This window comes from Alosa sapidissima, chromosome 9 (genome assembly GCF_018492685.1).
Source record: "Alosa sapidissima isolate fAloSap1 chromosome 9, fAloSap1.pri, whole genome shotgun sequence".
Taxonomy (NCBI): Eukaryota; Metazoa; Chordata; class Actinopteri; order Clupeiformes; family Clupeidae; genus Alosa; species Alosa sapidissima.
Genome location: NC_055965.1, coordinates 313,214 through 457,392, shown reverse-complemented (window position 1 = coordinate 457,392; position 144,179 = coordinate 313,214). Strand labels below are relative to the sequence as shown.

Below are 144,179 nucleotides of genomic sequence, written 5' to 3'. Positions count from 1 at the left end.
AACAAGTTTTATGTTAAATGTTAAACATATTTTGGTAACGCTTTAGAATAACATGTGCTTAAGTATTAATATATACATAATATGTAAGTATTAACAGTGCATAATAAGCAGTTAGCAATTCATTACTAATAGTTAACTGTTGTTATCCTTACAACTAATTGTTAACATGCAGCTCATAAGTGTTACTTACAAGCATATTACAAGCTAGCTGCAACAGTTAACATGCAGCTTGTTTTTGATTATATATATATATATATATTTCCATCTACGTAATATCTCTCGCTTGCGCCCATAATAAAATAATTTTATTATGGGCGCTAACTCCCCCAACAGTGCTGAAATTCTGGTTCACACCCTGGTCACCTCCCGCCTAGACTATTGCAACTCTCTCTATGGTTTACCTGACAAATCCATCCATAAACTACAACTGGTCCAAAACTCTGCTGCCCGCATCATTACCAGAACCCCCTCCATCAGTCACATAACACCTGTCCTGCAGCAACTTCATTGGCTCCCCTTCAAATACCGCATCATTTACAAGATCCTCCTCCTTACATTTAAAGCTATTAACAATCTTGCTCCTCAGTATCTTACTGAGCTCCTCCACATCAAGACACCCATCCGTTCTCTCAGATCTTCTTTCTCCATCCAGCTCATCCTCCCACCTCGTCTGGTTACCATGGGGACTAGAGCTTTCAGTCACTCAGCCCCCCACCTCTGGAACTCTCTGCCCCACTACATTTAACACTCCACATCCATAACCACTTTCAAATCTCACCTAAAAACTCATCTTTTCAGACAGGCCTACTTTATTTTTTTTCTATCTCTTTCTCTCTTTCTTTTGCTCTTTTTTATTAATAGTATTATCATGTTATTTTATTGCTTGTTTTCTCTGATTGCTTGTTTAATGGATTGAATATTTTATTGTTGATTTTGTAAGGTGACCTTGAGTGTTCAGAAAGGCGCCCATAAATAAAATGTATTATTATTATTATTATTATTATTATTATTATTATTATTATTATTATTATGCACTGTTAATACCTAATAAGCACATGTTATTCTAAAGCGTTACCCATATTTCATATTCACCTCAGAATTGATGCAAATGCATTTCAAGAAATATCAATCAACCTAAAGTTGGGTTGTTTTGATTAGATTGATTAGATTATTTTTTGCTTTATTAAAACTAACATCAGTTTGATTTATATTACCTGGAATATATGATAAAAAGGCATGTTTTTTTTTGGGGGGGGGGAGAGGAAAAACCAGTTCTTTTGCCAAATTTCATGTGGTTGAATTTCCCTGAATGTTAATATCCACCGGTTTACTCACAGGTAATTGGTCCAACAGTGAGTGCCCTTCTATAGGCGATGGAGCGCGACTTCCTGGTTAAACACTCCTGGCAAAAGATAGCACATATTGCAACCACATCAATGTATGCTTAATCAATTGATTCAGTTTATCACAATTAACTACAAATATGATGTAACTTCTAAGACCATTAGTAATAAGCAGAAATAACATGTCATAGAGAACGAGCTCTGGACTCACAGTGGAACAGGAAGATGCTGTCTTATCACACAAGCTGAGGCTGCAGTGTACAAACATATCCCTATAGTTATTCTGGTAGAGAAAAAGCATTGCAGAGAAATGTGCCTGGAGAGAAGATCCACTCTCTAGCACGGTGACATGCAGAGGGTCACTGATGCACCTACAAGGATATACACACATTACTGATTAATTGAATTCTATTGTCTCAAGGTACCAACTGGCGACAGTGGCAAGGAAAAACTCCCTAGTAAGACACCTTGAGTAGGACCCAGAACCAGGGGCATCAGTAGACCCTTTTTACTGGGGCACATTCCCCAGTATTGAACTGCTGTGCCCCAGTAAAATCTCGGTTCAACTAAATTGCTTGTCGGGTACTCGTCATACAGGAGGACCTATCCACTTTCTAGGAGGACCCATTCACTTGCAGCTGGCAAATTAATGTAAGTAGGTAAGTACCGGTAAGTAAGTAAAATTTATTTATAAAGCATAATTAAACACAACTTTGACTGACCAGTGCTTTACAGAATAAAATAAAGAAACAAAAAAGAAATAAAGCAAAAAAGCAGACAGACACAGATCAACAACGACAACAGGAGACATGTACAGAGTTACAGACAGAAAGTTGGGAAGCTGGGAAGGATAAGGTAAAAAGGTGGGTTTTGAGCCTAGACTTAAAAACACAGATGGAGGGAGCATTTTAAATGTCCAGGGGCAATTTGTTCCACAGCCGTGGCGCTGCAACTGCAAAGGCTCGGTCACCTTTTTGTTTGAGCCTTGACTGGGGCACATGGAGAGCTTTGTCATTAGATCTGAGAGACCTGGGGGCTTGGTGCAGGAGGTCAGTGATGTAACTAGGGGCCTGCCCATTAAGAGCTTTAAAAACAATCAAAAGTACCTTGAACTGGAGCCTAAAATTAACAGGGAGCCAATGCAAGGAAGCCAGGAAAGGAGTAATGTGGTCATGTTTCTTAGTACCTGTCAGCAGTCTAGCAGCTGCATTTTGGACCATCTGAAGTCGATTTAGTAGGGCATAATTAATCTGTAGTAGAATACATTTTAAAAGTAACCTTGCCAACACTGACTGTATGCAGGGTGCCAGACCATCAAGGGACCACTGTGTTTACATGCACTTCAGTATCCATTATCACGATTTTGATCATATATCAGGATATGGTGTTTACAGAAACACAGAGAAACCCGATTATTAATATCCCTGTATACATGATGAATACTAGTATCCCGCTATTAGTACTCCTTATCCCAGTTTCTAATGTAATCGCGCGTTTGCCTGAGAAACCGGGAAAAGGTGTATGCATGGAGCAGTATCCCAGTTTCTTTCGGAGTACTCCACCTAGCATAACTGGGATACTCAAAACCGGGATAAGGGCTTATCCGGGTTCTGAAATTAGGATATGATGTTTACATGCGCAAATACAAAAATGGAATAGTTAAAAAACAGGAGTTAATGCTAGAGCAGGAAATACATTTTCTGTTATATTGGTTTAAATGACAGTCATACAGTAATTGAGATGTTCAAAGACTAGTGGTAACAGACAGCATCATATTCAATAAATAGCCTGATTTTTGCATTTTGTAATTATTATACTATTTAAAAAATACCCTGTATTAGGCTAATATATTGTTATTAGAAAGCCTAATTATTAAATTTAATTATTTACAATAATTTAATTGTAGGCTACTGTTTTTTTTTTGTGTGTGTGTGTGTGATCCAGTAGCAATTGTCCCACTACATTTTATTATTTTTTCCTTTCTGTTTGGTCACACCTTTACCCACTTTTACATGTGTACATACCTGTTCTTGATGAAATAGTGTCTAATAGGATCATCTGGGGTTGAGGTATTGGTGGTGTAGCAGTCTTCCAGTATAACCACAAAGGTTCCTTTCTCCACTCCCTCTGTATTAATTCCCACATTGAGAGCAGAGCCCACTGGCAACGTAACTGCACCCTCCGGGTACGGCTCAGTGAAGGTGACATTATGATACAAAGACATGATAGCCCGGGCTCCAGGACCAAAGCCCACCAAACCCATCTCCTGCATGCTATAAGCAGATATGTTAATATTAATGGGAGGGACACTAACAAGTGTAATTAAAATATTTTTTTGCAAAATATCACACTCTGCTAATAATAATAGCAGCCTTGCAACCACATTTAGGTGGACCCTACTTACGAGAGGTAAGGTTTAACAACAACATGCATGTCAGCTTGCATGTCCAGAGGATACACACAGGAGAATGGAAAGCCCACTGGCAATGTGAATGTAACGTTTTCCATGGCAGGATAAACAAACAGTGTGTTGGAGAATACAACATGTGTACTGTTGGTCTGCAAGGAGAAAGACAAGGTAAACAGTGAGAGAAACTGCAGAACAAATTCTTGCAATTGTTGGCGAGTTATCTAAACACCATTTTTTTTTTTTTTTTTTTTAAACCGAATGTGCACATTTGAGAATCATTATAGCAGACAAGGTCAAGTGTTATGTTTTTGTTTATGATATTTGACCTTTTTTGTCCAAATCGACAATCGACAGTATAATAACACTACATTAGTTAAAAATAATAGTTTTTAAAAAAGTTTAAAAGCCTACACAAAGCATAATAATAATAGGATAAGGATATATACTCTTTTGATCCCGTGAGGGAAATTTGGTCTCTGCATTTAACCCAATCCGTGAATTAGTGAAACACACAGAGCACACAGTGAGGTGAAGCACACACTAATCCCGGCACAGTGAGCTGCCTGCATCAACAGCGGCGCTCGGGGAGCAGTGAGTGGTTAGGTGCCTTGGTCAAGGGCACTTCAGCCGTGGCCCACTGGTCGGGGCTCGAACCGGCAACCCTCCGGTTACAAGTCCAGAGTGCTAACCAGTAGGCCACGGCTGCCCGTAATAGTGATAATAACAACAATATCAAATATCCAAAAATATATTTCCACATTAACAAAAAACATAAACATACAAACCATAACTCTGTAATAGAATTAATTATGTGTGAACAAGGTGAACAAGTGTTCTTACCCTCATCACATTTCCACAGATACCATCTCGTCTCTGTACCTGGTACCAGATGGTCCCATTACGTTCCAGGTGCATATTACACTGTGGGTCAGCCATGTGACCTGACAGAGTGTCTAAGACTGTGGCTGAATGGAGGGTTTTGGGAAGACCCACCTGCATGGAATTGCTACTACACACAATCTCAGGATTAGGAAGGGGGGTAGGTGCTTCTGAGAAGAGGAAAATGAGAGGTGAGACACTACATGTGAATACATTGAGCCAATCATGTGCTGTGTTGTGAATACATTGAGCCAATAATGTGGTGTGTTGTTAAGACATTGTGCCAATAATGTGTTGTGATCTCGCCGCTGGAGCAAGATTGCAGTAGTGGTGTCGTGAAGCCTTGCGCACACGCATTTCTGCCGAGATGGATGCCCAATGAGTGCCCAAAAAGCGTTGCCATATGGCCGCCGAGTGGAGGGACTTGCCTAAAAGGACTTTGCCTATAACCTTATACATTTTTCTAACATTTTCTTCCTATAAACATGTGGGTCTGTGAATCGAATGGCTAATTATGAACACCTACTCACTCTAAAACACATGATAGATGCATGTCATTGTAACTGCCCCTAAAAATGCTAAAGACATTGCTGGTATGTATTGGTATAGGTATATCTTACCTTCACATACAACACCGGCATCCTCATTGTGACCACAGTTATGTACCTCAAATCCCTGGTGACTACAGTGTGCTATGGAGGACTCATCGCCCTGGCACACCACGTTATCTAACCATATGGGCCCACTTCCAGAACCAAAGTGCCCATTATGGGGGGCTTCCAGGGCTGTGCCACAGCCTAGCTGTCGACAAATCACCTCGGCATTTCTCAGTGACCAGTCATCATCACACACTGTACCCCATGTCCCGCTGTGGAACAACTCCACTCGGCCTTGGCATTGGTTCTCTCCATTGATTAGTCTCACAATAGCTGTTGGAAAAAATAGGAATGTAGTGACTGCTTACATCAATTGTTTCAATTAATTCATTGATGCATGCATGCATTCATTCATTCATTCATTCATTCAACCTGGGAATTCTCGGAAATTCATTTAGGGTAGCCCTCATCTTTAATTATGCCAAGGTTTGGTCTTTTGACCTACACATGCCCAGAATATTGTCCTGAAGTGGTCAAGTGACTGTCCCCATAAAGGACCACGCTAATGACCTTTTCAATAAATCGCCTCAGTCCTCTGTTTCCCATAGGAGTAGTAATATCAGGGACATTTGCAAACAGAGCATCAACTCTAGACACTTCTAAACAAGACTTACCAATGGTTGCCCAAGTATATGTAAAATTCATTTAAATGGGAATTTAAACATGTCACAATATCGTTGGAAACATTGCCCTCCATTCTTTTGGAAAGTTTTTGTTTTGTCATTTCTGTTGCTGGAAACCTTAACTAATGCTTCCTTTCCTGCATTGCATTCTGTTCAATTCCAAAAGTAGCTTACTCTAGGCCTTTTGTGTCAAGAAAAAGTCTGAGGCTTATTCTTAAGCACTGGGATCCTCCTATAGTGGAAATATGCCATAAGACCCTGCTATTGACCCTGTGAGGTCTAATGGTCAGGGGCAGCCGTGGCCTACTGGTTAGCGCTTCGGACTTGGAACCGGAGGGTTGCCGGTTCGAACCCCGACCAGTAGCAAGGTACCTAACCCCTCACTGCTCCCTGAGTGCCGCTGTTGTTTCAGGCAGCTCACTGCGCCGGGATTAGTGTGTGCTTCACCTCACTGTGTGTTCACTGTGTGCTGAGTGTGTTTCACTAATTCACGGATTGGGATAAATGCAGAGACCAAATTTCCCTCACGGGATCAAAAAAGTATATATACTTAATACTATACTTATACTTATTGAGAGACTACTATTGCAAAAGTTCTATGACAATAATAATCTAATTTATGATGTTTAGTTATGTGCACACTCCCTCCTCCATGTAGTTATTGATATTAGCTCAAATAATGTCACCAAACTACACAAAAACACCATCTTCACCAGTAAGAAAAAGAAAGCTCCAGGATTTTCGCTCCAGGATTTTCGCTCCAGGATGTGCAATCAAGGAACTACAAAGTATATCTGTTTTACAAAAATAACTCTCATTCAATTTAAGTATAAAATGGTTTGCCACACGATTTCATGTAGGTTTTAATTTGGATCTTTGGATTAACCTGTCTTAACCTGTTGAAGCAACCCGTACGCTGACTGAAAAACGAACTGCTTTGATCTCATGTATAAACAAACTAACAATTGCAACCCTGAACAGCTTCCCACCGTGGACTGGATTTAATGTGTTATCCAACTTTAGAAGAATCTCACTTTTAGCTTCGCACTTCCAGTGGGTCTTGTCCTCACTGACACAGTTTTCTCCTTCTTTACATGTCCCACACACCTTGGTGTTCACATCTATTAAAGAGAGGTTAGGTCACCATTATGGAAGTGATTTTCAGTAGTTTTTTCACTTTAGATCATACTTTATGAATTAGGCTTATACAATGTTACCTGCTCCATAAGCTAGGAAGCAAAGTGGTGGCTTAACAAACTTGTAGACATAATAGTTTCCAGGACAAGCTTTGACGTGGATGGGAAACTCAAAGTTACAGCAGCCTTGTGTCCAGCTACCACACACATCGCCCTGCACTACACCATCTGACACCACTGGATGTGGGCTTTTGAGCCAGAGTGGAGCTTGAGTGCCACAGGTCCAGGGCTCCAGGCAGCTTTCAGCCATCTGCACACTCTCCCCACCCAAGAACATACGGTACCAGCCCTGCCAGTTCACTTGCATATCGCACTTTGCATCTGTACTGGTGTGATGGTTGGAAGAACGCCAAGCATCATCAAGGACTGTGTAGTGCTGGCAAGGGTCAAGACAGCGAGCAGTGCCATCTACAACCACACAGTCTCGGCCCACATTACAGACCATGCTGCCACAGCTGAATTGCACAGTACGAAGGCTCGAGAGCGGATTGTAGTTGACTGGTGGCAACAAGCAGTTAAAGGACCCAGCTGTGTTTTTGCAGACCAGTGGGGCCAAACAGGGCTGCACATCTGCTGCGCATTCATCTACATCCACACAACCAAGCTCAGAGGACCAGTGATAACCCTCGCTGCAGCAAGGGGAGTTGGCAGCACCACATAGTGTGCTATTGTAGCAGCCAAGACCATTACCAATGAAACCATTGCCACAGGCACAGGTAACTCTGGAGGTCTGGTCTGTGGAACAGCCAGCATGCTCATGGCACGCCTCACAACTGGTGACCTCTGTACCTGGAAATGCACATAAAGTAGATACAAACAATATGTATCTATAATATATAACTGTAACTGTATGAGGAAAGGCAGATTTTTGGCAAATTAAGAAAACACAGCAGAGATAGCTGACAGCACATTAACCGTACACTCTGAAAACGAATGTGTTGAAAACAACACAACTTGCGTTGTTTTTAACACATCTTTGTGTCCAGACAGTTTGTGTTGTTTCCTTTTTTATTTGTTAACAATATGTGTTAAAAATAACACAACGTATGTTCAAAACAACACAACTTGTGTTGTTTTTAACACATCTCTGTGTCCTGATAGGGACAACACATTCGTTTTAAGAGTGTACACTTAGAACCTACAGTAGAGGATACCACAAAAACACTGTAGTCTTGTCCATGTCTAGACCAGACATTAACACAGAAATAGCTGTAAATTCCAGTATAGATGTAAACAAATACAAATATAAAAGCATCAGCTCTTACTTAAGGTTTTTATGTTCTATGTTTCTTATAGGGGGAAAAAAACAGATCCTTAGTTTTAATCATTACCTGTAGATTCAGTGCTGATGGCAGGTATCAGCAGAAGTAGAAACACACACAAATATCTTGTTCCAGTCATCGCAGTAACGAATCAAAAACAAACCTGTTTGAAACAACATAATTTAGAAAACATCCCATTTTTAATTGTCTCCAATATATCAGACTGTGCTACTCCCAAAGGTACTGACTTACCAGATATGTAGTTGTGCCTTGGTGGCTGGTATCTTGGTGAATTTATATTTTTTGATGACTTGGGCGAGGTTAAAATAACAATACACTAACAGGAGCAGGAGTGGCTGATTCACAATTATTTAAACTAAGATTTGAAAGGATACAAAGTGTCCCTCTAAACTAAAGAAAAAAGTTAATGATGTACAGTATATTCCCTGTGTCAATATGCACTATATTTCATCAAAGACAATTTGAACTCAATTGAACCTCACACAATGCAACAACTCAACCTCTCTGGGCACATTCACCTGAAATTATATCACCAAGACAAAAAATAAATAGGAACACATTATCCTGACATTTGTGTAAACCTAGGTTTGGCATGACACAAACCTTTAGTCAATAGTTACACTCATATTAGATGACATCAGATAAATTGATTTCCTTTTGAAACCTTTTGCTACACATTCTGACTGTGACTTCATTCCTTCATCACAATACTTTCTAACCAAGTCATCCAAGACAATTGTACACACACTTATCTTGCATCTGATTCTGTAAAGAGTCAGAGTTTCCTCTACAAATAAATTACCATCTCCCACAATAGAAAGAATTGTCACACCTATTGTTCATAATTAATACTCTTATTATTTTGCTTCAGTATTCACAATATTTTCCTGCTACAGGAAAACTTTCGGATGACATCAAAAAGGCCCCAACTGTAGCCAGTTTTAAATCTAGACTTAAGACCAAACTGTTTTCAGATGCTTTCTGCTAACTGCGCCGAGTTACAAATTCTGAATCTGCCTTGATAATTATTCTGCCTTGACTTTTATTACTTTTTTACTACTTTTGCCTTTGTTTTTGCTTATTAATTATTCTTTATTTTTAAATGATTTTACCTTGTGTTTTATGTTTTCTTTTTATTATGATCTTTACCTTTTAACTATTCTTTGACTATATTGCCCTTCTATGCTTTTATTTGTTATTATTGTTTGGTTTTGTTTATGTAAAGCACATTGAATGACCTCTGTGAATGAAATGCGCTATATAAATAAACTTGACTTGACTTGACTACATCACCAACTAATCTATACACATGCTGTAAAACATTACAGTGAAGAGATAAGTCCAGATAACAGTCCATACAAAATGTTGAAATACATTTTATGTTGGTGGCCACCATATTAATGTTCCTAAGACATTATTTAGTTACACTGCATTAGGCTCTGTCAAAAGCTGGGCAAAAAACATATGCATTTATGTGAAGTAACAGGCATTATAAGCTGTTGTGTATGTCTATCACCTTTTTAATGTGTATGTTTTGATATATTTTTGTAATATAGACCGAAAGCACATTGCATCATTTTAGGTGTTCTTCAGGGATTTCGTTTTAGCCTTGAACAAATTCAACTGATCAATTTGATGCTGCCATCTCATATGATTCATGTGATTTTATCAGAGATAATATCAAATTCCCCTTTTTCATGGAATAGGTTAATGTTAGATATGCTGTTTTGGTTTATATACTGTACACATTTAATACTTTACATGAATGACAGGAAATGCACAGAAGAAACAGCCTTCCGCATTTTAATGTATGTGTGCAGTTATACAGTATTTTTATTGTGGTTACCCAATTAAAGACATATAGTAAATTAGGAAATATTACAGGACTTAAGGAGACGTGATGTTGAACTGCATGCCGATGCCATTTAACCCAAATGCCCCAGCAACAGCACAGGAGAGGAGAGCTTATCTGACAGAAGAGCTGCATCGTCTAGTGAGGTAATGTTAGATTACATTGCAAAAATATCACCATGCATTCATAACCTCGTGATTCAGTGAGAGTGATCCCAAAACATCGGAAAGTATGTCTTTGTGACATTTCTGCATTTTGTCAAGAAGAAAAATCAATAGCAAACTGTTCCCAACTGAACAGTCCTTATAGCGGCTGTGAACCGCTACTGGCTGCGCCCGGCAAAAACAGGCATCCAAATCATAATAGCAATCCGCAATGGAACAAACGCTCCTGTTGTTAAAGGGAATGTGAGATGACGCTCTGATAGGTTTATTGCACGTTACGCCCAAACCACACCCATGAGTAATGTAGCTACTTCAGACCTCCCCATTTTAGATTTGTGTCGGGCACAACAGTCATTTATCCTGCCGGTAAAATAGCAACAGTGCCCAAGATCCGCCCACAAAGCTACTTGCGCTTTGTATTTGATACTACTACCATAATATTTATTATTTCACAAGTATATACGAGAAAGAAGAGAAAATAAAGTTGTGTAACAGTCTATGATTACATACAGCCTTTATTTATGTTAATAATAGATACAGTATATTTCAATTTCAATTTAATATCACTTGACATTGCACATGTCTCACTCTTACAGAGTGTTAAACAATCAGAAAAGGCCCATGAGTAATAGGGGCGAGGAAAACTCTCTAGAATTGGAGATACATGTAGGAAGAAACCTCGAGCAGATCCATGACTCAAGGGCCTGACCCATCTGCCTAGGGTCAGTACAGAACAGTAAGGTCTGTTTACATCATAAATTAATAAGTTAGTTAGGTGTTTTGGCAGTTCACCATGGGGAGGAGGCGGCAAGGAGGTCCATGGGCTCTTAACCTGGGACTAGAGGTCCAGGTGAAGTGGTCTGGCTGGGGTGTGGTGATATTGAACCCATTGAGACTATACAGTACATTTCACTTTATGTCTATTGATGAATGTTACACCTACCCTTTACTTATGCCAAACCCATTTCTGTTCTTTAAATATCAGAAAGCAAACTTACTGTTGATGGCACTGAACTTGAACTTGGAAATGTTTATGGAACTTTTCTGAACTGTGAATTACATTAAAACTCATGCCAGTATTTAGTTTTGTTAGTTTTTCTTATCTTCAACTGTCTATTGTACAGTGGCGTTTTGTTACATGTTTATACTTATATTTACCATTTCTGCTGTAAGTGCATGTTGTGCGTGATGTCTGTATGCTACTGAGACCTTGAATTTCCCCTTGGAGATCAATAACGTATCTATCTATCTATCTATCTATCAAACCAATTTGCCTGTGCTCTCAAAAACATTTATACAAATCTGTCAGCTTCAGTCAGTAGATTTAATTGAAGACCCAGATGCAGAAGTAAAGGTGATTTTTTACTTGTATATCTTGAGTATAACAGGTAACCACTGAATTTGTGAAACTAAAATAACAAAAACTAATATGTACTAAGCTAGTACATAGTCAATACATATTAGATCACTTTAAAGACTGACAGATGCAAATGCTGTAAATAAAGGTAACCAAGGGGTCTGCTGGTGAACAAAGTCTTTGAAGTCAGAAGTCAGAAGCTGCCACTGCTCAATGACTTGTGCCCCATCTGGTAGGATTTCAAAATGTTCCAGATCTGAAAACAGAAATATTGGTATATGTCACATCCTTGAACTTACTGCAAACTATGAACAAGTGCTCACAAATTAAGCTAAAAAATACTCCCAATATGTATACTGAACAAACTCACAGAACCCTTAGCTGCAATGGGGACAGGACAGGCGTATTCAACTATTTGCACATGTCCTGTTTATGCAGGCAATAAGCAAAACCAAATTTGGTGTATTCAAAGTTCTGTAGAACAACCATTTCTTGTATTTTAATGTTTTCAGTGGAACAGTGTAAGCTCATATCTACACCCCATTGAGGTAGTTAACAGTTAGGCCAAGGTCCAGTCAAACAATAGCCAGTCACTGATCTGATGCCATATTCTTTAATTATCCAATCTGTATCCAACCAAAACCTGCTGATTTAAAGGCTACTTTCCATGTGTGACTTATCAAAAGAGGTCATGATAATTATTGCACAGATGTGCCCCGGACTGCTCACAATAAAAGGCCACTCTAAATGTCTGAAATGCATTCATGTTTGTTCAGTATGCTAACCATGTCTGGAATAGACAGCTAGGCCTATTGAATCCAGTTGGTTGCTCCATTTAAATGTATGAAAAATGTCAAAGTAGGGGAGACCGGGGCTGGTTGGAACAGGGGCAGGTTGAAACACTGTTAATATCCAGGCTACTAGAGGGAGCTGCAACAAAATTCCAACACTAAACTGACGGCCTTATTGAGTAGAGTAAACTCACGTATGTAACTGGTCTCCAGGTCATTAACCCTTTAGGTGAGAACAACTTTTTGATTTTGTAGTGTCAAAACTTAGAATATGCACCTCCCACTAAATACATCCTAGAAGGGTAATAGTTAGGGATATAAAAAAAATATTCATTATAATTGATTGCTAGGGGACTCATCTATAATTTAAAATGAAGTTTAAAAACCTGAGGTGACTGATATTAGCAGGCTAACAGCATTTGTGCAAAAAAGTTTGACCTAATGTGGGTGGGGCAGGATAGCACACTGATTTTGGGGTTGGTTGGCACATACATTCCCTATGGCTATTTTGTGACAAATCTATAAACTTTGTATTTTACACAAAAAAACATCATCAATCTTTATTTTAACATTGTTATTGTAATTACTGAACATAGTTTTACATTTGGAAGCATTTCAGACCTTTTTAAACATTTGAAGTAAAAAAAAAATCGGTAGGGACCAAATTGGTCTTGACGGTGAGCCCTACTGAAGAAAAACACACAGAAAAGAAATTAGCAAAGCCCTACAGGTAGTGATATAGATGAGCACTTCAAACAAAAGCAAAAGGAGTACTGCAAAGGACTATAACATAGGTGTTCCAACCAACCCCGACTACAGTACATGTGCCAACCAACCCCGTGCATGGGGCAGGTTGGCACATGTGCACAACACCACTTTAATCATATATAACTCAAAACAAGGTATCGTTTGTTGACATTGAATGTATACATTTTGTAGCTGAGATCCCAAGCTTTCAGTTAATCACAATTTGACTATTTCAACGCATTGTAAGACGGAGAAATATAACCGAGAGTGAAAAGTGTTCCAACCAGCCCCGGTCTCCCCCTACCACGGAATCAGTACTGAAGTGATGCTTCTGAGTCGACTGCACAGACGAGAAGTGAAGTTAGGAGTCCAGATCGAGCCCTCTCCAGCACCCAGCCTGTCTGGATCACCTACAGGGAAACTTTGCATAGACAAGAAGTGTTGCTTCAAATTAGTGTTTAACAAATAAACGGCATCAACAAGAGTTTCAGACGTCAGTAATAACTAACAACAGTTATGGTGACTAGCTAACGTTATCGCTCGTTATCAGCTCCATGTTCAACGTATAGTCAATGGTTCATAGTGGTTCACAATTTTACCTCCATTAGCTAATGCTTCGGCTGAAGTTATCATCTGAACGAACGCTTTTCTATCTTAAATGTGACAACCCAAAGACTATATAAATTGACAACGGACTAAGCATTCACACAGAGAGTATTTACAAAAGGTTTTTTGACGGGAACACATGCTTTGTTACCCCATGTTTGTGAACTAACGTTAACGTGCTTAACGTTACAGCTGTCTGATCATTGACTCAAACACCTGGCTAGTATGGCAAACGTTAAGCTAACTCACAACGGGAGCACAATCGGTTGTCACTAACGTTAACTTTATTCAAGTTATGTGTGTGTTTCAGCCATTCGGTCATAATTTTCGACATAAACTTATTTGAGTCATGTTGTAACACCAGTAGCTGCTACCAATACCCCTCCCCACCTCCGTCGTCTCCTTGTCACAAACACACAACAACATGGAATACACTACTGGAATACATGCTGAAAGCGGAGCATCTGCAACAAACTTCCCAGAACCTCAGCAGGCAGATGGAGACTCTGGATCTATTTTAAACCCCAACCTCCTTGATTTCCAGTGGTGGAGGAAGTACTGAACCTCAGTACTTAAGTAAAAGTACAAATACACAGAGAAATATTTACTTTAGTAAAAGTAAAAGTACCACAATGACAACCCTACTTAAGTAAAAGTAAAAAGTACCTGCTTTTAAATGTACTTTAAGTATTAAAAGTAAAAGTATTTGCATACTGATTTATTCTCTTAATATCTATATTCTAAAAGGAAAAATCAGTATGGGCTGTGGCATTTTAATTGAGCTAGTTTTAGGTTATAGGTACTCGACTAGATAGTTTTAAGTTGCAATTGTGCTTACCATCTGTGGCCCAGTTTACATTCTGACCTACAATTCTAGAGACTGTAATTCTGGTTATCTACTAGGGTGATCTGCTGAGTAATATCATTCAGCAAAACACGAGAGCCTGAAGTTTAACGGGGTAGACAAGGGAAACGTCGGGTGGATCGTAATGCCAATTATGCTGATTGAACAGAAAAGTTGCTGAGAAAGGTGTCTTTATGATTAAGTTCAGTTTCACTTGCGCAGACGCATAGACATTGAATGAGCGCTCACGTTACTACCCCCCAATTGTAGGCTATGCATCTTTATTTAATCACACACAATTAAGGAATATTTCCTAATCTGGAAAATGTTACGTTTTTTCCGGCCACCGGTTCATTAATAGTCTACCATTCATTTGTGCCGCAAATGATCAGACGTGTGACAGAAGCATGGGCATAGCCTGTAACTTCGCTGATCCGCGGATAGCAATCTCATCGGAGAGGAGGCCCTAACGCTGCAGATAACAGACAGAGAAAGGCACAGAACACAGTTGCATGTACAGTGTAGCCATGGGTCTGGTGAATATAGCCTACCGAATGCAGATGGCTACAAGCTCACGCTTTGCCTGGTCTAGACGCTTATGTTTCTAAGAATGCACGTAGCGCTCCAGAATCTTTGGTAGCAACCCCCCAGTAAAACAAACGTGTTTGTCAGAGAGAAAAAAAAACTGATCATAAAATGTATTGTAAAAAGGAACGATGGTGTTGTAGAAATGTAGCGGAGTAAAAGTACAGATAATTGCTGTAAAATGTAACGAAGTAAAAGTCAAAAGTATGCACTATACATTTTACTTAAGTAAAGTACAAATACGTGGAAAATTTACTTAAGTACAGTAACGAAGTATTTGCACCTCCACCCCCTCGCCCTCCCCCTCCCCGTTTAGAAGGATCTCTTAAGCAGCAGCAACCTCTTAGTTCATTTTCTCAGCCGGCATATAGCATGGAATGTGCAGTGGAAAATACAGATGGCAGCAGCAGGGGACAATTATATGATGACTGTATTGCATGATATTCTCAGGGTCCCTGCAATATAAATGGTACTGAGAGTAGTTTTGAGAACATGCCGGGACCCAGTAAGCCCATGACATTCTCTATTCCTGTATTGACAAGAAATAGAACACAAATGCATCGAGCTTATAGGGCAGGGGTCTCAAACTCAAATGAGCTGGGGGCCAATTCTGCCAAGTCATCTGATTGGAGGGCCGGCTATTTCTGAAAATGCAATGTTCTTTTTTTCAAATACCACACAAAACTGCAAACAGAAAGTGCAAGTGTTTTTATCTAGTTTTAGACACCTGTGCTAGCAACCTTAGCTTATAAATAAAATAATGATAAAATAAATATTAATACAAATTATAAAATAAATGAAAAACATAAAAAAACAGGTATGTGTGTGTGTTTCACACCAAATAAAAATATTTCCTCTCATAACTTTTTTAAACCTGGCAAACTAGGCATCAGGGTTAAGAAAACAACACCATTGGATTTTTATATCAAAATTTAAAAGGCCATGGCTTGAAAGTGGTCAGAGATAAAGTTATACTGTAAATGTAAAAATCTTTGAGTAAAACAAAAGTTTATGAAGGGGGTAAATTTACCCATCTAATTTGTCACTGGATGGCAAGCACCTCAAATTATGCACCTTTCAGTAAATACTGGATGAACATATGTAAGCAGGTTTACTTTCCTTTTTCATATTACCCACATAACAAATTAACAGAAAAACACCTAAGATGTATACCAACACCTAAGATGTTGTGGTTTAGTAATAGATTACTACAATATAGGCCTACAATAAAGTATTCTGGTCAAACAGTTCCTATCGCGGGTAATCTGCAGTACCCAGAAGTTCGCATCATATTGCGGGTGACTTTGTAGTTCTTTAGAGCCCTATTTCTACTAGCCCTGCTGTCTGTACCACATCCATTACGGACACTATCATCACGATTACCACTGCAACCTCCAAGCTATGTTGGGCAGAGGGTCGAAACAAGCATGGTATGCTTAGTGGACACCGTTGTATACACGCACCTCCATTCACAGACGCACCGTGACTATCACTGTCATAGACGATCGATCATAATCTCCAAAAGGATATTCTCCTTCAGAATTAGAATAGGCGAATAAGCTTACCTAAGACTTCATCACACGTGAACGTTTTTCAACATTTGGTGTAGGCCTGGCTATTCCTGCTTAATTTCTGCAACACTATGGCCTGCATCGCTTCCGCGTCATTACAAATGCACGTCTTTGTGTTTCTCGCGTGTAATACAAGTATTTCCTGAAAACTTTGCGCAGCGATTTTGGGTTTGAATCAAGCTCTGGATGTCTTGCACATAGTGGAGCAGAGTAGGCCTACAAATGAGATTTGTCCCCGTACCTGGATCTATCGTCTATTTTAATCAGTATCGTTGTTTGTCGCAATTAATAGCCTCAAGGGCCGGATTATTATTATTTTGTCATACGTCGCGGGCCGGAATTGGGCAGGACGCGGGCCGGATTTGGCCCGCGGGCCGGGTGTTTGAGACCCCTGTTATAGGGTAAACCAGTCCAATCTCCTACCCGTACCACATCAACCTCAGATTTCCCCCATGGATCATATTTCCCCAACACTTACAGCAAAACTAGCACTCCTAAATATCAGATCTCTTTCAAACAAATCATTCTTAATTTATGATCTAATTTGCACACACAACCTTGATTTTTTACTTTTAACTGATACATGGTTAGATCAAGCAAACAGTGCTGCTACTCTCATCGAATCAGCTCCCCCAAACTTCAGTTTCTTGAGTGCAGGGGCGCAGGAGATATTTTGAAAGTGAGGGGGACCAAATTGTGAACACAAACCCATAGTGAGATCAGATTTCCAGATATCGGATCGCCACCTCTGGCCCACTTTCGACCATCATATTTTAAACTTTCCAGAATATTAAGATAATACCATTGATTGTTTTAAAAATATTTTTTGATAAAAATGGTGAAAAATGTGAGATGAGCACAACGCCAGATCTGCCCTCAGACCAGCTTCTTCTTGCTATGTGTAATTATAGGTACTTTGATTTATTTTTTTTTAGATTTATTTCACACTACTTGGGCCAATAGTAGAATACTGGTCACTATTGGGCCAATGGTAGAAAAAAGCAACATGGGATGTTGATATTTTATGAAGCTATGAATGAATCATCATGCCTATGATCCAAACATAGACTACTGTACATGATCAAATAACTTAAATTGTCTAGTATAAACCAAATCAACTGTCCACTGTGTGTTTGCAGTTAATATTTATGCACCGTTAGAACTTAACAAGTATTGGCCAGAACACAGAAAATTGCAAAAAATTAATTGATAAGTTGCCTTTATAATCAACTATTTGTTCCAACAGCATTTAAACAAAGCATTTATAAAATTGAAAAAAAAAAAAAAATACATAAGAAGTAAAATAAAATACTGTTTCTGTAGTAACTGTATCACATTATCCCAAGTTTCAAAGAGCTGTGACAGGCAGACGTGACACCGCTAAATTCTCAGCTTGTTTATACCCCACACTGAACGCATAACGCTAGGCCCACTCTGGGGTGTGGTAGCCTACTCTCTGAGATTTATGCACCAAGGTAACTGAAGTATCCAATTTGTGTCTTGAAATTATGTTTGAAATAAATGTCTTAGAACAAAAATGTTGATAAACTTGTATTTTATAGTTAGGCTAGTGAAAACGAGTTGATAAGTAGGCTAGTTGAGTTTGTTATCATAAACATAACAGCTAACGTCATGTTGAGCAGGAGGAGTTGAGCACTAAGATACCATAAATCCTCAAATTATGCCCGGGATTGATTCTATTTATAGCAGGACAAATAAAGGCAGGTTCCCATATAGGCTACAAGACGGGGTAGCAATTGCCTACCATACCAACAATTGGCATCAGTCCACTAAAAGACATTGTTTCGATTTAAGTCAATGAAATAACACCTCTTCTTAATATTTTATTATATGTTGTATTGTATTGTAATATGTTGGTTGGATTAATAGCCTGGTTGGCAAAGAAAAGTCGTTTTCCTACCATGGGTCTCCAACACGTTCTCAAGCTCATTCTCTTGCCGCCCCTTTCGAGCTAATTGCCAGAGGCTGAAGCCTACTACATTTAAAAAAAGTACTAAATCATGCATAATTAAACAATAACTCAATTTAGGCTACTTGGCTATACGCAAAAAGGTTTCCATTACAGCACAACCCTTATTCAATGAAGGGCTACCTTGTCTCGCAATAAACAGCAGTGAAAATCCCGACACTTTTTCAACTGCATGAAACTTAACAGTGAACCATCAAATATCTCCCAGATTTCAGTGCCCATCAGTCCCAAAATTTAGCAATATAATCAAACAGTCCAAAAGTAAAATAAATCCCAAACCAAACCGAAAATGCTTTTGATAGCCTACCGGTATATGCCGCTCCAAACGAAACGCATGTCTAAATGCAGGTTAGAAATATTTTAAAAAGCCTGCCTCGAATACCAGCCTGCCTCAAATAAAGATGATGATGAATGATTTATGCTAAGCAAGTAGCCTGGATTATTTTATGATTGTTAGTAGACAAACTGGCTTCAGATATCCAACAGAGTGAATATGAGATTGTGCAGTCTTACACTACTGTAGATGGCTGTGGTTAGTGATGTGATGCTGTTAATGGGGAGTTTTACAGTTAGCGCAAATCCTATGTTATTATTTATTTAGCGTACCTATAAGGCTTTTTTTCCTTATCAAAAGTGAGGGGGACGGCGGCTGTCTCTTCAGCACTGCGGGGGACATATCCCCCACGTCCCCCGTGCCTCCTGCACCCCTGCTTGAGTGCTACCAGAGCATAAAAGAGGTGGGGGATAGCCACAATTTTCAAGACGTCTTTTCAGTGCAATCAGTCGTCATTTGGTGACTTTACTTCATTTGAATATCTGTGTGCATGCATTAAGTCTTCTCCTCAGATTTTATTACTGACAATTTACAGGCCTCCAAAACATTCAGCTAAAGTTTTTCTTGAAGAGCTAGGTGAACTGCTATCAGTTGTTTGCATAGAGTTTGACTGTTTTATTATATCAGGGGATCTAAACTTGCATGTGGATAATCCTGAAAACAATTATGCCAAGGAATTCATTGCACTAATCGATACTTTCTCCCTAACACAGCATGTACAGGGGCCAACACACTCTCTCGGCCATACCCTCGACCTTGTTATCACAAAGGGTCTCGATGTCTCTACAGCTGTTAAAGACCTGGCCTTATCTGATAATTTCTGCATGTTCTTTGATGTGTCTATGTCCCCACACACTCAAAACACAGCTATGATGGTAAAAAGGAGAATCATAAATGATCAGACAAGTGCTCTCTTTGAGCAAGCACTTTCACTAAAGTCAAGTCAACTGTCAGACTCTGAAGACTTATTTGATCACTTTAATGCAAAAATGGCAAACATTATGGATGACATTGCTCCATTACAATTCAAGAAAGTTAAGGACAAACAGAAAGCACCATGGAGGCAAAATCCAGCAGTTAAACTTCTAAAAAGAGAGTGTAGGAAGACTGAAAGAAAATGGCGTAAATACAAACTTCAGATCCACTATGAAATCCATAAAGAGATGCTCCGCACATATAACTCTGAAATATGCAAAGCAAGACAGTCTTTCTTTTCTAACATTATCAATAGAAGTTCAAATAACACTCGTATTCTATTTTCAACTGTTGATAAGTTAACAAATCCCCCCTCACAATTAGCGCCTGAACTTCTCTCAACTAATAAATGCAATGAGTTTTCATCTTTTTTAAAAGGTAAAATTGACAAAATCAGACTCAACATATCTGCTCAATTACAAATTCAAAAACCTGAACTTCCAGCAACAAACAGAGGGAAACTAAACTTGATGTCAGAGTTCAGCTTGATAGACTACGAAACACTTGAAAAAATGGTACAGAATCTCAGCTCTTCCACATGTGTCTTAGACACTCTGCCTACCAATTTCTTCAAAACTGTTTTTCACCTCATAGCGGCGGATGTCCTTCAAATTGTAAATGTATCACTGCTGTCTGGCACTTTTCCTAAGTCACTGAAAACAGCTGTTGTAAAGCCACTTCTCAAGAAGAATAACCTGGATGCCTCCATGCTAAACAATTACAGGCCCATATCCAATCTACCTTTTATTGGCAAAATTATTGAAAAAGTAGTCTTTAATCAATTAACCACCTTCCTAACATCAAATGGGTATTTTGATTACTTTCAGTCTGGTTTTTGGGCAAATCACAGCACTGAAACAGCTCTCATTAAAGTTTCCAATGACATACGCCTCAACACAGATTCAGGTAAAACATCAGTCCTAGTGCTACTGGACCTTAGTGCAGCATTTGACACTGTTGTTCACAATATTTTACTACACAGACTAGAACACTGGGTTGGATTTACAGGCATAGTTATCAGCTGGCTAAAATCATATCTACAAGAAAGGAGCTTCTTTGTTGCCATTGGAAACTGTACCTCAACACCAATGTCCTTGACCTGTGGTGTTCCCCAGGGGTCGATCTTGGGGCCACTATTATTTAACCTCTATATGCTCCCACTTGGACAAATCATTCAAAATAATTTGATATCATAGCTATGCAGATGACACACAAATTTACTTAGCTCTATCACCAAACGACTATGGTCCTCTTGAATCTATGTGTCAGTGTATAGAACAAATCAACACCTGGATGTCTCAGAATTTTTTTCAGCTGAACAAAGAAAAAACTGAAGTAATTATATTATATATTATAATATATTATATATTATAATTATAATTATAAGACTTAGGGTTGCCACTCTCTTTGACACAAAAGGGTTGAAGGCAAAGGATACTGTTAAAAATCTTGGTGTATTAATTGACAGTGATCTAAATTTCAACAGCCACATGAAAGCGATAACTAAATCAGCTTTTTACCACCTCAAAAATATTGCCAAACTCAGAGGGCTGATGTCAAAACATGACTTAGAAAAACTCATTCATGCATTTATCTCCAGCAGGGTGGATTACTGCAATGGACTGTTCACAGGCCTTCCTAAAAAGACTATTAAACAGCTTCAGGTGATACAAAATGCAGCAGCTAGGACTCTAACAAAAACTAAAAGAACTGACCACATTACTCCAATTCTTAAGTCCTTGCACTGGCTTCCAGTAAGTCACAGAATTGACTTTAAAGCACTATTGCTTGTTTATAAATCAGTAAATGGAGCAAAACCTAAATACTTGTCAGACATGCTTCAGCAGTACACACCTTCTCGTCCTCTCAGGTCCCAGGTGAAAAACCTGCTAGTAAAACCTACTGTTAGAACTAAACATGGTGAAGCAGCTTTTAGCTGCTATGCGGCTCAGCTGTGGAACCAACTTTCGGATGACATTAAAAAGGCCCCAACTGTAGCCAGTTTTAAATCTAGACTTAAGACCAAACTGTTCTCAGATGCTTTCTGCTAACTGTGCCGAGTTACAAATTCTGAATCTGCCTTGATAATTATTCTACTTTGTCTTTTATTACTTTTTTTTACTACTTTTGTTTTTGCTTACTAATTATTCTTTATTTTTAAATGATTTTACCTTGTGTTTTATGTTTTCTTTTTATTATGATCTTTACCTTTTAACTATTCTTTGACTATATTGCCCTTCTATGCTTTTATTTGTTATTATTGTTTGGTTTTGTTTATGTAAAGCACATTGAATGACGTCTGTGTATGAAATGTGCTATATAAATAAACTTGACTTGACTTGACTTGAAATGATTTGACGCTAACGTAGCCTATAGCTGCTACAGTGCCCACTTACATGGATGCTATAATGCTAACATCTACGTAAAATAGTAGTGAAATGTCACTTACCTGAAAAACTGGAGCGAAGTCTTCTTAAAGTGTCGGTTAGTAGGCTTCAGTTAATAGCAACCCATTTTATGTCAGATATTTGAATAAACATTTTCAGAAAGGATGTGGTGTGTAGCATCACAGCCAAGACATAATTTCGGACTTTCCTCCACTCAGCTAGTGACGTCGTCTGCTGCCTCGACACCAGCCGTCAATCAAGTTGACCACGCCCTTAATTCTTTATACATTTAATATCTAAATGCAATCTAAACTAACGAGTTAGAAAAAAATTCACCCCCCTCACAGTTGTCAGGCACTCGGGAACTACCAACAAATACAATAAAAGTCCATGGGACCAACCTGTAAAAGCATTTATGCTGTGAAAACTTAGCCTAGAAATCTAGACGCACCCTAGCGGCGGCAAATTAATTTGCTCAGCCTATACGTCTAGTATCAAACCATAGGGATTTCTATTGGCTGACGCTGTGGACTTCATCCAATAACAGTGCTCTATTTTGTTAGAGAGTCTTAAGGCGGGCTTAACAGGATTAATGACAGTCCTGTGACGGTGAACAACAAGGAAGGTGGCTATGGCTAACGAAGAGCGGTTGTTTGAATCGGCGTTGGCGTCAACTTTGGAGGAGTTGGACTTGTGCTTTTCTTTGAAAGTTGAATAACACAATGCACTTAAGTAATTCCTTTCGAAGAAGGATGTATTTGCCGTTTTGCCGACCGGATACGGATATGGTCGTAGCGCTGGCCTATTGCATGCCTAGGCAGTTTGAAAGACAATTCTCTGCCCGCCCCTTGGATTAAGCGAGGTAAATGGTTCGATTCCAGACTATACATTTCAATGATATAGGATGGCCCGCCAGGCTAGTGAAAACGGACATTTTAACATGGGGGTCTATGGACATTTGCTCCCTTTTGGGACCTGCCCCTAGCGGATTTTCGATGTATTGCAATTTTTCGCATTTCCGGGTAGGCTTCATTGTTCAGTTCCGTTATTCTAGCGAAATTAAGGAGCGTCAGAGAATGTCTAATAAGGGTAGAACCCAGTAGGGGTTAAGTCATTGAGAGACCTCAGACCCATTAGACCAGCCTCAGACGAGTCCAGGAAGTGACGTCAATTCCAGAAATAAGTACATAATTTACTTTACTCTTTATGGAGAATACAGCTGGAAAAAACATGTTTTCTTTTACAGTTCATGGAAAAAATAGTCACATTAGGTAGAAGCTTTTTATAATTGTTCGTAATTCACATTTGTTTATTAAATAATCGATCACGACTGACTGTCCACGAGATCTGCCAGTCAGCTGGAAGGAGCTTGTGATTCATGCATAGGCAGGGGCGGAGCCAGACATTTGAAACATTGGGGGCTTAGCCCAGTGTCACACACAGGAAGGCTAGGGGGGTCCGTGGGCATGCACCCCCAGCAGAACATTTTGAAAAATAACCCCTTAAATAATGACTTCTAGTGAATTCTGTGTAAACTAATGGACACATTGAGACTTTAAAAATGTGAGACTCAAGGTATATCTGACTGGTACTTTTGGTCTTTAAAGAGGGCTCTATAGGCATAGCCTATCTGATCAGAAGGCACTTAGTTAATTAAGCGTTTTTTATAAGTTATGGTTTGTATATTATAGGCTAGTATACTATGCTGAGATAACCCTGATGGGATGCTACCTTGTCTCAATACATTTTTACTTTGAACTCTGGCAAAAGTAGCCTTATGGTCAGGTTTAGCACAGCCCCACATTGTAAAGCCACTTGTTGTAATGTACAATGGAACACATGAAGCTAAGTTTAATTCTGGGCTTAAAGTTCATTTTTCAAAATGGGGGGGGATTCTCCCCTTCAGTGCTTCACATAGGTGAACTAATTCAGTTGGGGAGGGGGGGATACATTTTACAAACTGAAATCGCATTTTCCTTATATGCCTACAGGCGTCAATGAGAGAACATTACATTACATTACATTTGGCTGTAACATTTTTAGCCAATGTCAACTATATTACAAGGGATTACATTGTCCCCGGAGCAACTTGGGGTTAAGTGCCTTGCTCAAGGGCACAACGGTGGAAGCCAGGAATTGAACCAACAACTTTCAAGCCACTGCACGCTAGCCCAGTTCCTTAACCGCTACACTACCACCGCCCCTGAACACTGATTTTGGTTTCGATTTTCTAATTGGAGTAAGTCTTTGTGACAACACGTCATGATACATTTGATAATGTTTGATCGTTGTTTTGGTATGAAGGAAGCATCTTTTACGTAATTAATGCGCACTCTAGAAAGTGAAAGTAGCCTATAGGCCTATGCGCTCTGTGTCTGAGCTGCACGTCCGCAATTGATTACGTTCCTCAAACGGAGAACACGTCAATCTCATGGTATTGTTTGCCCTAAAATGCATGAAACATGCAAGTTCAAAATCCCGCCGGTAGCCACGTTACATCTCCATTTCATATTTGCCTAGGCTACTAGCCTACAATAAATAAATTGAACAAACTCAACTGACAACAGGTAAATCTACTGAGTCGGTCATGGAGACTCTATGAATACAGTAGGCTACAAGAAACTTTCTGTCTTTCTGAAGTTTATTTTTGTATTCCGGGGTACAGTAGCCTAATTGCCTAATATATTGACAATAGTTTTTCTTACCGGCTTGCTGTTTAAACTGACTGCGCCGCTCTGAACTTTCCTGCCAGGTTTATGACGTAAACCGCTACATCTCGGCTCTGGCATTGCCTAAACTCATCGTGTGGGAAATCAGATTATCTGTCAATAGGCTATTGGGCTTTGAAAATAAGGGATAGCCTATTTGCTCAGTAATAGTAGCCTACATTTTGTAACATTTATAGAGAAACCAAGGGGAAGTTAAATTAGAAACGTTGGAAATTGAAAACACATAGGCTACAAAAAAGATTCGGGGCTTTTGATAAAAGATTCGGGGCTTGAGCCCCCGAAGCCACCTCCTTGCTCCGCCAATGCGCATAGGGACTCACCGCAGATACTGCGCGAAATTTTGCTTAATGCTATCGTTTAGGTGTCCTTCCTATTCATTAACATGAACATGATGACTGACCAATAAATGACTATGATGTTTAATAAACCATTGTAGGCATACAAGTTATCATTATATCACATCAATTAAGTGTTTTCTGTAGGCTAGGCTACATGCTTTAGGCTACAGCATATAAATCAACAATAGGCTATCAACACGTTTGCAGTATCACTGTTGCAGAAATCACATACAAGAAGGCATCCTCTTGATTGTTTGTACATTTTTGCACATTCCAACATAAGGAAGCAGCATGAGGAAACTTGTCGTTTTTCTGCCTTATTTTCTAACTACTTTTACGAGTCTGCAGTACCACTGAGTACAGCTGCCTTGTCCTAAACACAGATAAGATTAAGGAACTAGTTGTTGATTTCCGGAAGAAGGCTACCCCCCCACAGCCCCTGTTAATTAAAGGGGCTGTGGTGGAGCGTGTTCACAACTTCAAGTTCCTGGGCCTGTATATCATCAACACTCTCAACTGGTCAGAGAACACCATGGCCACTGTGAAAAAGGCTCAGCAGAGGATGTATTTTATCAGGTCCCTGAAAAAGGCTGGTCTGAGCTGGCAACCGCTCACCCAGGCCTACAGGGGGTTGGTAGAAAGTGTCCTCACAAGGGGCATTACTGTGTGGTATGGCAACACTACAGTAAAGGAGAAGAAGGCCCTCCAGGGGATTGTTAAAACAGCGAGGATCACAGGGACAGAGCTCCCCTCCATAGACTCCCTGTACACAGACCGCTGCAGGAACAAAATTAAATAAATTTTCCAGGACCAACATCACCCGTCACTCCCTGTTTAGGTGGAGAAACTCGGATCGTGTGCTAAGACATCACAGACCAGAGAGCATACGGGCAAATACAACACGTTTTCACAATAGCTTCTACCCAGCAGCCACCAGACTGCTGGCTAAGGACATTGTATCTGGTTTAGAATACCCTGTCCCACCTCAGATGTGGACTTGACACACTGGGACACATGCGGTTACGCACACACGCACACACTCACTCACACACCTACCTCATCTTGCTGTGTAATCCCTAGGGGGACAAGCTGGCACTAGTGCACTTTGTATTTATTAATTGTATTGCTTTTTAGTAGTGTATTTTTAATTGAGTGAATGAGAATGAGTGTTCTGTCTTTTTATACATGACTGAGTGATCTGCACAAGCATTCCAATGCGCCTGTACATTGTACCTGAGCAAATGGCAAAAAAATAAATACTTGATACTGTTACAAGAGGGTCTGGCGTCCCTTTATTATGATGCACTTCCTGCGACGCGGTCATTCGTCTCTAAATGACTTAACTCCCTCTCGGAGAACCTTCACTCTCGGAACGCTTCCGGTGTGGTACTGCATCTAGGGGCGCTCGCGGGCGAGTCCAGAATGAATGGAGGTCCATGGAGCTGTACCCCTCAAAATCCACCTTTTTCAAGTAATTTGATATTGTATTCGAAAGGGGAGGCAAAGACAATACACTTGGTTGAGTATTATATTTTTTAAAGTCACTTAATTGTTCTAAAAAGCCTTTCAAACGTGTCAATGACATCATTCATTAGCATGATCATAGCATAGCATAGCATCAATGCTAGCGTGTTATGGGCAACAACAACCCAACCTGTAAGAAAACGAAAGGACATGACTCCCGGATTATTTCACTTTTGATTGATAATCCATATCCATTTTGCGAAAAATAAAATAAAATCTGAGGGTTTCAGTTGTTAAATAGGTGAAAACAATAAATGTAGCCATGTAGCTCCATAGGACCCCATGTATTTTGGACTTGCCCGCAATCGCCATCTAGGTGAACTCTGGTGAACTGCAGCCAAATTCGGTTTGTATGGGATTAATAGAGAGTGGGGAGGCTCTCCATAGACTGGCTCTGGCAGCGTGAACCCATAGTGAACCAAAGATTGTTAAGGGCGGAGCAAGATACTTCTTTGTAGTTCATGTCTATGGGCGCGAAATGGGGATCGAATCCTGTCTGCATAAAGAGGCGTGTCGATGACGTATTGATGAGCGTACGTTGCAACCGGCCAACAGCAGCGGCATAAATAACCGGCGTACACCTGAAATAAAGTCGATTTTCTCCAGACTGGAATGCTCAAAAATGCTAAAAATGTACCTGAAATGTACATTTGAGCATGTACGTTTGAGGATCATGAAAACGTGCCCAAAATTCACATTCTTAACTCTATAGAACCAAGACCTTAGCATATGTGGTAAAATTCTGAGCTATGCCCATAGACTTCAATGGAGCAGTCACTGCCTCTGCTCTGCATAAAGGGGGATTTTGACCCCCCCTCGTGCGATCCGGGTTCCCGGAAGTGGCTCCTGATGAAATATCTTGCTCCGCCTTAACAATCTTTGAGTGAACCTAGCGAAAATAGAATGTTCGTGCCGGATGTATCTATTGCTAGCAAAGGCGGCTAAGAGTTAGCAAATTTTTCAAAATAAAAGTCCCGCTAACCACATTGGGTTTAATGGAGATCGTTCAGAATAATGAAACAAACTTTTGATTTGACTAACCCTATAACATAAACCTATCTGAAATAAATAATTTATTAGGAAGAAACTGGTTAAATGTTCAAAAATACGTTTAGTTTATGAAGCTTCTTATGTGTTATGATTTGTATAGTATTGTTTATTGTTTATTAGGCTGTTAATTAATTAGACATTGTTGTCAAGTTGTTGAGCTGAGAAAACTAAGTCTTGTGCCCCCTTAACATGGGGGTGAAATGACATCCCCACATCATCAGCTTTCTGAAAATGTACAATTTATCATTTGTCATAAACAATGGTATGGTATAGTGACGGGGGGGGGGGGGGGGCACCAACAAGGAGCACCCAAGAGCAACAGGGGCAAGGAAAAACTCCCTTACCAAGGAAGAAACCTTGGGCAGATCCACGGCTCAAGGGGCTAACCCAACTGCCAGGGGTCTTGGTGTGTGTGTTGGGGGGGTGACAGGGGAGATGGGATAGTGTGCTGTGTATGTGGGGAGAGGGCAGTGTGCAATATGTGTGTTGGAGAAGCTTCCTCATGAGACAATGTGCTGTGTGGGGGGGGGGGGGGGGGGGGGCAGTGTGCAACAAGTATGGAGGAGGCTTACTGTAGCAAGCAGTGTGCTGTATGCATGTGAGGTGATGACAGTGATGATGTAAGTGTGTGTGTTTTTTGTGTGTGTGTTGGGGATGGGGGTGGGGTTGGGAAGGGGGGGCAGAAAGGCTAGGCAATCAAGGACATGGGTAGATAGATGGAGGAGAAATCAAAAATAATAAATAAAAAGTTCTATGGAGATGTGCAAAAGTTGGAGAAAGTCAGATATGTGTGTGTGTGTGTGTGTGCGTGTTTTGACGTGTGATGAAATAGGAAAATAAATAAAAGGTCTGTAGCATAGGGAGAGGGATGTAAAAGTACTAAAAGTCATGTAGGAGTGTGTGTGTGTGTGGTGTGTGTGTGTGTGTGTTTGGGTCATGAGTGCTGAGGAGTGAAAAGTCAGTATAGTGTGAGTTCAGAGTTGGGAAATGTTTGAGAGTGCTGAGGAGTGAATGTGTGCAAAGTCAGTATAGTGTGAGTTCAGAGTTCGGATGGCCTGGAGATAAAAACTTCTCCTGAGTCTCTCAGTTCTGGCTTTGTGACTACATAGGCGTCTTCTTGATTTCAGCGGTAGGAATAATCCATTGTTAGGATGAGAAGAGTCCTTCAGAATCTTTTGGGCTCTTAGGAGTACTCTTCTGGAATAGATATCTTGTAGAGCAGGGAGTTGAGTTCTTATAGTACGTTCAGCTGAGCGCACTACTCTCTGCAGAGTACTACAATCTCTAACTGTGGAGTTCCCATACCAGGTGATGATGCTACCAGTTAGAACACTCTCAACCGCTGAAGTGTAGAAGGCCTTCATGATGGATGTACAAACGTTGAATTTCCTTAGCTGACGAAGGAAGTAGAGTCGTTGTCTGGACTTCTTCAGAACATATTGAGTGTTAACAGTCCATGTTAAGTCTTCAGTAATGTGGACACCAAGGTATTTAAAACTTGTGACTCTCTCTACAGGTTGCCCGCTGATCATTAGTGGGGTGTAACTGTAGTTCTGCTGCTGCCTTCTGTAATCCACTACCATTTCCTTGGTTTTATTGATATTCAGAGTCAAGCTTTTAGACTGACACCACTGTGCCACCTCATCAACCTGATCCAAGTAGAGCTGTTCATTGTTGTTACTAATCAGGCCCAAGATCACTGTGTCATCTGCAAACTTGATGATGGAGGTATGACTACTGTTGGCTTTGCATGTAGGGCTGGGCAATATATCGGTATTACGACTACGACCGATATATTTTTGAAAAAGATATGTAGTTGAGACAATATCGTAATACCGGTATTATGTCAAATAATGGGCCATTTTATCAAAGCCACTTGCTCTTCTGTGTTCAGACCATTCAGATAGCCGCAGCTCTGCTCAACTGCGCCCCTTGCGTGTGCACGTTCTCCCTCGCAGCACTACAAACTTTCAAACATGACGGACACTGAGTCAGATTTTGTTTACCTTGATCAGAGGTTGGTGCTGATGCCTATAATTCCGTCGGCACATCAACGGCTAGACCGAGAATTCTCGTTGTGAAATCAAAATGGAGCTCCAAGCGGTTTTGTACACGCAGATTTAAGTTACAACACTGTTTAGCAGCTACAGCTCTTCGACTCACGGTAAAAATTAATTTTGGTAGGCCTACATAGCCTAGCTAATTTAAATACACTGATGAATGCTTGCGTTTAGCGATATACAGTAGCAGATATAAAGTCCTCAGGGAGACAACCTACACGCTGTTTTTATTAAGAGGATATGCACGCGACTCGCGAGCAGTTAGGGCATAATTTTTTATGATTCCTGAAACCCCATTCAATCGTGCATAGGGATTTTTCTTACGAACCGGAACATGCGAAAATGAACGCATACAACGACGACGGTCACACTCTTGATGAGTGACTCAGTTACATTGTTTAAGTAGCCTAATTGTTTAAAACTATTTTTGTTGTTAATAGCAACATGTCTAGGCCATCATAGTCTACATTTGCTGGTCATCTAGGCCCTATCAAACCCTTACAGGTAAAAAAAACTGCATTGTGTGACAAAACTGCAGGTTTTTTCAATATTGTTGTGCCCAAAATAGCCTATTGCATTGCAGTACAATGTACTGTAGGCCTGCGTTGTCAATCAGGGTCAACTTTGGTCTTTTGTTATTTGCACAGCTTTATCAGAGCAACTGTAGCCTATGCCTATTGTAGGCCTATATGTTATTGTTTACACTTTTTTGCACAGCTCTGTTAGAGCAGTCTGAAATTAATATAATTAAAACTGGCTGTCATAATTGTTGTGTTGAGTGAATATATGAAGCACTTCGCTCTTTCTATTTGAAATATCAATATCGTATATCACCAATCAGCCCCAAAATATCGAGATATCAGTTTTGGTCCATATCGCCCAGCCCTACAGTCGTGTGTAGATGTTGTACAGCAGTGGACTCAAAACACAGCCTTGGGGAGCACCAGTGCTGATGGTTAATGTGTCAGATGTCAGACCCCCCACTCTAACCACTTGTGAACGGTTGGTGAGAAAGTCAAATATCCAGTGACAGGGTAGTGTTCAATCCTAAGGCCTTCATCTTTGTGACCAAGGTGATGACGTAACTGATCTATCTTGGTCTGTTCTAGAATCTTTGGTTTGTACATAGGCAGTAGGAAAACAGCGGCATGATCTGATTTTCCGAAAGCTGGTAGAGACTTAGCTTTGTAACTGTTCTTGAACTGTGTGTAGCAGTGATCCAGTGTGTTGTCACCACGTGTAGGGAAGTGATTGTGTTGAATAAATTCAGGCATGGACCGTTTCAGATGTAGGCCTACTTGATTGAAATCACCGGCCACAATAAGCACAGCTTCAGGCTGCGTGTGTTGTTGTCTATTTAACACTTCTTGCAATTCTGAAACCGCAGCATCTGTTGGCTTGTGGAGGAATGTAGACAGCGTTGAATATTACCGAAGTAAACTCACGGGGCAGGTAGAAGGGTCGACAGACGATCGCTAGATGTTCTAGATGAGGCGAGCAGGACTTTGAGAGAACGGTGACATTTCTAGGATCACACCACTTGCTGTTCGTCATGATGCAAACAGCGCCACCTTTCGATTTTCCAGATTCCTCAGTCCTGTCAGAACGAGCAGCAGTGAAAAACTCCACCGGAGTGATGGCACAGTCCGGTAGAAGCTACAAGTTCAGTTAGCCATGTCTCAGTAAAGCATGTTACAGTCCCTGATGTCTCTTTGAAACTGTATCCTCGCTCTTAGTTAATCCATCTTGTTCACAAGAGACTGGACATTGGCTAGGAGAATGCTAGGCAATGAGTGGAGGCCTATGAGCTCTCTATTCCTCAATCTGTTACGGGCCCCGGCTCGTTTTCCTCTGTGTTTTTTTCCTTCTGCGCCGAGATGCGCCTCCATGATTCCCTGATGCATCTCGGAGAATCTTAGTCGACCAGGTAGAATCGTCGATTAAAACATCCCGAAACAAAAAAGGCAATTCATTTCCGATGTTTCTGAGTGTAACGCCATCATACGTAATCAGTGCAGTGGAAAAGTGCAAAAAATTAGGGGTTAATAAAAGGTAAGTAAGTAAAAGGTAAGTAAGTAAATATAAGCATAAATTAGGCGGAGCAACTAAAAAGGCGTCCGAACGCAGCGGCGCCATGGCAACAATCAGTTCAACAATCAACAACAATCAACAACAACAATAATAATAATAATAATCTTTATTTATATAGCACTTTTCAAAACAAAGTTACAAAGTGCTGTACAATATCAACATAAATGAAAATGCAAATAAGACATAATAATATAACAATCAAATAATATATACTAATTCAATTAGAACTTAACATAAATTTGAAAAAGGAAAATAAACTTACACTGAAATAAAACTTACTGAAATAAAACTTGACACTGAAATAAAACTTAGGATACTGAAATAAAACTTGACACTGAAATAAAACAATCAACAACAATCATGACAAACAGTTGCCATATTTTTGATGGACTGGTAGCAGGGACGTTGATAGTAGCCTATTTTGTGAGAGGTGGTGCTGATTATATTACGGGGGTTCGGGAGTGTCTCCCCCGCGAAAAATTCGAAATTCTGGCTGTTAAATACACCCTTTTAACGTAGTTTGGAAGGGGCATAAAAACTTTAACAGAGCAAGCAAGGCCCGTTTTCTGTCTGACTCCGGTGACGTGAACATTGGCTACATGCATGATAAGGTTATCACTTCACTGCTGCTTACCTATGGAGACAAATTTCACGTTAACAGTGGAGATGTTAGCAAAACTATAGTTTGGTAAATGGAGATGCCGTTTATTAGCTAGCCGATCATCTCCCTAATTAATTTATTTGCGCAACAACCCACATTATGCGCTCACTCCAGCGAGACAAGTGAAATTTATTTGAAATGTGTCATCGGCATGGTATTATTTGCTACAGTACGAGCTACTGTTATGCCTACAACAAGTCGTCGCGATTTATTAGGCTATCCAATCACTATGCTGTTTTCATGAATATTGCAGGAATCGACTTGTTTTAAATATCGTTGCTTCTAGCCTACCCACAAGTGGTTCAGTTTGTTAGTTTCACTTGCGCAGACGCGCATATACATTGAATGAGCACTCATAGCCTGCCACTTCCACCTAACCTCTATATTTTATGAATTAAGAAGTATTTATTGATCAGGAAAACATTTAGTTTATTTTTCTTTCGGTCCGCGGTTACATAACACTATTCAGTTGTACCGCAAATTAACAGACAGAAGCACGGACCGGTTAGGTCCAGCCCACGGCCCGGCACCGCGGATATTGGAGTATGACAAAGATTCTACCTGGTACTATACAATTGTGACTTAGTGTGTTTTGAGTTGATTGTATTACAGCTTAATACACTATTGGATTGACTGATTTATTGATTGTGTTCTAAACACTGATTGATTGATTGGTTTCTGGCATTACAATAAATTGTTATGTTAACCATTAATCTGTTAATCAGATTATTTCATTTCATTTCGTTTATTTATTTAAAGGACAGTGCACATTCGTCTGTGGACCTAAGAGGGACTGCACAGACCCCTCTTAAGGCAGACCTTGTGGTGCAGAGTGGTGGGGGAGCATTCCCATTAATGATCTTAATGATTAGGCATGCATCACTGTGTTTTAAAATATTTTCCCAACTGAGTAGGTTATATTTCGCGGCAGCAAGTCACGTCTGTTCGTAAACTCTGTTTGTTTTTGTGATTGTGTCTTTACGCACCTTTTGGCCAACAAAACATCTTACTGCTGGACTTTCAATATTAATATTACTTTATTGAGTTGACCAGAAAAGCATCAAATCATGGAGATAACCGTATTGTTCCTTCTGTGGACAGTGATCTATCTCGCGGAAGCGCTAACCGGATTCACCAAACCGGAGCGCATAACATACAGCAGAGACTTTCTTCTCCAATGGAGTTACTTTCAGGATCTTCGTGGTGTGGATCTAGTGGTTCCCGATCTAAACTGTCTTGCCGATCAAACAAGTGGAAAAAGGGATTCTACCGGCGCGTTTCCCCGCAAGATCAGGAAGCGAGGAAAGCGGGCTGGCCGGCGTCAAAGACTAAGGAAACAACCCCTTTTCCGTATCCCTTTGCCTTCCATAATTCTCTCGAATGCGCGGTCTCTTCGAAGCAAGGTCGATGAGCTGCAAGCCAATGTCAGATTCCAACACGAATTCAGAGACTCTTGCTTGTTGGCGATCACAGAGACATGGTTGTCGGAGAGGAATTCGGACACCGAACTTGCCATTGACAGCTTTGGCTCACCCGTGCGGCTTGATCGGGATGCTGCTGCGACTGGTATGTCACGAGGGGGCAGGGTCTGCCTATACGTGAACCAAAGATACTGCAGAAATGTTCTTGTAAGAGAAAGACTGTGCACTAAAGACATTGCACTGTTGTGCGTATCACTGCGGCCCCCTTATGTTCCCCGAATTCCCCCAAAATTTTTGTCATGGTTGTGTATATCCATCCAAGAGCAAACGCTGACAATGCCTCAGAGACTATATTGCAATCTACCCAAAAACTACAGGCAATATCACCCGACGCTAGTGCTGATCCTTGTGGATTTTAATCATGGTTCTCTTCAGAAAACCATTAGGGACTTTGACCAATATGTTAAGTCAGACATATTTTAACATTTGCAGATGACTCAGTTATTGTCAGTCTTTTAAATGGAAAAGAATCTGAGCATGGTCCTGTTTTAAACAATTTTGTAGCCTGGTGTGATAGTGCTCACTTACACTTGAATGTATCCAAAACTAAGGACATGGTCATTGATTTTAGGCGCAACCCGCTAACTAACTGCCACTAGTATGTCTGTGGCCACCCTTAATGAAATTGGAGTCAGATTTGTCAAGAGATCTATACCGAATTGTAAAAGCAATGTTAACAACCCATCTATTTCGGCTAGCACTCTCCTGCACTGTAGGCCGCATTTGTAAATTCACTCTGACACTCTGAAAATAATAATGCTCTGAAGTTCGAACAGACAAGTATTCTAACTCCTCTGTGAATTTAGGAACGTTATTTGGGGTTACCAGGGGCGCAGGAGATATTTTGAAAGTGAGGGGGACCAAATTGTGAACACAAACCCATAGTGAGATCAGATTTCCAGATATCGGATCGCCACCTCTGGCCCACTTTCGACCATCATATTTTAAACTTGCCAGAATATTAAGATAATACCATTGATTGTTTTAAAAATATTTTTTGATAAAAATGGTGAAAAATGTGAGATGAGCACAACGCCAGATCTGCCCTCAGACCAGCTTCTTCTTGCTATGTGTAATTATAGATACTTTGATTTATTTATTTTTAGATTTATTTCACACTACTTGGGCCAATGGTAGAATATTGGTCACTACTTGGGCCAATGGTAGAAAAAAGCAACATGGGATGTTGATATTTTATGAAGCCATGAATGAATCATCATGCCTATGATCCAAACATAGACTACTGTACATGATCAAATAACTTAAATTGTCTAGTATAAACCAAATCAACTCTCCACTGTGTGTTTGCAGTTAATATTTATGCAACGTTAAAACTTAACAAGTATTGGCCAGAACACAGAAAATTGCAACAGAAAGTTGCCTTTATAATCAACTATTTGTTCCAACAGCATTTAAACAAAGCGTTTATAAAATTGAAAAAAAAAAAAAAAATACATAAGAAGTAAAATAAAATACTGTTTCTGTAGTAACTGTATCACATTATCCCAGTAAGGATAAGTTCCCACTAAGTATCCCACTAAGTTTCAAAGAGCTGTGACAGGCAGACGTGACACCGCTAAATTCTCAGCTTGTTTATACCCCACACTGAACGCATAACGCTAGGCCCACTCTGGGGTGTGGTAGCCTACTCTCTGGGATTTATGCACCAAGGTAACTGAAGTATCCAATTTGTGTCTTGAAATTATGTTTGAAATAAATGTCTTAGAACAAAAACGTTGATAAACTTGTATTTTATAGTTAGGCTAGTGAAAACGAGTTGATAAGTAGGCTAGTTGAGTTTGTTATCATAAACATAACAGCTAACGTCATGTTGAGCAGAAGGAGTTGAGCACTAGGCTACCATAAATCCTCAAATTATGCCCGGGATTGATTCTATTTATAGCAGGACAAATAAAGGCAGGTTCCCATATAGGCTACAAGACGGGGTAGCAATTGCCTACCATACCAATAATTGGCATCAGTCCACTAGAAGACATTGTTTCGATTTAAGTCAATGAAATAACACCTCTTCTTAATATTTTATTATATGTTGTATTGTATCGTAATATGTTGGTTGGATTAATAGCCTGGTTGGCAAAGAAAAGTCGTTTTCCTACCATGGGTCTCCAACACTTTCTCAAGCTCATTCTCTTGCCGCCCCTTTCGAGCTAATTGCCAGAGGCTGAAGCCTACTACATTTTAAAAAAGTACTAAATCATGCATAATTAAACAATAACTCAATTTAGGCTACTTGGCTATACGCAAAAAGGTTTCCATTACAGCACAACCCTTATTCAATGAAGGGCTACCTTGTCTCGCAATAAACAGCAGTGAAAATCCCGACACTTTTTCAACTGCATGAAACTTAACAGTGAACCATCAAATATCTCCCAGATTTCAGTGCCCATCAGTCCCAACATTTAGCAATATAATCAAACAGTCCAAAAGTAAAATAAATCCCAAACCAAACCGAAAATGCTTTTGATAGCCTACCGGTATATGCCGCTCCAAACGAAACGCATGTCTAAATGCAGGTTAGAAATATTTTAAAAAGCCTGCCTCGAATACCAGCCTGCCTCAAATAAAGATGATGATGAATGATTTATGCTAAGCAAGTAGCCTGGATTATTTTATGATTGTTAGTAGACAAACTGGCTTCAGATATCCAACAGAGTGAATATGAGATTGTGCAGTCTTACAGTACTGTAGATGGCTGTGGTTAGTGATGTGATGCTGTTAATGGGGAGTTTTACAGTTAGCGCAAATCCTATGTTATTATTTATTTAGCGTACCTATAAGGCTTTTTTTCCTTATCAAAAGTGAGGGGGACGACGGCTGTCTCTTCAGTACTGCGGGGGACATATCCCCCACACAGACAGTACGGCTTACAATATGGATGCCACTACCATTGGCACCACCAGCCATAATCCTGTACGCACTGTGCGTACATTTTTTTCACCTCTTTATCATTCAATCATTAAGTATTGTTGCAACAGTATTAGGCCTACAACAATAAAAATAGCCTGTGTAATGTCTTGATTGAAACATGCTTCGCGCACAAACAATAGCCTATATTTAGGACTAAAAGAGTGGACTTCTTAGCATAAGGATATAGCCTACATTAGAAGATGATTGATCTAAACTTTGTCATGACATGATGAGCAATTCTGGTGTTTCATTCAGACAAATAAATCATTCAAGCCTAGTGATCGTCATGAAAAGAAAACATCAGCTTAATATTTTTAAGGTGTTTAACAGTAAAAGGTGCACTGTTCTTAGCAGTGATGCTGACAGCAGTGAGATTAGGCATTGCATCTAGTGATGGGCAAATGAAGCTTTGGTGAACCACTGAACCACAGCAGTGTGAACCTAGCGACACTAGCTGAAAAGCAAAAAGATGGCCGCCACACATACATTTTTCAACATAAAAGTCCTTAGCAAACCAATATTTTTGGTTACATATACAGGTTTGGGTAAGGACTTTTATGTTGAAAAATCTACATGTGGCAACCATATTGGATTTTTTCATTAGTGTTGCTAGCTTCACACTGCTGTGGTTTAGTGGTTCACCAAAGCTTCATTTGCCCATCACTAATTGCATCCAAATCACTCTGGAACATTTTGCCGTTCGGGTTTCAAGATTGATAAGATTCAGTTATTGCATAGAGTATGGATCATCTTTGGGACAACCAAAACAGCACTGCAATGTATTTAGAGTGTTGTGAGCAAATCCTTATTGTTAGTAGGTTACCATAACTGTGTTTTTCTGTATCGCAAATTGCGACATAAGCTCACTGGTCTATTTTTCTTTTCTTTCCCTTTTTCACGGGTTGGGTAGTGTGAAGTTATAATGCACATAAGGTATGTTCAGCTAATTTGAGCAAGAGCCGCTTGCTCTGTAAATGTATTTCTTTCCTTCCCAAACTGCATTAAAATACTATGTGTAGCAGCCAGAATTTCCAAAAATTCCTGGGGGAGAAATCTTCCTCATTCCAGAATTTTTAAAAAGCTTGAAACACTCTTATGTGTAGCCCACGTAGTCTACAGCCAGTGTTGTAAAAGTTAGATACTATGTGTTTGTGCGGTAGGCTATTTCATAAGGGATGACATGGGAAGGTTGACGTGATGTCTTAAGCTCAATAAGGAAAGGCCTACCCAGTATGTTAGGCTAGCCTACATTTACCAAAAGTGCAATAACCTGGCCATAACCTACACGCTTGCTACGCCCCTGATGCCAGCAACATCAAATTCAAAAAAAGTTGGGATGGGGACATGTTTACCACTGTGCTGCTTCACCTCTTCATTTAACAACATTCTGTAAATGTTTAGGTACTGAGACCAGTTGCTAAAGTTTTGAGAATGAAATGTTCCCATTCCTGCCTGATGTGGATTTCTGTTGCTCAACATGGGGTATTTTTAATCATGTTTTTCATTTCATTATGCACCTAATTTGACAGGCCTGGGCTGTCATTTTGGCACCTGGACTCTTCCTCCATTAAGAAATACTGTTTAAAAATGTGCAGAATTCATTTTGCCATTGTTTTCCTGAAATATTCAAGGTCTTCCCTGAAAAATACATTGCCTGAATAGCAGTATATGTTGCTCAAAACCTGTATAAATCATTCAAAATTGATTGTGCCTTGCCAGATGTGCAAGATGCCCATGCTGTAGGCACTAATGCACCTCCACAGTCATAGATGCTGGGTTTTGAACTAAGCACTATACCAAGTTGGATAAGTTGAATAGTTGGATAGGCCCTCTCCTCTTTAACCCAGATTGATCTCACCACAGGATGTTTTTCCACTTTACATCAGTTCATTTTAAATGAGATCAGGCCCAGATAAGACAGTGGTATTTCTGAATCACATCTAAAAACCATTTACTCTTGCATGGTGAAATTTACACTAGCATTTGTGAATTGAGTATCAAACTGTGCTCATAGACAATGGTTATCAGAGGTTTTCCTGAGACCATACAATGATTTTCATTACAGAAACAGGTCTGGTTTTAATGCAGTGCCATCTGAGGTCCAAAAGACCACAACCATCAAATATTGTTTTTTAGCTCTGTTCCTTGTTTGCAAAGATTTCTCTGGATTCTCTAAATATTTTAATGATATTACAGTTAAGAATAAAATTATTCCCCTGGCAAATAATAATTATAATAATAAGCTTTATTTGTATAGCACCTTTCATACACAGAATGCAGCTCAAAATGCTTTACATTTGGAGCATGAAACACAATAATAGAGAAGAGTCAGTCATTATCAGTCATTCCTCTTCGTTGCTGTAGCCATTTATGATCCAATCAGCAACATATCAGAAGTATATTGATTTAATGTTGACTTTCTCTTGACCAATATGTTTATTCTGACTGAAAATTACACTATCACATGGTAAAACAATGTGGTAGAAACATGGAATCAAAAGAGTTTTCATCTTTTTAAAACATTTTTATGAAAAATGGCATGTCCAAAAGGATTCATACCCTTTTTAAATAATCAGTGGAAACATCTTTATTTGGATTCACAGCTCTCAAAATGGTTCTAACAATACCTACCAAGCCTCTCCATGTCTCCACAATGATTCTAGACCGTATCTTTTAAGCAGCAATTTCGGTTTTGAGTCACTAATCAGCAAATCAAGAATATAAATGCATACACCACTGAGAACATATACAGGGTTATGTTTTTTCCATCAAGCATTTTTTACTGAATGCAATTTTGTGTGTAGAGAAGTGCCTGATTTGAGTGCATATACTGTATACAATTGATACAGTATGAGACCTGTGGTCTTTCAAGAAATGGACTTTACTGTAGCACTAAGTAATCACCAAATTATAGCAATATCTGTAAAATAGTGTCATATAAAATTATAACAATATCTGTAAAATAGTGTCATATCAGTGTCAAAAGAGAGAGAAATGGCAAGATAAAGATTTTCTTTCATACATTCGTTTATCAAAAGACTTGTCACCAAGCCACTGGAATTCATGGGAAGTTTTACTAAATTAAAAAATAAAATCTATACAATTAGTCAAACTTCTGATAAAGATTTTCTTTCATACATTCGTTTATCAAAAGACTTGTCACCAAGCCACTGGAATTCATGGGAAGTTTTACTAAATTAAAAAATAAAATCTATACAATTAGTCAAACTTCTGTCTGCATAGTCTACTGATCAAATTAAATACAGATACATTTTAGTAGAGTATAGGATCATTCATTGTAACATCAATTTTAGGGACATAAAAAATAATGTGTAGAGATCAGAAATTCTGCTTTACTGCTGACTGGATGTTAGGGTTTTCAGTCATTATGAGTATGACCCAACAGGCTCTCAAATGCAGCTTCAACACTCTCTGTATGCTGGAGCTGTGGCAAGTCTGCTGCATTCAAAACCTCCAGAAGAGAGTTCTAGTGGAGAGTAGAGAAAATGGGATGTCAGTGTTTGGATGTCTTTGGTACAGTAGAATATTGATGCAGGGTACAGCTACATAATACAGCTTTTGTTACAAATGATTACATCAACAGAACACTGCAACTCAATTAAATTCAATTCAGTTTCAATATTATACATTTTAGTATCATTAACTAATATGAAACTCTGGCTGAGTTTCCATTATAGGTTTGCGCATAATAAAAGCGATATCTGCAGAAATTTGCGACAATGCACAATTGCGAATGGTCGATAAAATATGTGTGTTATCTTCTTGCGATACATTTTAGATGAATGTGACAACAGATTTCCCAAAATTTGACCGTTAATCTTCAATTTGACCGTTAATTTTCAATTGACCGTTAATCTTCAATTGCATCCACCACAATCTATGATAGGTAAACTGAGGGGCGAAAAACATTGAATGCGAAACCATTAAACCTGGATAAAAATGAATGGGGTTTCATTAGCCTGTGCTACACCTTTCTAACAAGTTTTGTGAGAATTGTACCGGTAGCTTTTGTGATATTGTTGACAAGCCTATGGTGCAGTAAATGGAAGCTTTTGATAGCGCACGCTACTAACGAAAAACCCAGGACAAACTACTCAGGGGTGTAGCCTACTTTTCCTGGAACCATCACTATGTTACTAAACTGTGCATTATTTACTTTTGATTACATTTAAGATGATGGTGCTTGTTGGTTTCCTGTAGTATAGCGTTTAAGTAAGTATAAGTATATATACTCTTTTGATCCTGTGAGAGAAATTTGGTCTCTGCATTTATCCCAATCCGTGAATTAGTAAAACACACACAGCACACAGTGAACACAGTGAGGTGAAGCACACACTAATCCCGCGCAGTGAGCGGCCTGCTACAACAGCGCCGCTCAGGGAGCAGTGAGGGGTTAAAGTAAGTGCCTTGCTCAAGGGCACTTCAGCCGTGGATGTAGGCATCAGAGCAACGCCTTCTCAATAGTGCTACGGAGGCGTTTATTTGTTTATTTATTTTTCTGTGTCCATAATTTGGGGGGGGATATTTTGTCATATCTGAATATTAATGTCTATGGTGACTACGGCCCTGACTCTTCACCATATTGCAATTAAGGCCCCTATCTTGCACCCTGGCGCATGGCGTAAAACTTGTTTTCCACCCGGCCCACAGTTTATTTTCTGTTTTTGCACGTCTATTTTTTAAACAATGCACCCAGGGGTGTGGTAATTAACAACCTATGGCCTAGCGCATTGTCTAAAAATCGTTATTGTACACCACCTAAAACGCATTACGCCAATGACCAAGAGAAACCTGGTCAGAAGTCTATGGCGAGTTGGTTATATGTTATTTTAAGAGCGCATTGTCAACAGTCATATTGGCAGATGCACAACGCACCAACGTACCAGCGCGCAATCCGCACATCCATGCAAAACATTAGAAAGTACACGATTAGGCTACAATGGGAAACATAATTAGAATAAAGATATTACGAAATACATCCCACAATGCATTTGCAAATTGGTAATGACGGTTAAAAGTGATTAAGCGAGACCACAGCTGAAGACGCACCATCACGAGATATAAGCAACTCCTCTGCAGGATAAACGTTGTTTTATTCAGTCATTCGAAAAATATTAGGGTAAGTGTTGTTTTTTCCAGCCTATGTTTTCGATGGTAACCCATTGTAAGCCAATAGTGGAAGTAACTTACTGCGTAACTGCCTTGTCGTTGACTGACACTTTGCCAATGAGTTCAAATAATAGACGTGTGCAAAGGCTATGCTAGGTTTTAGTAAAGCATGGTTTAGTGGAATGACTGTTCCATACGGTCTCGTAAGCAGACTCCTTCAAATGCACTGTTGACTGTCAAAATAACGATGCATTCTTTGACGTGGCGCTTTGCGCTGTTAAAGGGAATGACAGATGTCATTCTCATTGGTTTAAATGATGTTACACCCCAATAACACCCATGACTGATTAAGAAACCTAGGTACACCTTTGTTGCGCCATGCACTCGACATTTGATAACGAAAACCCTCCCAATGTGGATTGGACACATCCTACTAAATTTGAATAAGCTTTTGACTAGTGACGATGCGCTTTAGACTGTCATGATAGGGCCCTAAATGTTTTCATCATATTACCATTCTCATTCTCACCTTGCCAATGATTTGGGAGTGCAATTTTTTCATCATATTGCCATTTAGAATTTCCACACAACCTCAAATTGGTTAGATACCTTTAATCCCGAGAAGATCAGAGTGACATTTTGAAGTCTGAATTGTTTGAGCAGGTTCCTGAGTTCATTCACCACGGTAAAATCAATTCTGCTGACATGTTGACAGTTTAACACCACAGAGCGAGGAGGGGACACTAGGACATTGAGAAGACAAAGTACAAAAGATTAGCTTCATGGATTCATAGACTTTCCAGTTCCACAGACATTGTAAATGTGGCATTCCAAAACAAATAGTGGTATTTATTTTAACTCTATGACTGAATAGTAGTAAATGTAAATCCAAGCTCTGTTTAGTGAGATTCTGGAATGGCTGGCAAAAAAGTCACTCCTAAAGAATAGAATAGAATATTTCATAAACATTAATGACTAAATTCTAAATCTAAAAGCAGCTACATGTGACAGCACTGGAGTCCAAGACAAATTTCCCTTTGGGGACAATAAAGTGTATCTTATTATTATCTTACGTATGAATAGCGCTACTAGCTAGTAATAACAGGATAATATTACTACCAATTTTCTTGTCCATACTCCCACCATAAAAAGTAAACTGCTGGATATTTTGCTACAGTGGAAGTTTGTCTGACCAATATATGTTACTGTAATTACACTACAGTATATGTGTCCTTCATTTTACCCTGAAGTGCATTGTTGTAGATTACATGACTTAAGTGCTCTGTGGCTGGAAAGCTAAGCCCACTGTCCAGCTCCATCAGCAGAAAGCCATGGTCAGTAACCTTGACAATGAGGAGAGAAAGAGCAACAGTGAATCTTTAAAAGCTGTGTGGGCTGTGTATATATTTATAATTTTCCGTCACCTTCAAACACACCTTTATTTTGGGTCTGGCTTCATGATATAGCAACATAGCTCCTGACACCAGGATACCTGCTACTATGCCATACTGGATCTCCCAAAGGCTCACCAAAAAAGTTACCATAAAAGGTAGCAGATCTAGTTCTAGTCAAAAGTAAATGGTATTATGCAGAGGATACTCTAAACAGACATGCTCTTAAATATTTTAAATCAGTCAATAAGGAACCCTTATATGCATTACTTGTCCACTTTATCTATATAAAAAGTAAAAAAAACACTCACTTCGGACCCTCCACAGTTCTATCACCTGGTGGTAGTCAACAAATGGTGTGACAGCACATATGATGACAGCAGCTAGAGATGCTTTAGGAATGTAGTAGAAAACTGGCATGAGATAGGCCAGAGAAAGCAGCACAATCACACCTATTAAACAGAAGAATTGCAAAAAATATCTGTCAATAAACAAGTGCTCTCTTCCTTTGCTACATCTACAAATGAATAGTCTGCTGTGAGGTCATTGGAATCGTGAAGGATAGATAGATAGATAGATAGATAGATAGATAGATAGATATTTTATTGATCCCCAAGGGGAAATTCAAGGTCTCAGTAGCATACAGACATCACACACTTACAGCAGAAAGGGTAAATATAAGTATACATATAACAAAACTCCACTGTACAATAGAGACAGTAGAAGATAAGAAAAACTAACAAAACTAAATACTAAATATACTATATAAAATAAAAAAATCCACAGTGTGCTTGAGGGTGATCAAGCATGAGACGCTTGCAGTGACAGGGCCGGGACTGGCCTGTAATTCTGCGTGCATGGTAAGATAAGGCAACAACTCCTTTCCACAAACAAACTGCAATGCATATAAGGTTTTTTTTTTAAATTTTAGTAAAATTGTGGTGTCAATCAGGTGTAAATCAGGTGTCAATCACACAATTTATGTACCTGTAATGACACCGCCTGCTGGTGTACACACCCCTGTCTGAGAGTTAACTGCAGTCCTGCAAGAAGGGAAAAAGGATTACATAACAGATACGCACACAAACACACACACATGGTTCCAACCATTGGCTAAAACAAGACACACCAAAGCCTGTACAACATACAGTATACAGTTTTTCGGGTGGCTTTTGACCTTACTATAGTCAATGTTAATACCATCACTTGGTAACCACATACTAAGTAGTGACAGAATGTAAGTGTATTACTAATAAACTGCAATTAAAAAAATCGCAATAATCTAAATGAATAGCATGCATCCATTATTTCTATGAACATATCTTAGAAAACATGTTTGGCAGATGAGTAAATCAATGAACAGCCAAACCAACATTATAGACTTTAAAGTTCAACATGTCTCGCTTTTATTATAATTTTCCCTGTAGGTCAGGCATCAGCATAGTGCCTGGTGTCAGATTTTTTGCATGATGAATGCAAATGACTGAAGTTACCACTCACTGTCAATGACATGTGCAGAGTAGGCTACCCTAACACCAAGGTAATGTGTGGAATACCACATATGATTTATCCTTTTTTTGGCCATTCAAACATGTAGATTTTTATTCACATAATTACTAGGTTGTTGCCTTTTCTATCCAGTAGGTGGCAGTCCACGAAGGTGGCAGTTTTTAAAACGTAGGCCTAGGCTAAATGTTTCAATCAAAGCAGTGCTTTCTCGTCTGCCTCCTTCAGTCACGATGGCCAGACTGCTCTGGTTCAACGCATTATTATTTCTGTAATGAATTAATCGAAATGAACGCGTTATTTTGACAGCCCTATTATTTAATAATAATAATCATAATTATTATTCCCTTTATGTTGTACACCCAACACAAAACCACCACTCCTTCAAACTATTTCCCCCGGCACATGGGTCTAATTCCCAAGACACATGGGATTTGTTCTTTTCCTGATAGGAAGTGATTTCTTTCTTGGCATTGTCACCCCATGCCCTATGACTTGGTTATAGGGTGTTCAGGCCTTGGGTCCTGACTTAAGATATCTAATAGCACTACAAATAATTACAATTGAATTGATGACAAACTACACAGTTTTACACAATGCTACAAAAGTCAGTAGTCCCATATCTTTGAGATGTAAGGAACAAAACAGGACCACATAACACGTTTGGCTTCTAAAGTACAACAAATATGATAAGAACAAAAAAATAGCTATTAACAACAACAAAGGCAATAAAAGAAAAACTTAATACTATAAGTTGAGAAACGCCTATTCACATACCTTCCAAAACTCCCAGTGACAGGATATGCTGAAACAAAAGAGCCTATGATGTTGGTGATCCCTGTCGAGAAAGATGTATAAGATAGATTCATCATCCACCAACAGCTTGCCTTTTCAATGATGGGAAATGTGGTGAGAAGATGATTAGCAGACATACCAATGGCAAAAAATTCTTGATTTGGATCAATACGGTAGTTATTTTGACTTCCTGAAAATTATGCAAAACTGTTATGTATAAAAAAAGCATTTGCACAATTATATGTATAGTTGTACTAATACGTTTATATACCCTGTACGTACACTAGAGATGCGCGGTTCGTGGTTACAGCCGCGGACTCCGCGGTTAAACCGCGGATCGGGCGGATGACGTGAAGAAATATAATATTTTAATTAAATTCGGGCGGGTGGCGGTTGAACCAATCAAATGAAAAAATATAGCCTATACATTGTTAAAGTGTTACCTACATCCGAAAAAAACGAGTAGCCTACACTTTGACATAGTCAAATTTTCATCAGGCAGTTTGGCCTAGTTGCTTCTATGTATGCTGCTTTGTTTATCAGAGACGGTGTTGCGGAATTGGTGTATTCCGATGTTTCACTGAGCAACCCCTCTCACGCACGCACGCACACACACACACACACACACACACACACCAGTGTGCAATAAGAAAGTAGAATAGGCTACAGTGCAAGTTGACCGATGATTCATCTCCCATGTCGCGTCTCGTTGCAGAGCCTTGTAGGCCTAGCAAATCTGCAACCTATGAGCCCAGCTGTCAGTATTGGAGGAGGCCTAAACATCTCGTAGATGAGACTGACTGGGTTATTTTGTTTCGATATTATATATAAAACACATAGTCATTGTAGCCTACCATTCAGGGAATAGGCATTTAAAAGAGAGACAGATTATGGAGTGATATGACTCAGAACTGACATCGGGCAATGGCAGTGCGAGATGTTCAGAACGTAAGAGCTAAAACTTCTACAAGCTCAGTAACATCCACAGCGGAAAAAAACAAGGTAAAAAAAATAGTCGGAAAACTTAGATGTGTAAGGCAAGAAAGCAAGTTTGGCGGTAAAAATGTGAACATGCACGTTGCACTGCTGTGCGGTGGACTTTCGGAATGAATAGAGTCGGCGTTTCTTTAATATCGAGGGACCATAGTTTGTCCGATTGGCCTGCTGGTATAAAATGAATTGCGCTGTCTGTCTGAAAAAGACGCGCTCTCTTCCCATACTGTCAAAATGAATGGGAGTCTTCTTCAGAACAGGCTTGTCATAGTGTCACCCTGACATGACAGTGCGTAAAGTAGTCTATAATGTAAATGACTATTTATTTTATTAAGGATTTGTTTCTTTTTGCAAAAAATAAAGTACAATAGGCATTAATTAGTAGGCTAAATAGCAGCATGTTCAAATGATGTGCCAAATTGCGTTTTTTATTACAATGATAAAATTGTAGGCTACAGGCCGATGTGCGTTTTATTTGGAGACTGTTTTGCGAGACAGAGACAGAGAGTTTGCTGATATTCTGGGGATAGGCTACAACATAGCCAATGTAGGACTTTAACCTTTTAATATATTTGCTGCATTGGATCAGTCTTTCTAGAACAGGCAAAAGCTTTCTAGCCTCACGTCAGCAGCACCGCATCACCCATATACATTAAAACAACCAGCGGATGGCGGGCGGGTGCGGTTTTGAAAATTGGTCAAAAAACGTTAGTGCGGATGGATGGCGGATGGATGATAAGTTTTGCTATGCGGTTACGGTTGAAATAATAGCCCATCCGCGCATCTCTAACTTACACATGCTAAAGTTGACTAAAAAGAGTAATAAAAAATCTTTAGGAAATTGATCTTAATGCCTTAATTAACAAAATGAGGGAACTAACATTAGTGTAGTGAGCATTTCAAAAAATAAAATTATTCAATCTCCATTGTTATCTGTTCAAACTACTCACGGCACCAAACATGTTTGAAATAACATTATATATGTTTCATTTTGTCCAGTTATAAATGCTTACTTATACCACTGTAATATATGTTTGAAATGACATTATACATTCTTCATTAAGACCTACTCACGACACCATAAATGTTTGATATAAAATCATACATTCTTCATTCTGACCTGCTTCATTGTGACCAGTTTTAACTGCTTACCACATCAATGCAAGATAAGATTGAAATAACATTATACGTGCTTCAATGTGTCCAGTTGTAAATGCTCATTACACCAATGCAAGCTATGTTTGAAATAACATTATGCATGTCACTACACCTGTAAGATGTTTGAAATGAAAGTATACATTCTTCATTGTTATCTGCGCATTTTCATTGCGATAACATGGCAAAAACATCCCAAGAACCTTCAAATAAGTATGGGCAATTGTTTCAAATAACCTTCCAATATCATTGCAATAACATGGCAAAACAATGGCAACAGCATAGTAGTAAGTATAAAATAACGTTGCAATTTCATACCAATAACATGGCAAAAACGTCCCAAGAACTTTGTAATAAATACATAATAATGTTGCAAATAACCTTGCAATTTCATTGCATTACCATGACAAAAACATTCCAACAACCTTGACAAAATGCAGGCAGACAGATTTTTATTTTTAAAGACCAGTTATTTAATGGATCCAGGATATGCATCCTGATAAAGTTCCCTTGGCCTTTGGAATTAAAATAGCCTCACATCATGACATACCCTTCATCATATCTCATGATTGGTGTCCTTATAGGTTGGATTTTTCTTCATTTTGTTAATTAAGGCATTAAGATGAATTTCCAAAAGATGATTTTTAATTCCTCTTTTTAGTCAATTTTAGCATGTGTACAGTATGTACAGGGTATGTAAACTTATGAGCACAACTATAGTTTTGTTTCAAAAATGTGACCATGGGAATTGTGCTAGCGTCTCTTACCAAAGGCTTTAGAAATTGCAATACTTTCCAACAGACCCATCAGAGGTATAATAGCCAAACCCCCACCAAGATCCTGTTCAGACATGTAATGTAAAACAAATCAGAAATCCAATAACTTACAATTTACTGTAAATGGCAAATCAATTTACACCTCACATGATTATCAAAATTCAGCTCATTGACCTCACTTACCAGCACAATGTCACTGAAAGATACTATTGTCCCATTTGGTGTGATTTCAGAGAAGGCTGGAGGCCTAAATGGTGGGAGACCCTTTGAGGTTTTCCCAGTGAGAGTAAAATAGTGTTGATCGGCAGACTCTAGTGAAAAGACCATAACAGTTGCACCAACAACAACCAATGCGTTTCGGACTGGGGGAAAATGGGAGAGAGAGGGTGTTGAGTTAGAACTGGAAATTAGCAATATTTGCTACAACCTGGCACAATGCATCTATTAATGTTTATTGTACACTGTCCCTATTAAAATAAATGAATTACTAGAGATGCACAGATTGATCGGCCGGAGACCGGAATTGGCCGATTCATGCTCATGACCGGCGACCGGCTGGTCAGTCTGAGATATGCCAATTTTATGCTCGTCAAATGGACTTGCACGCCGCACATCATCCAGCTGAGTTACCAAAGTTTGAAGAAACTAGCAAAGGCCAACACTCAAGGCTGGATACAAAGAAAGTGCTAATACTGTAAGTAAGTAAGCTAATACATTTTTCTATGCGCAGAAAGCGAACGCTGTGCTTTGCCATTTTGTGTGGAATTTACTAAGATGTCACTTCATTACGTAAACAGCGCTCATCACCGCCCGTCCCTGCTCCCTTTACAACGCAAATTGGCTAGACAATAGGCTAGACTAGGGCTATGACCTAGGATTGCACCTGCTATTAACAGGTGGAATTTTTTCACCGCATACATATTAGACTAAATTAGATTAGATTCAACTTTATTGTCATTGTGCAGAATACAAGTACAAAGCCAACTGGGTTGGGGGTTTAGTTGATTGGTTGTCACTTGGATGCAGAGTTAGAGTTCAGTAAGGCGACAGCCGCAGGAGAGAAGCTTCCTCTGAACCTGCTGTTTCAGGTGCGGAGAGACCTGTAACGCCTCCCGGAGGGTAGTGGGGAGAACAGTCTGTGGTTGGGGTGTGATATGATGTGCGGAGTAGCTAATCAACCGCTATTAGCACTTCTTCTCCCCTGTGTTTGCGCGATACTCCCACTTTTCCCTCGCCCTCCCATAAATACATACTGTATGGATCAATGCATATGAAAAGATGTTCCATTGCAGCGTGTTCAAATGCATCATGAAAATTGTTTTTGAATGTTAGTTGAATGTTGGATGTGAGAACAAGAAAGTTGAAAGTTTAAAAGTTGATTACATTTCTATGTTAGAATGTTATATTAAAGAAAATAAATAGTTGTGTGTGCTGTAAAGTGGTTAGAAAAATTGAAATCGGAATCAGCTAAAATCGGTATCGGCAGGTAACCTGGAAATCCAGAGTTAACGTGAGATCACAATTTGAATTTGCTCAGCGAGTGACTCTAGCGATGAGTAATGATGCTCATTACCTATGCCCATGTAGCCGAGCTGCACCAATCACATCGGTGTATCTGATAAAGGCAGGCCAGAGACGAGCTAAACAGATGACGACAGCGCTGCGACATCGAAGTCCGGAAACATTGAGATGTCTCAGCCCAGATCAGTGCATATCTATAAATTACATTACATTACATGGAACATGTATATTACTTGCTACCATAGTTGATTAATTGCTGCTGATTAATTAATATATTGCTCAAATTGAAAGTTCTCTCACTCATGGTGTTTCACTCTCTCACGTTATGATTTTCATTTTTTGTCAAAATAGTTCAGTAGCAATCTAGAATATTTCACAGAAAAAAAATATAAAATGCATTCATACAGGCAATTCTGGTCACCTTGCCCGTATCTACCATAGAGGACACCGCTCATGTCCTCTCTATTTCTTTCTTCAAGTTTTATTTAATTTATTAAGTGAAAATAGCAGATGAGACAGTTATCCTTTTATCAACACAGTGACACCTGATTAGGGATGTAACGGTATGAAAATTTAACCTCATGGATATAGTGACCAAAATGATCACGGTTTTCAGTATTATCGCGGTATTTTTAAAAGGTGTGTTCAATATTTATTTTATTTTTATTGGTTTATTTGATAGGGACCATGCATATTTATGAACATTGTATAAAAAAAAAACACTATGTAAATATGCCAGAGTTGGTAAAAATAACTACTTTTCATCTGCAGTCCCTATGCAGGTGACACAGGAAAAACATAGAGACAGCCAGCAGTCATACAGCAGTCATACACTATACATTAAACACATAATGGTGACATATACATTGACAAAACAAACAAACAAAACAAGACAGAAATACATGATGACTAAGACATTATTCATCCACCTCTATACTGCATTCAATTTAACAGTGAAAATGTATGGGTGATGAAATGTATGGCATGGTACAGTATTCTCCTGATAATGTGAGTGGAATGGATTTAATGTGGACGCTCACATAAAAACATGCATAGTGGCTACATGATACAGTGCATGTTTTGCAGTGAAAATGTTCCGCCTTTTAAAAGCTGGTGTAGCCTAATCCGAATAGCAGTTAAATGCATCAATTAGATTCAGTAGGGTCCCAGTAGGGTACCAGTTTTATTTTATTGTACCAGGCCTACTGTATGTCAAAAGCAGGCTCAGATGAAGCTGGGAAGGATTAAACACAGTGGTAATCAACCGTGATAATTATGATATTTGAAATGAAAACAGTAATTGTTATCGTCAACATTTTTATCGCGGTTTACTATTATACCGGTAATATCGTATCGTACATCCCTACACGTGATGCGTAGTTATAGATACCTCTGACAAATTTTGATACCCATGTCAAAGAAAGTAGTGGGCTATCGTGGCCTGTGTCCTAAACTAATTAATGAACGCAACACAGTGTCTCACACAGCTCACATAAACTTCAATACCCACAAATCTATTGTCTGGTCTACAAAACTGGTGAGTGGTCACCTAGTGACCAAGAAACATACCTGTAGCAGCACTCCAAACTATTTTTTGTGCCACTCGAACATGGGTAGTGTGCTCTTCTGAGAGGGGCGGTAGTGTACTTTTCATCCACATTAGAACAATCAACAGAAGCATACAGGAAACACCTAGAACTACATCACCCAACCTGAATAAAGAGCACAAGAGAGAATCATTTGAAATGTATAAGTATATATATATATATATATAAGTATATATACTCTTTTGATCCCGTGAGGGAAATTTGGTCTCTGCATTTATCCCAATTTGTGAATTAGTGAAACACACTCAGCACACAGTGAACACACAGTGAAGTAAAACACACACTAATCCCGACGCAGTGAGTTGCCTGTTACAGCGGCGCTCGGGGAGCAGTGAGGGGTTAGGTGCCTTGCTCAAGGGCACTTCAGCCGTTCCTACTGGTCGGGGTTCGAAACCGGCAACCCTCCAGTTACTAGTCCGAAGCGCTAACCAGTAGGCTACGGCTGCCCCAATGTATTACTATGTATTTTACCTATTATAATACATAGAAGTTACCTATAAATACATAGCCACTATGTTGTATTTTACTAGCCTGGGTGCCATTCCGAACTTAGTCCCTCCCACAACATTTGAAGTCGGGAAGTTCGGTCTGGCATTGTTCCATTGTGGTGGAAGTATGCTCGCCCTATATCAGGCGGACCAATCAAATCAGGCTTTACGATGATGGACAGGTGAGCAACTGGCGCCTGGTCTATCACATCATCTCAGCACGCTTAGATTAGGCTTATGTTTGAAACAAAAACGCTGCGGCTAGAAGGATACATGGGTTTTAAGACCCCATATGGAAAATGCATATTATTTAATGAGGTTGTATCACTAAAAACGATTATTTCTGAAAACTTTGGCCAAAGTTGAGATGTGGGAAAACTCGTGGTTTTACTTTCATCAAGGGAAAACAGCGCTGTTGCATTGCGACATGTTCCCTCGTTTGTTTGAAATCTCTGATTGACCACCTGTTCGAGGGATTTGCGACAGCCTCTCCCAGCTGTTTAACATGTTTGTAGCATATCACTGTTCAACAGAATTATTTTTAAAAACGGAGGGGATATAAGAGAAGAAGGATAGTTCGTGTGTTTTCTTCCTACACCTCATGGTAAGCTTTTTTGTTGCTCTGATTGGTTAGGTCTATTCAATTGAGTGCAGAGGCATTCCCCCCCTGTATCGGTTGAAACACGCCCCATAATTACGTCCCAATGGAGCAGTATCAGACTCATATTCTGAAATATGTTAATTTTGACATAGTAGCCTACAATGAAGAACGGATGCGTGCTGTTTTCATACATATGGCGGAGCACCTAATCAATCGCTATTAGCACTTCTCCTCCCCAGTGTTTGCGTGATACACCCACTTTTCCCTTGCCCTTCCATAAATGAATCAATGCATATGAAAATATGTTCCATGGTAGCATGTTCAAATTTATCTAATATATGAAAATTGTTTTTTGTATTTTTAGTTGGATATTGGATGTGAGAAGAAAAAAAATGGGTGTTCCATAACAGTGCATTTTTAAATTAGCAGTGTGTGAAATAAAATTGCATTGCTTTGATAAAGTAATCCAAATAATGTAATCCAAACTACATTTACTGTATAATGGGTAACTTATAACAGTAACAAATTACATTTCCAAAGAAACATTCCCAATGCTAAATGTATGTCAGGTTCAACACATTATTTCTGTTGTGTGACTGAGCGGGAATTTTTATTGAATTTCCATGAATTTAATTCCACTTCCTGTCATTCCAATGCCAATTAAAATTCAACTTCCAGTGGGATGGAGCCAATTCAATTCAAATTCCAATTCATGAATTGAATGGACGCCAATTCTAAAATTCTGAATTTTGCACAAGCCTGCAAGATTAGCCTGGGTGAACAAAAGCAATCCTGTTAGTAAGTTTGAATTTGCTCATTGACACACATTTTACTTACGTCCCATTTTATGACTTCCAGGGGCGTAACCAGCAGTTAAAGTTGAAGATTTTGTTCTGATTTCTAGTTCTGATTTCTGATCCCGTTTTATGTTTTGTTAAAATAAACATTTCTTTTGAAAAGGAATGTTCCGGAGTAAAAACAACCTATGAGTTGATGTTTCAGTCTCCTTTTTAATGTAATTATCAATGCTAGCCTATATCGTCACAAACAGCTAAATATTCGTGCATTTCGTTCCTTTAGAATTATAAGGTGCTATCTGACATTTTTGAGTTATTGACATTCTTATTCTGTGACACCTTAAGAAGATGAGGTGAGGTGTTTTTGTATTTTTTTTTAATGCATTTTTGGACATTCAAAGCCAAAAGTCAAAGTCTGCTTTATTGTCAATTTCATCACATGCCAAGACATACAAAGAGATCGAAATTACGTTTCTCACCATCCCACGGTGAAGACAAGACATATTTTACAAATTAAGTCCACAGACAAACATAATATTCAAGTAAACAATAAAAAGTAAATAAAAAGGCACATACAATGAAGAAATAAGAGCAGCAAAATTGGGTTAAAATTGTGCAATTGTGCGTAGACAGTCAATATAGTACAAAGTCAGGCCAATAAATGGCTGAGGTAGTTCTGTTTGACCTAAGTAATCAAGTGGCATAGTGGTGCAAGTTATGTAAGAGCAGCAGTGTGTTGTGTTTTCAGGACAACAGGACAACAACAACAACAACAAGTTGCAAAGTGTACAAGTGGAGTAGTGCAAGTGGAGTAGTGCAAGGCAGCCATTTGTGGGTCCAAAGTCCAGGATGTTCTGTAGCTGAGGGTGGAGGGGGGAGATGGGGGAGAGAGTTCAGCATCCTAACAGCCTGGTGTATGAAGCTGTTGGTGAGTCTGGTGGTGCGGGAGCGCAGGCTTCTGTACCTCTTCCCAGAGGGCAGTAGATCAAACAAATTGTGAGCGGGGTGACTTGCATCACTCACAATTGTGGTCGCCTTGCGGGTGAGGTGGGTGGTGTAAATGTCTTTCAGGGAGGGGAGTGAAGCACCAATAATCCTTCCAGCTGTGTTCACTATGCGCTTGCAGGGCTTTCCTGTTGTATTCAGAGCAGCTTCCGCCCCACACAGCGATACAGCTGGAGAGGATGCTCTCAATGGTCCCTCGGTAGAATGTGGTCATGATGGCTGGTGGAGCACTTGCTCGCCTGAGTTTCCGCAGGAAGTAGAGGCGGCACTGAGCTTTCTTCGCCAGTGATGGATGCAGTGTTGGTGGACATTATATCTAAAGACGTTTGTTCCGTTTATCAGTATAACTCTATCGAATTCTAAGGCTTTGAAGCTCAAAATCTCAGAACTACTCAGAACGTACAGTAGATAGAACCTTACAATTCTAAGGGCACAATTTGTTTGAACAGACGGCTACACTCCTGTAGCGTTCATTGACTGTGGTTTGCGCTGCGCTTGTTCTTATGGGGGTAGACATCTGCCAGATGCTGTAAGACTACAGGGGAAACTCAGCCTCCTCTAAAATAACACAGAAAATTGCATTTAATAATACTGTATGACATTAGCTTACTCTTCCAACTAGAATGTGTTCAACTTCATGGCTAGTTCATTCAGCAATAAGGTTTTGCCGGTCATCTATGATGATTTCGCACCTCTAATACATTGCTGTGACGACACGATCCATCAAAAACCCCATAGACGCTCGGCTTCACTGGGCTTTCAATGGCACTAGCGTGGGCTGATCTCAGTGCAAAAAAGCTAGATGTTTATTGGACAAACGCCACAAAATCGTAATTTCCAGGGAAGCCTGTCAGTCTCTGGGAGTGTATGAGGCAGCGGGATGGATGGCCCGGACACTGAGCTTCTTTATGAGGATTGGAGGAACCGCCATAGTGGCTGGACTCTTTTTAACTGACAGCATAATAATGTCGCGATCGGACAGGAAGAGTTTCAAGTTCAGGGATGTGTTAACGTTGGCAGGTGTTCTAATTGTTTTCGTACATATTCTACTGTAAATAAAACCGTAAAGTGGAGTTACAGAGATTGTGACTTGCTTTTGTTTCAGTTGTGTATTCCGGCTATGTTGTAGCCAGATAGCTCGCTATAACATTATAACTGTGTAGCCTGGCTACATTATGCTAATGTTTACTCAAATTTTAAAAGCCATGTGATAGTCTTCCCCACCAGGGGAGATTCAAAATAAAACAGCAAGGCAGATGAACGTACATAATAGTCACAGAGAAATAAATCTAGTAAGCTACCAAATAGTTTTTTTGAACTCTCCCAAAAGTGAACTTGTAAAATGTAGCCAAGCCAGCTGCAATGTCTCAGAACTCTAACGTAGCCTATACTGTTTGATCTATTCTTGGGGCACTTTATCAAATCATGATTCTCATCGAAATGTGTCACACTACTGGCAGAAAATTTAAGTGTCATACAAGTTAAGATATTTTGTTTCTAAAAAACAGTCTCATGTGATGTGGCTTTTATTCAGTGACAAAACCCACATTCACCATAATTGAAGTTTGGCATGTCCAATACTGACGAACGAATTAACAATGGCAATTTGTATTCATGGAACAAGGTCAAAATCCAAGGAACTTGAAGATGTGGCCTATATGGAAGCATCTGACCTCCCTCATGGTGTCTTGCCCCGTAAGAAGGATATCATTGAATGCATGATGTATCTTCTTCGCCCTGCAAGGGCCGGTAAAGTCCTGCGAACCAGGTGTATGGCGGCAAAGATTCTCGCCTCTGCTTTAAAAGACCACTGGTTGTTCTGCAACATATATATTGGGGAGCAATACATTGCCAGCAGAATTGAAGCCCTTTACGGCTCCTACACACAGTTGCGTGCATTGCAGTGCTGGAGACATCCTATTCACTTTACATGGGCTTACATCATCCGTTGCCGAACTGAATTGTGGGTCTGTTGCGTCGCATTTCTCCCGTCGCTCGCGTTGAGAAATTCAGCTGTTGCTGCACTGACAGACGGCACCGGCCAATCAAGCCAATCGACGGACGGCACCAACCAATCAAATTACGGTTATACTTCAAGTAATTTGCATAGCTACCGTCGGGAACACCCATTGGCATGCGTTGATGGAACGCAACTGTGTGTAGAAGCCATTTTACCTAGCCTGGCGGGCCATTCTATATCATTGAAATGTATAGTCTGGAATCGACCCATTCACCTCGCTTAATCCAAGGGGCGGGCAGAGAATTGTCTTTCAAACTGCATAGGCATGCAATAGGCCAGCGCTACGACCATATCCGTATCCGGTCGTCAAAACGGCAAATACATCCTTCTTCGAAAGGAATGACTTAAGTGCATTGTGTTGCTCAACTTTCAAAGAAAAGCACAAGTCCAACTCCTCCAAAGTTGACGCCAACGCCGATTCAAACAACCGCTCTTCGTTCGCCATAGCCACCTTCCTTGTTGTTCACCGTCGTAGGACTGTCGTCATCCTGTTAAGCCCGCCTTAAGACTCTCTAACAAAATAGAGCGCTGTGATTGGATGACGTCCACGGCGTCAGCCAATAGAAATTCCTATGGTTTGCTACTAGACGTACAGGCTGAGCAAATTAATTTGCCGCCGCTAGGGTGCGTCTAGATTTCTAGGCTACGTTTTACCCGCTTCCTCGCCGATATAAATGGGCCACAGTCCAAAGGAAGTGAGAAATGGAAAACTGACATGGAGTACAACGGGGATATGGAAAATCTGTTTGACATTTTTTTGTGAGAACAAATCGGCACGAGAGTCCCAAGAAAACCTTTTTGGGGTCAAGATGGGGGATGAGGAATGGCAGTTCTTGCATTCCATGCGTAATGACCGCAAAGGTTACTGTGAGGAGCAGGTTGATAGAAAGTGGGAGCGAACAATGGAACGAAAGAATGCGAGGGAAAAGGCCCTGCAGGCCATGCAGAACAAGGAAGAGGAACAGAAAAGGGCTGATACAGCATTGGTTGGGTCAACATACGAAGAAGCTATGGGGGAGGCAACCATAGAGACCACCACTGCATCTACTGATAGTATCTCAGAGCAGGTAAATACAGAAGATGATACCAGATACTTTCTAATGAGGAGACACAGCACTCAAAAAATCCTCCATAGAAATGCATGGGGTTAGTTTGCCAATATGGCAGTTGTCTACGCATATCACACCCCTTCCTCGGCAAAACGTTGACATGTGAATACATGTAGGGGGCATACCTGTCAACATTTACCTTTCCAAAAACGGGGATCTGTGTTTGTATATTTAATACGTTTCATATATGTTTCAACACTGCATTTCGGTGGTTGCTTTTACCTTACCATTCATTACCTTACGCATGCCAGTTATGTATCCACCAGCTGCCTGCCTGCAGCCTACTTCCAAAACTCCAAAGCTGCTTGCTGTCAGATTTGGTTCCGAGGGCACAAGTTCAGTAACCTGACCCTAGCCAGATGAATTTCACTCCGCCTAGCTCCACTCATCCATCTGGAACCGATCCATTGAAGTGTTACTTCAGAAGGCTGGGCCTAATCAAAAAATGCTTGCATATGATTGAATAAGCCACTTGTCCGTGATCTATTGACGTGCTACTTCAACCACTCACATCGAAGCCAATCCGTGACGCTAATAACAGTGTCACAGTCGCTTCTACGCTATGTCACATCTATGAAACTCCCGCCCTGCGTCCTGATTGGCTGAACCATAAAGTCGGTTGCAGAAATCACTCTCAATAGAAGAGGTCCCAGATGGATGTGAGTGAAGCTAGGCGGAGCTATAGCGGAACGAAATTCATCTGGCTACGGTCAGGTTACAAGTTCAGTGCATCAACAACACTCAATAACAGTTTATGTGATGTGTTAATCAATTAAATTCCCAACAATTTCACAACAGCTAGTTCTGGAGTAGGCCATTCAACTAGCACGCTTGCTTACGACGAGACTCAGGCTGCGCAGTCGGCACCCGCTTCCTTATTTGGGTTTTGGGTTGCCAGGTTTTAGCCTAGGCTATGACAAAACGGTTGAAATTGAAACGTGAAACGAAAGTGATCGTGTATGTGTAGGGTGTACTTCATACACAATCTGGCAACCTGAATGGATCAATGATTTTGAAGTCTGTTAGCCATGTAAATTACGGGAGTTTTCCGGGAGAAATAACAAAACGGGAGGGTGCTGGGAGATGACCTTGAAATACGGGAGAAACCCGGGAAAAACGGGAGTGTTGACAGGTATGGTAGGGGGTCCAAAAGGAGAAAAGTACACGTTGCCACGGACACTGACAGCAATGACAGTGATAGAGAAGTTATGCCACAGTGTTATCAGCATTTGCGTATATCTGCTCATAAAAGATCTCCACTGTTTGTTCAAGCTGAAGTGAACCATGCAGAACATTATGACTGAGGTCAACTTTGTTTTACATTGTGCATTGTAATGATCTCTGCTTAATGTTTCCTATTGAATGTAATTCTGGAGCATTTTGGGTGACCTTTGACCTTTAATATGACCTTGAAATAGGATATTTTATAATGCAAACTATTCTCATGGCATGACATACCACATGAAAGACCATCAAAGCGCCCATAATGAACATTTCTCATTTCTATTCTTTTTGAATTTAACAAAATGTTAGAATATTGTGTTTTTTTTTGCAAAAAATAGGCATTTTGAGACATTTTTGTGACCTTTGACCTAAAATATGACCTTGACATGAACATAAATCCACTATGTACTTTGAAAGTTGGCAAAAAACACACGATTTCAGGGTTGAAAAAGTAATTTTCAGCAGGGTGGTGGTGGTGGTGGGGGGGGGGGGGGGGGGAGTTCGGGCTTGATTTGAAATTTGTTCACATGTATTCCCAAGACATGGGAGCATTACAAAATCTGGGCTAAAGTTGAATCTGAACATTTTCATGAAATAACACCCCCCCCCCCCCCCTAGGATTTTGACCTGAGAATGACCAACTATCCCTTGGTTATGGTTGATTAAGCTGAAATCAGCCGATTCCAGTCACTGGATAATCAATTCATGCATTCATAATGCAAATGCATAAAAACATGACATCTCCCTCACCTTGCCTCAGGAATCTTCTGAAAGGTGTAGTAAACCTGGAGAAAGAACTGATGAGGGATATTCTTCAGTCCTAGTATACTCTGCAAAAAATAATGGGTTGTTAATAATGGGAATTTAGTTAGCTAGTATATTCTTTTACACTGCATAATGCCTAAATGTACTATACATATTTTATAAAACTGCATTTACATCAGGGGTTAAATTGGGCCAGGGCTCTATCTATCTATCTATCTAAGTGCACAACAGCAGATAGGCTATCACAAAAAGGCAAGCAGAACGACAGAATCCTCATCCAATGAATGTATCCCCTCAAATTATTGCTATAATATTAAACTGATTTTTTATTCCCTGACAGGCCATTTATTTTAATTAGCCTAATTTCAAAGACCTGTTGCAGGGACATTTTCCTACACTTTTTTCCTATATGGTGCATCTGCAAACAACTGCTGGCCCAAATACAATGCCATGAATTAAGATCATCGGCTTTGCATAATGACAAAACAAAGTGGTATATCTAGGTAGGCTTAGACTATATTTTTTTTATGAATATTCCTGGGAGATCCTTAGTTGCGCGGGATGTGGAAGAGCAAAAGTTTGAGAAAACACTTCCTTGAAAAAAAATCTCATCTCATGAGCTGCAAGCCACCACTGCTGCAGCAGATCGACTTTCAAGTCAAGTTCATCTGTCAAGTCTTTCAAGTCAAGTTCATCTTAACGTAAAATCGCACTGGCCTTGAATGACAAGGTAAGGAAAATAAGACTAAATCTCAAATAACCAAGACTAGGTTGACCGTGTGATTTTTCTCAGGAGATGTTTAGAGCATTTAACTTCAGACACAGGATTATCAGCAAACTGCAGTGAGAACAGCTAGCTGGCTACTCAAAATAAACTAGCAATCTATTCAGTCAGCATATTTGTGTTTGATCTGTGTGAATTACAGAAATATCAGACTTGCTAGACCTACTTTGAGCTACTAAGCAACCTTTCAACAAGGATACAGTAGATTGAATTCGTTTTGTGACGTGTGCATAAATTGATGAATGTGAAATGACGCCAGCTAGCTAGCTAGCATCAAATGGTTCTTAATGCATGATATGAAGCAAAGTAGGCTGTGGGGGGAGGGGGGTCATCTCAATGGTTACTGAATAAATAGTTGATTTAATTTCCAACTTTCAGAGATAAATTGAATTGAGTGGAGCATATCCACCCAAGAAGAGGAAACTGACTGATTTCTTCAAAAGGTAGACTGATATTCCAGACATTTTAGCATGACTACCTTTGTAACATGTTGGCAGCAGGCTTTACAGTCATGTACTCAGTAAACTTACAAAATGATTTAATTTATATCAACATTCTATTAATTTTAATATTAAAATGACTAAGATATGATCTGCTTCTAGGTTTGTTATACTGTTAAGCATAATCATAAACATTGACATTAAGCAATCTTCCCATTGCATTTCCCCTCATATGTAGAGTGGAGCCAAATACTGGTGGAAATGACACTGGACAGGGTAGCAGAAGTGAGGAGATATGTAAAGAGGTGGAAATTATTTGTTCAACAATTACATTTCATATCATTAAGTATTGCAATTCAATTCTTTCGATTCCATGCCTTCTAGTTTGTCTGATCTAGTAATGGGCGATATAAACGACATGCAATATAAACGATACAAAATTGGCCTATGATAGTGCAATAGAATTAAAATCTCTATCGCGATAATGCATAATAATAATAACCGCAAAATTTAGAGCACGAGCTGCAACAGGCTGCAATTATGCATCTCGAGAAAACATGGCTGAAAGCGAAATGGAGGAGCTAGTGAAAAAGACCAGTGCAACATCCATTATTTGGACATGGTTCAGATTTAAGCCGTCCGACGAGCAGCAGCAGCAAACTATACCCTGTAGAGGAGAGGTGGGCAAACTACGGCCCGCCACACACTTTAATTGGGCCCACCGAGCATTTCATTTGGTTAATTTGACTGCCCGCAATTTTTCCTGCGATAGACGATTGTGGTTATTTTTACTGAAAACTGCTTTTCACTCTTCTTAGAGAACGTTTACATTGGGGTCTATGTAACAAGTTCTGAAATGGTTCTATTATCATTTTTATATTGCGATATATATCATTATTGCAAGAGGCTGCAATGTATCGCAATATGGATTTTAGGCCATATCGCCCATCCCTTGTCTGATCTAAACATTATTTCACCCAGGATGTGGTTCCTTACCCCTTTATTATTAAAATGTTTATCAAGTTAGGCTAGGTTAAGGTCATTCAAATACAAATTTGCCACTGTTAGTAATGAACACAATTGTCTTCTGCAGAGTAGTGCAGAGAATTTGTTAAACATTAACTGTACCAATATAATTTCTCGCAGAAATATTGAACTATATCCATCTCCCCCACCTCTACTCTTGACAGGGCCGGGGAGCTGTGGACATGGGGCAGGTCACTGGAGCTGTGGACATGGGGAAGGACACTGGAGCAGGAGATGAAGCCTGTCACAACATGCCAGACTGCTGGAAGGTACACCAGTATGTACAGTATACTATAAGACCCACCCATTTCTTATGGTAAAAGAGAAAAAGTTGGGATGCAAAACATGTAGTGCTGCAAGATCACTCAGAGCAGAGCATAGTGGTAAACTCAGGTATACCTTCTCAAGTGAATGGCAAAATTGTCTAGTTGGCCCTTATGGTAACACGACTGCAAAACAAATGAAATCTTTTGTTTTTTTGTTCAAAACAAATAATGAACATAGTGTTTCCCAAAGTCATACAATTGCTGAAAGTATACTTAAAAAGCAACAAGCCAAAATGTTAGAAACAAGTTCTCAGAACTGAGTCTGAAATTCTTGAGTCTACTTTCAGTGTTTAGAACAGCCTACTATGTAGCAAAAAACAACCGGCCTTATACTGACCACTGAGTGTTGGCCATGTTCTTCATTCAAATGTCACATATAATAATATCATTACTTTATATCCAGGGAGATGAGACAGGCAATGTTGGCCACCATCAAACAAAGTCGACCAAAGCTAACAGTGATTGTAGATGAGAGCACCTTGTTAAGCAAGAAGTCCTGCCTGATTGTGTACCTCAGGACATCTGTCCATAATTCGCAGTCTTTGTACATACCTCGGAATACATAATTAGGCGCTCTCAATCCCCTCCCATCTTTTTACGCTAAACTCCCATTTTACCTTGGATCCTCCCATGAATGCAGATGTATGACATGAACAACGCAATCTGCCACTTTCAGCTCCCGCGACAGGCAGTTTGCGTTTTTACATCATTGCGGCCTGTTTGTACATACCTCGCAATGATTTTACACGCACGTTGCGAAACAAATACGCCTGAAGTGGGCGTAAAAGCGTTAGTACATCTGGCCCTGAGGCTAATCAGAGACATTAGACTGTCTCAGTCAGTAACTCTCATCAAGAGACAGATTGAGGCTTTTAGTTCAATGAGTAGAGAACCTGAGAGTGGCCATTTCTATGCATGCATATATATGCATTCTAAGCATGTTACGCAGTGGTGGAAGGGTTGTTCAATGGCATAGAATTGCACAGTGACAGAAGCCAAAAGTCATCGAGCCAGAAAAGTTTTATGAGGCTTTGAAAACCAACATGGAGGCAAGAATGGTGATAGAGGAAGAAGAGTCCTTATTTCAAATGGTGAACATTCTTCACAAAACAACTTGGCCTTCTGCTTTACCTCAAATGTACGGGGAACATGAACTGAGGGAGGTTTGCAATCTTTTTAGTATTGGCTTTGCTGGTATGAAGGCAAGCTTTAGGGATTTCAAAAGTGACCCCAGTCAACCAATGACTAACACTCTATTACTGACATGCTGTTGAAACAATTCTGTAAGCAGTGCAGAATGTAAGTGAGGTTTTTTCAGAAATTAACACAGTTGTTACACCTTAAGTTCCCTACTGAGAAAATGTGTCCTCTCTAATGTTTGTTAACATTGTCGGCCCTCCATTAGCATCCTGGGACCCCACTAAATTTGTTTTGAGTGGGTAGCAAGGAGGAGATCTGCAGAGTACCAGGCCTGTAAGAAAAGGCAGACTAATACTGATGTGTTTGCGTACCAGCCACTTTGGGAAGTGATGTTGTATACTCTGTACTGTGTACTGTTTTAAAGAATTTGTGTGAAATAAATTCAAATGTTGATTGTTAAAAACTAACCAGTGTTATCATCATTTTTATATCTTAATAATAGGCAGTTTGTAATGAAGCAACCACTGGAGCCAGTGATCAAAACTACATGCTTGGTTGCCAAGCTGGCAGCTTTGAAGAGTTTATGTTGAGTCCTGGTTAGACTATGTGCGTGTTAAACTCTGTTTGCCTTTGTTTGTGTGTGTGTGTGTAGTAGTAGTAGTAGTATTAAAGAGAGAGAATGGGAGAAGGAAGTTTGTGTGCCACATGAAGCACCAATAGTAGCAGAGCCCCCTCTTTTGTCAAGCCACATGCCAAAAATCTAGGTGTCATCCTTGATTCAGAGCTGTTTTAAAAGACAGATTAGCTCTGTAATCAAGAGTAGCTTCCATCAGCTGAGAATTATTTCCCATCTCAAACCCTCTTTGTCTCCCAAGGACTTAGAAACAGTAATTCATGCATTTGTTACATCCCGGTTAGATTATTGCAACTCCCTCTATTTTGGTCTCCCCCAGTCCCAACTTTCTCGTCTGCAATTGGTACAAAATGCAGCTGCTAGGTTGCTTACTGGCACCAAGAAATACCAACACATCACCCCTGTACTGGCCTTCTTACACTGGCTTCCCATTAGCTTTAGGGTCCACTTCAAAATCCTTCTGATTGTTTATAAGGCACTGCATGGGTTGGCTCCCTCATATATTTCAGACCTCCTCCATCCCCTCTCAGCATCCAGGTCCCTTAGATCTGCCGACAAGGGTCTTCTCTCTGTGGCCCGCACCCGCCTCAAGCAAAGAGGCGATAGAGCTTTTGCGGTAGCAGCCCCACTTCTGTGGAATTGTCTGCCCCCAGATGTTAGACTGTCTCCCTCCATCACCACTTTTAAATCAAGACTAAAGACCCACCTTTACTCCTTGGCCTTCCCTGCTTCCTAGCTGTCCATCTCTCTCCTCTCTTCTTCATATTCAAGTGTCTTCTGTACTGTTGCTATTTATTTGTTTAGGGCTGTCTATTTGTCTATTGTATTTCTGTATTTGTCTTGCTTACTTTCTCTGTGCTTGCCTTTTATATTTAGCTTGTTCTGATTTGCTTTTATTTTCTATTTTTAGCCATATCCTCTGTACAGCACTTTGGTCAGTGGAAACTGTTTTAAATGTGCTCTATAAATTAAATACTTATTATAAATTTAATACTTACTTACTTTACTTACAAAAGGAAACCCTAAGGAGCTTCTTCATAAAGGCAATGGTATTTTCTACCACAACATCAAAGAAAGAGCAGCTGAACACAGAGTTGTCTGCCTACTTGCAGACTGGGGCAGTCGTGGCTTGTAACCGAAGGGTTGCCGTTTCGATCCCCAACCAGTAGGAACAGCTGAAGCGCCCTTGAGCAAGGCACCTAAGCCCTCACCGCTCCCCGCACGCCGCTGTAGCAAGGCAGCTTACTGCTCTGTTATTGTGTGCGCTTCACCTCACTGTGTGTTCACTGTGTGCTGTGTGTTCACTAATTTACGGATGGGATAAATACGGAGACCAAATTCCTTGTACTGTATACGCATTCCTTGTATACTCAAGTATACTTGGCCTAGAAACCTATACTGTTTTTGAACACCTGTTCACACATCACACAATGCATTCTCACAAACACATTCCCAAATATCACATAAATTTAACACACACACACACACACACACACACACACACACACACACACACACCTATGTTGTGACTTATTGTTCACCCTGAACCTTTACCTCCATTTTTGAAATGACGAAAGTCCACTTTTATCAGGTTTTTTTTCAGGGTTGCCTTTTAAATTTGCATTTTTTCTATTGTTGTGAGCTTAATATGCAAATATAACACAAACACACACACACACACACACACACACACAATGCTGGGATGTGACTGCTATTGTTCATAGTGGTTTGTCATTGTCATAGTCTGGACCTTTAACTCCATTTTTTAAATGATTCGCCATGAAAGTGCACTTTTATCTATGTTGTTTTTAGGGTTTCCTTTTAAATGTGCGCTTTTTATTGCTGTGAGCTATCTTTTTTTTTCAAGTGTGTAGCCTTGTTGCGTGTGTAACCTTGTTGCAAATGTAGCCTTGTTGCAATTTTGTGGAAATATATTATGCATTTTGTACCATGGCTTCATTAGAACAAATACTCTTTGTTCAATTTTATTGTACACACAAATATAAAAATGTTTCAATATAAACCACCTACGAAAGTAACCAAGAATGTACTGGTATGATTGAAAACATTAAAAGGGTAAAAGTGTGCAGTCAAAATATCGAGATATATATTGTATATCGTCCCAGCCCTACTTTCAAGTTTATCCAGTGAGGCGGCTTGCCAGATAGATAGATACTTCAGATAGATAGATACTTCAGATAGATAGATAGATAGATAGATAGATACTTTAGATAGATAGATAGATAGATAGATAGATAGATAGATACTTTATTGATCCCCAAGGGGAAATTCAAAGGTATGTTAAAACGGCTTGCCATGGAACTGCCAGGTCATGGACAACGGCATTTGCAAGTAACCTAATCTAACATCGAGGGACTCTGCTTTCAAGTTCATTCATTGCGTTCCCAAATGCTGTAAGAAATTTGATAATTTCCATAATACGCAATAGTTTTAAACATGTTACATATGCCGGTGTAAGTATTTCGATTCCCAGTGCTAGTAGCCATTTTAACAGCAACTATGCGCTAACATAAGCTACCCCCTGTCAGAGCAACTTAATTAGCGATAACATATGGAGATGGTTCCGTAGCCTCTTTGACAGTTCAGGACAAATCCGTAAATCTGTCAAGATTTCAGCGAGATAAGAGTATTTGTGTTCGTGCAGATCACTCACCTTGCATCAGGTACCACAGAGCCCACCATATAGCTTGTCTGTGACAAGATGCACCGGAGATGCCGTTTGAAACTCTACCATAAGACAACTAGCCTTTATTATGTATAATCTATGCTCGTGCTTCGATGGCGGTTTCAGTTGTGCGTCCTCCTCCTCCTTTAGCAACAAACAAGCGCTGAAATAGAGCGCGCGGCGTGCGGAGCGTGCGTAATGTAATCTAGGAGCAGTGATTCGCCAAACCTCCCTAATTGCAGTTGCAGGGTGACTGACTTGTCATGTTTTGTTGCCCCATCATATTTTAGTGACAGAGTGAAGACAGTGCAAAATAGTGTAGTGATAATTTAACTAAAATGTGGAGACAGTGCCAATGTGGAGGCTTGTTTTACATAATACTTTTTTATTATTTTCAATTTTTTTTTCTATCTTTATTTATGGTTTGAAATAGCCTATTATTTGATACTCATTATTATTTATTTGTAGGCTTAATAACAACCAGAGCAGAGAAGAAAATTAAACCTGAGTTCCAATCCATTGCATTTTTATGCTAGCCTAATAGTTATTTTATAATCAGAAATATCAGTATCCGTACTCAGTATTGGATGACACTCACCTTAATCTGGCCGAATCCAATTGTAACTGCTGCAGCAGACGTGAAGCCTTTGATGACAGGATAGGAGATAAAGTCTAACAAAAACCCTGCACACAAAATTAAGTGAAAAATAAGTGTTGTATTGTAATTTGTTGTATTGTAATTTTGTGTATATGTAATTTGTAGCACTGTACTGTACGTCTTATTTCCATTGTGGTCCCTAATGGGGGACCACATCAACCAATACATCAGTACACTACTCAATACACCAAATATTTCCCTAAAAGCAATACAATAAACAAAGAATACCAATGTAATTGACATGTAAGCCATTTTTTCAGTGCCTGCTTAAAACATGGGCAGCCGTGGCCTACCGGTTAGCGCTTCGGACTTGGTTCGAACCCCGACCAGTAGGCACGGCTGAAGTGCCCTTGAGCAAGGCACCTAACCCCTCACTGCTCCCCGAGCGCCGCTGTTGTTGCAGGCAGCTCACTGCGCCGGGATTAATGTGTGCTTCACCTCACTGTGTGTTCACTGTGTGCTGAGTGTGTTTCACTAATTAATGGATTGGGATAAATGCAGAGACCAAATTTCCCTCACGGGATCAAAAGAGTATATATACTTATAAACATCCTAAATATCTAATGATCTTCTCCTAACAACCTGTTCCACAGACTGGTTGCTACATTTTGCATAATCGAAAAAAGACTACACAGAATTGCTTTCTTATCCAAAAATCTTAAAACTCTTGCCAGAGAACATGCTCTTTGATACCCTGGAATGGCAATGAGTAATAATGGTTATTACTTATGTTCCTTGTATCGTGGGGTACCAAATCACATCGGTGTATGTGATATAGGCGGGCCAGAGGCAAGCTAAACAGATGACGACAATGCTGCAACAAATCAGTCAGTAAACATTGGTCGTAGTGTTATCCAATTGCGTGCAGTGAGATTTTCAAATGCATGCTTGGGGTCTCCCCTCGAGTGGGCCATTACATTAGTCATGGCCAGACCCTTAATCTTTCTAGATTTGCAGGGTCTGGATTTACAGGCTCTCTCTTTGATTCACAAGTTTTCAAAATGTGAAAACGTTTGGCCAAAACTGTAGTGCCTTGATCACACATTTAAGGTTATCAACTGAAGTTATTGCTGTCATCAGTGCATACCAGGTGTTAGTCTGTGATTACAAAGCAGATAAATGTGTCAGACAGATTAACCCCAAATTCAATTTAAGTACACACTCCTGTTTATCTTAAAGTACTAGATCTATGCGCTTCTGAGGGCCACTACAAAACAAAAGACCATATTGCACTTGAAGTAGACAACAGGCAACATTATAACACACAAATAATGCAACTTAATCATATTTGAGTGTCAAATATGGGTTTTAAAGTACTATAATAACATCTTGTTTTCATTGCAATGTCATAAAGTAATATTACATCATGCCATACAAGGCTACACTGTTTAAAAAAAATCATGTTTAAAACATATGATCTTGCTAGCACATCAAGTGCAAAGAAGGGTAATGAGAACTGCAGACTCAATCTTGTAAACATAAAAGTTACTGTCCATTTCAACTCAACTTCGAAATAGAGTTAAGCAAAAGTATAATCATTAAGGCGTCCAGAAAGTCTCTGCAAAATGTAATACGTTTGCCCTTGCCAACCTTTTGAGTATTGAGTTTTTTGAGTAGCACCTTGAACCAAGAAAAACAAATTGTTTGTGTCAGCCATCATGCATGGAGCCAAAAATAGACATACCCATACATACACGCAAGATACATTTTGGATAGCGACCCATCTTTAAAGTGCCCATATTATGAAAAAATCACTTTTTCTGGGATTTGATGTGTTATTGTGTGTCTCTGGTGCTTCCACACACATACAAACTTGAAAAAAAAAAAACATCCATGCTGTTTTGAGAGAGATAAGGGTTTCTGGATGTATCCTGCCTTCAGCCTCCAGGGTGAGCTAGTCAAAATCGGCAAGGCTTTTGACGTCACAAGCCGAAAACATTTAAATATTCCCACCCACCACCTCCTTTTAGGGCAATTACGTTACGTGGATATAATGGAAACCTATGGAGCTGCATCGAAGTGGGCAGGGAAAAGGATTTATACTTACTAAATCGTTGAACAAACGTGAATAAAATGCACAAAATAAGGTTGGGGTAAGAGTTATCTGTTTGTTCATGGGATTCATTCTAATTCCATCACTTACATATTTCCTACAACTAGGTGAGATCATAGACTGTGTATATACAGTCTATGCTAAGCTTATGTTGTAGGCTACTGAAGTTCCACCCTTTGATAGCTAGCTAGCAAGCTAACCGTTTTACATAGAGATTATGGTAAGTGTTAGCTAGGGGCTAAATTCGTCCTCTCAACACTGGGGTATTGGAAACGAATTAGGTTGGTAGTGTACATAGTTTCGGCATGACTCAGTTACATATACACATTTCTTCATAACCATTGTGTTAGTAAAAGGATTGAATGTCCTGTGAATCAATATGTAACGTGTGACTAGCATCTAGCTGTCTTTCCCATTGGAATCAATAGCCACGTTTGCATGGACATTTTTATTTAAATCCGATTGAAATTAATCTAAAGATTTCAACCGACTTGTTTACATGGACGCTAAATAATCTAATTGGCAATTATTGACCAAGATAATATCACAGTGCTTCATCTGAGAAGATGCAATTCTGTAGCCTAACTATACTATGTAAAACGAAGGTGTAGTAGATGTTGAATTGGCGTGTTTCAGACGTTGCATAATCAACACCCCACCTCCGCACCAAGCCTAGGAGTTCAACTGTTTTTTAAGCCTCCATATCTCAGAAAAGAATGTAGATACAAGCTTAAACCTTTGCACAGTAGTTGTTGGGTAATATTTAGCATTATTGACATAAAGTATGAAGCAAAGCCAAGATGGTCAGGCGAGGCTGGAGTCATTTGTTGATTTGGCACGAATGACCCTGGTAACAGTTAATGGAGTGGGGCGTGGGTAAGTGAGCAGCAGCTCATTAATATGTAATGAGCAGCAGAAACTGCACACTTTGAAAGGGACTGAAAAAGAGTATAATAGAGGTAGGTGGGAATCTTTTCCTACAAGCTATTTCCAGTAAACAACTTCAGAAACATGTTTTCTGGAACTCATAGACCTATTTTAACTTGCTGAAAAATAGTCATAATATGGGCACTTTAATATTGGATAGCTATCTAAATTTGATCCAATATGTTCCTGAAAGTGCAAACTAAATATTTTACAGTAGCTTTACAATTTTGACAATCTGGTTTAAAGCCTAATCCTGACCTTTGAAAAACACTTGTGTTGATAGGGACTGTGGATATGTTGTTCATTTTCTTATATGTGTTCTCTATTCAATCATATCTGGTCTATTATTAGCCAGGCCTAAGCCTAATTTTGGACTGTAACTAGAACTTCTTTTTACTTGCTAAGTTCAGTAAGTTAGCGTTAACTGACGTGAATCAACAACAAAATAGCCTACTTCCATACTGGAGATTTCAGAATAGCAGAAGAGGCTTTGGGTTTGGTCGATGTGGGTTTTTTAAACTGGCTGCTACAGCTTGAAGTTAGAGGAGATAACGTGGCGCAGTTCAACACGTGTGTGTGTGTGTGTGTGTGTGTGTGTGTGTGGTCTCTTGGCATGCATGATGGACATGACATTGGGGGTGTGGCTGCATCGTCGATTCTACATTTGATTTCGAAGTTCGAGATTAAGATGTACGTACTACCGGTCAAAAGTTTGGGGTCACTGGGGGAGTTTTCAGATTACATTATGTGTTTACAAAATAATCAGCAGGTTAATCGACTATGAAAATAATCATTAGTTACAGCCCTAAATTAAAATATTAGCCTATAACAATAAAAAGAGGCTACAATAAATTAAGCACAAAAGCCTTCATAAAACATAAAAATCTCTTTCTTACCCAGTCTGAGGAGTGCCAGTGACACCTGGATAAGCCCACAAAGGAATGATAGCAGAACAGCATAGACAGGATCCCCACCGATGTAAAAGGCGCACAGAAGGGACATAATGGCTGTTGGCCCCAGGGTCACATCCTTCGATGTTCCCAAGACACAGTACATAAAACCACCCATGAAAGCGGAGTATAGCCCATACTGTAGAGCAGAGAATTCAAAATTAGACAAAGATGAGCCATGAATATGATAAAAGCACAACCTCAGCAAGACAAAAATAAAAAAGATTAACTGACAAACCTGCTTATCCACCATGGTATACGTATTGTCTTTGAGCATAATGGTGAGTGGAAAAGGACAAGTTTGCCACAGTGGGATGTTTTAAGTACAACAGACTTGAAGATGTAGTCCCTGATTTAATCTATTACACTTTTTTGCAAAATTCGACAAATTGCTCCTCACAGTTCCCTGGCATTCAGTTCTCTGTGTGCTCAAGAAACAGTCCACAGTACTGGCTTTCCAAACGGGAAAAGCAAATTCAACACTGGTCAGGTGTGTTGTAATGGCTATTGTTTTGGTGTACCTGTTTACACGGACCAGGTTGGGTGTTGCACCTAGTGAATGAGTGTTAAGATGCTGAAGGATTTATGCATGTGTCAAAGTTGAATTTAGAGTTGCCCTGTTGGGCATAAACAAGATCTGAGTGAACACATAAGGAGCAGAATATAACAGAAGATGCTGTTACAACACTGCTGACACTCCACTGGAAATATATGAGCTTCCTAAAGAGCCTTCCATGCATAAACCGAACAACCGTGTAATTTGACTGATTCATTTTCTGATAAATCACAGACTCAACCTCAAGTTTTCTCAACGGACATTAGGGTTTCATATTACTTGGCAAGTGTGCTACAAAGACCTTAAGCCCAAAGATTGCACTGACCTGCACAGGTAAACCTGCCACCTCAGCATAAGCCAGAGCCTGTGGTACAGTGGTGAGTCCTACTGTAACACCTGCAATGATGTCCATCTGCAGCCATCTGAAGTTGTATTTAGGAAGCCAGGTCAGAATCGGTATCCATCTATGGAAGGTGCAGAAAGAGCAGCAGGACACCCACTTATGCTGAGCTGAGTTTCTGTGTATGGGGATCTGACTGATCAGTGGCTCCATTTTCTATTCCTATACTTCCCAGTAGCAGCTTGCATCAATTAGATCTTCACAGCACAGAGGTTTTGCACCCTCACCTTCTTTTGAGGCTCAAGTGGCCACAGCTAAGCTAATGAAGACCATTGGCTTCATGAACTCAAGACTCACTGGCAGAACCTGAACCAGTCTTGTGTTCTTATTGAATAATGAGTCTTCGAAGCTTTGATCATTGTATTCCGACAGAGAAATGTCCAACTTTCAGAATGCCTGCATGTACTAGAATAGGAGGCAATATTTCATCTTCATGCTTTAGCTCTGTAAAGAGAGAAAAAAAAATGTTATTAGGCTACGCGAGACATTTAGCCTGCATTTTTCAGAAGTTGGGCAAGCCTATGGTCAATCCAATATAGCAATGGAGAGTGGAGCAGTGGAGAGGTTTATTTGGCTATAGTCTGCACTAAATTCTGCCACGAAGGCAACACCAATATTCAATCTTGATATCCCCCTGAAATTCTGAAATGAACTCATTCAAATTCCGATTGAATTGACACAACCTCCAGCTACCTACAAAACATGACCTAGTATGAAAAACCTTCGGCATAATTATTATAACGTGTAAACTTTGAATTTGAATACAACGTTGTAGCCTACCTTAGTTTTGATCCATAGGTCCTTTCATTTTGTCTACTTGAATTGTTATCTTTGACACGATATAATCACAGTAGCTTCAGTCCGTTTACTTCCTCTATTGTGGCCAGTGTGGTCTGCGAGTGTTATCGTCAAACTCACGTCATCACGTGACAATCCTCATATGACTAGCACAAGGGGTGTAAGGCGGAAGTTGTATAGGTTACAACAGGCTACAAGTGTTGCCAATATTGTGTGGGTCAGCCCTTAACAGCCAATGGAAACCAAAAGAACATGAGATTTCCATTCAACAGTAATGCAATTCTTCAACATGGCATTAGAATACACTAGATCCTGGTTAGTTTGTCTGGCCTTTTTATTAAGCTACAGCTGCACCGTAGAATCTAAGCAGAGAAACGTGCTACTCATCATAGGTAAGAACATTGAATTCAGAACATTCAAATTTAACAAAGTTATGTCATACTCATTGAAAACGTAAGGAATATTCTTGTAAGGTCTGAACACAGTTGTGTCCGTACCCTTGTGTGAAAACAGCTGACGATGCTGGCTTCGAGACAGAGGTTTATAACAACACAGTGGTTCGCACACCTCATCTCCGCGCTCTGTCGCAGCGCAGCTTAATATTGCAGAACGCATTCACATCGGTCAGCAGCTGCTCCCCAAGCCGATCCACCATCCTCACAGGGCTCCCACAGGTAGGCAACGTCAGTTATGTCTTGAACTCTACCTAGCCTACTACAACCTACTACTAACTTCTCGCCCGCGTCAACCTATCATCACTTTTTGGCCCATTAGGTTAAAATGGCCTATTTTACCGATCTGTCTCGGTGTTGGCTTAAAGTGGATGGTTGACGTTTTAGGCCGAAGAAAAGTTTTTGGAAAAAATATTAGGCATGGAAATCACTGAGACCTGTTGTAGGCCTAGCCAGAGGCAATAAGGAGACAAAGCACTCATAAAATTCTCTACATAAATGCATGGGTTAGTTTGTAACGCCATATGGCAGACAAAAATACATCCATACATGCCAATCATGTGGTGTGTTGTGAATACATCGTGCCAATCATGTGTTGTGATCTAGCAGCTGGAGCAAGGTTGGTGTCGTGAGGCCTTGCGCACGTGCATTTCTGCCGAAATAGATGCCAGATAAATGCCCAAAAAGCGTTACAATATGGCTGCCGAGTGGAGGGACTTGCCTAAAAGGACTTTGACATAAGCCTACTGACTCAAACATTCCCTCCAAAATATATGCCTATGGTCTTTTCGATTTTGTGATTTATATTTATTCACTAATAAGTAAGAAAACACAGGAAAATGTAACAAACAGGCTTATGCTGAAATTGAAATCGGAACTCAAAGTCAAGTTCAAAATTTACACTGGCGCTCAGACCAATGCAATTCCTGTACACATATTTGAAAGACTGTTTATAGATACTGCTACCCAAAGGCTCATCAGCTATGGGGGAGAGTTCCTGAAAGTGAAGGGGCACCTGCCATCTGAAGTGTAAGTACACAAACACCTCCACTGTACTTGAATTCTACATAATAGACACCAAAGCACAAAGCATCTCCCATCCTAGGGATGAGAGCTAGTCTAGACCTTTAAGTTAATCAAGCTGATACTGGCTGTGGCCGAGGAAGAAATGATCCCTTACAGAAATTTCAGGTTTCTGGCCAACAGTTGCCGCAAACAATTGCGGTTAACTTTCGGCAATGTTGCAAGCAAATTTGCAAATTAGAAGAAGTTTGCCATTATTGGCTAAGAATGGTGGCAAATCACTGGTGAACACATTTGCCACTAGTGGCAAACTTCTCATTGTTGCCGGAACTTTGCTGGAAGTTTGCCTCTAGCGGCCAACATTGGCAAACTTTTGGCAATATTTTCTAGTGAACTCATTTGTTTCCCACAAACCACCCACAAATCTGCCGCAAACATTTACATTTTGTAAGGGAAGCCATGCACAGACACAGACAGTTTTCCTAAAGAATACGCAGACATCTCTGAAACAGGAGCTTGACAAGATGGAAGAGAGCAATGTGATCTGCAAAGTGACAGAGCCCACAGAATGGGTCAACGCCCTTGTAGTCGTAGATAATGCCCCAGGCAAGCTGAGAGTCTGCCTGGACCCCAGAGACCTCAACAAGGCTATACAAAGACGTCACCACAAAAGCTTGCCAGAGTGAAATACTTCAGCATCCTCAACACCAGATCAGGCTATTGGGCCATAATTGGTATCGTCCTTGCTAACAACATTCAAGACTCCTTTTGGCAGATACAGGTTTCTGAGGCTGCAATTCGGAATCAATTCGGCACATGAATCCTGACAAATGTCAGATAGGTGTGACAGAGGTCAGCTGCTTCGGCCACACACTCTTGGGGCAGCTGTGGCCTACTGGTTAGCGCTTCGGACTTGTAACCGGAGGGTTGCCGGTTCGAACCCCAATCAGTAGGCTTCATGGCTGAAGTGCCCTTGAGCAAGGCACCTAACCACTCACTGCTCTCCGAGTGCCGCTGTTGTTGCAGGCAGCTCACTGCGCTGGGATTAGTGTGTGCTTCACCTCACTGTGTGTTCACTGTGTGCTGAGTGTGTTTCACTAATTCATGGATTGGGTTAAATGCAGAGACCAAATTTCCCTCACGGGATCAAAAGAGTATATATACTTATACTTATATACTCTTGCGTCAAGCCGGACCCGGCGAAGGTGAAGGCGATACGGGAAATGTAGCCACCCACAAGCAGAGGGGAGTTGGAAACAGTCCTTGGGATAATCAATTATTTGGCCAGGTTCCACATCTCTCCGAGGTAAATGCACCACTACGTCAACTATTAAAGCAGACAGTGAGTTCCTATGGGACAAAAAAGACAACTAAATATTCATGCAGATAAAAGAACTGAAAAGAAATACACAGAGAAATATTTACTTTAGTAAAAGTAAAAGTACCACAATGACAACCCTACTTAAGTAAAAGTAAAAAGTACCTGCTTTTAAATGTACTTTAAGTATTAAAAGAAAAAGTATTTGCATACTGATTTATTCTCTTAATATCTATATTCTAAAAGGAAAAATCAGTATGGGCTGTGGCATTTTAATTAAGCTAGTTTTAGGTTATACTCGACTAGATAGTTTTAAGTTGCAATTGTGCTTACCATCTGTGGCCCAGTTTACATTCTGACCTACAATTCTAGAGACTGTAATTCTGGTTATCTACTAGGGTGATCTGCTGAGTAATATCATTCAGCAAAACACGAGAGCCTGAAGTTTAACGGGGTAGACAAGGGAAACGTCGGGTGGATCGTAATGCCAATTATGCTGATTGAACAGAAAAGTTGCTGAGAAAGGTGTCTTTATGATTAAGTTCAGTTTCACTTGCGCAGACGCATAGACATTGAATGAGCGCTCACGTTACTACCCCCCAATTGTAGGCTATGCATCTTTATTTAATCACACACAATTAAGGAATATTTCCTAATCTGGAAAATGTTACGTTTTTTCCGGCCACCGGTTCATTAATAGTCTACCATTCATTTGTGCCGCAAATGATCAGACGTGTGACAGAAGCATGGGCATAGCCTGTAACTTCGCTGATCCGCGGATAGCAATCTCATCGGAGAGGAGGCCCTAACGCTGCAGATAACAGACAGAGAAAGGCACAGAACACAGTTGCATGTACAGTGTAGCCATGGGTCTGGTGAATATAGCCTACCGAATGCAGATGGCTACAAGCTCACGCTTTGCCTGGTCTAGACTAGAAGCTTATGTTTCTAAGAATGCACGTAGCGCTCCAGAATCTTTGGTAGCAACCCCCCAGTAAAACAAACGTGTTTGTCAGAGAGAAAAAAAAAACTGATCATAAAATGTATTGTAAAAAGGAACGATGGTGTTGTAGAAATGTAGCGGAGTAAAAGTACAGATAATTGCTGTAAAATGTAACGAAGTAAAAGTCAAAAGTATGCACTATAAATTTTACTTAAGTAAAGTACAAATACGTGGAAAATGTACTTAAGTACAGTAACGAAGTATTTGTACTTCGTTACATTCCACCACTGCTGATAACGCACCAACCTGTGCTAGTGTACTTTGACCCTCAGAAAGAACTGAGAAGTAATGCTTCAAAATGTGGCCTCGGTGCTGTCATGCAGAAGGATGAAAAGCCCATTGCCTATGTCAGTGGTTCTTAAACTTTTTGTCTGGTGACCCCACAAAAAAGTATGGCGAGGTCTGGCGACCCCACTTTCCCCAAACCCATTCTAAGTCCTTACTCAAATACCCCCCTCAAACGTTAACAACTAAATCAAGCAAAAACTAGAAAGCAAAGTCATTTGTTTTATTTACTCCATATGAACAACATCACAAACAAATAATCACGATTAAACAAGTGTAGGCTGCCGCCATATCAGATCAGAGCGCTATGTGCGTAGCGCGCGTGCACACACAAGCACGCACACACACATACACATGCAGCATTAGGCCTACAACGTTACATTAATTATATTTATGGCGATAACAATAACAGTATTTTTTTATTTCCCTTTTCTGGTTTACTATCTTTAACAATTTCAATGGGAAGGGTGGGCATGCTTCCGTGAACATAGCAAGTTAATTCTAGGAGGAATGCTGCATACGGCGACACAGAGATTTTCCTCCACGGTGCTGAGCCGACATCTGTATTTTGAGATGTCGTTTCATTTGACAGGTTTTAAGCTCTCATTCGCCAGAACATCGCCGCAAATCACACATTGTGGGTGGTCGAGGTTATCTTTAACTTGGCAAGTGAATGCATATTTCAAAAAATCTTTCTGATAAAGCCGACGCACCGTTTGTTCTTTTTTTATTCTCACCGGCCTGTAGACTTGTTCCATCTGAGGATCACGGAGGAGTAGACGCACTGGTAGATGGCACTTTTGTTCAATTTTTTAAGCAGCCACCCTTCAATTTTGGCTAGTAGGCTACCTATGTTTTTTGTTTTGTTTTACTTAAAATAGCGGGAACAAGTTGAGTTTGCATAGTGGGAGCAGATTGTTTCAGCGGACCAGTAGCCCATAGGCTGAACCAGATCTCGTTGAAAGACGAAAACATTTCTCTCTCTTCTCTTAACTGCGTGTAAATAAGAAAAAGGCAGAAAAGGCCAATATTATTTTCCTTTGTTTCACCTAATAATAATTTCAGACTGAATACAGAAAATAATTGGAGACCCCACGGAAGTTTTTGGCGACCCCTAGTTTAAGGATCACTCGCCTATGTAACGGTTGCCAGCTAGCTTAGCTGTGCTTGTGGAACGTTGGTAAATCTCACTCCCCGACGCCTCAAGAGTGCTGCTGGCATGCGAGCTAAGGGCTTTTAGCTCAACAGCACGCTCGCCTCCCGATCCGAGGTGCTGCTGTTTGCGGGTTCGAGTGCGGGCGTATGCAGGGCTGAATCGCGCAGGTTCAACACAACGCAGGTTACACCTATGCTTCCAAGTCACTCAACAGCACTAAAGTGAACTACGCTCTAGTGTTAATTTCGTCAGACGAGACGAGAGGAAATATGTTCGTCAACAACCTTTTTTTTCATGACTAAGACGAGACGATGACGAGACGGCAGTAATGTCCTGAAACACTGACTAAGACTATCTTAAGATGCATTATTGTTGACGAAAAAAGACGAGACTAAAATGTTTTGCATGAAATAAAAACTAAGATAAAATCTCTTCATTTTCGTCTACAAAATGAGAAGACAGAATATCTAGCTGTTACGTTTTCAAAATATTCCGAAAGAGTTCATACGCAACAGCTTTCCTGTAGGCTAGTCTACGTGCTGTTGCTGCAACCCTGTGGCTGCAACACGAAACTACATGGAACAAGAACACTGGAGATTTCTGCTAGAGTTAGCAAGCTAACTACCTAAGCTTTATGCCACAATGCTACATACCCAGAAGTTGAAGCTTCTCTCATACAAATTAACATCCCCCAGAATGTCCATACGAAAATGTTCATCATGTAATGTCAACTATTTAACTAGTTAGACTGATGATGCAAAGTTTGCTAGCAAGTAAGCTAATATGGAAAGTTCGCTAGCAAGTTAGCTATGGCTAAGATGGAGAGTCTGTTTGGGGCACATATCGCCATCTAGCGAGGCGGAGTAAAACATTAATACTTTGGTCTACGACAGTGTTTCTCAAACTTTTTCAGTTTCAGGACCACTTAACTAACCCTAGCTAAAAAAAAAAAAGATTATACCTACTTCAACAGTAGCCTATAATTAGTCTACACTATAGGCCTACACACTGAACCACCTTGCTTATTGTCTTTGCACTTTGCTTATTGTGTGTGGATTCATACTGTATGATTTAAACTGGCATATCTTACATAGACAGTGTTGCAGAACTGTTTTTACATACAAGTTGGTTCAATATTGCAAACAACTCATCTATATTATATTTTACCACGTCTGCTCGCGGACCACTTGGGATAGCTTGCGGACCACCAGTGATTCCCGGACCACACTTTGAGAAACACTGGTCTACGAATATGACAGTGGTCCAGTCAAATCTTTTACTGTCTATGGTCAAATCCCAGCCGAGCTATAACTGAAGCTCGACTTACCTGTGCATGTAAACATACTGACTGACAAAAAATCAGAATGAGTAATTATAACAGACGAGTAGCCCTGTGGACACACAATATTGTTGGAAAATTGAGATGTGTGAAACACTATTTGACTCAAATGGTAATCAGAAATAATTTGTTATAAAAAAAAGACTAAAATGTGTTGACTAAAACTGACTAAGACTAAGATACCTTTAGTTTTCTTTTGACTAAAACTAGACTAAAATGACGAGACTTTTAGTCGATTAAAACTTGACTAACAAAAATGATATTTGAATGACTAAATATGACAAAGACTAAAAAGGACATTTCGTCACAAGACTAAGACTAGGACTAAATTAAAAATAGGTGACAAAATTAACACTACTACGCTCAGATAGAAAAAGAACTGTATGCAGTTTTATTCGGCTGCAAGTGCTTCTACGAATACAGTCACTGACAAAAGACTTGTCACTCCTTTTAGAAATTTTGTTTTTTAAGCAAAATACACACACTTTTTAGAGTTTTTTTTTGAGAAAACAAACAAACCAGGACCATTTCAATTAGAGCCCGACCGATTTATCAGCAGGCCGATATTAGGCATTTTCCAAACTATCGGTATCGGCATTTATAATGGCCGATAAATGAATATTTTAAAAATAAAATAAAAACGGACGAAACACCCTCAACCATGTCATGAGTGTTGGCGTTGTATAGTTTGTCCACTCTACACTGTCCCTGTTGGCAACACTCGTGTATAACGCCACACATCCTGCAACCTGCTGATCCAGCCGGGCAGAGAGAACCAGTTATCCGCGAGTGAGATCATCAGTGAAGTGTGTTCATGGTGATTTGGTCACGAGACATACATTGCTTGAAATAACAATTAAAACAACATTCCCATCAGTTCTCTTAACTCAAATAAGCATGACAAAATTTGTGAAAACAATGTCCAGTTTTGCTGCTGTTAAATAAGCCGAGAGTGAAGCGGAATTAGCTAGTAATTACTGTATGTTACGTTATTACAGTGTAGTTGACTGTCTGTCCTTTTAACTTTGGACAATGTGACTGAAGATGTATTTCTTTAATAGCGTGACAGTTATAGCAGTGAGACGTATCATCTCTCCCCGGCCTGTTATTTTGAAAGCGTATGTTTTACAATTTGCAGTATGACGTTATCCATTGCTAAACTAGAAATGTAATGCCAGAGGAATTACAATAGGGGATGGAAAGCTGCTGGGTTAATGGTGGGGAAATTCCTGAAAAAAAACATTGAATCACTTAATCTTTGCGTTCATACAACCTTGTACCAAAAAACCTTGTGCGTCAGGCATTCTTGAGATATCACACTCAAGGTGGGTTTGGCCTTGACATTTGACTTCATCATTGAGTCCATACAAATGTTCACACCAAATTTGAAGCATGTGCGTCAAGCCGTTCTGAAGTTGTGACACAAGCATGAAAGCTGGCCTTTGGAAAATGTAATTCAGAGTATGCAATGCAAGACTACTGTACCTGCAAAACGGGGCTTTCAGTTGGTGTTGATGACTGCTCATTCTGCAGCGAGCTAACAATTACTTTGTCAACGTTAAAATAATTGAATCAACGTCGCACTGCAACATTTATTCTACATCACTTTTGCACCCTTCATTAATATTAAAGCAACGTTGAAATTCTAACTACAGATCAATGGGATTTCAATGGTATTTCCACTTAAATGAATATTGAAACAATGTTGAAATTACAACCAAACTAAAGATCAACGTGATTTCAGTGCTATTTCAATTGATATTAAACCTCAGTAAACCACTATTAGCCTAATCTGGCAAAATATTGGGAAATTCATATCCTGCTTTATCTACAGCCAGGATAAATTTGGCTAGGCCTAGGTATGTCTTGTTTAGGCTACACAAGCTTGCATAAATAACCATTGACAACTTGTTATCAGTTAAGCAAGTGCATTTATTCACTCTTCATCTAGAAATTCACGTGTACTGTGTTTTCCTGCCATCCATAGCAGTTGCAGTCAGCCTGATCCTTCAGTAGCAGAGTGAAGCGGCACCTAACAGAAATAGAAGGGGGGGGGGGGGCGGGACAGCTGTTAGATAAATATGTTCAACTGAGCAACAAACTAACAGCTAAGCCTACAATCAAGTTATTTTACGCCAGTGGTTTTCAAACTTTTTCTTTCATTCCCCACTTAGATCAAGGGGGCATTTTTAAACCCCACCTGTCCCTCATCGCTCTAAGAAAGTGGTAGGTCAAACTTAAAATTGTCAAATTTATTGAAATAATGACAAGTTCCAAATATATCCTCGGCAGCAGAGTTAAAATCAGCTGGTGCTGCAGATATAATAAATAAATACATAATGTGCCATTGTAAATTAAAGGTCTCATTCACCGAGAAACCGTTTAATACTTGTTCCTTTCGAAATACTATAGCTCACTCCAAGTTGCATATGCATGCTGCACGTGAAAATGATCTTCTACCCCCATTGCCCGCATTAGCCAATGAAAGAAAATACACGGAAAAACAAGCGAATCAGAAAAAGCCCTTCCCTGTGACGCCGCAGGGAAAACAATTATTCATGGCCTAGCCCACCTTGGCTTGTGACCGCCCACAGGAAGACAGGAATATTTTGGCCAGGAGATTGTCTCTCTGCAGCTAGTAGGAGCTAACAGCAAGTTGTTAACATGGCGGAGCAAATTCGTGCCTGTGTTATTTGTGGCAATAACACATCAATGTTGCATGTCTTGCCTTAGAAAGAAGAGTTGAGGAAGAAATGGTTGGAATTTATCGTTGGAACACCACCACCGAAGTATAGTGCAACATTAGTTCTGTGTTCCAATAATTTCGACCACACTCACTGTGCCTGCCTACAGTTAGAAAGTGGTTTTGCATTGATGTTCTGAAAACCTGGACCTGTACGTCACGACGATCGACCACCAGCTCACAGGCTGTAAGTACAAACAAACTTTTCCACCTAACGACTGTTACAAAATAGCATGTTCATATTCTTCGTTAGCATGCATGAAAAGGGCACAAGCTAGGCTTAGGCTAGCCTATATTACAGGGAGCTACACCAGGCACGTAACTGAAGTGTTCTGTTCGCGACGTGTAAAATCAGAGAATGTCTAATAGGAAGGGCTCTGGTAAAATCCATTAGAGCAATGGTCTATTTTTTTGAACGTAGCCTACAGGCCACGCGCCAGGTGTAGCTACTTCCATTGATTAGACTTATTGGAAGCTAATTGTTGCAGAAGACGCAACGCGAACGGAATGCTTCAGTTACGTGCCTGGTGTAGCTACACTCATAAGAAACTGTATGACCACACTACCCAGAGATTTAGCTTGTTGAACCTATAATCTTCTAACCTAAGCGTTAAACCACAAATAATAATATTGGCAACAATATCTTATGCTCAACTAAGGACTGGTATTGTTCTAGTCTAAACAGGGAAAATCATCAATACCCGTGCACTATAAGGCTAAGTTGCAATCACTAGAGCCCAGGTATTTACACTTCAGTCTAATTTATGTCTTCTTGCCATTATTACATTGGCCTTTGTAGGCCTACAATGATGTTTTGTTTGATTACTTGCTGTTTACTTAGTGTTTTGTATGTCTTCCAGAGCACATCCTCATGTCAGGCTACACAGCTTTCTAGCCTACTTTAGGTCATCACGTTAGAAGCAAAAGTTTGTGATCTAACTTTTATTGTTGTGTTAGTTAGTTTCTAGAAGTCTTTTTCTAGTAGGCTAATACAGGTTCTTATGTGCTCGTCAATGTTTGGGAAAGTCAATTCATGGATTTCTTCAGGTCACTTTCCACAGGTGTATAAAATCAAGCACCTCGATTATGAATGTAGACTGCATGGTGCTTGATTAATACACCTGTGTAAATGGACCTGATGAAACCCATGAATTGCATAACAGATAGAATTGATATTACCGAATGTCTTCTTGTGGGTGTGCTACTTAGTAAATCATACACCTTACCACAGTCACTAAAATATTTTTGTTTCCATTGTGCCAGTACAGTTTTGTTTGAGATAGTGAATGTCCTGTGTACTATTAGTATCTTGTAACTTGACAGTAATACACATTTATTTACTTTAGGTACCCAAACAGAATACTTCATGAAAAGTATGAGTATTGATACAAGCACTTCGGATACACCATGGGCATGGGGGCCTGCTACCTCTACTGCCATCAAGCCTGTTCATCCAAGGCCAGCTAGAAGACCTCGGGTTGATCAAGAGGAGGAGGATGAAAGCGACATCTCCACAATAACACCTGATGGCTCCACCTATGGCCCAGCGCAATCAAAGAGCAATGTAATAGAATCATCACAGCCAACGAATGTGTTTTGTGTGTTGTCCCTTCGGATCCCCAGGACAATACAAGCCGAAACAGCAACTCAGACCTTTTTCCCTAAATAATCCCAGCACCATCTTACAAAGGATCTGTAGGCCAGATGTCTGCATCGTCTGGCAAAAAGAGGACATTGTTAATTCTGTGCATAGTTTGAATGTTCTTGTTTTGTGTTTGCATTATTTTAATAGACTGCAATATTACTATTTGTCAGTGTTTCACGGACCACCTAGCAAAAAAAAACAGTAGACCTACTTCAACAGTATATTACACAATAGGCCTTCTCACTGAACCACCTTGCTTGTTGTCTTTGCACCTTGCTTATGGTGTCAGAGGATTCATATGATTTAAACTGGCATAGGTTACATCAGTGTTGCAGAACTGTTTGGATTTACATACAAGTTGGTTCAATATTGCAAACAACTCCTCTATTATTTTACCACATCTACTTGTGGAACACTTGAGATAGCTTGCGGACCACACTTTGAGTACTGCTGTATGTAAATATAATAAAGTTATTTATTGAAAATTGACCTGTTTTGTATATTTGTTTTAGGAGTTTCATCAGTTTTTGTCCCTTTTAAGCTAAAGGTTTATCTTACCTTTCATATCTTCTGTCTCACAGAGGGCCATAGTTGTCATAGTCGAATGTTTAGTGCATTTTGAAGGGAGTACATTATGCTAAAGCAGACCGGTTCTAATCCTGGGTACAGGATCATACAGACAACAGGGGTACTGGTGTTGCCCATTTTTCTAACCACATGAGCAATCCCCTTACGAAAAAGTAGTATAGGAATCTTATAGTATTTGGGACAAAATATTATAGTAATCTTATAGGAATAATTGGGACATACAGTACTGTAAAAGTACTACTAATAACTATAATATCCTGTAACCGCTATAGTTTTTCTATAGTAGTCTTATAGTACCTATAGTATGTCCAAATACTATAGTATTCCTATAAGATTACTGTAATATTTAGTCCCAAAATACTATAGTAGGCTACTTTTTCTGTCATACGTGACAGAAAACAACTTGAGTAGGCTAACCTCTGCCATTGTCAGGCTATCAAAGCCATAGTTCTCATTACCGGAGAAGTCTTGCAGCACACATCCTCTGCTTCTGTAGGCATTCTGGTACAATTCCAGCAAAATATAGCTAGGTAGGCGTGTTTGCATTTAGATCTATATATATATTGGGCTATGACCAAGTGGTCTTTCAATGATAGTATCATGGAATTCAAACCATAACTATCTAGCTATTCCGATAGCATTAGCAGGCTAGGTCAGTGGCTGAACTGCATTTAGGGTGCTTACCTGTGTTGTGAAGTAAAATATCTACTAGGAAGATTGCAAACACTTTTGACTGTGTAAAGAAATAGGTCTTTATTTTAAAACGTTTCCAACTGTTTATTACTTGAAAGCAAGATGACGATTGTCACAAACGTTTACCTCTTTTAGGAGAAATTTTAAGCTGACAGGCAATTGTTACCATTCTATTAAACCAACGTTCACCGACAAACGATCAGGAAGCGGTTCTTCTTCCTACTCGAATATTAGGATCAAACCCATGAAGTTGTATCTCCGAAGACATTTTGTGCAACAGTTTTGACTCGAGTTTTAGCCAGGTTTTAGCACTGTAAAGTTGAATACGGAGCATAGCACAGGCAGAATCGGATGAGGATGCACTGGAGGAAGCGTCACAGTACTGTTAGCCAATCAGAGGTGAATTCATTAGCATGTCATTAATATTCATGACTAGAGGCGAAATCCAGTTGTTCCTCCCCGCCCACCTTCCCCACCAAACTAGAACAGCATGAAACAGACGCAGGACAGCATTTTTTTCACCAAAACCGGCTCAGAGGGCATTCATCAATACTACAGACCACTGCAAAATTAATGAAAAAACGATGAGATGAGACCTTTAAACACACATATTTCTGTTTTCCAGCAACATATTAGGAAGCATAGGCCAATATTTACAGCATTGTACAATATATTCAATGAAATATCAACATGCTGCATTAAATGGATCACTGCTGGTTGGGAAATATTTTTGAAATAAACTTTGCAGGGATGTGATGTAGGCCTACAGTGGCTCCCGAATCAGACGTTTCAGTGATTTCACTCAGATTCTCAAAGGCATAATACTGTCGCGATCGAGGCGCCTGTCCCATACCTCAAGTTTTTTGGTGAATGCAGTAATCTTAGATCTGCTAGGTGAGGTAGGTGCTTGTCTTAGCCTTGTAACTGGAGATTTAACTCATTGAGCCACTCATACAAACGTAGTTCAAAACGAAGGCTAAGTTTCAGCCAGTGATTGTTTGCCATTTCCCTCGTCAGGCCAGCTATCGCTACGAAAGGCGGCTGGCTGGCAATTTGAGTGCTTAGCTAGCTGCTACCGCCTCCACTGCACACAACCGCGAACCTAGAAACATGAACTTACTATGTTGCTAAGCTACAAGTTTAAAGCTAACGCCAGCTTGCTTGCTTACTTGATTAGCCGAGTCGTTTTAAACAGACTTCACACACTCCATTCAACGGAAAAAGTCCGTTTCATCGTCGTTTGTTGGACGAACCAGACAACAAGAACGTAAACTTTCTTCAAGAGGATGCTTGACAGCAGCAGTGCCTGTAGAATCGAATCAATGAGGCAAGGAGAACGCTACTGCGCATGCGCTCAAGTTAATTACGGGATGTGTAGTTTTAGGGCGCACCAGATTGTATGCATTAGAAGCTGAGACGGTTGAATTCACAGGTGACACCTGTGTCAGTGTTCTAATTTGCCCGGGAACTACTCTGGGAGCTTAACGAGCGCAGCTGGCTTTAGGCCATTATGACATCACAGCCATTCAAGTCTATGGGGGAAAAATTCGATTTTTACCATTTTTAATCCCCTATTTCTCAAAAAGTATAAACTTTTAAGAAAATCTGAAAAAGTTACTCTGTTGTCCAACTCCAGGCCTACAAAACGGTTATTTCAACATGTCTGTACGTTAAGCGGTTAGAGTCGCATTAATTCTTGAAAAGGTAAAAAGAAAAAATGGCTATAATAATAATAACTAGAAATGCAATTCCAAGGAATTACCAGTGCATGAAAATGCTAAAGTTGTGATGTAAAATATCATGTATCATAGTTAAAATAGATAATACAGAGATGGTTACTACGGTGATGCTAGGATAGACATGGTGGCTGCATAGCTTAATAAAAGTTGATAGTTTAAAAGTAGACTGTTTAAAAGCTGAATGTAGATAGTTTAAAAGTTGTTGATAGCCAGTAGATACAGAGGGTCCCCGTTAAAAATTGACACTTCATTCACGATAATGGTGATTCACGCAGCTGGGTGACATGTAAGTACAACTGCAGCCGCTTGGGGGCAGCATAGTCCGCTGTGGCGTTCAACGGTCGAACTGGACGGCGCATTCGACAGCAAGGGCTGTGATTGGCCGAGTTTTCAGTGCGTTTCTCTGTTTTTAGCAGCCCCTGCAACATGCTAATCCACTGTAGCCTAAGCTTTGTACATAATGTTAAACATAGTTTTGGATTCAGTGGCAAGATTTCTTGATTGTATAGTGCCTGTCTCTCAGTAATGTTTTAAAATGAGAGCTTCGTCAGCTGGCAGTAGGCTACTTTGTCGTAGTCATGAGAAGTTCGCTTGCTAACAGAACATAAAAATGCTGCCCAGAAACCTTGTGAATAGTTCTGACACTAACGAGGTTGAAATATAGCCTTTGCCTACAGCATCTCCTTAACAGTAAAGTGAACAAAATGACAGCATTCATATGACAAAGGAAAACGAATCCGGTCACTCAAGACTGTGCCGCAGCCGTGGGGCAGAAGACGCTTGGTGGCCGTCCACAACGTTATAAACTTAACCTAAATAGTCGGCTGCTGTAAGCTACAATAGGATTTTATTGTATACCCCTGTTGTCTCAATGATGATAACATCTCATTTCCGACTATATTTCAAAGTGTGCCGTTCATTTGCATTATTAACATAACATCGTATTTTGTCATTTTTGGTGAAGACATGCATTCCGTTAGGGATATTGAACATATTTAACATTCTCTAACCATCGTGATTTCGAATTGGTGCAGTTGTCAGCACAAAAACTCATTTTATTCTTTTGCTCTTTTGCATTGCTCTATGCTGTTCTATGGTGCTTTCTGCCTCTTGGTTGCGCACGCATGTTTTCGTGGCGTTTCATAGAAATCCATATATAATGAGCGCATAAAACGACTTGTTGACGTTTTGGGACATTAATCTACATGTAGGCTACGTTAAGCTTTAAGGATTGTATGTCCTTAATTTATTTATATAGGCCTATTTAGGCTACTTGCGCAAACCCTGGATACTTTTATTGCCACACAACAATATTGGTGGTATTTGTTACATTAGCTTCAAAAGGCACCGCTTCAGAAAGCTGCACTGCTTGTGAAAGAAGGGGGTGGGGGAGGGGAGCTTGCAGCCAAGTGTCGGAAAAATGCATAGCCTACAACACAGAACCCGCTTCTCGCATTAGTCACTGACAGTAGACACGCTTCCAGCCTAATGACTTTCACACATTTTGAATGATTTACAGCAGGGGTCTCAAACACCCGGCCCGCGTCCTGCCCAATTCCGGCCCGCGACGTATGACAAAATAATAATGTTATCCGGCCCTTGAGGCTATTAATTGCGACAAACAACGATACTGCTTAAAATAGACGATAGATCCAGGTACGGTGACAAATCTCATTTGTAGGCCTACTCTACTCTTCAAACCCAAAATCGCTGCGCAAAGTTTTCAGGAAATACTTGTATTACACGCGAGAAACACAAAGACGTGCATATGTAATGACGCGGAAGCGATGCAGGCCATAGTGTGGCAGAAATTGAAGCAGAAATTAAGCAGAAATAGGCCTACACCAAATGTTGAAAAACGTTCACGTGTGATGAAGTCTTAGGTAAGCTATGTTATTCACCTATTCTAATTCTGAAGGAGAATATCCTTTTGGAGATTATGATCGATCGTCTATGACAGTGATAGTCACGGTGCGTCTGTGAATGGAGGTGCGTGTACAACGGTGTCCACTAAGCATACCATGCTTGTTTCGACCCTCTGCCCAACATAGCTTGGAGGTTGCAGTGGTAATCGTGATAATAGTGTCCGTAATGGATGTGGTACAGACAGCAGGGCTAGTAGAAATAGGGCTCTAAAGAACTACAAAGTCACCCGCAATATGATGCGAACTTCTGGGTACTGCAGAAAATATTTCTTAACTTCAAAAACTCAGTGTCTAAAACTCGGTGTCATTCAGACTCAACCCTCTTGACGTTTGGTGATTAATTGACAGCTGTTTTGGGACACGTTAAACTTTCTTTATAATGAGCGCATAAAACGACTTGTTGTTTGGGACATTAAGCTACGTTAAGCTTTTTCACGTTAAGGATTGTATGTCCTTAATTTATTTATATATTTAGGCTACTTGCGCAAACCCTGGATACTTTTATTGCCACACAACAATATTGGTGGTATTTGTTACATTAGCTTCAAAAGGCACCGCTTCAGAAAGCTGCACTGCTTGTGAAAGAAGGGGGTGGGGGAGGGGAGCTTGCAGCCAAGTGTCGGAAAAATGCATAGCCTACAACACAGAACCCGCTTCTCGCATTAGTCACTGACACGCTTCCAGCCTAATGACTTTCACACATTTTGAATGTCTTTCTATAGGCTAAGCATATAATGGAGATAGAGTAGAAAACTGGATTTAACTAAACAAATGTAACTAAGTAAACTGATTACTAACTAAGTAAACTGTTTACTCTACAGTAGGCTATGTTCCCCCTCTCAGGCTGTACAGTAGGCCTATTGAAAGTAGGCTAATGAGCTCAATAGACACGTTAGCGCTTCCATTAGGAAACTTTCGTTGCAGACTTTCACAACTGATTGTTTAGCCTACAGTAGCCTACTGTAGGCCTACTCTACAGTAGCCTAGGCTATAGGTTATGTTCCCCCTCTCAGGCTGTACAGTAGGCCTATTGAAAGTAGACTAATGAGCTTAGACACATTAGCGCTTCCAGCCTAATGACTTTCACACATGAATGATTTACAGTAGACACATTAGCGCTCCACGCAGTGGCGTAACTAGGCCTAGTAGGTGCAGCAAGTGCAGTCGCACCAGGGCCTATGACCTCCGTCGCTACCCCCGCAATGCAATTGCTGGAAAATTCTATACCGGTCCTTTCTGACTACCTGCGTGCCTTTGACCAGGCCAAGGCTACAGCGCAGACACTCGCAAATAAATGGGGGTTCAGAGTACATTTGAAAATGTGAAGAGTGAAGCGTCACTTTGACGAACTATCGGAAGATAAACGCTTAACCGATGCAGAGAGATACTTCAAAGTGCAGGTATTTAATGCAACTCTGGACATCATAATCAGTCAGCTCTCCCAAAGATGTGCAAGCATGCGGGAAACTTGTTATGTGTTTGAGTCTTTACGTCCTACGATCCTTCAACTCGCCGGTGATGATGAACTGCTTGAAAAGGCAGTACGTTTGTCAGACCATTATAGCATGGACATTGCACCGACATTCCCAACACAACTCCTCTCATTTAGGTCTTGCTTTAAAGCAGAGATTTCAAAGAAGTCATCTATTTTTCAACTTGCCAAAAGGCTGGTGGTAGATTATGACAGTGTAACATCCACATTCGGGGAAGTGTGTACTGCTCTCATGTTGTTTCTACATTGCCTATGACTGTGGCAACAGCTGAGCGATCTTTTTCCAAATGTTCAACAATTGCTGGTGTACAGGCTATAATCAATTAGCTAAATCATTTGTCCAGCTGTTTAAACATTTTTTCGTGTTACATTCAAACGCAAAAGGTGCTTTGATAAATTTTGTTTAAACGTCGGCAAGCAGGCATGCTGCGGTTGCAATGAATGAGGATAATTGGTTTTATCTGCGGTGTTATTTTTTGCATTTTGAATATGACTCGCTCCAGCACGTCTACTTTTTTGCACGGTGCTTTCTTAAAGGAGCTGCACCATCTTACAACAATTGCATCTACATGTTCATATTAGAATGTTTTGTCAAGTGTAAGCTTAAACTACCGTGATCAAATTAAGTTTCCGTGCCCCCGCTGAAAGTCTCTTATGCTCTTATCGTTACACTATCAAATCTATAAGTAACCGTGACAAATAGGGTATAAGATATATAAACTCACGCTATTGTATTATCATATATGTTTGGTAATGGCTCAGCTTTCTCTGATTGTTCTACTGACTTGGAAACTGCATCATGGAAGCAGTAAGTCAAGTCGCATCAAAAATAGTAGTGGCAGAACTCCAAAGTGACACCTTGTGGTTGTTTGTGTCAACTGCCGTTTGTGCCATTTCTGCTGAGAAAATGGGGATCGTGATTCCTGAAGGAACCCGTCCAAACTTAACGGGGACCCACTGTAGTTTAAAAGTTGTTGATAGACAGCTAGTTTAATAGATAGTTTAAAAGTAGACCGTTTAACCCTTTCGTGCCCGTGCCGAACATTCCATTTTTGGTGCTGGATGACTGAGTATAATACATACCATCAATGGGATATACATACCATTGTAATCAGAAGGGTCAGTTCTATCAAATGATGTAAAATACATATGATAATGTTGATATAGTAATGAACAGTCTTTGAAAATCCTCTCCAAATGTATACCGAAATTCGTTAAAATTGAATTTCATTCGCATAAAAATTAATTTTCATCATATTTCTATACGAGATAGAGAAAAATATAGAGTGTATGACATGTTCAGCAAGTTGTGGGCTATTTAACAAAAAAGACTGAATTGGAATATCATTAACCTTTCAAAAGTTATGATAAATTAAGTGATAAGTGTAAAAAAAATGCAGGAAACGGGATTTAGAATGTTGACAGAATTCACATTCTCTTTCTCACCAAAAACATAAAGTCAGAAGTCAGACACAATGGTTTAGATTTATTTGGTCCATAAGAATAAACCATTTACTTGTATATAACCAAATGCTACAGTCAACAATAATGATATATAAAAGAAAAACATGTACCTTACCAGTAATACAGGAAGTAAGTATACTGTATATTTATTGAAGATCAATTCTGAATAGAGACATAGAATACATTTGATTCAACAAATACAACTTCCTTATATAAATTAGTGTAATATGAAAATGATATACATCTATAAAATGTATTATTTATGAAAAGCTAGGAATACAATCAACTTCAACATCACTCAAAAATCAATGTGTCTAAACATTTGAAAGTGGATTACATAGAACAAGCCTGTTGAGAATAAACACATACATACATATACACACAAACTCTCACACACACACACACACACAGAGGAGGATAGGGAAAGGTGGGGTGGGGAACCTGAAGGTTAAACACAGAAGACCTATGACTCATAACGAAACGCATCCCCTTCTGTAGAATGCCAAATCTGACAGCAATTTTGTTTACCAAAAAAGCAGTCACCTACCGCTAAACTCCAGGCCATACAAGCTACTTTAGTGTTATTATGTATTGTTTTTATAACAAAGCCAACAATTTTTCTTTGCCTCCTGCTGTACAGGAATATGTACTTGATGAAAAGACGACAGAGTAGTAGTTGGAGCAGCTGAAGGCGAGGCTGAAATTTTGACGGAAATGCCTGCCAGCTGTTGTGATAGATTTTCGCCAAAGTCTTTCTGACTGTAGCTACCAAACCTAGGTTCAACACCAGATTCTGCATTGCCAAACTTGAAATAATAAGAAACTACTGAAACAGCAATGTCAATGGAGAAAAAGTGTACACAATATGTATTTCTCATTTGGTCAACGCTCCCTGATCCCTTCAGAGACTTGGTTCCCCAGTAGCAATGGATATTAGGGAGGGAAGTGAAGTCCCATGTCAATGATCAATCCCAGAAAATTGTGAAACTCTTCTGGGGTCTCTTCGTCCCATGCCCCTGCACTGTGTGTTTGCATACGACGGCCTACTAAGCACAACCTCCCACCCGTTCCGGTTGGTAAAACCACATATGCCTGGGACAACAACATAAAAATCAACATAACAAGTCTATTTCACAGTGTTTTAGTGGCAGTCTACACCACCCTACGCACGCCACCTAAATCTATACCTTCTTCCTCCATCCTCACATGGTCTTCAACATTGTGAGCGCAAGCTCATCAGCAGTCAGCTACCTCTTCAGGCCTGCAAGGAGGTCTGTGTAGGTCTTGTCATCCTCCATCTGAAACAACAGTAAAATCATACAAATGTAATACATTTATTAATTTAAAAAATAAAATCACAAAACTACAGATGTGTGCGTGTGTGCACATACAGTGGGCATCGCTTTCAAATGACCACTTCATTCGCGCATTACGCGGCGTGAAGCTGCGTGAAGCTTTAGTACCACTTTCAGCCACTGTGCGTCGCTCTGCCACTGTTCATCGCTCTGCCTGCCGTCCCTTACATAATTGTTGCCGAGAGTAATCCCAGCCTACGAATTCAATAACAAAATAAATCATGCATAATTAAACATTACCTCGATTTAGGCTACTTGGATATGGCTTAAGGCTTGACTACACGAAAATCGAAATCGAAATTTGCTGTCTACATTATTGTCAGTGTTGGGGTTAACGCAACTACGCAAATCAAAACAGTGGTGTGATAATTGAGCCAGTAGAGAAATAACTGTTCAGAATTAATCTGTAGCCTTGGGTAGGCTTCTGCAGAAAACAATGTTGTTGCCGATTTAATACTATCTGGCGACGTTTTTAACAGGCTACGCAATAGAGGCTTAGACAACTATGACCCACGTTTTGGTTTCGTAAATTAATTTGCCCTACTTCTTGACTGCAATGTAGTCAATTGACTGCTTGACATGTCATTTTTATTTTTCTGTACAATAAACAATTACATCTGCTTTATGCCGCAGAATTATATTCATATTTGGCTGACTGCAGACGCGCCACTTCCCTCCCCATATTCCAAGATTAAGATAGTATGAAGTGCTTTTTGTATAGGCTACTATCATAAAAAAAAATAGTTAAAACGAATAGCTATTTGCAATTTGACAAAACACTGGTCCTCATTTTGCGAATGCGAGGACGATATGAGCCTGTTGCATTTAGTTAGATGTCCGAGTCACGCATAATGTTTGAAAACCACTGGCTCGTAATCACAATAATTTAACAAACGACAGTTGGATAACCTACTTCATCATGTCCCCATGCCTACATTTTTGTGAGTAGCATAGAGATCGTTAAAAACAATAAAGTATGGCTCTCCGTTTGGGACATTCGAAAAAATTTTAATAGACTACCGTCGAAGATGCTGACTTGCAAAAGCCTCGGGATAACACGTTATCTACACTATCATCAGTCATGCCCCTTGATCAAAGTGGCGAATGAAATAAACGTTTGAGAACCACTGGCTTAACAAGTTACCTACAGTCCAGAACACAGAATCTGTTGCAATATTCTGATGATCGGCAATGATATCGGCAAATGTTTGTTTTCCAAAGTAAGAATTTCACTTCACCATGCACCTTCGACAATACCTGGCCTACCTGGTATCATTACAAACATTATTCTGTGTCCTAAAACTGGCATATTTTATGGCATTGTGTCATGTAAGTTCGTTGCAAAATCTAGAGAAATGTGTGAGGTGGTCAGCGGGGGACAATTGAGACACATATTGGATTGTGTTATTACTTGAACATTCCACACTATCCACAGCTGTGGTAGGCCTATCAGGGGCAGGAGGATTACTGTCAGCGCAGGCTTTATATAAAATTCTTCAACAGAAGGCCTCGAATGTTGTCTTGTTTGTGGAGCGCTTTGCTTCGCTTCTGTAATTTCGGCTTCATTGAAAATTAGGGCTTCCCTCAATGACCCTCCGAGAATAAATAAAGGTTGAATGAATGAATGAATGCAGGCTTGCCCAAAATAAGGGCATGTGGTTTGCGCAGCCTACAGTAAATAACAGACCCGCCAGAATGTGCGTTATGATGCTTTTTTATGAGCAAGATGTTTTTGGTACCCTATGCACACTGCATGTTCTTAAATAACAATGATCATCAGTAATATTCGACCATTAATTTGGGTAAATGGGCAAGCGTGACCACCTTGATTGGCTGATTGGCTGATGATTGTAACGCAGGCATGATTCCAAACACCTCCCTTACGATGATGAGTGACAGGTCTCAGAATGCGTGCGCTACACAAGGACTGAAGATGATGAATAACTGGGGCCGTAGGCTATTCACAAAGGCTTTTATCTTACTACTAGGAGTAGGCTACTCCTAAATCGCACTTAAAGATTTTAGATTGGAGTTTTCTCTTAAAAGTTATTCACAAAGCCTTTCAGACAACTCCTAAACTAGGAGTGAGTCTTCGTGGCTATGGATGACGTCATTACTCATGCACGAGCTTGACTGAAGTGACCACCTTGATTGGCTGACGATTGTAACGCGGGAATTCCAAACACCTCTCTTCCGATGATGACTGACAGGTGACAGGTCGGAGAATGCGTGCGCTACACAAGTAGTGCGAATATAATAACTGAATAAAAAGGCCTAGCCTAAATGAATAAAGAGTAAGGCAAAACAAATAGCTTAGTAGCCTAATGAAACATAGGCCTATGGATTGATGCAGTAGCCTACCTTTGCAACATTATTAAATGAATCTGTCACCATATCCCTAGGCTACGTTTGCAAAGAGGAGAACATTTTAATTTGATTCACAATGAAACGTTACATTTAATTTACATGTTAACAATGAGTAGTTTTGGTTGTTGTTGGTGGCGTTATTGTATCCCTTTTATGAATGCAAAATTGTTCCCTCGCGATTGGAAGCTCCTGTTGCGCATAGGCTATTTCAAAACATCGCAACGTAAAATGCCACAAAAAAGCTGTTTAAGAATAGATCTTAGTGAGTTAGGAGTCCTCTCGACTTAAGCTGTCCCAGACTTAGGTGCTACTTTTAGGTCTAAAATGCTTCGTGAATTACTTTTTGTGAAAAAATTAGGAGTCCTAAAGTTAGGAGTGACACGCCCATTATTTTTAGGAGTTGCTCCTAAATTCGCCAGTTAGGAGCTACTTTTAGCCTTAAAATTCTTTTTGAATATGGCCCCTGAATAAAAAGGCCTAGCCTAAATGAATCAAGGCAAAACAAATAGCCTAGTAGCCAAATGAAACATACGGATTGATGTAGTATTATTAAATTATTCTGTTACTATGCCTATGTTTGCAAAAGAGAACATTTTAATTTGATTCACAATAATGTTACATTTAATTTACATGTTGACAATGATTAGCCTAGTTTTGGTTGTTGTTGGCGGCGTTATTGCATGTTAGTTATGCCTACAATGCAAAATTGCTTCCTCGCTCCTGTAGCTGCATAGGATTTCAAAACCGCAGGTTTGTGAATAGGTCTGTGAGTAAGGAGTCCTCTTGACTTCTTTTAAGCTGAGGTGGGAAGGTGTGATTTTTTGGGGGAAGGGCCGGATTAACTGGGCACAATTGTCTGATGGCCCCCCTTCCCCCCAGCCAACGTGAATCGGGTGGTTAGTTAATAGGCCTATCGTGAAGATTTTTCCTGCCATCTAAGGCACGAGCGCATCTGTGAGGCCAAGCCTCACCAAGTAGCTCGTTTGTTTACAACTAACATTCCATTTAATTAAACTGCTTTATAGGCTATGCCGAAATAGTTTTCAACATTTTGAATATTAGTGTCGGGTGAATTGAAATGTTCTCAAAGTAGCCTTATGGCTGAAAGCTGCTTGGGACACATCCCCCCGTCAAGCAATATAACCATACAAACGCGCTTCCTGCACTCATTGTTTCAAAAGGAGTAATTTCGGCTTTGTCAGAACTGAAGAGCTGTGGACGGCACGACACGGTATTGCCCAATGAAAATAAATTAACGCAACGCAACACAACACAGACCCCGCTTCTCTCGCGTCAGTCACTGACATGACCGAAACACAGAACCCTCTTCTCTCACGGCAGTCACTGACAGTAACCTAGAATAAATGCATGGGGAAAAACACTTCCCCATGACAAAGACATCGTAAAACACTAAAAGTTAATATTTTGTCATTAGCAACATTCATCTGTCCTTTGTCAAATGTATTATGTTCCAAGTACCCTATGCGTAATTCTGCTTCATAAAGTTGAACAAATACATTTGCTTATTTCACAGAAAAATATAAATAGCCAGTCTACAGTGCAGAGTTGGTAAGTTATGGTAGGCCAACTTGCAGTGAACATACAAACAGGGGAAATTATTTCTCTTGCAGCTGAGTAGCCTCAGGTGCGCACGTAGACATAAGGCCGAACATGCAAGCGCCAATGAATCGTGCTCTCACGACAATCGCGCCGTTAAACTTAAATAGGTTAACATCACTCTAAGTTCGCCTTTAAGCAAGGAAAACGATGATTTGAAGACATCTGTTTCGTTGGAAGGGCAAGGGGTAGCAACAGGGCAAAACAGAGACAGGCCCGATGGCAGGGCTGTTATGAGAGTATTAAAATATGGGATATTCTACGGGAAAACATTAAAACGGCAAGACAGCGGGGAAAGTTAAAATACGTGATAAACACGGAAAAAGTTGGCATGAATTGTTTCGGTCCCCGTGCACAGGGATTATTTGTCATACTATTAATCACATATGATTATTTGTGAAATTGTGCAAACAGGCGCAACACATTTGAAAAGGAAGGACTGGTAGCATGCAAGCTCACGGGAAAGATTGATTTAAGAACGTTATCACAAAGTGTGTGGATGTGGCGCGGGCGGAAGACAATTGGCAGGGGAGGGTCATGTCTTTTTTAACAATTCTGTCGGAGGGTCATTGAACAATTTCTAGCAGGCAAGAGAGGGTCATGCAACTTCCAACTGAAGCACTCAAAATTCCTCCGGTGGCCCCTTCAATAAATAACGATCAGTCCCTAGATTGCTGCTGGGCTATATGTCTTGGTTCTGTTAACTCATTGTCAAACGCATAGCCTATCTCGCGGTTGCATCCATTACAAACAAACATGCAATGTGAACGTCTGGGATTGGGGAGAGCACTAAATGCTCTACTGAATAAGCACGAAGTCAAACCTTTAAATGAAAAACACTCTTTAATAATCCAAAAAAATAAACCGCTAATGAAGTAAACTTGTGACCATCAAAAATCGTTTATCGCTTGTAACTCCGTGATACCAGGACGTAACAGGAAGGCATTTGGCTGAGCAACGGAGGTTAATATGCTCCATGTTTTGTCCAAATGATGACTGTCTATCATCTTTGCACTCGGAGAAAACCGGAATGTTTCATTCGTCCCCGTTTCAATCGTCCCGGTTGTACCTACTCAAAACGCAGATAGAACCTTATTATTCTAAGGTAGCGAAATAGCGTTCAGCATGATTCATTAATTCCCCCTGTTAAAGTGTTCTCCTTTGTAGTTTGGTTTCGTGATAGCCTATGATAAACGGCTTATGGCCAAATATGTGAAAACGTTAAAATACAGTAGGCGATAAACCCGTGATTTTTTCATAATCACTTTGGAGGGTCATAGAAAAATGTATTGCTGGCGAGGGAGGGTCACGTTTTTTTGGACTAATGCTCCCAAAACTCCTCCGGTAGCCCCTTAAATAAATAACGAACAGTCCCTAATGAAGTAAACTTGTGACCATCAAAAATCGTTTATCGCCTGGCATTTGGCTGAGCAACGGAGGTTAATACTCTATATTTTGTCCAAATGATGTCTGTCTATCATCTTTGCACTCGGAGAAAACCAGAATGTTTAATTTGTCCTGCATCTCTACGGCTGCAAACGGGATTCACTCGCAGTTAACCAAATATTTCTTTATTAGGGCAGGGCAGGCATATTTCTGGCTATTACATTATTTCTAAACCAGTCTGCTAAAGTCTGTAGTGAAGTCTGTGTAGGGTTTTCCAGGCTCCATTTCTTTTTACGAGACACCCTGCTCACTTGAGCCATCTACCGGTTGTTTGGGTTGTTGCAGCGTCTCACTGGAAAAATACAAATTAAAGTCGCGTGATACCGCGTGATCCCACGCGCGGACCGCGAGTGAAGCTGGCCAAGTCGAAGCACTGCCCACTGTATTTGACGATAACTGAAAGTTGGAATGGCTCTAATGTTTGCTAGCAGTTATGGTAAGATTTTTAACTATGCTAACCATGTTACTTAGTTAATGTTTTATAGCAGTGCTAGCAATGCTAACTATGCTAACCATGTTACTTAGCTAACTTAGCTAAAATTTTCTAGCAGTTTTGCTAAACATGCTAACTATGCTAGCAATGTTAACATGCTAACTATGTTAACCATGTGACTTAGCTAACCTAGCTAATCATTTTAGTAGTTATGCTAACTATGCTAATTAACATGTTAACATGCTAACAATGCTAACCATGTGATTTAGCTAACCTAGCTAATCATTTTTAGTAGTTATGCTAACTAGCATGCTAACAATGCTAACATGCTAACTATACTAACCATGTGATTTAGCTAACCTAGCTAATCATTTTTAGTAGTTATGATAACTATGTTAACTATGCTAACCATGTTACTTAGCTAATCATTTTTAGCAGTTTTGCTAAAAATGCTAACTATGCTAACTAGCTACAGTGGGTAGGAGTCATAGTTGATGACAAGTAACAGTTACAATGGCTTAACAGTTAAAAAGTTCAGTAGTTTAAAGGGTTAAATTGTTTAACAGTGAAATGTTGTAGTGAGGACTTTTATTTTGAAACAGTTTTTGGCAGAGGAAGCAGTTGAACAGGATGTGTAGTCTTAATAGGGCCAGTTTGTATGCTTAAAGCCTGAGACTGGCAGTTGATCCAGGTGGCCTGAACACCTGCCATAGGATTCTAATTGCTTAACGGCCGTATTATGATGTCACAATCGGCAATGTTAAGTCTATGGGGATTTTTAAAAAGCTTTTCTTTAATAGTTTAAAAAGTATAAAAGTTTCAAAGTTGAAAAGACATAGCAGCTTCGTCCGTTTGAATACCTACGTTACAAAGTTTGAATGAAGGTTCTAAGTTAAACTGTTCAAGAGAAATAGTGTACGGAAAAAGTGGTAAGCGGAATAATAAGAAGTTGTTGCCTAGGAAGAACAGTACAGTGCATTTTCATGCACTGTAACTAGAATGTAATGCCAAAGGAATTACAATAGTGGATGGAAAGATGCTAAAGTTGGTGGGGAAATTCCTGAAAAAAAAAAACATTAAATCACTTAATCTTTGAGTTCATACAAACCCTCGTACCAAAAGACCTTGTGTGTCAAGGTGTTCTTGAGATATAACACTCAAGGTGTTTTTCACCTTGACATTTGACCTTTGACCTCCAACATCAATTCACTTCATCTTTGAATACATACAAATACTCATACCAAATTTCAGGCATGTATGTCAAGGCATTCTTGAGATATCGCACTCATCGCGTTCTTGAGATATCGCACTCGAGTGTTCATTGACTTGACCATTGACCTTTGACCTCCAACATCAACTCACTTCATCTTTGAGTCATACAAACACTTGTACCAAATTTGAAGCACATGCGTCAAACCGTTCTGGAGATATAATGCGCAAAGCATGAGATATGGCTGTGACTTTTATTTTGACACACGGGAAACACTTAAACAGGATGTGTAGTTTTAGGGAGCACCAGATTGTATGCATTAGAAGCTGAGACAGTTGATTTCACAGGTGATACCTGTGTCAGTGTTCTAATTAGCCCGGGAACTACTCTGGGAGCTTAACAAGCGCAGCTGCCTTTAGGCCATTATGACATCACACAGCCTTTGAAGTCTAAGGGGGGAAATTGAGCTTTTTAAAATTTTTAATCCCCTATTTCTCAAAAAATAAAAATAACTCTCTTGCCCCACTCCAGACCTTCAGAACGGTTATTTCAACATCTGTACGTTAAGCGGTTAGAGTCGCATTAATTCTTGAAAAGGTAAAAAGAAAATGTCAAGTCAAGTCAAGTCAGATTTATTTTTAAAGCGCATTTAACATGCACATAGTGCAGCCCAAAGCGCTCCACAAACAAGACACATAACAACAAGACAAACGATGCCGGATGGAGCGGCGTAGTCGCCAGCGTACCCATGACATCAAGACATGACAAATACATTTAAAAAATAACAAATACAAAAAATGCCGGACGGAGCGGCATAGTCGCCAGCGTACCCGTGACACCAATACATACAAGACAGACAACAAAACAAATAAACAAATAAAAAAAAGATATTTAGAAAGGGGGAAAAGTGATGTTAAAATTAGTCCAATTTCCAAACCAGCTGAAAATGTCCAAGGGCAATGATGATCCGTGAAAACTGCGCACAGAGCTGTGTCTTCACAACCGATGCAATGCCAACAAAGTTCTTTAGCAACTGACCAACCCGGTGAATTCACTGGCAGTCTAGAGATAACGTTAACATTAGAAGCTAGGCCTTGTAGACCACAGTCTGGAGATGACTGGAGCACAGTCCAGAGTACTGGGTTATAATAAGAAGAAGAAGAAGAAGAAGAAGAAGCCAGGAGATTTCAAGATAGTGGATTCCATCCACTATAATAATAAGAAGAAGAAGCCAGGAGATTTCAAGATAGTGGATTCCATCCACTATAATTAGGGCTCATCATAGACTAGCTAATCACAAAGCTAGCTAATGCCATGCATTGAGTGGAAGACCGCTAACGTTAACATTAATGAGCTTGGAAACCACAACGAACTTATTCTGCCTAAATAAAGTAATGATTTATAACTAGTATATCTGTAGTTACAGTCCCTGCATTGTAAAATGTAAGTTAGACGTGCGAGGAGTGAACATTTAGACAGAGAAAAAGTATCAAACGTAGCTTGTGCAAAACGTAGCTTGTGCATAAAAGTTAGCTTTTCTTTTACACGTGTGTGAAATCCAATGACGCCAAGTGTGTGTTTCAGACTGTCGTTCAGCCGCAGCATTAACGAGTTACATAATGGGTTTAGATCACTAAATAGTAGGTTTTTAGAAGGCAGGCAGCAACTGATGATTTGAAAATGGTTTGATGTAGCTTGATGGAAATCATTTTAAAAGTGCAGGTAAAGGGATAAGCAAACTGACATTGTAATTATAAGGTAGCTTATAAGGCAATAGGGACTAATGTGCCACTAATTATTACACACGCACACTTAAACATTTAAGAGTGACCTTTATCTTGTTTAATGATAATACAAATGATGATGATAATAATAACGTCATCATTATTTTTTGTAATTATTAAGTCTTAGTTCAAAGTTATATTTATGAAGCTTACTAAGTCTTTTAATACTGGTAACTTTGATTTGGTTGTTGTTGTTGTTGTGTTTTTGTTCAAAAGACTAAGTTTCATATCTTAAGTTTCTATTTTTATACATTTTATTTATCAGAACTTTAATATATTTTGATGTTCCTCTGTGACAATATTATTTAAAAATAAACAAGTTTGTTTTTGAAATGCATTATCATATTATTTTAGTCAATACTCATAAATAACTACAAATAACTAATGGTATGGAAATCTGTTAATGTTTTGTTGCGCGTTTCTAAAAAAAATATATATCGGCCGGAATATCGGATTTTTAAATCAACAAATATTTGTATCGGTATCGGCCTTCAAAATCCTTTATCGGTCCGGCTCTAATTTCAATAGTTCAAAACAACTGAAACAACAATTGGTTTCCCCATATTCAACACAAAATATCACCAAAATGATGTGGGAAGTGAATACTGTCAAACTGACACGGTCAAAAGTCTTGTCACCCTTCACAAAAAGTGTATTTTGCATTGATAAAAGCACACTTTTCATTGTTAAAATCCAGTGTTAAGGTAATGGGTAATCAGACATCAGCTGTGGTAGCATTCCTGAGAAATATCAGTCCATTTCTAATGGACAATAGACTTTACTTTGAAGTTTACTCACTTTACATTTCTATTGGTCTCCTACCCCTTTATACGCAGCTGATTATCAGTGCCAGAGGTACAGGTGCACCGATACAACAAAAGAATTGTGATACCCTGAAATTAAAAATGTCACAATACCTAATTTTATTAGTATCGATACATAAGAATGGCGATGGCATGCTTCTTGTGCCTCCTCTAGCCTGCGTGTTTTTTCTCCTCACACACATTATTATCTGTCATGCCATAAACAACAAGACATGGCTAGTTTAAGTGATGCCGTGGCTGCACAGCAGCAACACATAATAACTAGAAATGCAATTCCAAGGAATTACCAGTGCATGAAAATGCAAAAGTTGTGATGTAAAATATCATGTATAGTTAAAATAGATAATACAGAGATGGTTACTACGGTGATGTTAGGATAGACATGGTGGTTGCATAGCTTAATAAAAGTTGATAGTTTAAAAGTAGACCATTTAAAAGTTGAATGTAGAACAATGCTAACAATGTTAACTATGATAACCATGCTACTTCACTAACTTAGCTAATGTTTTCTAGCAGTTTTGTTAAAAATGATAACGATGCTAACAATGTTAACATGTTAATAATTATGTTAACCATGCTACTTAGCTAATGTTTTCTAGCAGTTTTGCTAAAAATGTTAACTATGTTAATAATGTGAACATGTTAACTATGTTAACCATGCTATGCTAACAATGCTAACACTACAGTGGATAGGAGTCATAGTTGATGACAAGTGACAGTTACAATGGCTGAACAGTTAAAAAGTTCAGTAGTTTAAAGGGTTAAATTGTTTAACAGTGAATTATTGTAGTTGGGACTTTTATTTTGAAACAGTTTTGGGCAGAGGAAACAGTTGAATAGGATGTGTAGTCTTAATTGACCGTTCGCAAAACCCCGCCCATCGAACGCAGATGAGCCAATGGCAGTCCAGTAGCTCCGTGCAGGCAGACATGGCCCGTCAACTTCACCTTACGGCTCCATAGAAATGTATTGGGAGCCTTAATATTTGTCCGGTTTTATGGGATTTTATAGTGATATGAGTTGAAAAGGACAGTCAAATGACATGTGGGTACACCGATACACAGAAAAATGCCTTTCAATCTTTTCTGTAATTATGTTAAACTAGATGTACCGCATAGCGGTACAAAATATGACCGCCGCTCAGTCCTGTACATCCGTTCCGCGAAAATAAATCACACTTCAATTTGTCTCCATATTTTACTCCATCCCCCACTCTTGAAACTTTTGTGTATGCTTGTTTGGCATGCCTGAGTGTGTGTGTGCGGCTGCACAGAAAGTACCCTACTGGTGCTGAAAAGGTGTAGAATAGCCAAAGAAGATGTAGAATTGTTATAAAACCTTTAAAATCTCTAAACAATCACAAGTAGGGCAGTTCATCACAGTTCATCCATTGCAACTGGATTGATGAAAGGTCACTTACACCTGTAGGCTACATTGTATTTGGGGAAAAGCAAAAGGTATCAGCATAATGTTATTTATTTATTTATTTATTTATTTTTTATGTATTTTTAAACAAAAACATCTCTGTCAGTTCCATGCCGTTTTCAACAGCTATCAAAAACAAAGGTCATTTTTGGATGGATGGATTTTTTGTGAATGTTTCTTCTTCTACATAAGATTTTAGTCATCTTTAGTTCATGTAATACTTTATTGTCAATGCACAAATTAAGTAACAGTAGTCTGAAACGTTATTGTTAATGCACAAATTAAGTAACAGTAGCCTAGTCTGAAACGAAATGCTGTTTTACATCTAACCAGTGGTGCAAATAACTGACATGACCAAATGGGCCGCTAGACTGTTCATACACATTTTAACGGGCCAAAGTTGAAGAGCTTTTGTCCGTTATTGTTCGTGCAAATATAGGCTGATTCATGTTCCCTTGCATTGTTTAACTGAGGTCCATGGCTAGTCTGGCTTTCATCAGACCAAGCTCAATCTTTTAAGAAATCAAAAAATAAATAGCGGGCAGATCAGGCTGGGTTCACCCAGCCTAGTCCATAGGCACCCGATATTGTTTAATTTTCCGATTGAGATATACACGCTCTGGCTATTCTAAATGCAAAAATGCATCAGGGAGTTATGACAAAACGGTAACTAACAAACTAGATCCTAATAGAAAGCTGTTAGCTTCCCTAAGCTACAGGTAGGATTATAAGGTAGGCCTATTTACAACATAAATTGTCAATAGGCTATGCTGGCGACACAAATAAAATCTCCTTTGGAAACCAATGGCTTACGCCTTACAGTATCAAGCGGACTTAAACTGTCATATCGTGGCGAAAAGTTGTAATAACATTCACGCAGCTCCATGAGTCAAGGAAAGCGCGAATGAAGTAGCCACTTCTAAATGGGACCCACTACACAGTAGCTTAAGGTGTTTTGCTAAAGCAGCCATAATGAAATGAAGGTGTCATTGTTTGGATACTTCACACACACGTGCTTTTTAATTTCACAGACTTCAACTACCAAGCTGTAATCAAAGCACATCGATTCCCCTCTCACACCCTGCACGCACTTAAAACAAAATAAACAGGCGTCTCAGTCTCACGCATGTATAGGCAAAACTGTATCAGACCGGTGTAACGTTGGTAAGTCTTCCATTGCACAGAATGATTTTGTAGCATGTGCAATAAATGACAGTCGAAAGATACAAACAGTGCTGCTATACATTTGCTTGGTATAACCGCATTTATAGTTTTCTACAAATGCAATAAATCAAATGCCTCCATCACTCAACCAACGCTAACGGTAACATTACCTAGGTCCTTATTGATATTACAAGATTAACGTACCTGCAGTAAAAACCAAGCATGTCCGATAAACATCCTCAGATTTATTTCGGCTTCAAGAAGAAATGGGAATTACACTTCATGTGAACATCGTCCTATCCTTATTAGATGTTCGCTGCGGTAAATTACAGTCCTTGTATGAAGCGTCCATTGTTTTTTCCAACCCACTTTTAACTTCCAACAAAATTACGTCTCACTGCAACGATGCGCCATCTAGTGGACAAACGACTACTTCTCGCCAATACTGAAAATGCAGCCATGATGATGATGATGAATATTTATTTTGGCTTTCTTTTAATCCTACTGATTTTCATTTTTTACCGGGGGGGGGGGGGGCAAATCACAAATGAGTGATTATGAGCCAGGTTGATGTGGGCCCTTGAGACCAACATACCATAAAAGATTCACAGAGAACTGTGTCTGCCCTACCCTCCTTTCGGGGGGTCCAGTCCAGCGGGGGGGCTGCAGATGAAAACGAAAAATGACGGTTCCATGCTATCCATGTGGGGGTACATGCCCACCAAGTTTTGTGTACCCCGGTCTTTCAGTGTCCCGGGAATCCTTGTTGGTGTACGTCACTAAATGTACACATAAATTATTTTATTGTAAGGCCCCCCATGAACGAAAGTACACAAAACTTGGCATGCATTCAGAGGGTGTCATAATGATCCTACACTTTTAATTTCGTGCAGTTTTGACCTTGTCAGCCAGAGATATTGAGATGAAAACACCTAATTTTTTGCTTTTTAATTTTTAACTAGGTGGCGCTATACATGAAATAAGTGGTAATGGGATGGGTTGACATGCCCCCTTAAGACCAACATACAAAAAAAAGGTGGACCTCCTAGGCCCTACGGTTCTCGAGATATTCACAGAAAACTGTCTCCGGCCACCTACAGGCCAGTTGGTGTATAGTAACATAAATTAATTTATTGTGTGGCCCCCCATGAACGGAATTCCACAAAACTTGGCGTGCATACAGAGGGTGTCATAATGATCCTACACTTCCAATTTCGTGCAGTTTTGACTATGTTAGGTCACAGATACCTTCAATTACACCACCTCATTTTTACTTTTTTGTGTTTAACTAGGTGGCGCTATACATGAAATGAGTGGTTATGGAATGGGTTGACATGGCCCCTTGAGATCAACATACAAAAAAAAATGGTCCTCCTAAACCCTACGGTTTTCGAGATATTCACAGAAAACTGTGTCTGCCCTACCCTCCTTTCGGGGGGTCCAATTCAGCGGGGGGGCTACAGATCAAAACGAAAAACGATGGTTCCATGCTATCCATGTGGGGTTACATGTCCACCAAGTTTCGTGTACCCCGGTCTTTCAGTGTCTCGGGAATCATTGACGGAAATTTGGGCATGCGAAAAATAAAAAAATAAAAAAAAAATAAAAAAATAAAAAAAATCTGACTAAACCTATATGACCGCTGCTTCGCTGCGCGGCGGTCATAATTAGTTTAAATTCTCTCATCCCAGATCTCCACTATTTTAAAGCAAAGGGTTACTCCTTAGCAAACCATAACGAAACAGTGCTCCACCACATCTGTGGATTAAGCCACACAGTCAACTCAATGTAAGTAAGATAAATAAGGATGTTAATTGTTTTCAGCATTGGCAGCATTGTATATAAAATGATTGTCACTTGGAGGAGACTTGTAGATAACTAACGTTAGCATAGTTAGCTTACCACTGCTAATAACGTGCTAGCTTCGTCACGTAGGGCTGGGCGATATATCAGTATTACGACTACAACCGATATATTTTTGAAAAAGATATGTAGTTGAGACAATATCGTAATACCGGTATTATGTCAAATAATGGGCCATTTTATCAAAGCCACTTGCTCTTCTGTGTTCAGACCATTGAGATAGCCGCAGCTCTGCTCAACTGTGCCCCTTGCGTGTGCACGTTCTCCCTCGCAGCACTACAAACTTTCAAACATGACGGACACTGAGTCAGATTTTGTTTACCTTGATCCGAGGTTGGTGCTGATGCCTATAATTCCGTTGGCACATCAACGGCTAGACCGAGAATTCTCGTTGTGAAATCAAAATTCCACTGGAGCTCCAAGTGGTTTTATACACGCAGATTTAAATTACAACACTGTTTAGCAGCTACAGCTCTTCGACTCACGGTAAAATGTCATTTTGGTACATAGCCTAGCTAATTTAAATACACTGATGAATGCTTGCGTTTAGCGATATACAGTAGCAGATCTAAAGTCCTCAGGGAGACAACCTACACGCTGATTTTATTAAGAGGATATGCACGCGACTCGCGAGCAGTTAGGGCATCATTTTTTATGATTCCTGAAGCCCCATTCAATCGTGCATAGGGATTTTTCTTACGAACCGGAACATGCAAAAATGAACGCATACAACGACGACGGTAGCGTCTATCACACACTTGATGAGTGACTCAGTTACGTTGTTTAAGTAGCCTAATTGTTTAAAACTATTTTTGTTGTTGATAGCAACATGTCTAGGCCATCATAGTCTACATTTGCTTGTCATCTAGGCCCTATCAAACCCTTACAGGTAAAACTGTGTGACAAAACTGCAGGTTTTTTCAATATTGTTGTGCCCAAAATAGCCTATTGCATTGTTAAGTACAATGTAGGCCTGCGTTGTCAGTCAGGGTCAACTTTTGGTCTTTTGTTATTTGCACAGCTTTATCAGAGCAACTGTAGCCTATGCCTATTGTAGGCCTATGTTAGTGTTTACACTTTTTTGCACAGCTCTGTTAGAGCAGTCTGAAATTAATATAATTAAAACTGGCTGTCATAATTGTTGTGTTGAGTGAATTTATGAAGCACTTCGCTCTTTCTATTTGAAATATCAATATCGTATCGATATCGTATATCGCCAATCAGCCCCAAAATATCGGGATATCAGTTTTGGTCCATATCGCCCAGCCCTATCGTCACGTCAGAGAAGCATGGGGCTGTGCCACTGATCTTTATAGATCAGTGGGCTGTGCACAGTAGTGTAACATTTATTCACCATATAATAATAAAGTTGAAGTGGCTCTGCAATGTAGGTTATATTTCCGTTTTTTGGCAGCACCATGTTACTTACATGACATGGCCCAGTGTCCTTGTAACATGCATGCAGGTCTATCTAGCACAGCTAACGTTAATATTAATATCAGTGAATCACACTCGCCTCCCGTTTAAGTTTGTCACCCAACAAAGCTAGATATGAGTTTTTATACATGTGTATCCATGTCATACTGCAGTCCTTCAACGGATTGTAAATGATTGTAAATGAATTTAGGTCTTAACAGCTACTGTACCATTGAATTTCTAGACAACTCCGTTCTGAGTTTGACGGTCGTAGTAACAATAACTAGGGGGCATGGCTTTTGTGAACGGTCAATTGACCCAGATTGTATGCTTAAAGCCTGAGGCTGCAGGTGGCCTGAACACCTGGCATAGGATTCTAATTGCTTAATGGCCGTATTATGATGTCACAATCGGCAATGTTAAGTCTATGGGGATTTTTAAAACGTTTTTCTTTAATAGTTTAAAAAGTATGAAAGTCTCAAAGTTGAAAAGACATAGCAACCTGGTCTGTTTGAAGACCTACGTTACAAAGTTTGAACAAAGTTTCTAAGTTAAACTGTTCAAGAGAAATTGCGTACGGAAAAAGTGGTAAGCGGAATAATTAAGGAATAATAATAAGTTGCTGCCTAGGAAGAACAGTACAGTGCATTTTCATGCACTGTAATAATCTAATATCAAGTTGATTTCCTCACTTACATCTCAAGTTTATGTTGCTAACCTACCTAGGCTATGGGATTTAGGTCATTTAGTCTTACTGTTGGGTTTAATATCAGAAACGGCCCCCTAACAGCCTTCTACACTTCAGCGGTTGAAGCGGTTGTTTAATGCTGAATGCCTCGTCTATAAAGCTGCTTATCATTGTATTTAGGGAGCTGCAAATAGCTAAGTTGTAGGCTATCCGTAGGCTATGTATGCGGTAGCGGTAGCTGTTACGAACACTGGCCAATCATATGATTAAGTAGCCTAATGCCGACGTTGTTCCGTGGTATTTGTGGGAGTTTAATTCAGCGACCACCTGGCTGAGTTTTGGTGTGTGTGTGTGTGTGTGTGTGTCTCATCCCTACCCCTCTCCCTTTGAGCTGGGCGGAGTTGCCATTGCAGTTATATCTGGAGCTTTAATAATGAGAGACGTGTTATTCGTTGTTAATATTCGTTATTAGGCTAATTCGTGTTAACGTTTATCATGTACCAGACATAAATGTACCGTGTATGCCTTACTTGTGTTTAGATCTGTTTGCTAACGTTATCATTATCAATCCAGTTCAATGGTAGTTGAGTTTCCGTCAGCTGCCAAACAGAAGTTTGTGTGTGCGTCTGTTGTCTCACTCAGTGGGACACGCATCACAGCGATATGAGAGTGCTGCGCTACCTGAAGAAGAACTTTTAAAACTTTGAGAGATATGTTTTTATACCTTTAAACGTTGATGCCGTTTAGAACAGAAACATCTGACGCCACGTTATTTTCCTCTGCTGATTTATGTTCTGTGGTTGACAAATCTGGCAGCTCTTTTTAGAAAATAAAATTGAAACCATGCAGTCTTAAATGACAAATCAAGCACTTTATTTCAGCTACTTTTTAGGCTTATTGTTTTCTTAAATTATTTAAATGTGTTGACAGGACATTTTGTGATGACCTGAGTTATGTCTTATAATATGTCAGCAAGCAATGCATCATCAAGGCTGTGTTGTAGGATGTTAATGAAAGCCTTCTACCCTTGCACAGTTAACCATATGCAGTGCACCCATCCATAAGTTCAATAAATGTTATTTTTTAAATTGAGACTTATAACATTTGTTATCATCATTTGTGTAATTATGTGTCATTTGTATGATGTAAATTGAGGGACCAAAAGCAGTATCGGCTCCAAATATCGGCTCAAGAAAATCGGCAGCCTGTATCGGTCATCGGCTAAGGCTGATTGAAAACAATCGGTATCGGCACTAAAAAATCCATATCACTCGATCCCTACCTAAGAGCCCAAAAGACTCTGAATGACTCTTCTCATCCTAACAATGGATTATTCCTACCGCTGAAATCAAGAACATGAGCCTATGTAGTCACAAAGCCAGAACTGAGAGACTCAGGAGAAGTTTTTATCCCCAGGCCATCCGAACTCACACTATACTGACTTTGCACACATTCACTCCTCAGCACTCTCAAACATTTCCCAACTCTGAATTCACACTATACTGAATTTGCACTCATTCACTCCTCAGCACTCATGACCCCCCTGCCCCCCCCCCCCCCACACACACACACCTACATGACTTTTAGCACTTTTACATCCCTCTCCCTATGCTACAGACCTTTTATTTATTTTCTTATTTCATCACACGTCAAAACACACACACACACACACACACACATATCTGACTTTCTCCAACTTTTGCACATCTCCATAGAACTTTTTATTTATTATTTTTGATTTCTCCTTCATCTATCTACCCATGTCCTTGATTGCCTAGCCTTTCTACCCCCCCACCCCCCACCCCCAACACACACACAAAAAACACACACACTTACATCATCACTGTCATCACCTCACATACATACAGCACACTTGCTGCACACTGCCCCCCCCCCCCCCCTACATACACAGCACATTGTCTTCAGGATCTTCTCCAACACACATCCTCTATCCTGAATCTCAGCTCTTCCACATGTGTCTTAGACACTCTGCCTACCAATTTCTTCAAAACTGTTTTTCATCTCATAGCGGCGGATGTCCTTCAAATTGTAAATGTATCACTGCTGTCTGGCTCTTTTCCTAAGTCACTGAAAACAGCTGTTGTAAAGCCACTTCTCAAGAAGAATAACCTGGATGCCTACATGCTAAACAATTACAGTCCCATATCCAATCTACCTTTTATTGGCAAAATTATTGAAAAAGTAGTCTTTAATCAATTAACCACCTTCCTAACATCAAATGGGTATTTTGATTACTTTCAGTCTGGTTTTCGTGCAAATCACAGCACTGAATCAGCTCTCATTAAAGTTTCCAATGACATACGCCTAAACACAGATTCAGGTAAAACATCAGTCCTAGTGCTACTGGACCTTAGTGCAGCATTTGACACTGTTGATCACAATATTTTACTACACAGACTAGAACACTGGGTTGGATTTACAGGCATAGTTATCAGTTGGCTAAAATCATATCTACAAGAAAGGAGCTTCTTTGTTGCCATCGGAAACTGTACCTCAACACCAACGTCCTTGACCTGTGGTGTTCCTCAGGGGTCGATCTTAGGGCCACTATTATTCAACCTCTATATGCTCCCACTTGGACAAATCATCCAAAATAACTTGATTTCATATCATCGCTATGCAGATGACACACAAATTTACTTAGCTCTGTCACCAAACGACTATGGTCCTCTTGAATCTATGTGTCGGTGTATAGAACAAATCAACACCTGGATGTCTCAAAATTTTCTTCAACTGAACAAAGAAAAAACTGAAGTAATTATATTTGGTAAAAAGGAGGAAAGACTTAGGGTTGCCAGTCTCCTTGACACAAAAGGGTTGAAGGCAAAGGATCTTGGTGTATTAATTGACAGTGATCTAAATGTCAACAGCCACATGAAAGCGACAACTAAATCAGCTTTTTACCACCTCAAAAATATTGCCAGACTCAAAATATGACTTAGACTCATTCATGCATTTATCTCCAGCAGGGTTGATTACTGCAATGGACTGTTCACAGGCCTTCCTAAAAAGACTATTAAACAGCTTCAGATGATACAAAATGCAGCAGCTAGGATTCTAACAAAAACTAAAAGAACTGACCACATTACTCCAATTCTTAAGTCCTTGCACTGGCTTCCAGTAAGTCACAGAATTGACTTAAGCTTGATAAAGCTCTATTGCTTGTTTATAAATCAGTAAATGGAGCAGGACCTAAATACCTGTCAGACATGCTTCAGCAGTACACACCTTCGCGTCCTCTCAGGTCCCAGGTGAAAAACCTGCTAGTAAAACCTACTGTTAGAACTAAACATGGTGAAGCAGCTTTTAGCTGCTATGCGGCTCAGCTGTGGAATCAACTTTCGGATGACATCAAAAAGGCCCCAACTGTAGCCAGTTTTAAATCTAGACTTAAGACCAAACTGTTCTCAGATGCTTTCTGCTAACTGTGCCGCGTTACAAATTCTGAATCTGCCTTGATAATTATTCTACTTTTATCTTTTATTACTTCTTTTTACTACTTTTGCCTTTGTTTTTTTTTGCTTACTAATTATCCTTTATTTTTAAATTATTTTACCTTGTGTTTTATGTTTTCTTTTTATTATGATCTTTACCTTTTAACTATTCTTTGACTATATTGCCTTTCTATGCTTTTTATTTGTTATTATTGTTTGGTTTTGTTTATGTAAAGCACATTGAATGACCTCTGTGTATGAAATGTGCTATATAAATAAACTTGACTTGACTTGACTTGACTCTACATACTTACAGCACACTGCCCCCACCTACCCACACACACACTACACACACACGCACACACACACACACACACACACACACACAGTAACCGCTCCACTCCCCTCCCGCCCACACACACATCTTCACTGTCATCACTCACATATATCATACATACAGTACTCTGCTTGCAATAGTAAGTCCCTTCACCATACTTGCAGTACACATAAATGCACAAATAGGCTGACACCAGACATAATTTCACTGCATTTCTTACATCCAGTAACTATATTGTAGCGATCTCACCCTCAGACAAGATTCACCTTTGGCCAGGACGGCCATTTATTGGAACAGGAAGACTCAGACACAATCAGACAACTAGGACAGGGCAACACAGGGGTAGTCTCAGCCGCACATGCAACACACAATAAGGGTTTACCACACACATCAACACGGGGATAAGCACATGAGGTACAACCAAAGAGACTAACACGCTAACAAATACACAACATGGTAAACGTAACTGCAACTATTATAATCAACATTACACCTTATAGCATTCACTCGCACTGCATTCTGGGAGACACTCATTCAACGTTAGACATGTACATCCACCGACGCTACAATATGCATGTGACAATACACCAATTACTGCGTGCCTGCGGAGTGTGACGGTGTGACACTTGCCAGTGCCTTCTAATGGCTTTTCAATGAAAGCATCCTGTCAGAGAATATCAAATAGGAGATCCTGCTCATGAAAAAATGTCAGGTGAAAGGGAACATTGGGTAGATGGGATAATAGGATTATTTTATTAATCGTATGTATTTCATCCAGTTTTAACGCACATCTTGGTCCTCCACTCGACAAGGAACTCTGTGTAATCCGTAAGCCTGTAAACATGGGCACTCAATGTGCAACAAAGGTTTGTGAATTTCACAAACGGTTTAATTCTAGGTCTGTATATTCTTACTATTGTTAAAACAGCCGACCACACAACACGCTTTTCCTGGCATCACTGGACAGCATACGTACTAAATAAAAATTAAGAAAAAGAAGATTTCGCATCTACAGCTAACGTCTGCTACAGCCGCCTACAGGACCAACACATTACTTCGCTACTTCCTTAGCAGCAAGGCAACGCAGTAATGGCGGCGCTGCTTTACTTCCGTGTTTCGCCGGATTTGTGTATAAACTTCCTTGTATCCTTGTAATCAAATCAAATCTTAAATAAAAGTATCGAAATCGCAATTTTTGACTTGGTATCAGTTAGGGCTGGGCGATAAAACGATAGTGATATGTATCGCAATAGACATGTAATTGATATCGATAAAAATACGTTTGATAGAACATTCGATAATTAAAAGCAACACACACCTCCTTAAGTTGTCCATAAATAAATAGGCTAAATATATCTTGCATTGTAGCTATGTGCAACTCTACCAGAGTAGGCAATAGAAGTAGGCCTACCTCAACACAGACTCTCAATGAGTCCTTGTTCCGTGCACACACTCTCTCTCTCCCTCCCAACAGGCGCATCCCTCCTCAGCATGCACGTAATCCAAACATTCACAATCGTGCAAGACGACTGGCTAAATTGCTATTAAATCCGGTTAGCATCATTAGCAAGCTGCACGAATTTGTTCAAAACTGTTGCATTCGAATTGACTGCTAAATTCGAATCATCTCAATCCCGATGCAAATGGAAAAGTACTTTCCAAGACTCAAAAGGGCCTGTCCCAAGAAGAAAAGGTTCAATTCATTTGAAACTTAAACACACATGGGGAAACTGAACAGTCTAACCAGTAGAATATGACAAACTAGCAAATTAAGCTACTTTGTTTACAATATTTCCAGGCTTCAACCAGTGCTGCTTTTCATTCAGACTTATGTGCACATTTATTCATTTGAGTGTTTTTCATGATTGTGTTGCTATTTCTTTTCCCTGTTTGCTTTGATTGATAACTGAGGTGATTAAAATCAGAGGAAGGTTAAGTTTAAAATAAAAGTGTTGAAATTGAACTTTTTATCCCTTTTGGTCCTTATCTGAAATAGATTTTTTTTTAAAAATCAATAATTATCGATATTGACTGATATGAAATACTTATATCGTGATACAGTCATATCGCCCAACCCTAGTATCAGTATCCAAACAATAATTTTGGTATTGTGACAACACTAGCCTAGACATCACCTGGCCATGGCCATGCTTCACTTTAAACATGGTGCACCTTTCAGGGTATTCTTCATTCTTCGTCCTCCAGACATAACCACTGGTCAGGAGGCCATAGAATTGACTGCCAAACCTATTGTCACTCATTTATATGGTTTTGGTTCAGTATTCTGTTTTGTTCATGCTTATCCCTTTAACTGCCTGCTCAACCGTTTAGTAGAGCACACTTTAAGACACCATATCTTACAAAAAAATTCAACTGTTTTGAATTTAAACATATGGAGCCATATATACCACTTGAGTACTACATGTTAAGCACAAAATATTTGCTCAGTACCCCTATAATGTCGAAGGCCACACCTTCTCATCCTATGCGATTTAAGAAATTAATTTACGCGATTTTGGCCATATTTTGTGGAGTCGCATCGACCAAGTTTTCAAAAGTAAGACTTTTTTTCTAAAAATATATATATATTTTCATGGTTAAATATTTTTTTGAAAACATGCTCAACCAAACGGTTGATAAGTCAATTTATGGTAAAAGTCAGGTCAAGATCTCATGTGATATTCCACCGAGAAGAATGTGGAGATGAGTGCAGATATACGTAATGGCCTATGCACGAATTTAGGTTATGCCTATTCCCTATCAGTCTGTTCTCATTATCATTTTGATCAATATTGTTCAAAAAATAAAATCAAAATGAACAAACTGAAGAAGTTACCGCATTCATCCGATCTGGCTATTTCACTTTCAACTTGACTGCACTCCTTGTGTTTGCGTATGGATAGGCTAGACATAAGGTTGCAGGGAGGGGATCACCTACTTTGGAATTTTACCCCGATACAACAAATGCTATTTTTTGATTGGATGTCGGGTGACTATTTATTGTTTGATTGGCTGGTGCCTTTTTCTGAAGCCAGACTTTACCACTGCGAATACATTGATAAATATGCCGTTAAGCTATTCCCCAACTGATCTTTACTTTTCCATTTCAAGTTTCACTTTACATTTTCACAGCATCAAAATGGCATGTATGGTCTACATCAGGGTTACCATCATTTCAACTCATTTGATGGTGTCCAAAGTCTCCCTCTGCTCCTGCAACAAGCCAACATCCGCACAGGTAAATACTACTTAGATAACGTAACGCATTGTAAAACACACAAATATGGTGTGGTATAAAGAAACTGAAGACAAAATGGAAAGAACATAACATTTGTGACCCTGCAAGGCGAAACCAGTCGTTTTGGTAAAATGTACAAAATTAAGTTAATGTGCTCACATGCACGGCCATTGACTAAGCTTTCCAACGATATCGAGGGTATTGCAAAAAGTAACTGAGAGATGGTTCTATGTGTATGGCGTGCCAAGGAGAATCCACTCTGATCAGGGGCGCAGCTTTGAGGGGGAGCTGTTGAAGCACCTGTGTGACATCTACAGCATAACAAAGAGTAGAACCACCACTTATCATTCAGAGGGGAATGGTCAATGTGAACATTTCAACAGGACACTTCATGACTTGCTCAGGACCTTACCCCCTGAAAAGAAGAGTTAAATGGCCCCAGTTGCTCCCTCTGCTCCTGTTCGCCTATAATTATCACCATGTACCAGTCCACACAGCACTCCCCATACGAGCTGATGTTCGGTCAGAAGCCACAGTTACCAGTCGACCACCTACTTGAAAATACTGGAGGTGACTACAGGGACAGTCCACCGACTGATTGGGTGGTGCAACATCAAGAGTACCTGACTTTTGTCTATGCTAGTGCTAGGAGACACTTAGAAGAGGCTGCGGCATATCATAGGCATGGTGGTCCTGACACCGTACCCATACTACCACATGTCACTCTAGTCTTTTTCTAGTGGGCGGTGGTAGTGTAGTGGTTAAGGAGCTGGGCTAGCGTGCTGTAGCCTGAAAGTTGTCAGTTCAATTCCCGGCTTCCACTATTATGCCCTTGAGCAAGGCACCTAACCCCAAGTTGCTCCGGGGACAATGTGATCCCTTGTAATATAGCTGACATGGTCAAGAAGTGTCTGCTAAATGTAATGTACACTCTTTTGCAAGAACCATTTTCACGGTCGCCACAAAATCCAGGATACGTGGAGTGTCTGGATGGAATTGGCACACACTATAAGATCAGGCCGTATGGGGAGGAGGGCCCCCTTAAGACCATGCATCGCTTCGAGCTTAAACCTGTTCCCACCAGTCAAGATTCATCCAGCCCACCAGCACTGGCTGCTCCACAGCCTCATGGGGGTATCGGGAGGGAGCCAGGCCTCAGTAACCCTGCAGTTGGAGACTCATTGAGGATAGACATAGTCCACACCAGGACTAGTGCTTAGCATCACAGTGACCATATGTCCAGTCTCTTGTGAACAAGTTTGACATAATTTCACTGCATTTCTTACTTCCAGTAACTATATGCATGTGACAATAAACTTCCTTGTATCCTTGTATCCTTGTACCAAGATGGTATTAACTTTAGCCTTGACCAACTCCCAGGCTCATTTGGAGGGCGTACCAGATTAAAGAGAGCAAATGCACATGGTTTAGTGTCTGACCAATGTTTTTCCTTGAGTTATTTGTTTTTTGTATTAGTTCAGGCTGTGAGAGGGCCATCCGTGGTTTGTCTGTTTGTTTGTTTGTAACTGTTATCCTTGGTTTGTCTGTTTGTTTGTACCTTATATTCTTTTGTTTGTTAATTGTGCCTACTGCTACTTAACTACCCATGCCTATGACACCCAGTGGTGTACTGTGTTGCCTGTACTATTATAGATGAATTCCGAGAAGATTAAGAAATTGTTTTTGACATAGGCAACAAGGGAGGAGGTGTTTTTACACTTTTCAGACACTCAAAGTTTGAAAACTATGGATATTGTTTTAGAACCAACAACCTTTCTACATTATCTGTGGGTTTTGTGTGCAAAAAGTGGAATTAATAGCTTATTTTAAAACATACAGATAAAAACACTAAGGATGGATCGTGAACATTTAAAGACAAAAAAAATCTTGTTACTTAGACTCTAAATTAGCAAAATATGCAAAACTGTACTATTACTAAAACCATAGTGAATCAGGAAATGAAGAGCATGACCAGCAGTTCTTCTACGGCATCCAACCTCAATTAAAAGGTGTTTTTTTTTTTTTTTACTTTGACATTTTGTCCTGTATATGATGTTCTGAAAAGGAGCCCTGAATGATCATTGTGCTGTATGTAGAACTTGAGATGATGAGTGTTTTTGTTATAGTGTGTAAGTACCAATCGTTAAAAATTAGGCAGAAATCTCCATCTGCAGTAACAGGTTAAAGTATTGATACTAATAAAATTAGGTATTGTGACGTTTTTTTAATTTCAGGGTATCGCAATACTTTTGTAGTATCGTGCACTGTGCAACACCTGTTGGGTACTACAGGGCTACTTAAGCCAACAAGAATGAGTTAGGATAAAGCCTAACAGAAAGGCTACAATAATACAATGCTCACATGGATCAGGTGAATATTTGGTGACATTATCTTGTTAATTTTGCAGGTATTATAGGGAAGAAACATGTTGGTCCTGGGTTGGTTTACCCATTTGACTTTTCCTACACTGAGGAGAACAGTTCTGTGCTTCAGGTGGGAAGGAACATCACAAAAATCAAACTTCTGGTACATAAATTTTTGTGGAGCCACAAAGAAGAGGAGCGTCCATTTTTCCTTTATGTGGCATTCCATGACCCACACCGTTGTGGTCATTCACAACCACAATATGGTACCTTCTGTGAAAAGTTTGGGAATGGTGACAGTGGAATGGGACGTATTCCAGACTGGGAGCCTAAGCACTACAGCCCAGATCAGGTTAAGGTAAGGAGTGAAAGCTTAAATATGATGAGATTCCTCTCTGATTGCTGAGTAGCTACTTAATGCAAGTACCCTTTATGTTTTAAGTAACGGCTCATTTTTTTAACTTTGGCTTGAGGTGCCTGATTTCATCCCTGACACCCCAGCTGCAAGAGCAGACCTGGCTGCCCAGTATACCACTATTAGCAGACTGGACCAGGGTAAGAACCTTTTTGTTTATGGGATGAGTACTTTGTCATTTCCCGAGTTCATCACTGCTAGAGACAACTTTTGACAACTTTTATTAAGACAGTAATTTCAATTGAAAGTGTATGTCTGTCTTGTCTGCCCCATCTACAACCCCAAAACAGAAAAAGTTGGGACATAGTGTAAAATGTGAATCAAAACAGAATGTAATGGTCTACAACTCTGTTAAACTCATATTTAGTTGCAAAAAGTACAAAGACAACATATCAAATATTGAAAATGAGAAATTTGACTATTTCATGGAAAATATATGTTAATTTTGAATTTCATACCCGCAACATGTTTCAAACATGTTTTGGACGGGGGTAACAAAATACTGAAAAAGTTGTGTAATGATAAAGAAAACAAAAGGAGGAATGTTTGGGTATGAAAAAGCATCCCAGAGTGGCAGGGACTCTTGGAAGTAAAGATGTAGGGGTATTCATCACTCTGTGTAAACCTGTGTGCACAAATTATGAAACAATGTAATTTTAATGCTTCTTAACATGAAATTATGAAGTATTTGGGGAGTTCATCATTAACAGGACATAATATTATTAAAATATTCTGAGAATCCATAGGAATCTTTGCAAACCAGGGAAAGAGCTGAAAAACTAATTGGATGGCCGTGGTATTTTGGACCTCAGATAGCACTGCATCAACACCAGACCTGTTTCCAGACCTGTCATTGTATGGGCTCAGGAAAACCTCTAATAACCATTGTCTACAGTATGTGCACAGTTTGATATTCAATTCAAAAACTCAAATTCAAAATTGTAACAGCCAAAACAACCAAAATATATGATGTATTGAGACATTACACAGAAAATACCACTGTCTTACCTGGACCTGAGCTTGTTTAAAATGGACTAAGGTAACATGGAAAAATGTCCTGTGGTTAAGACCAATCAAAATTTGCCATTCTTTTTGAAAGTCATGGACTCATCTGGACTAAAGATGGGACATTTGGCAAAGCGCAATCAATTCTGAATCTCTAGCAAATGGTCTCATTAGTTCCTAAACATTTACAAAATTTTGTTAAATGAAGAGGTGAAGCAGCACAGTGGTAAACATGCTCCCGCCCCAACTTTTTTTGAAACATGTTGCTGGCATCAAATTCAAAATTAACATCTGTTTTCCATAAAATAGTCAACTTTTTCATTTTCAACACTTGATATGTTATCTATGTCCTTTTTGCTGCTAAATATGGGTTTACAAGACTTGTGTATTATCACATTCTGTTTTTATTTGCATTTTACACAGCGTCCCAACTTTTTCGGTTTTGGGGTTGTATGTCTTATGCTGATGTACTAGCTTTTAGTATGAATTAGTTTGCTGAGTCATATAAATTACACATATGTGCAGGAATTGGGCTGGTTCTGAAGGAGTTGCGGGAGGCCGGGTTTGAGGAAAACACCCTTGTCATTTACAGCTCTGACAATGGGATCCCATTCCCTAATGGGAGAACAAACATGTACATGTCTGGAGTGGCCGAGCCCATGCTTGTGTCATCACCAGAGCACAGGCAGCGCTGGGGGGAGGTCAGTGAGGCCTACGTAAGCCTCCTGGGTGAGTAGGAATGTGCTGGGAGTGGACAATTGATCTTTTGATCTAGTATTTTAAAGTGTTTAGTGTATAGTTATTTCATTTTTTAGAAATAATATGGCATGCACTGGACTGTTGAGTGTTTTCAACTCAATTTGAGATGTAGTACCAGCAAAAAACCACAAGGAGGTAATATTACCCAAGTGTTGAGGATGTAGGGATGTGAGTCAGTCAGTGCAAATTATCAGCGTTGCTGCACTCGAATATGAAGAGGATAGGAGTTAGTCCTGAAAAATAATCCTCTGATTCTGCCCTATGTTCACTTCTCCCCCACAGATGTCACCCCTACTATCTTGGATTGGTTCTCTGTTCCCTATCCCCTCTATAGCCTCACTGGGGGACCACTAGTCCAGTTAACAGGCCGGTCTTTGCTCCCTGCCCTAAGTACTGAACCAACATGGTCTACTGTGTTCTTCAGCCAGAGCCTGCACGAGGCCACCATGTATTACCCCATGAGATCTGTATACCAGGGGCCCTTCCACCTAATTCACAACCTCAACTATCGGATGCCCTTTCCCATTGACCAGGACTTATATGTGTCACCCACTTTTCTGGACCTGTTGAACCACACCCAGGCAGGGCAACCAACAGGTTGGTTCAAGACATTAAGGGATTATTATTACCGTGAGCGCTGGGAACTGTATGACACACAATCTGATCCAACAGAGACCAAGAACCTTGCATCAGACCCCAATCACCTCAATGTTCTAGAGACACTGAAAGCCCAGCTGCTGAAGTGGCAATGGGCAACGTCAGACCCATGGGTGTGTAGCCCAGATGCAGTGCTGGAGGCCAAAATGGAGCCACAATGTAGGACACTATGTAATGGGCTGTGAGACCTTAAGTACCCACAAGGTTATGAAAAAAAGGACATTTTTAATGTTATTTTTGAATAATCAGTGTTTGACGAATAATTAATCTACACAGCCTACAGTTGCATTAGACATATTTTATTATAACAAAGGAATTAACTGACACACAGGTAGACTTGACACACAGGTAGACCTGTGTATTTAATTACAGATAAATGTAATGACGGTCTTTTTTTCTTACCAAACAAGATGTGGCCTTATTATTATCTGCTTAGTTAGCCTATAGCCTAGATGTTGCTTATGTGGATGTGTTTTGGTAAATTGATTGAACCTGTACAATCTGCCTGAAACAATTTGTTAGTGTTTTCTTTACTGTTATAAGAGCTGATCATTGAATGAATCGGCTATGCAGCTTTCAATAAGAATTCATATTATTTGCGTTTTGACAGCCTATAGGCTGTTTCTTAACAATAAAAGTTTCTCACAAAAAAATGTTTTCCGCGACTGAAACAAGCTATGAATCATGACTATACGATGACGTTCACGAACATCATGATCTGTCATGATCTTGAATCGACTAGGCTATATATAAAGGACCAGTGCTTGGGACTAACATAGTCAACCCTTTACTTTCGACCCGTTCACGCAGCTTTTACTTAAAATGTGTGCAATGGAGAAATCTGCCCGAATGGCTGTGGTATTTCTGGCCATCTCCATGCTCATTGCCTGCCATCGAACAGAGGCATGGTACAAACAGTCAACTGGTCCAAGCTATTACTCTGTTGGTAGAGCCTCCGGTTTGCTATCCGGGATCCGCAGATCACCATACATCCGCAGGTCCGAACAGGAGTCACCTCTCGAGACCATCGAATCCACTGGTAATAATGTTACTCCAGAGTTGGTCTACCGACAGACTCCGGTCCTGAAAAATATGGTAAGCTTTAGGTTCATATATAATAAACTGGTATCGACATGATATATTGTTTTATGTTGTTATCGCTGCATTGTCATATTATTCATTTATGGTGTAGCCTACATAATGAAGTAGCCTAATAAGGCTATAAAGCCTAACGTAAGCATGCCTAGTATAAGTTGGTAGGCTACACATTTAACAACGTTTTCAGTCAGTAAATAGATTGTTAGGCTATAGGCTAATAAAAATTTAATTTATGTCATATAAAGTAGGCTAGGCCAAGTATGCCGACTTTCCTTTTGTAACGAATAGGCTAGGTACTCTAGCTTTAATTAATTGCCCTGTCTACCTTTGTTATTAGGGGGGCTGTTTCCTAATTGTTCGACGAGATGTGCACACTTTTCGTGTAACGTAGCCAATACAAAGTCTGTAAAATTATAGCTTTGTAACCTTATAGGCTACTGTTCCCAGTTATAGGGTATTAAAATGATCTACAACAATATGTCGTATAATATCTATCTTAAACATGCTGAATTTAGACTAGCCTATTAACAGCCTACATAGACTGCACAGTGTTCAGTCTGGCACTGAAACTGAATGCATGACTTGAATTTTGGAGTTACATTTGAACGCAGGTAGGCTACTGATTGCTTTTTTTTTGTCTCCTCAGGCTGTCTGTGTCAAAGACATCAGTCCGTCTTTACAGAGTTGTGAGCTTATTCAAGACGGTTCTAATATGTTAAGATGCAAAGCTGATGTGTCCGTGTCCCTCAACACGCTGGACTGCCTGGACGCGTGAACGTCTGCTTGCCTCAAAAACCCCGATATTCTTTCAACGTTTAGAGTAATTTTATGGAAACAACATACGGACTGATGGCCCTGAATGTTTTCGCATTTCACACAATGTTAAGGTGTTATAAACTTAAAATCAAGAGAAATAATAAATGCTGTGATCAAGATACGGGAGATACAACAGGTCTATTTTGTGATACATTCTAAATGTTGCCACACTTAACACTGACATAGCCTAGTCATGTAATTAGCCTACTATAATGTCCTAGTATTCCTCAAAAATGATTTCTTTATTTTATTAAAGTGGGACGATCTTATCAAAGTGTGTGTAATGCTGTGTGCATTTCTGTTTTACCTACCTGTGATAGACAACAGTCTTTTGAATTATTTAATGCCTATAGCAGTGTCTTAGTTTTTTCAGTTGCCAAATAGCCTTCAGAAACCTAGCCTACGTGTCATTTAATCTGCTATGAAGAATTTTTAAAGATTGAACCACATGAATAATAATCACCAAGTAGCCTATTGTAAAGTTTTACCATAACTGATTATAATAAGTAGTCCAAGGCCCCTCTGTAAAAACTGGTCTTGGAGGGTGGTGAGAGAAAAAAAACTGTTGCATAAAAAAAAACCTGCATATACCATACAAATACTTTTCAAGACACTGTACAAGATTTACCAATCATTTTATATTGTAAGAACTTAAATTGTGGGACACTTTATGGTTACATTTATGGTTAGTTAAATGGGTAAGGATTGTCGTCATCAACAAAGAAGTCCATTTTCATTCCAGTTACATAAACATTGTGACCATAGAAAAGTGAAACATCTTTTGACACTTAGCCAAATGTCTACTGAGAGCATGTATGAATCAATTTGATAAATAAAACATACTCTCACTCAGGAAAAACGGTCCATATTTAAGACCATCGGAACCAAAGGAACCCCCAGTTATCAAGGTGATGGAATTAAGTTGTCTTTCTTCAAGAAGCTTTAAAGATTAACAGGACCAAAAGAGGTAAAGGCAATAACCATTTGATTAGTCCATAGTCAAGATGTCTAATGTAAAACATAAGAGATATTTTTTTGGAATGATCCATATACTGTACATTGTGGTGCTCTATCACAATTTTGGCCATGCTTTGACATTCCATCTGAATGATTTTTTTTCCCCTTGCTATGAGATTCCTTGTCATTTACCAATTTCAGGACAGCGAAAGTGTAAATGTACACAATGTGTCAATCATATCCCATCATGATCAAATTTACCAGGCTACTGAGGTACCTGCCTACTTTACATTATTAATATATTGGAATCCACAATTATCAGAGTAAAACCTAGAACCACACTTTCAACATCATGGTGTTCGGACGCTTATACGGTTCTACAATACAAAGCAACCTACAGTTTGTAAGATTCTCTTCACATTGCAAGTGTCTCTATTGTCATTCTTATAAATTAGTTTGCAAGATGTGACAGTGATATTTTGAGGTACAGACACTGTCGTCATCACTCTGCCTTCTCTCAGAGGCTCAATATTATTGTATATAGATTATTTTCATTAAAGGGTTTTAAATCTATCATAATTTGACCTAACTTTTATTTCAAAAGACAAGACATGGGTACAGTTTCTTATTTACTTTGACAGCACAGCAAGTGATAAAAAGACTCTAGAGGGGAAGTGAGGGTAGAAAGAGTGAGAAAAAAACAACAAATCAAACAGAAGTAAAATATTTACAAAAACCTACCCTACCTTGTTGTCTGTCCCAGCAAGAACTTTGGTATTAAAAGCTTTGAATTTAAAAAAGAAAATGATAAACACATTTAAAAACTCACATATTTAAACATCGTCTCTCTTCAGTTCAGCTGTTTGTGGCATATATTTTGCTGTCTTTGCTTTTTACTTCAGTGATAATATTATTTTATGAATGTAATTTCATTTGCTTATTACATTTTTTATCATTGTTGTTATATTGTTTGTAGGCTAATGTGCATGTTGTAAGTCACCTTGGACAAAAGCTAAATATTGTAACCATAACATTTATGGCTATATCCACATCATATAGAGTAAGACCTGACCATCATACACACATTGACGTATATAAGTCATACACACATTGACGTATATAAAAGTCATACACACATTGAAGTACATAAAAGATAGCATTATCCTGCCACTAAATACAGTACATAACCCTCACATGTTCTATATGTTCTTTCTACCAAGTCTACATATTATTACCCTGAGAGACCTCTGTCAACATTCAAAAAGTGAAAAAAGAAATTAGACAAAAAATCATTTAAGTTCAGAAGTTTCATACATATAAACATGAGATCCACTGCCCTAACCTTCATCAAATCCCTGAGCTCTTTCTCTCACACCAAAACACAGGTTAGAGATCACTGATCAGAGATGTCAAATGAAAGAAAGGAGGAGATATAGTCTGCTGACCCCATTTCATAGACTCGACCCCTTATGTTCATATGAAAAAGCTAAAAGCATTTCATGCACTCAAAAACAACCATTTCTCAACAAAGGTAAAGGTGTTTGTGGGTAGAAAGAAAAAGGAATAGTAATGTTAGCAAAAGTAACAGCAAACATACATCTTGAAAAGTGTCTTGGCCTCTAGAATCTTTCTTGAGTCAATCAAATTCATGAAATAAATAAATCTGAAAGAAAGAAAACAATGAAATGCCTGCATGGTGACCCAGGTCGAGAAATCAGTTTGTAATGATACTTTTCACAAAAGTTCATTAGAAGACAAAATCAGGAAGTTCCTATTTTATGAAATATTTATCACATTCCAGATGATGATTCATAGATTAATTGCGGTATTTATAAATAGACAGTAGTTAAAACCCAACTGCACATTTAGACAAAAGAATGCTAATGATGTGTGACTCCTGTCATGAAGGTTGGACATGGAAAACAAACACACGTGTAATTAGATCCTAATAACACTGACACTGGGCACTATAAGGCTGGTGGTCTGACCATAGATATGCCCCAACGACTTAATTAATGGTTGGTTGTTTTAATAGCTGCCAATCATCTTGGTCATCTTGGAAGAATGAAGTATGACTAATGTGGCTTGAAAATGATCTAATGAGTCCAAATTAAACAGGTTTTTTAATGGAGGCTCCATTATTGGCTTTTAGTGAACAACGGGATAACGTGGGGCTTGGGTCTTTCACAGATTCCGCTCTGCGGTTTAATCATGGATGGCTAAGAACAAGATAAATGCAAATGTTAGCGTATATGTGTGTGGGCAGCAAATGAGTGCTGAATTCACAGCAGATCTAAGCGTGAAAAACTAGTGAAATTTGTTCAGTGAGTGGTGAAAATAATGAACATCATAATGAAGATAATGAAGTTCTGTAGTTTTAGTTCATAATTAGAATGATTGACCTGCAAACTATTTGATTCTCCCCCTGAAATTGCTATGACTCATTTAATCTTGATTTCACAGGTAAAGCGTTCTTTACAGATTGGATCAAAGCAGTAACTGCTCCATGTGATCTAGACCTGTTCAAAGTCAAACATGTATTAATCGCCTTTTTCATCTATATTGCCTGTCACATCTGTGATAAAACTCTTGGAAGGCAATTGAGGTTTTGATGAATACCTCTTCACATTAATTGAAAACTGCAAGTGTTGGCATATTTTGGCCAGGACAAATCTGGCAAAAAGGGGCCTACGTCCAGCAAGCACTCTTTAGCCCAATTATAGCATAGGTTCTGGTTTCATGACAGATTGTTCTACAAAAAGGCAATCCCTTGTGTAGATAGTCAGTTAGAAGTCAAAAAACTGTGTATAGCTTGTTTGGGCGATGTTGGTTTTGGTAGCAATTTAGCTTATGCAAATTAAACATCACTGTTTAGATTCTTTGACAGTGATGCTATTATGTGTATTATTATGTTTCATAGCACATAGGCCTACATATCAATCTATTCTTCCTGTAAAATAGGGTTGTGGGTGGTTGTTGACAATGTCTGCAGATCTTACATTCTCATATAATAATAATGATAATAGTCTTTATTTATATTTCAAAGTGCTAAATAACAATTTCATACAAAGCTAATAATAGAGTGAAATATTTCAAGCCATTTTTTTTTACTATCCATGATTATGGCCATTGAAAATCAAAAATCAGTTTCTCAAAATATTAGAATAAAGATGTAATAACACAGAAATGTCTGTTTCCTGAGCCTTTACTCTCTCAGTCTGGTCTTGTAAACACAACCACAATCATGGGAAATACTGCTGACTGATAGTTGTCAGAGGACACTCATTGACACCTCCACAAGGAGGGTGGGCCACAGAAGGTCATTGCTGAAGGGCAAGGTGTTCACAGAGTGAAAGCATATTGATGGAAAGTTGACTGGAAGGGAAAAATGTGGTAGGAAGAAGATGTGCAATTTCACAAGGAGTGGACTGAGGCTGGAGTCTGCATCAAGAGCCACCACACAAAGACGTGTCCAGGAAATGGGCTACAAGTGGCACATTCCCACTCCTGAATCAGAGACAAGGTTAGAGCAGACAGAACTGGACCATTGCTCAGTCCACCACTGTTGATCACCAAACTGCGGGATGAGGAACTGCAAACTGCGGGATAAGAAGGGATTTTGCATACTCTGGGCGAGTGTGACCGCCACATCCATCACTCCAGCAAAACGCAGACGGCAAATGAGCAAAACATTGGACCAATATGTCTTTTAAGAAAGGTCCAGTGCATGTGAGCTAAGGAGACTGTATTTCAAGTTCAATTTCAAGTAGTTTATAGTCATGTACTCATAAACGTTGTTGATAGGGAGCCTTCAGGAGAAATGAAGTGCTGCCAGTGACCCCAAGAGTGGGTGATGAAAAAATATCTGATTTTATTTTAACCAAAACCTGAGTGAAAATATATACAAAAGATCTCTTTAAAGGAGCAGACAGACACTAGACAAATAACTTAAAGCAAGCAAAAGAGAAATGGAAAGTCACACTCCCAACTGGAGAAAACACCGCAAATAAATCCAGCAGCTCACAGCAACTGCTGCACAGCGCATTACGTGCATTCAAGAAAAAGAACCCCCCCCCCCAGCACTCCCAACATTGGGTTTTAAATACTCAGGCACCAATTAACCAATCACAAGGCTTTCCTAATCAGGCTGACACTAGCCATTACACATGTCTCATGGCGCTTTACAGAGTGTTAGACAATCAGAGAAAAGAAAAGAAGGCCCATGGGTAACAAGGGCGAGGAAAAACTCCCTAGAATTGGAGATACATATAGCAAGAAACCTCGAGCAGATACACGACTAAAGGGCCTGACCCATATGCCTAGGGTCAGATACAGGACGGTAAGGTCTGTATACATGATAAATGCATAAGTTAGTCAGGTGTAGAGAATAGAACATGGTGTTTAAAGCCACCTGAGGTGAATGTTACAAGAGGTGGGATGGTTACATATCCGGTATGATAATGCATTAATCCTAATTTAGTGTAAGAAAGTTTAAATAGTCCAGCGTACAGTAGGAAATGGAATTGCCCAAGGGATTACGAGTTGTCATAGGGCAAGTGGTGGGTCGGCAGAACGGGCCAGGAATCCAGGCAGAGTTGTCATAGGGCAGGTGGTGGGTCGCTAGGTTGTACGGGCCAGGAATCCAGGTTAGGGGACAGTAATAGGCGATGATAGGGCAGTCGTAGGGATGGGACTTCAGGTGAGATGAGTGAGATGAAGGCCAAGCACATGGATGGCTGATGACTGTCAAGTCAGTTTTATTTGTATAGCGCATTTAACATGCACAGAGTGCAACCCAAAGCGCTCCACATATAAGATATTGTCATTGACACATAACAAAAGATAATAGATGCCGGACGGAGCGACGTAGTCGCCAGCGTACCCGTGACACCAAAACATGACAAATACATTTAAAGCTGCAGTTGGCAAGTATGACGGATTGAGGGGGCTTAGCCAAAATGTTGAATGTTTACAACTCTCATTCCCCTCCCCCACTACCACCGAGCACCCTCTCACCGAGTTTGTGCTCGTCAGTGCGCACCAGACTACACCAGACTGTGATTGACAGTCAGAGGCGATTCTAGAGTCTGTAGGGGCTCCAAGCAAAAATTCCAAGGGGGCCCTACCGACCAGTGTTCATCACCATTATGTTAGGCTATAAATAATCTGATACCAACGGAAAATGTGTTAAATAAAACCTTTTTTTATTCCAAATGTTCCAAACATGAAAAACCTTGTTATTTTGAAAATATAAATGTAAAGAATAAAATAAATAAATAGAATAGAATAAAATACAGTAAATTACTTTAAAAACCCAATATAAAGTATAGAAGTCAAATAGTTTTATTGGGGTCGTATACCCAAAATTAGTAATTAATTTATCTTGATGAACTCTGTTTTAAGTCCCCTTTCAATATTGTGAATAGTAAATGTGGGCACTAATAGCCTACAACACGAGACACTAGGCTACAATAATTGTGGCATTGATGGACAGTTTAACACGGAGCCTGACTTATTATAATTACTTCTTTGGATAAAGTCTATCTTTTATTCTTAAATAAGCTGCTTGGTTGACCCATCTCCTGACAATGTTACAATTGTTTATTGATTGCTTACAAGAAATATTAGCATGCAGAGTGAGAAGCAAACTACAGGAGTTGGGAGCTGGGAGAAAAATAGTTGGGCCTATAAACAGGAATGGAAAGAACATTTTGCGTTCATCTTACCCGGTTTCACAAATGCAAAACCTGTGTATCTGATATGCAACAACGCTGTTTGAAAAGAATATCATACCACACTACCAAACGCAGTGGCACCTTCAAGGTGGCCTATCTGCTCCAAACAGAAGCAGAGGTGCAATATTGAAGCGCTGGCCGAGGGCTATGCACAGCTAGCAGGATCCAGTGCATTCCGGTGTTCTTTCTCATATTTGTTTAAGCACCAACTCGCAGTCTGATTGGTGAATAGGCTATTTGTAAATTGATATCGTAAAATAAACTATTTTAAAAAATAGGAATGCCAGAATAATTTGACTGGGCCAAACAATATCAGGCGGCAGCTTTGGCCACCTGTTGCCGACCCATGTCGTAGATTATAGTTTAAACTTGAGGTGTTTCAGTGATAATTTAATTCCATGTCGACTGAGCCGATATAACGCCCATTCAGCCGACCGGGAGTTCAGAACTGCGTTAGTATTTAATATCTTCATGACTAGGCCTACAGGAGGAAGGCAGACCGAAGTATAGCCTAGCCTACTGGGTGTCTGTGTCAGTTTGAGGACAAGAAACGGTGCATCAAAGGGTCAACATATTGGCAGCCAAAAAGAATCGTTGATAACAGAACAAGTGACGGTGTAAAATTAAAAATCTTTGGCGGCACGCATTAATGTGATTTAAAAAAATTAACGTGTATGCTTGGTCTTTACTCGCATCGCGATTAACACGTTATGGCTGACAGCCCTAATACAAACATAACGTTAACCATCTACTTGCTTAACTAGTTGTAGGCTAACTGTCGCTAGCTAGCTGAAGTTTATTGTCTTATGGATGTAGCAAACCATGTTCAATCTTTCTGCCCATTAACATTAGCCTTTAACTTAATTGAGTAAATGCCAAACTCCGATGTTGATCCGTCATCACTGCACCCTCGATTGACGTTTACCACAGTAGCCTAAATATATACGGATTCTTTGAACTCTTTTGAACACGGATCCGCTGTTTATAAGGCCATAGCATAGGGCCTACATGTACAGATGTACTGTTTGTAGCCTACAACAGGAGAGGCAAAACGCGCTGAGACCAGGTCGGGGCCCCCTAGCGGCTCGGGGCCTGTTGACAAGGTGCGCCTCTGTTGACAGTCAGATCTCACACAGCCCTGCTCTGATTGGACCAGAAGAACCAGAAGCTGTGGATTTTTGCTAAACAAATAACAGGCTCTAGGTAGAGGTAGAATTGCAGTTTTTTTCTAAAACCGGCTGATTTATGTTTTTCTGTCGGAGCATAGTGTTGGTTTCAGTGAATATGATCAAAAAAATCTTGCCAACTGCAGCTTTAAAAAATAACAAACACAAAAGATGCCGTACGGAGTGGCATATTCTCCAGCGTACCCTTGACACCAAGACATACAAGACAGACAAAAAACAAATTAATAATAATAAAAAGTAAAAAAAATAAAATGAAAAAGAAAAATCATGTTAAATTAGTCCAATTTCCAACCGCCTGAAAATGTCCAAGAGCAATGATGACCCACGTGAACCTGCGCACAGCTGTGTCTTAACAACCGATGCAATGCCAACAAAGTTCCCCAGAGATTTCACTGGCAGTCTGGAGAGCACCGGAAGAACAGAACAGTCTGAAGTCATGATGGGCGATCTTCTTGCTGATCAGCAGCTCGGTGGCTTTAGACAGAAACAGTTGTTGTTTCATGGCTCCCGACGTCGCCATCAGAGCTCCCCACTTCAGCACTCAATCCAGACTCTAGGCACCCAACGTCAGATGCTAGTATGGCAGCTCGCAGGTCAGCCGCAGCTCGGTGGTCGTAGCAGCTGCAGATCTCTCACAGTCTTTCCGTCCAGACATTGGGATGTAGGCTACAGCGTCGTTCACAGAATGATGAGGGACGGCCAGTCAACAGCCGACTTGTAATCAGAAAAAAGGACTAAGAATAACACAAAAACTATCGAAAATAACGTAAATAAAGAGCGAATACATTTAACTAGACAAATAAATACAATAAAAACATAAAATCATGAACAATACATAAAAACAAACAAAAACATGATGCCAGACGGAGCGACGTGTCTCGCCAGCGTCCCCGTAACCTAGCAACCTAGCAACTGGTGATGGTATACTTCACAAGTGAGGTAAGGGAGATGTACGGTGTGGCACATGAGAAGTCCATGACAGCACTATGCTATAGCAGCATAACTAAGGCATGGTGAGGGGTAGTCGACACCAGCGCAGGTATGGTCAGTGACCACCATCGCACGCATGACTGGGTTGCCAGTCACACAAGGACACAGCAGGGTGGTCCATTGCAAAAATCCCTAAGGTGGGTGAAGTTCCACACCGCACCATACCTAACTATGGGAGGCAGTAAAGAGGTATGTTTTAAGTCTAGACTTAAAAATAGGGAGGGTGTCTGCTAATCGAATTGAGGGAGGGAGATTATTCCAGAGGAGGGGTGCGCGATAGCAGAAAGCTCCTACTGTAGTTTTTGAGATTCTTGGAATTACAAGAAGGCCAGTATTCTGTGATCGTATCGGTCTGGGTGGGTTATATGGGACTAGGAGATCTTTAATATATTCTGGTGCCCGGCCATTTATGGCTTTGTATGTTAGAAGTAATATTTTGAAGTCAATGCGACTTTTAACAGGCAGCCAGTGTAGGGATGCTAGGATAGGGGAAATATGTTCATAATGTTTAGTTCTTAGTGAGTGTGTGAGCAGCTGCATTTTGTATAAGCTGTAAGCTCTTTAGACAGATGTTATTGCAGCCAGCATATAGAGCATTGCAGTAATCTATCCTTGAGGTGACAAAAGCATGGATTAATTTCTCGCCAACTGGTAAGGATAAGGACTTCCTTATCTTTGAAATGTTCCTTAAATGGTAAAATTAAGTTTTGATAATCTGTTTTATGTGATTATTTAGTGATAGGTCTTGGTCAATTATAACTCCTAGTTTTTTAACATTTTTGGATGAGAATAGTGGAAGATCACAATATGTAGCCTGTGATGATGATAGGCTATCCCTCATCTTTTTAAGACCTAAAACCACGACTTCTGTTCAAAAGCAGGAATGATTTGTCATCCATGTCTTTATGTCTCTTATACATCAAGTTTGGCTAACGGAGTTAATTCATCAGGTTTTATAGAAAGGTATAGTTGGGTATCATCTGCATAACAATGGAAATTAATGCCATGTTTCCTAATTTCAGAGCCTAGGGGAAGCATATAAAGATAAAAATAACAGGGGCCCTAGTACTGAGCCTTGAGGCACCTCATATTTTACCATAGTCTGGGTAGATGGTTTATTGTGAAGTTGTTGGCGGTTAGAAGGATATGATCGAAACCAAGCGAGTGCTGAGTCTTTAATGCCTATCAAATTTTCAAGCCTGTGAAGTAGTATGTCATGGTCTATGGTGTCAAAGGCAGCACTGAGGTCCAGGAGGACCTATATTGATATATAGCCATTATCGGCAGCAATGAGGAGGTCATTAAAAACTTTACCTAAGGCTGAATCAGTACTGTGGTGAGCTCTGAAACCAGACTGATATAATTCTTGGATTTTGTTCATATGCAAGAAGGCACCAATTTGTTTTCTAGTATTTTTGATATAAAAGGGAGATTAGATATAGGTCTATAGTTGGCAATTAACCTCACTAATGTGTGTATGGGGGGATTGGTGTGTGTGGGGGGATGAGTATAGGGTGTGTGGATATGGTGTGAATGGTATGTGTGTATGGGGTGTAATGGTATGTGTGCGCTGCTGGAGCAAGGTTGGTGTCGTGATGCCTTGCGCACGCACATTTCTGGCGAAATAGATGCCCGATAAGTGCCCAAAAAGCGTTACAATATGGCCACCGAGTGGAGGGACTTGCCTAAAAGGCACAAGTTCAAAACAACCATGGTTCAAACAACCATGTCATGTGACCACTGCTTTGAAACATTGTTCAAAACACCTATGTCATGTGATCAATGCTAAGTGAACCTTCGGTCAGCTTCTTACTTTATCATTAACCAGTGTTTCAACTAAACTCTCAGAATGCCCCAAAATGAAGCATGCACATTACAACATCGAGAGTTTTATGAGAAGAAAATGATTTAGAGAACACTAGCAGCAGCAATAAGCTTCACTTAGACCTAAATGTCACTTGATGTGGTCTCCCATCCAACTCTTAACCAAGGACATTACTGTTTATCTTTTGAGTAAGACCATGAACATAGGTTACACAGCGCACAAACTTAAACAGACTGCTTCTCCGCAGCATTTGACAGCTTTGTTCCACCATAATAATAATAATAATAATAATAATAATAATAATACATTTAATTTAGAAAATTACTGTACAATTAGGTATAGGCAAGAAAGTACATATAGCATGCAATCACATCCATGGTTAGATTCACTGAAAGTATGGACAGTACACTCTTAGTCTGCTTATTTCACTTTCATTTTTCATTTCATTTTACTTTTGGAAACTTATCGTCTTTTCTTCATACATTGTCACAGCGCCATCGACTGGCCTGGCAAATGCACTACTGTGCTTTCATTCGGTGTCACCTATGTGTGGGGCACACAGTTTTTTTCACCTTTCACACCTTTAACCGGCGTTGTTAAAGGTGTGAAAGCTGTAAGAAAAAAATACCTGAGATTCAGCCACTGTGTGTAAGCAGAAAATTAAACTGGTGAAAATGGGACCCATGGGAGCATAGGACCTTGGGAAAATAGGACCCTAAGAACAAAGGACATTGGGAACATAGGACCCTAAGAACAAAGGACCTTGGGAACATAGGACCCTGAGAACAAAGGACCTTGGGAACATAGGACCCTGAGAACAAAGGACCTTGGGAACATAGGACCCTAAGAACAAAGGACCTTGGGAACATAGGACCCTGAGAACAAAGGACCTTGGGAACGTAGGACAGGTATTCTTCCTTCAAAATTCACCATTCACTAGATTTATGTGGTATGTGGCACTGAAATAGCCAGCAACGGCACTGTTCACAATTGTCCTACCGGTTTAATAAATGACACAAACACAAGCACACAAGGAATTGTTTTCACTCGTTTTCTTGAAATTCCCACATAACATTAGATAGGCCTACTACATTTTTAAAAAAAAAATTGTCGGTCACTACGTTTTTTGTTGATGGCTACTGATATTTACACAGATCGAACTTCGTTACTGATAGGCTCATAGGTGGAATCATTGTATTATTATTATTATTATTATTATTATTATTATTATTATTATTGATCATAATAATAATAATAATAAGGGTAAGGATATTTGCACCCCTGGTACAATTAGCAGTGTATGCTATTCGTACCCTGGTGCAATAAGAAGTGAATTCTATTCGTACCCCGGTGCACACAGCAATGTGTCCTATTAGTACCCCGTCTGGTACAAATATCAATGTATGCTATTCGTACCCCGTGCACACAGCAGTGTGTTCTATTAGTACCCCGTCTGGTACAAATATCAATGTATGCTATTCGTACCCCGGTGCACACAGCAATGTGTTCTATTAATACCCCGTCTGGTACAAATATCAGTGTATGCTATTTGCACCCCTGTGCATTTATTCTGGCATATTGATCACACAATGTAATAATATATATTTTTTTAAACAAGCAACATGTTTTTTTTGTTGTTACGTAACAGGGTGTGAATAGCTCAGCTGTGTAATAGACACTCTGAATAAGGTATGCTGTTTGCATCAATGTACAGTTAGAAGTGGATGCTATTCATACCCTGGTGTTTATAGTACTGTATGCTATTTACACCCTGGTGCATGAACTAGCTAATTGTTGCAATCAAAACTTCCGTTTGAGAACCGATTTCTTGTTCAAATTGCGCGCCTTCTCTCCAGACACGTTGGTACACATGCACACTCACTCTGCCAAAATGAATCACACAGGAATTGAACCCCAGCCTCCCACATGCTAACCCAGGTCTGTGACCACTGCACTATCTTCTTTCACAAATAAATGGTGTTTGCAGGTACAGTAAACTTATAGTTTATAGGCCTGAACATCATATTCACGAAATTTCTGTTAACTAACAAACTGACGGTTGTATGTGTTCACTGAACCAAGATTATGAAAATAAAACAACTTTTCAATCTAAAACTTAATCTGAACAGATATTAGTGCCGAAACCTTTCAGAATTCATCACTTTCTGCTGACGAAAAAATGAATGTCCGCCATGTTTTTTGTGCACGTGAGCAACGTTTTTTTGTTGTTATGTCACAGAGTGTGAATAGCTCAGCTGTGTGGCCAAGGCTGTTCGTACCAGGGGTGTAAATAGACACTCCGTAATAATAATACATTTCATTTGTTACATAGGTTGATTGGTTACAGAGTAAACACAGTGAAAAATAATAATAACCAGCAAATTTAATAACAAGAAAATAAAAACATAGAAGGCCATGAGCTATCTTGTCTTGTGAAGGCCATAAGCTATCTTGAAAAGGTGTAATAAAGTCTGTAGGAATTCTGTGACATATGGAGGGCAGAGGTTATGAAGGGCTTTGAATATCATCAACAGGATTTTAAAGTTGATCTGTTGAGAGACAGGGAGCCAGTGTAGCTCTATCAGGAGAGGTGTAACCTGTTGGGAGGACTTTGTTTTGAATGAGTTGGAGTCGATGAATGAGTTGCATCTGCATTGCAGAAGTCACAAGGGTGTTGACGAGCACTTCAGCAGAACATTGTGTGAGTGCAGGGTCCAGTCTGGAGATGTTCCTGAGATGAAAAAACGCAGTCCGACAAAATTGGAAAATGAAAGGGTACTGTCTTATTGTACAGTTCTGGATGATCACAGTCAGATGCCCAGCGTCAGCTGAACCCAAGAGTATTAAAACTTCCAGCTTAAGTGGTTTTACTGTGGAGGTAAGCTAATAAGTAATTCAAACTGAGAGAGTGTATGTTCTTTTCTCTACACCTAACTAACTTATTTATTTATCATGTAAACAGACCTTGTTGACACGGAATTTGCTATAAAACAAAGGAAAACATCTCTCAAAATGATTGTACTTTACATTGTTAATAATTCATAAACTACCTAACTAAGTTTGCATTTTCAACTGTATTCCGTACCATTGATACAAATCATTATGTTTTAATAAGTTAATGAGTGCATAATAATGCTAATACAAGACTTATATGACATATTTTAACAGTTAGAACTTTTTAATGACATTTCTCTCATGTATGCTTTTGAGAGCATCACATTTTTGTGTTCAAGTGAAAAAAACAAGTACAATGCATTTGATAAGAGTATGCACTTAAAATAACTGAAGGATCCAGGATAATTTTCTCTATAGTCCCTGATGTGATCCATTCATGTTATTTTGTTTAATGGTGAGCTCTGATGTGGGGACAATTTTGCCCATTCCATTACTATAGAAATAGCTAAAAAGTCTTACAGGGCAAAGTTCAATGTAGAATGACTGTATGTGAACACTGTCCTATGGTGTTACTGATCTCAGAGATTAATGAACTGTTTCGTTCTATGCTCCTCATTACAATGTTAATTATGATTTGGAAAATATGGCTGACCTTTTGCAGACCCTTGAATAGGGAGGGGTGAGGAGGGTTTTCTCAGAAAAGACATCAAATATGGCAACAGACACAGAAAGAGCGCTTCAGGCTTACAAATAAATGCATGACATTTGAACCTAAAAAAAATGTAAGGTAGACCTATGTTGATATGAAATTCACTGATCTGAATTTAAAGGAATCACTACCTTTTAATGAAAAAAAGGTATGCTTCTTAGACACATTATATTCCATGAAAGGGAAGTGATAGGAGATGGGTAGATGTCAGATAGCTGGTTGGTGGGCCTATCAGTTCTGATTCAGCAGAAAAGAGCACAACATATCCCAGTACCACATACTGATGAGTAGAACCCCCTTGTCTCTTAATATGAATAATTCATGCAACTTCCTATAATATATTATTCAGAGACGTGGTGGACTATCCAGTGCTTATTTCAAGTGGCCTGTTGCACATTTTCTCAAATACATAAAAGCTCTGAATGTACAACATTGAACATGAGAATTAGATTGTGACATTTACAAAAAAAATGTACATTTCAGTAGAGCTGAAACAGGAATTGAATGGTTTCTGTGAATAAAACTATAACCATGGTGACTGAAGAAAAAAACAGACTTACCACTGAGATGTTCTATACTGAGTCTAGCAATGATCATTTATGCTATCATTTCAGTAAAACTAGTTTCTCAGTGCTGCTACATATTGCTGATTTGATTGTCACTATTATGACAACGTTACTGTGTTATAGCATTGGGGGACATGGTGTTTGTTGGTGGAGAAGGTCAACAGAACAGTTTTCTTCCTGCGCTGTGGTGAACATAATAATACAAATAATAATAATAATAATAACAACACCATAATCACCAACATTGTAGTCATAATGGGACTTATTCGCTTAATAGACTATAGCCAATCATAACAATAGAATTCTATAGCGGGAGTCATTTCACCTAACAACACCAATGCCAGCTGGTTGGCCTTCTGTAAAAAGCGAATTAGCTGTGTGGTTTGTTCATATTCAGTGAAATAACTGAAATGATTTCAATAATTGAAATTAGGAACATTTGGCCGCATGAATTATTGAACATGTGGTAAAAAACAACATCAATTCAACTGTCAGTGAAAGGCATGTTATCATGAATTTTTGAAGATCTTGATCCAGAGTAATGGCATCCATACAAAAGCTAGGACATTGTTTTAATTACTTGTTTTTTTTTCACTTTTCTGTGTCATGTTTCATTTCATGTTTGTGTCCTGAATTTACACAACTGTACAAATTGAAACTGAATATATGAATACTTTATCACCATCGTCATCATCTTGAGAGGACAGTATTTTCATTATATATCTTCACAGATTATGGCAAAAGTGTGATATTTGTGAAATATAGTCCTTGTTTTTATTTACAGTGTTATAACTTTGAAAGCATCCGTTAACATCCTTCTCCAACTGATTCAAATCAGTTTTTGTTTCTTACCAAACTAATGCATTCTGAAATAGTTAGCCTACAGTAACTCTGCACTATTTTTTGTCACATACGGTCGCATGTATTCTAACTCGTGTCACATTTTCAGAATTTTTTTTTATTCATTGTCAAAGCCATGAAAAATTTGTGAACCATTTTCCTAGTGTGTCCTAGTGGTTATTATGAATGTGGGTGTTAAAACCAATGATAGTAGAAGATTTTATGTTTTATTCAATTCAATTTTATTTTTTATAGTACCATTAAATAAGAATATGTCTCAAGGCCTCTGAGAGCTAGCAATAAGGTTACAGGAGCAAAAATAAACTCCCTTGTAGGAAGAGACCTGGGCAGATCCCTGGCTCCTATTTATTGGGATAATAGATATTAGCGTACAAGATATGTACATGTGATAGACGATGATGAAAATGGAGAGGGCCAGCATTCAATGTAATGGTTGTAGAACAATTTAGCTTTTTCAGTTGCAATTCAGTTTTATGTACAAGTCAGAGGTGAACATTTGTTTTTATTATTTTATATAGAAGGTTCAAGCAGTAAATGTGAGAACATGTTTCATATTTTAAGTTATAATACGTTTTTATAAGTTTCAAATAATACGCTTTTATATTATTGCTTATATGACATGTTTTACTGAAAAGCATCTCTCATTCTCTTAGAGCTGGGCTTTCTTTGCCACCTTTCAGATGCATAACTGTTATGTCTCACTCTGTTGAGGCCCATTTAACATATTCATTATGTCCTCTGCTCTGACACGTGCTGATATACTTGAACCAATAGACTTTTGCAACCAATTCCAGCTGCCATGACACAACAACTGTAAGATGGTTTTTGACATTTATATAAAGGGTTTGTCATCTGGGTGTATTGTTTAAATACAAATAAATTCCACAGAAGAATAGATGATAAATTATGTTTTATGAAAAACTGTCATAGGACATGGGTAAAATAAAGATTGATTAGCATGCAAACAATATAACTAAATTGATGCTATATGCTTGTGGCACAGTGGAGAAACAGTGAAAAGGAATTGTTTTTAAAGGCTCAAACAGTAATAACCTCAAATACTGAAATTAAATCTTGGGAGACAACCAATGATACACAAAGGTGTTTTAGTAGTATTGCATCCATATTTCTGTGCCACATTCTGCTTTTGGGATCGCCTACTCACATGGTCCCAACATCACTTTATTAAATTATTTTTAATTCACAAGGAACCATGTAATGGCATTTCAACAACAACGACAGCAGCAGCAACATTTATATTCCGTTTTATCTATGTACCCAAAGGGCTTTACAGTGAGGGAGGGTGCCTCACTTGTGGTATGGTGTGGGAATGATAGAGAAATCAATAAGTAAATTACACTGGGGAATCATTAGGTGGCCAGATGGAATGAGCCACATTGAGATTGAAGCCAGAATATTGGGTAGCCCATTACCCTTTGCTATGAGTGCTATGGGATCTTGTATGACATCAGTCAGTGAGTCAGGACGAAGGATGAATTTCAGTGTGCCCCAGCCTAAATACAACTTATCAAATTGTGAAAGGAAGAGAATATTGTTTTGGTAATAAATGAATAAATAAATGTTTTTAGCCAATGAATTACATGAGTTCTTATGTAAAAAATAGAGTAAAGCACCTAAATATAAAACTGCTAAATATGTGGACAGGTTACTAGTTTAACATTTTGTAAGTGAGTGTCAGTGGGTTGATTGTTTTCAATGAAATATTTTCTTATTCTGTAAATTGTTTTTTTTTTTTTTTAAATATCATTGATGAGAATGTTAAAGATATGACTAGATAAGAATATTGTCATCTGTCTTTCCATTTGTGCATAAAGCCTTAGTCTAGACATTTCACTTTAGGTATGTATTGGCAGAAATGGCAACAACTGTCATACATTTTAGTAGATATGACAAAACATTCATACATAAGCTTCCACAAAAAGCTTATCTTCTGTTGATAATGCCAGTCAACCTATTGACCTATTGAGCGGTTAAAGCTCTGGTCTGCACAGTGCTGCTGCTGGCCATTTGGGTGCCCAAAGCAGAACTACATTGTGGTGCGCGCCCCCCCACACACACGTTTTTAAAAAAAATATTATTAATAATAATAATAATAATAATAATTGTGTTCTAAAATATTGATTTCCTAAGAAATACTACTAATTTGATATTCTTTAACTCATTTATAAATGGTGCACTGTCAGTTTAAGATTAAGATTATTGTATCTACAAGACTCTCCTGAAGATCTTTTGCCTATGGCTAGTCCACAAACTCTAACATTGTTTGTGTCACATTTAGCACAATATGAACAATGATAAGCCTTCATTCCTTTGGAAATAGAAGCATGTAATGACATGATGCTGCGTAGACATTTTCTGTTTGCTATTAAAAGTGATGTAGGAGCCTGGTAGCCTAGCTATCTGAGTGGAATGTGTTTCAATCTGCATATATTCTGCTTCATGTAAATGCTTAGTTTAAGGGAAACTTCAAGACTCACCAGTCCCATTACACAAAGACAAAGTGTGGTAGTTTTGGGTCGTTTAAGGGGGGTCTAAAGACATTCCTGTTCAACATGTACTTAGTTGTTTAAGCGCTTATGTGTTATTGTTTGTATAATATTGTTTTATTTTCATTAGGCTGTTGATTAATTTGACATTATTGTTTATTATTGATATTCTCCTTAATGTAGTCTTACCATGTCATTGTTTTTATATTATTGATTAAATGGACATTGTTTTATTATTGCTTTTCCCCTCATTTCCATTGCTTATTTTTATTAGGCTATTGATTGAATTGATATTGTTGTTTATTATTACTATTCTCATTATATTTGACCAACGTTCTAATCTGTTCCCTGTTCAATTTTAAATATTATGTTGTTTTGTATTTGTGTGTCGCTTTGGACAAAGGCGTCTGCCAAATCCATAACTATAACCATAACAAAGACCACTCTTCATAATCTTGTCCATTTTCCAAATCACAGTGGTTGCAGCCTATGTCAAAGGCGGTTTATAATGGCTAGAAGGAACCGGATATCATCCAGCCTCGTCTTTGTTGCTTTCATGATTTCCTTTTAAAAGTTTCTTATATTAAAAAGAAGATAAATCAATTATCAGCAATGACAAGTTAGCTTGAACCTGTCACTCTCTCTCCCTCTCGTGTGCCCAATAAAATGGAGTAGCATAACGTTCAAGTTAGATCTTAATGGAGATTGAGAGAGAAACCAAAAAGTTTGCAGTAAAGCTATTTATTGTCTAAATGTTTGTGCCTACTCTGTCCCTTGGTACCCTACGCACAGTGCGTGATGCGCATGGTGGTAAAGGCGGCACTGGGTCTGCAAGACACATTTCCCCAAAAGAGCCATGGCTGAGAACATAGAAATGTTACTTAATTAAACCAAATACAGACATCTGTTCAATTATTTTGTATCTGTTTATTCTCAGCTTCTGATCACATTCTGCTTTTCAAAAGATATCTGTAGGTAGCTTAAAGAGGTTGTGCTGGTGCCAGTTCATATCTAGTATTAGAAATGTCTCTCTGTGAATACTGCTTTCATTACAGAAATGAGAGAGATAGGGCAGGACCCCAGTGGACTTATTGAGAATGACATTTTGTATGGAGAATATTCAGTGGCTTTTGAGTGAATATGTATGCAAACATTAATCAATGCATGATGGTGGAAGCTAAGATTTAAGGGAATTATTTATTTCAGAAATAGTTTAATGCCCTCTTCTCCAGGGAGGAAACTGTGATTAATCCCTTGGAATGAGTTTTTCAATGTATTATAAACGATAATGAACTCCTAAGCAATGGAGCTTGACCAGGTTTGCATGCACTTGATCCTGTTTAACTTCCTGTCTTAATTCTGAAAAGGCTGTGGCAGCACAACAAGTCAGTGTGATCTTTGTTGGAGTAACCAAGGGCACTGCACAGCATGAAACCACTTAAGACCCATTCACAATCACAGACACTCAGTATAAAAACATAAACACACAAAAGTACAGCATCATTAGGTGACCATGATGGTTTATGTCCAGGGGCGGAGCCAGAGGGGTGGCTCGTGGTGGCACAGGCCACCCTTGAAATTCGATTGGCCACCCCAGGTGCCACCCCAAAATCCTAGTCTATGGTTGGCCA

General features: G+C 39.5%; 4 protein-coding genes and 2 long non-coding RNA genes across 9 annotated transcripts in view; 2 read left to right on the top strand and 4 right to left on the bottom strand.

Annotated features, from left to right (window-relative positions):
* The window catches only part of LOC121719850 (uromodulin-like), an 8,879-nt gene extending 371 nt beyond the window's left edge, over nucleotides 1-8,508 (bottom strand). The window contains exons 1-9 of the mRNA XM_042105642.1: nucleotides 8,439-8,508; nucleotides 7,129-7,896; nucleotides 6,946-7,032; nucleotides 5,253-5,561; nucleotides 4,594-4,802; nucleotides 3,748-3,902; nucleotides 3,368-3,616; nucleotides 1,555-1,714; nucleotides 1,336-1,402 (exon numbers count right to left, since the gene is read on the bottom strand). Coding sequence (XP_041961576.1) covers nucleotides 1,336-1,402; nucleotides 1,555-1,714; nucleotides 3,368-3,616; nucleotides 3,748-3,902; nucleotides 4,594-4,802; nucleotides 5,253-5,561; nucleotides 6,946-7,032; nucleotides 7,129-7,896; nucleotides 8,439-8,508 — 2,074 coding nt within the window. The remainder of the gene's footprint in view (nucleotides 1-1,335; nucleotides 1,403-1,554; nucleotides 1,715-3,367; nucleotides 3,617-3,747; nucleotides 3,903-4,593; nucleotides 4,803-5,252; nucleotides 5,562-6,945; nucleotides 7,033-7,128; nucleotides 7,897-8,438) is intronic.
* A 3,282-nt stretch (nucleotides 8,509-11,790) lies between these two features.
* LOC121717959 lies at nucleotides 11,791-13,678 on the bottom strand. The gene is made up of 2 exons (XR_006033834.1): nucleotides 13,606-13,678; nucleotides 11,791-12,019 (listed from the first exon to the last, which is right to left on the bottom strand). It is a non-coding gene; the product is annotated as an uncharacterized LOC121717959 (long non-coding RNA).
* Nucleotides 13,679-40,050: 26,372 nt separating this feature from the next.
* Nucleotides 40,051-73,838, bottom strand: slc26a11 (solute carrier family 26 member 11). 3 transcript variants are annotated; one of them, XM_042102683.1, is made up of 17 exons: nucleotides 73,699-73,838; nucleotides 73,146-73,362; nucleotides 72,844-72,982; nucleotides 71,909-72,101; nucleotides 67,973-68,058; nucleotides 60,324-60,403; nucleotides 52,292-52,434; nucleotides 49,385-49,563; nucleotides 49,193-49,265; nucleotides 46,417-46,467; nucleotides 46,260-46,320; nucleotides 44,964-45,019; nucleotides 44,288-44,428; nucleotides 44,022-44,149; nucleotides 43,829-43,928; nucleotides 43,195-43,328; nucleotides 40,051-40,942 (listed from the first exon to the last, which is right to left on the bottom strand). In XM_042102683.1, exons 3-17 carry the CDS (start codon nucleotides 72,928-72,930, stop codon nucleotides 40,835-40,837), a joined length of 1,620 nt encoding a protein of 539 aa, XP_041958617.1. In that variant the 5' UTR covers nucleotides 72,931-72,982; nucleotides 73,146-73,362; nucleotides 73,699-73,838; the 3' UTR covers nucleotides 40,051-40,834. The 3 variants fall into 3 exon arrangements, with proteins under 3 accessions (XP_041958617.1, XP_041958615.1, XP_041958616.1); XM_042102681.1 differs by having other exon boundaries at nucleotides 72,844-73,362; XM_042102682.1 differs by lacking the exon at nucleotides 46,417-46,467 and having other exon boundaries at nucleotides 72,844-73,362.
* Nucleotides 73,839-73,877: 39 nt separating this feature from the next.
* On the top strand, nucleotides 73,878-123,013 carry sgsh (N-sulfoglucosamine sulfohydrolase (sulfamidase)). Of its 2 annotated transcripts, XM_042102685.1 has the most exons (8): nucleotides 73,909-74,108; nucleotides 74,230-74,390; nucleotides 75,114-75,197; nucleotides 117,098-117,203; nucleotides 119,611-119,924; nucleotides 120,040-120,121; nucleotides 121,512-121,715; nucleotides 122,028-123,013. In XM_042102685.1, exons 4-8 carry the CDS (start codon nucleotides 117,110-117,112, stop codon nucleotides 122,585-122,587), a joined length of 1,254 nt encoding a protein of 417 aa, XP_041958619.1. In that variant the 5' UTR covers nucleotides 73,909-74,108; nucleotides 74,230-74,390; nucleotides 75,114-75,197; nucleotides 117,098-117,109; the 3' UTR covers nucleotides 122,588-123,013. The 2 variants fall into 2 exon arrangements, with proteins under 2 accessions (XP_041958618.1, XP_041958619.1); XM_042102684.1 differs by lacking the exon at nucleotides 75,114-75,197 and having other exon boundaries at nucleotides 73,878-74,108.
* On the bottom strand, nucleotides 82,204-87,049 carry LOC121717960. The gene is made up of 2 exons (XR_006033835.1): nucleotides 86,815-87,049; nucleotides 82,204-82,324 (listed from the first exon to the last, which is right to left on the bottom strand). It is a non-coding gene; the product is annotated as an uncharacterized LOC121717960 (long non-coding RNA).
* Nucleotides 123,014-123,145: 132 nt separating the features above from the next.
* On the top strand, nucleotides 123,146-124,891 carry npb (neuropeptide B). The gene is made up of 2 exons (XM_042102686.1): nucleotides 123,146-123,497; nucleotides 124,147-124,891. Exons 1-2 carry the CDS (start codon nucleotides 123,225-123,227, stop codon nucleotides 124,273-124,275), a joined length of 402 nt encoding a protein of 133 aa, XP_041958620.1. The 5' UTR covers nucleotides 123,146-123,224; the 3' UTR covers nucleotides 124,276-124,891.
* Nucleotides 124,892-144,179: the final 19,288 nt, after the last annotated feature.

Coding starts and splice junctions, on each gene's coding strand:
- slc26a11 (XM_042102681.1), bottom strand. CDS start 73,071: ATGGAGCCACTGATCAGTCAGATCCCCATACACAGAAACTCAGCTCAG. Junction 68,059..71,908: donor ACTGGCACTCCTCAGACTGG/GTAAGAAAGAGA, acceptor TTTTGTGTGCAG/GGTTTTTGTTAGACTTTATC. Junction 43,329..43,828: donor CTACAACAATGCACTTCAGG/GTAAAATGAAGG, acceptor TCAATGTCCTAG/TGTCCCCTCCTCGCTCTGTG.
- sgsh (XM_042102684.1), top strand. CDS start 73,991: ATGCAATTCTTCAACATGGCATTAGAATACACTAGATCCTGGTTAGTT. Junction 74,391..117,097: donor TCCTCACAGGGCTCCCACAG/GTAGGCAACGTC, acceptor ACATTTTCACAG/CATCAAAATGGCATGTATGG. Junction 120,122..121,511: donor TATTAGCAGACTGGACCAGG/GTAAGAACCTTT, acceptor ACATATGTGCAG/GAATTGGGCTGGTTCTGAAG.
- npb (XM_042102686.1), top strand. CDS start 123,225: ATGTGTGCAATGGAGAAATCTGCCCGAATGGCTGTGGTATTTCTGGCC. Junction 123,498..124,146: donor CTCCGGTCCTGAAAAATATG/GTAAGCTTTAGG, acceptor TTGTCTCCTCAG/GCTGTCTGTGTCAAAGACAT.